At 36.2% G+C, this 131,162-nt stretch overlaps 4 protein-coding genes and 1 long non-coding RNA gene across 5 annotated transcripts; 4 read left to right on the top strand and 1 right to left on the bottom strand.

Moving 5' to 3' along the window:
• The first annotated feature begins 17,317 nt into the window (after positions 1 to 17,317).
• Positions 17,318 to 30,522, top strand: LOC112754489 (GDSL esterase/lipase At5g03610). The gene is made up of 4 exons (XM_025802148.3): positions 17,318 to 17,608; positions 17,696 to 17,905; positions 26,320 to 26,591; positions 29,727 to 30,522. The coding sequence occupies exons 1-4, from the start codon at positions 17,539 to 17,541 to the stop codon at positions 30,237 to 30,239; spliced, it is 1,065 nt and encodes a 354-aa protein (XP_025657933.1). The 5' UTR covers positions 17,318 to 17,538; the 3' UTR covers positions 30,240 to 30,522.
• Positions 30,523 to 52,686: 22,164 nt separating this feature from the next.
• On the top strand, positions 52,687 to 110,165 carry LOC140180154 (uncharacterized). The gene is made up of 9 exons (XM_072220572.1): positions 52,687 to 53,081; positions 53,189 to 53,380; positions 57,643 to 57,832; positions 58,131 to 58,280; positions 58,581 to 58,718; positions 58,827 to 59,015; positions 59,174 to 59,291; positions 59,443 to 60,000; positions 109,585 to 110,165. Exons 1-9 carry the CDS (start codon positions 52,687 to 52,689, stop codon positions 110,163 to 110,165), a joined length of 2,511 nt encoding a protein of 836 aa, XP_072076673.1.
• A 2,853-nt stretch (positions 110,166 to 113,018) lies between these two features.
• Positions 113,019 to 116,846, top strand: LOC140172929 (uncharacterized). Its single transcript, XR_003178579.3, has 3 exons — positions 113,019 to 113,678; positions 113,793 to 113,910; positions 116,552 to 116,846. It is a non-coding gene; the product is annotated as an uncharacterized lncRNA (long non-coding RNA).
• Positions 116,847 to 117,151: 305 nt separating this feature from the next.
• On the top strand, positions 117,152 to 123,284 carry LOC112754488 (subtilisin-like protease SBT4.15). Its single transcript, XM_025802145.3, has 11 exons — positions 117,152 to 117,720; positions 117,851 to 117,942; positions 118,149 to 118,246; positions 118,348 to 118,491; positions 118,567 to 118,672; positions 119,182 to 119,692; positions 120,364 to 120,464; positions 120,538 to 120,765; positions 121,545 to 121,653; positions 121,745 to 121,958; positions 122,475 to 123,284. The coding sequence occupies exons 1-11, from the start codon at positions 117,397 to 117,399 to the stop codon at positions 123,014 to 123,016; spliced, it is 2,469 nt and encodes an 822-aa protein (XP_025657930.2). The 5' UTR covers positions 117,152 to 117,396; the 3' UTR covers positions 123,017 to 123,284.
• Positions 123,285 to 123,410: 126 nt separating this feature from the next.
• Positions 123,411 to 128,335, bottom strand: LOC112754487 (uncharacterized). The gene is made up of 6 exons (XM_025802143.3): positions 127,750 to 128,335; positions 126,360 to 126,539; positions 126,211 to 126,288; positions 125,142 to 125,207; positions 124,785 to 124,850; positions 123,411 to 124,697 (listed from the first exon to the last, which is right to left on the bottom strand). Exons 1-6 carry the CDS (start codon positions 128,224 to 128,226, stop codon positions 123,819 to 123,821), a joined length of 1,746 nt encoding a protein of 581 aa, XP_025657928.1. The 5' UTR covers positions 128,227 to 128,335; the 3' UTR covers positions 123,411 to 123,818.
• Between the last annotated feature and the right edge of the window lie 2,827 nt (positions 128,336 to 131,162).

The following is a 131,162-nucleotide window of genomic DNA, read 5'->3' as shown; positions in this document are numbered from 1 at the left end:
AAACAGTCAAAAACCTTAGAAAAACATTAGAAATGGAAAATCGGACGTTAATTTTAAAGGTTTGGCCCGAAGTTGGGTCAAACGGGCAAAAAATGTTAACGGATTAGACCGAGCCCAAATTGGGCCAAGTCCAACATATATAAGGGTTCATTAATGAACCCTCACCTCATAAACACACACACACATCAGAATTGAGGGAGGGAAGAAGAGGAAGAAGATAACACTATTCACACCTCTCTTCTCTTCGCGATATCTCGAGCTACGGTACTCCGATTTGCATGTCGTCAGCGGCTACGCGTTTCTTGTGAAGAGCTCTACAAAACTCATATGAGAAACTGGTAAGAAAAGCTCGAAATTCTCTCAGCTCTTCTCCTTAAAATTTCGGCTTAGCATTGGGTTTTGGCTTCCAAAGCTATTGAGAAAGGTAAGAGCTCTTGAACCTTTATGAGATTATGTTTATGTTGAACTCTAGGTTGATTTGTGGTGATTTATATGTATATAGCTTGATTATTGTGAGTTTGGGAGCTATTGGAGCATATTGGTGCTTGTTGAAGTAGGATTGAAAGCTTGGTTTGGAGTTGAGAGCTTTCTTGTGCTCATTTTTTGTTTTGATGCATATAGGGAATCGGCCAAGGTATGATTTCAGTTTCCTCTATGTAGTATATAATATTCATGGACACTTAGGCTAGTGACCCATAGGATAGGTTTGAATTTAAATGGTTATTGAGTTGTTAAATGATTGTATGTGGTGATTTATGATGAATTAATGATTGTTGAGTTTGATTATGATGAATGATGGTAATATGATCATGATGATTGATTGTGTAAATTGAAAAGGTATGGTGATGATATAAGTGATGTTGAAATTGATGATTTGGTAGTGTGGTTGTAAAGATGTGATATATTGATGTTGATGTTGAAGATGATGAGGTGTGAATGGAAATATGATAAGTTTGGTGTGTTGTGATATAAAGGGTGATATTTGATAAAAATTAGAGTTTGGAATGGTTTGGTATCGTTTTGGTTGGTTTGAGATATGAAAGTTGGAAAAATTGGTAATTTGGGAACAGTTGGTAAAAGTGAATTTTTGGTGAATTTTGTCTGATCATAACTTTTGTCTCGGTTTTCAAAATCTGATGAAACTTATCTAGAATTAAATATCTTTGCAAACCCTTCAAATCGATATAAAGTTTGTGAAATTTGGAATTTTGTAGAGGAAGTTATGATCATTCAAAGTTGGTGTTAAAAATATGAAATTATGCAAAGTTGCAAAATTTCAGGATTTCTGATATGTGCGCACGTACAATCCTGTGAATATCTTACTCTGTGCGGATGCACGTACCTGTGCGTACGCACAGGCAGGAAAAGGCTCTCTACTTCAGCGTTAGCACAGCTTGTGCGCGCACACATCAATGAAGAATTGCGACCTATACGTACGCACAACCCTGTGCGCATGCACAAGTCGAGAAGGCTCGTCTGTTGGGGGCGCTAGCACACCCTGTGCGAGTGAACAGACTTTACAAATTTTAGTACCTATGCGCACACACACCTTCAAAATCTTCCTGGGCGTGCGCACGCATACCTCTGTGCGTACGCACACGCCTTATTTCTCAAATTTTTGTTTGTTTTCAACTATTCTACCTTCCCAACAAGGTTGCAAGCTTCTCTAACACCATTTTAGGACTATTGGACCTAGTTTTGAATATTTAAGACATGGGAAAGAATTTATTGGCTTTAAATGATATTATTTGGAAAAATTAGAAGATGGAGGCCTAGGTTTCGGGTGCGCTAAGGATGGCTTGATGGTATGTGATGAATGGTTGATGTATGAGATGATATTTGCAGAACTATTGAGTTCAAAATAAGAATATGAATTGACAGTGGTTGAGATGAGTCGAGGACTCGAAGGGGTGATGAGGAATCACTGATATATTGAAAATTTTTTCTGAAAAACCATTGTACTACTATTTTATATTGAGATTATGAGACGCTAAGTGCCTGGCAGGGACGTGTGGTTGGATCCCGCCTGTCGAGGTAGCGGCGGTGGCGTAAGGGCGGTGGTTCGTCCCGCTTGCGTTGAGATGCGAGGTCGGTGGCAAGAGTATCCCGCTCGCATCCCTTCGGATCAATAGAGCGTGCAAGCACAAAACCCTAGACAGTGATCCGAGAACTATATTTCGGGGGTTCCCATATGATGATCCCGAAGGGCGACATCTCCATGGAAATGTGTCGGGTTGGCAGTTGAACCGACAATGTGATATCACAGCCAATAGGACAGGCATTCATCATGTGCATTTTTTATCTGTTTGTATGCTTTGACTACTTGTGATGGATTGCCTAATTGTATAATATGCCTAATTACTATTTGAATTATTTGCCTTACATGCCAATACTTGTGCTTTACTTGCATTGTATATTAACTGTGTTTTCTACTGGGATTGAGGAGGTTCGGAAGGCGGTGGCGATGGAATCGCATGGAGGATAGGTTGGTGAAGGCTGTGGGACAGCGGTGTTTGGTTAGAATAGATCTCCCTTAAGATAGAATACCCTATTTATTTATGATAAGAGTTATATATGTATGTGATAAACCCATATTTTATGATATATTTTGTGCTTAATTTGAGTGATTTATCCAATCCTTCACCCACTTATTCATATTAATTGCATGGTTTTACTTTTCCTTCCTTATTATGTGATGTATGTGAAAAACATGTTTCCTATGCTTTAAAATTAATTATTTTTAATTACCTTTATTTCCATTCGATGCCGTGATTAGTGTGTTGAGTAGTTTCAGATCTTCTAAGGCAGGAATGACTTAAAGGATGGAAAAGGAAACATACAAAAATGGAAGGAAAGCACAAAACGGAGTCCTTGAAGAAACTGGCATCCACGCGATCGCATGGACGACGCGATCGCGTGCCAAGAGCAAAGAAGCAGCGACGCGGCCGCATGACTGACGCAACCGCGTGACTTGAGCAACTCGCATATGACGCGGGAGCGTGACCGACGCGACCGCGTGACAAGAAAAACTCCAGATGACGCGATCGCGTGACCCACGTGGACGCGTGACAGAGGCCACGCACCAGAAATTACAGGATACGCCCCCAGCGATTTCTGAAGCCCTTTTGGCCCAGATCCAAGTGCAGAAAACACAGATTGGAGGTTATAAAATGGAGGAATGCATACATTAAAAGGGAGCTCGCCAATTTTTACTTTCCATGATTTAGATTTAGTTGTGAGAGAGGTTCTCTCCTCTCTCTTTAGGATTAGGATTTAGATTTAGGATTTTTTGTTCACTTTCAGGATTATCTCTTTTGATCAGGTTCAATATTCCTTTTATTTACTTTTGCAAGTCACTTTATGAATCCTTTCATGTTACAGATTACTCTTTTATTAATGTTATTTGAGGTATTTCAGTTTAATATTGATTTCTTTTATTTATGCTATTGTTGCTTTTACTCTGAAGATATTTTTATTCCAGTAGATTTACTTTCCCCCTTTTGGTTTTGGTTAAAAAATCAGTAACTCAGGAGTTGTCAAACTCAAACATGATTGATAATTGTTATCTTGTTAATTGAATTGAACTTCAATAATCCCAATCTTTTCTTAGGAAATAAATAGGATCCGAAGATCAAACCAATTAATCCCTTGACCTTCCTTTATATTAGTAAAGGCTAACGAAGTGGAATTACGATTCAATTATTATCATCGTTGATAAGGATAGCCAGGATAGGACCTCTAATTTCTCATACCTTACCAAAAGTTTACTTTACAGTTATTTATCTATTTTTAATTGCCATTTAATTTACTCGTCATTAAATTACTTGTTCCTCATTCTTGAAACCCCAATTCTACAATCTTCATAACCAATAATAAGAACATACTTTCCTGCAGTTCCTTGAGAAGACGACCCGAGGTTTAAATACTCGGTTATCAATTTTAAAAGGGGTTTGTTACTTGTGACAACCAAAACGTTTGTACGAAGAGATTTTTGTTGGTTTAGAGACTATATCTACAACGCGACTATTTTTATAAAATTCTTTACTGGCAAAAATCTTGTTCGTCAAAATGGCGCCGTTGCCGGGGAACTGCTAACGTGTGCCTTATTATTGGTTATTGTAAATATTTTTTTTCTTTTACTTGTTTATTTATTTTTGTTTTTCCTTTTTAATTTTATTTGCTACTATGGACTTTCACCCCTCTCGCTTTGAGTTTGGCTCTAACTTTGTTGAAGGAAATAGAAGTTACAGCAGGAATATGCATCAAGGTCAAACCAATCAAGGATGGATGGAGCCAAGAGGATCTAATCAACCCTTCAGGCAACAACACCCTCCAAGATATCATGGACAACGACCATTCTACAATGCATACCCAGCTGATAGATATGGTGGACAACCTTGTAACTACCAACAAGCCCTACCCCATGCCTATAGACCATCCTCTCAACATAACCTCGAACCACCACACTCACAAGCTTCTTTTCACCATTCACCACCGTATGATCCTTTCCTACCCCAATTCCAATCCAATCACTCCCAAGCACCACCACTTCCCTATGTTTCATGTCCAAATCCATCACCCAGAGAATCAGAAGTTCGCCTCAAGGAAACAGTAAATAAACTTCAAACAACCATTCGGCAACTGGAGCAAGCAGTAATTCAATTAGCTTCTAGACGCGCGAACATTCAAGGACCAACCACAGCCCCATGTGGACAATCTAATGAAGAGCGTAGCATGAAGGAAATATTAGAAACTCCAGTGGACAAGACAGAGCATGAATTCGTACTAGAACAAGTAGAAGAAGCTATCATTGTACAAGAAGAAGAGTTGGTTGAAGATCTAGGAGACGCTGAACCTCCATGGGAATCCAGAGCTGAGGAGAACTCCGTCAAGGACGTTACAATTGATGCTAAGGAGGACAATTCACAATCCCAAGGCAAGTCGTTTATGAAGAACTAGACGGAATAACCCAGGACACAAATTCCCTTGATAATGATAGTCACAAGTCAAGCTCTCTTAGTAATGAACTTGCATCCGCAAGTGAATTCTCTGAGATCGAAGAATCTTCCCCAAATGAATACGAAGATGATGCAGAGGTAGATTTCTCTCAACCTCCAATCTATGACTCGAGTGATTAGGAAGACATAGAAGACTTTGACCAGGACACAGATGCATTTGAAGATTCTTGCAAAGAAGTAGAGGAATTCACAGAAGAGCACAAGGGAGTAAAACTTACAGAACCACCAGAAAAACCTACCCCAAGGCCATTACCACCCAATACAAGCTTCAAGTGGGTACAATCCTTAACCTTTAACTTCACTTTTTCACTTGAATACGGTTTGTTTGAAACAAATGGCCAGCTTATAGCTCTCTGCGGCTTTAAGAGTAAGAGGGAAATGGCTCGTGCTCAGAGCTGGTGCACAAGGTTCAATAAGGTTCCACGCTTCAACTTGAAGTGCACGGATTGGTATCAAGCTCAATTGAATGGATCTCGGAAAATGTTTGGTCACTATGGTGAGAATCTACTTTCTAAACCGCCCGGATGGAAAAATATGGATCAAGATGGAGGCGGATTTAAAAACAAGGCTTGGGATCATGGATTCTATTCTAACATTCGTCACCCCGGGAGCCTGAGACTCTGTTTGAAGCTGCTCAGAAGCTTTACATGCGTAGTTTGGGACCCCGGAGGCTATTGGCATTCCAAGCATTGGTGGAGATTTCTGGATGAATTTAAGCATAAGCCGCCATTGCAGGAAGCTCTTCCAATGTCCAACTTAAGGACTTTAACTAAAAGTGCTAGGTGGGAGACAACCCACCATGGTATGATCGTTCCTTTTGCAATTTTAATTTTTTTTTTAGTTTTGTTTGTTTTTGAATTTTATTTTATTTTATTGAACCTGGAATCATGTATAGCATTCACATTAAGCACTGCATTCTGCATATTGCATTCTGCATTTTGCATAAAAAAACAGAGAGAGAGATTCGCACGACCGCATCATCCATGCAATCACGTTGAATGGCGTAAAACATTATCCACGCGACCGCGTCATCCACGCGACCGTGTGACATGGAAATCGGCGTAAGGATCCAACGTCCAAAAAGTTGGGCTGGAATCGTACGGCCATTGTGCGTTTCACACAAATGACCCACGCGATTGCATGCCCCATGCGATCGCATTACTTGCACACAACCAATCCCACGCGACTGCGTGAGCGACGCGATCGCGTCGCATGGATTGCACAAATCCCAAAAGGAGACAGAGAGTTGCGCTGAAACGACGCTGGAGTCGTGCGTTTAGCACAATTTCCAGCGATGCGATCGCATGCCCCATGCGATCGCGTCATCCCCTCCTTCTACCCATTCCATGCGATCGCGCAACCCACGCGATTGCGTCAGCCCCATTTCACCCCAACCACGCGACCGCGTGCTCCACGTGATCGCGTGGATTTAAAAATACTAAACCCCCCCAGCCACGCGAACCCTACATTCGCACAGCCCCCCCCCCCCCAAACCTCTTCTCCTCCCTCTCTTCCTCTCCGATCCCAACCACCACCCAACCACCATCTCTGACCACCGCCGTCCCCCGTTAACCACCCAGACTCCGCCGCCGCACCACCCCCTCCCCCATTCTTCCCCTCTTTCTTCTTCTTCCCTCTTCCTCTTCCTCTACAGCTACACCTTCCACCACCACTGCACCTCCACCTGCCCCAGAGCCCATCTATCATCTAGTGCACCGCCTGTTTCGACAGCTTGACCAGATGGAGCGTCGCAACAAGCGACGCTATGAGCACCTGAAGCTGATGATACGCTCTGGCGACATCCCCTCCGAGCCTGACACACCATCCGAGGCATCTGAGGAGGAGGCGGATGATCCCGAGGCTGAGACCCATCCCCAGAGAGAGACAGAGCAGGCAGGCACAGCGCAGGCTACACCACAGGCAGAGATCCCACATCAGATCCAGGCTGCAGATCCTGAGCTTCCTATCCAGTCAGCACCTCCTCTACAGCAGCCATATCCTCAGCCCACCACCACAGAGACTCCAGCTACCATCCTTTCCAGTGATGACACCCCTTCACACCCTGCTTGATTGAGCATCAAGGACGATGCTTCATTTTAAGTGTGGGGAGGTCGCCATCTCTGGCGTATTATTTTGGTGAACCACTACAGACCCTTTTTCTTTTATTTTGGATATTTTTCTGTATTTTTTCTCTATTTTTATTTTTATTTTCTGAGTATTTACACATTGCTACTTTTATGTATTTATACTCTATTTCTGCATTTTGCATCTTTAGCTCATATTTTAGTTATTTAGTTTAGTTTGCAATTCTAACTTATTAGTGGATTAATTAGTATAGTTTACCCTTTTTAGCATAAGATAGCTTAGTTTAAATTGGAAAATATAAAAAGGAAGTAAGCTAGGAACTTGAACATAACAGAATCAAATCCATGAACCTTGTATATGTAGCATTACATCATGTAGTTAAACTAACAACATTTCATCAAGGAGAAACATTAAAACCTTAAAGGCCACCCTAAATAATTTTTTTTATGAGAATAATGGGAATTTTTAACTAAACCTGTATAAAATATATGAATGATATATGATGTTTGAGTTAGAGAACACACAGCCTGTGAGTCTTGATCTTAATTGTATGGTTGCATTCAAACCATAATTTCATCCCTGTGTGTTTTGCTTCTTTTTATTCTGATGTTCTTTACTTTGTTTTAATCTATATGTCCAGTTGTAGAATATAGATACATACCAAGAAAGTGATTGAGGCCATTATTTGATTTTAACCCACTTGTCCCAAAAATAGCCTACCTTTTACATCACCTTTGTTAGCCCCCTTGAGCCTTTAAATCCCCCTTTTTTTTAATAACCACATTACTAGCCTTAAGTAGAAAAACAAAATAAAAATCCCAAGTTGAATCCTTGGCTAGCTTAAGATAGAAATTGTTTATTGTTTAAGTGTGGGGAAACCTATTGGGAATATAGATGATAAAAAGAAAGGGTAGGAAGTTGAAAGAAATAAAATTAATCAAAATAAAATTTTTGGGAAACATGCTCATGTGAGATTAAAATAATTAAATTACCATGTGCATTAAAATATATATATATATATATATATATATATATATATTATAATATTTTAATTTTCAGCATTTGAATAAAGGGGGATACAAAAGAATTCTCCAAAATGCAAAATAAAAACAATGCACATGGGATAAAAATAAAGATCAAGACATGAGCATGTAACATCAAAAGTGAAAAAAAAAAGGGAAAAGAGGTGAAGAAGCTCTAATTTAGAAAGTATGTATGTTAGGTAAAATCTTAGACTAATCAAGGATTCACTTAATTAGCTCACTTAACCTTATACATATACCCTTACCTTACCTTGGCCCCATTACAACCTTATTTAAGACCTCATGATTTTTGGTATGACTATATTCTATAATTGTTGATTGGTTAGATGAAGAACAAAGTTATAGAAAGTAAGAATAAAAAGAAGAATAGAGTGATTAACCCAATAAACACTGAGTGACTAGAGAGTAAACACAAAATCCAGTGAGGGTTCAATAACTCATCAACATATATCTATGCTTAATTTACTAATTGTTATGCAAGTTTGTAAAATATTTTTTTCTTTCCCATCTCATTTGCAAAAGTGCTTTATTATTTAAGGGTTGGCTATGTATATATATGATTCCTTGAGAATGTGAATTAATTTAACTACATGTAAGCTTTATATATGAGTGAATAAATTAGAATTGCATGACTCATTTAGGTAGTTGCATTTAGAATAGGTTGCATTGCATAAAATTCCACCACTTTAACCTTACCTTACTCTTTACCTTGGATTTAGCATGAGGACATGCTATTGTTTAAGTGTGGGGAGGTTGATAAACCCATATTTTATGATATATTTTGTGCTTAATTTGAGTGATTTATTCAATCCTTCACCCACTTATTCATATTAATTGCATGGTTTTACTTCTCCTTCCTTATTATGTGATGTATGTGAAAAACATGTTTCCTATGCTTTAAAATTAATTATTTTTAATTATCTTTATTTCCATTCGATGCCGTGATTAGTGTGTTGAGTAGTTTCAGATCTTCTAAGGCAGGAATGACTTAAAGGATAGAAAAGGAAAAATACAAAAATGGAAGGAAAGCACAAAATGGAGTCCTTGAAGAAACTGGCATCCACGCGATCGCATGGACGACGCGATCGCGTGCCAAGAGCAAAGAAGCAGCGACGCGGCCGCATGACTGACGCGACCGCGCGACTTAAGCAAATCGCATACGACGCGGACGCGTGACCGACGCGACCGCGTGACAGAGGCCACGCACCAGAAATTACAGGATACGCCCCCAGCAATTTCTGAAGCCCTTTTGGCCCAGATCCAAGTGCAGAAAACACAGATTGGAGATTATAAAGTGGAGGAATGCATACATTAAAAGGGAGCTCACCAATTTTTACTTTCCATGATTTAGATTTAGTTGTGAGAGAGGTTCTCTCCTCTCTCTTTAGGATTAGGATTTAGATTTAGGATTTTTTGTTCACTTTCAGGATTATCTCTTTTGATCAGGTTCAATATTCCTTTTATTTACTTTTGCAAGTCACTTTATGAATCCTTTCATGTTACAGATTACTCTTTTATTAATGTTATTTGAGGTATTTCAGTTTAATATTGATTTCTTTTATTTATGCTATTGTTGCTTTTACTCTGAAGATATTTTTATTCCAGTAGATTTACTTTCCCCCTTTTGGTTTTGGTTAAAAAATCAGTAACTCAGGAGTTGTCAAACTCAAACATGATTGATAATTGTTATCTTGTTAATTGAATTGAACTTCAATAATCCCAATCTTTTCTTAGGAAATAAATAGGATCCGAAGATCAAACCAATTAATTCCTTGACCTTCCTTTATATTAGTAAAGGCTAACAAAGTGGAATTACGATTCAATTATTATCATCGTTGATAAGGATAGCCAGGATAGGACCTCTAATTTCTCATACCTTACCAAAAGTTTGCTTTACAGTTATTTATCTATTTTTAATTGCCATTTAATTTACTCGTCATTAAATTACTTGTTCCTCATTCTTGAAACCCCAATTCTACAATCTTCATAACCAATAATAAGAACATACTTCCCTGCAGTTCCTTGAGAAGACGACCCGAGGTTTAAATACTCGGTTATCAATTTTAAAAGGGGTTTGTTACTTGTGACAACCAAAACGTTTGTACGAAGAGATTTTTGTTGGTTTAGAGACTATATCTACAACGCGACTATTTTTATAAAATTCTTTACTGGCAAAACTCTTGTTCGTCAGTATGCTTTCTGGTTTTAGTATGCTTTAAGATTGAATCTTGTGATGGATATGAAGTCTAGGATTGCCTTTGGCATCCCAGGGTCTTATATCTTACATCACTGGGCACTATTACCATACTGAGAACCTTCGATTCTCATACCATATTTCTGTTGTGTTTTTCAGATGCAGGTCGCAACCCACCTTGGTGAGTTGTCTGGTTGGTGACAGAAGCAGAGGATCCGGATACTTCTTTTGAGTCATTTTGGGTTATTTTATATATGTCTCTCACTTTTGCATTTTGTTTTGCCTAGAGACTTGTGTCTGAGAAAACAAAACTTGTATAAGCTGTTTTTACTGTCTATTTCTAAGTATGGTCTGTATATGGCTAGTCGACTTAAACTCCGCGAGCCGTGGCTAGATTCTTATGACATTAGACTATAATATTTTGTTATATTGTAATTATTTCTTGTGCCTTAAGTTAGCAGCTTCGTTAGTACGTTTTGCGCTTTTTAAATCCTGTTTTTGGAGCTATATCTTTCATCGGGCTTCTAGATTATACTACTCTCTCTCTCTCTCTCTCTCTCTCTCTCTCTCTCTCTCTCTCTCTCTCTCTCTCTAACCTTTGCTTTACGACGCGAGGTAAAGCTTAAGCTAATTAGGGTGTTACAATATAGGCAAGAATTTATACATGAAATTTGAGAGTAGCTAGCAATGTACCTTTTTGCTAAGAGGAATAGTTGTAGACAAGACAGCTTAGTCCGTTACTATATATAGCTTGATGAGAAATTACAAAAGCATTGATAATGAATATTATTATTTAGTGTGCATAAAGATATATTCAAAGACATGCATGCAAGCAATGTCACCTTAAATTGGTAACCCCAATTCTATTGAAACGACTACTTGACACCTTACTCCTCAAATGTGAATGATAATGAAGAAGAGTATTATTGGAACAAGCGTATCCATATCTATCATAATCAAGTCTCTATCTTGGTGCACTCTGCGATCTAACCTTAGCTCTAGAAGAGTGCGTGTTGGACATGTAGTTGGGGTGCCTTGCATAGCCATGGAAGGAGCACCGTGCCTCCTAGATGATGACGAAGACAATAATGTTTGCAGGCTGTTATCGGCAGTTCTTGAACACACTTCTTCTTTTCCTTTCAATGACCTTAGTGGCGGTTTCCATGTGTCTACTTCCAAAATCGTGTCACTCGTCTTCTCCTCATCGTCATCTCTGTTTTCTCTTTCTTTCATCCATCGCTCTAACCAACTCGAACCAAACCGTGCCCCCCCCCCCTCTCCCATTTGTTGTTCCAGAAGTTTGCATTAGAACTACATCTCTGCCACCAGTTCAACAAGAAAATTTATGTGTTAATAACTACTAACATTTAGATGATTAATATGAGGAAGAATTAGAATTTTATACCTTCAAAATAGAAGATCTATCAAATTTAGTACTATATTCTTCAGGGACCTTCCAAGTCATAATTAAGAAAACCTCATGTCACCAAGTTCAAATAGAACAACAAGGCAACACACAATAAACAAGTTTCAAGAGCACAATGACAAAAAAAATATTAAATACCCTTGGTGAAGGCAGAACATGACCATCCACTTGAGTAAAGCCGGTGCTTATAGAAATTCCACAATTTTGAAGCATAGGTTCAGAACCATAGTTACTGGTTTTTAGTGCCTAACAAAACAATATTTAATAAGCTTCCTTAACCAAGGCATAAGCAGTGTAACCACATCACTTAAAATTTAGAATAACAACGTACATCAGATAAAACCCTCATCCTCTCTGGTGGCTTCTGCCTGGACTTCTCTACCAATGAAGCCCTTTGAAGCGTGGACTTCTCTACCAACATTAAAACAGTCACTTCTTCAGTACCATCATCACCATCCCTTCCACCTTTCTTCAGAGAAAACCTGCAAAATTCATCAAAATCAATATCAAACTATGAAAGTTAAAACTATAGAAAGCAATGGCCTACCATGAATTTTACGTCAAAAAAGCTTCGATTGCAGAATATAATTCATCAAAATCAGAGTAAACCCGCAGATTCAAATGAAGCACAAAAGCAAAGAACGATAAACCTAAAATTGGCGCAGAAAAATTGAGCCCTAAGATTTATCACGAAGAACAGAATCACAAAATTAGGATATATATATATATATATATATACCTGAAATTTGAGATGGTTACGAGAAGAACTGAAAGAGCGAGTTGAGATTAGATGGAAGAGGCGCCAGAGGGAGCAGATGCGATGAGAGCGGCAACAGAGAGAGCTCTGCGACGATGGAGTAGAAGCGATGAGAGCGGCGGCGGAGGGATCTCGTGCGACGCAAGGGATGACAGAGAGAGATTGGGCGACGCAACGGCGGCAGCGGCGGAAGAAGCAGAAGTAGCCACGGAGAGAAAAGTAGCTCGTGCTACGGAGAGAAGAAGAAGCTCGTGTTTCATTTGGAAGAAGCTCGTGTTTCATTTAGGTTTAATTCAATATTTCAGACGAAAAATTTTAAATTACAGATGGATTTTCTGTCTATAATAATTTAATAAAACGCAATGTTTTTGTCAATTTAATTACAGACAAATTTTCCGTATGTAATTATTTCCCATGAAAAAAATTAATTTTTCCGACAGAATTATCGACAAATTCTCTTTTCTGTCTGTAATTTATGCTAATTCATTTTTTCATTTTTCGACAAAAAATCCCTCTGAAATTCTGTTTGTATTTCCGTCGGATAAAATCCATCGGAAATATTCGTCTGTAATAACTAGTTTTCTAGTAGTGTGAGGACTATGATGATGATGAGGATGAAGATGACACTGAAGATTATAACTGATAGTTTTAATATGGTTGAACAATATACTGGAAATTATAGTTGATGATCAATACACTTTGTTTATGTTTTGAATTATATTGACTTGCTTGTTTATAGTACTTTTCTTTTAGCTTGATAATACGATAAATTTGTTTATTTTTTGAAATATTATAAATATTTGAATACAAATTAGATAAAAATTTGTATTAAATATATATTTATTTTGTATGAAAATAAGTTTATTTTGCAATAGAAAAATCTAAAAAAAATTATTTTACTTTACCGACGGATTTTCTGTCTGTATTCAAAGTTTAGGATGATTTTCCAAAGTTCCAATTACAGACGAAAAATCTGTCGAAAAATCTGTTGCCAATTACCGACAGAAAATCCGTCGAAAAATCCGTCTGTAATTACAGATGAAAAATCCGTCGGAAATTTTACGACGGAAAAAAATCCGTCGGTAAATAATTTTCGACGAGGTTTTTACAGAGGAACAAAATCCGTCGGTAACGAAAAATCCGTCTGTAATAAAAACTAAATCTGTCTGTAAATCTGTCTGTATTAAGCAATTTTCTAGTTGTGAAAAGTCGCGATGCCGCTGGGAGTTGGAGCGTGTCTACACGCTCTCACTAATGAAACTGATTTTTGTTAAATTTAAATCAATTTGGTTGGATTTAGTTACCAAAAAAAATTAAATATGTAACAGGACTGTATAATTTTATACATTAACTAACTTCTAAATTTAACTCTTATATTTATGTTTATTATAATATTTTTAAATTTTAAAAATTATTTTATCAAACATAATTATTATTTGTTCGTACTTATTAAAAATTATTTTTAATTTAATTTATCAACCATAAATAGTATAACTTTTAAAAATTTATCTTTTGAAAATTAATTTTTATTTAAAAAACAAAAACTTTATCAAACCCAACAGTATAAAATTGCTTTACATTTAATAATACATTAAAATTAAATTTTAAAAATAAGAATTACATCTAAATGATTTTGGCTCCGTTAGAGTTAATTCACAAAAAATACTAAAAAATTAATAAAATTTATTATTTTTAATTAATAATTAATTAATAATATTTAAAAATATAAATTAAAAATATATTATTAATTAGCTAAAAATACTGAAAACAAAAGCAATACCTTCTGCCAATACTTAAATTTTTCTCTTAATTCGCAACTCTTAATCAAAAGGATTTCATTTTATGTCAAATAATGAAATGAAGCAGTCCACGCCCTCGTACACTTGAAAATTACGGTGTCCGAAAATTGATGGGACGCGTTCAATTTGTGAATTAGATTCGTATCTAAATTTCGTCAGTTTTATTGGATAACATATTCGATAGGATCAGACACCCAAAAAAAAAAAATATATATTCGATAGGATCATATAGAAAATAGGATCGATTAATAGATTTGGAAACAAAATTTGCAAATTCAATCCGCTTATTTGATAGATCCAATGTGGCTAAAATTTTTTTGGGACAAACTTTATATTTCTTTTCTCTTATTTTTAACGCTTGTTTTTCTGTTTTTTATTTTTTAATTAATGCTTATAAACATGTCTAGAAGCATGCTTGAAATAACGAATTATTAGAGATTTAGGGTATAACACCAAATTATTAGGCTATGATACATTTATTATTTTACTTCAAATTTTCAAGTGTTATATCATTATAATTTGATATTTTAAATTCTGAAAATTTCATGTTTGGTCTTCTAGTATGAATCTATGATTTATAGATATTGACATCGATATGAAATATGATACGACATGATATAGGATACACGAATTTTAAAATTTTATAAAATAAAAAGACACGATATATATATATAAAATATAAAGTATTTTTTAGATAAATTACAATAATATTTTAAATGTCTTCTTTTAATTTTATACAGTAGTTAAAATATTTTTGTTTTAATAGATAATAATATATATTGTTTCTAAATTCATTTTAAGAATACATGTTAAAAATAAGATTGAACACACTAATACGTAATGGTATTTAGGTGTGTATAGACGTGTTTGAAGAAAAATTTTTTATTTTTTATTAGAACACGGTTAGACATAACAGGTATGCATGTCGAACGAATATCGATGAGTGCCGTGTCCGATATGCGAACACAACAATTCAGCAAAATCTCCATGCTTATAGGTTTCATATGCTTTTTGGAAAACTATCTATTAGACACACTTTATAAAAATAAACAAATTCGATGGTAAGTTCTTAGATGTTAACGAATTAATGTGAGATTTGTAATAAATTTTATAAGATCATTAACGACTTTGTTTTAAATTGATAAGTCAAACAACAACAAAATTTTATTTTGCTGGATAAAATCGACTACATAGATAAGATTATATGTTCTTTTCGCATACTTAAACCACTTTAGACAAGTTTCTATTATATACCATTTAAATAATAGGCTCTTATTGAAATTTCTCCATTATATATATCTTCATTTCTTATTTTCTCCATATATGTGTAGTCGCTCATTCATATCAACATTCTCATCTTTACCACACTACTTAACTTATGTTCATACTCATCATTTGCCGTCCTGTGTCTATATAATATAGCTGGTTAAATAACAATGCGATAAACTCTACCTTTAAGTTGAAGAGGTACCCACCCTTTTGTCACATATAAAACCAAACACACTCCTTTATTTTGACCAGTCTACTTAGATTGTATGTTTTATATCCTCTTCATTTTTTCCATTTCCTATATAATATACCTAATATACTTGAAACGCTTTATTGTGGTAGAATACTTTTTTTAATTTTTACTTATGTATTAGTATTTTTTCTCAGTGGACTAAATTTATATTCATATATTCCATCTTATTGCGATTTATGATGAACAAACTATATACCGAGAAAGTATCTCTTCACAAATCTAACTTTTTATTTGAATCCTCTCTGGATTCTTCCATAAGGACGATATCATTAACAAAAGCATGCAACATGGTACGAGTTCCTGAATATACTCAGTAAGTACTTCTTAAATCAATGTGAAAAGATGTAAATTTAGAGATAAATAATCTTTGGTGTAGTCCTATAGAAAAAAGCTCTTCTATCACACCACCTTTAGTCTTTATCCTAGTTGTAATCCCATCGTACATATTCTTAATTGCACAAATATATGCAATTCTTACTCTTAGTTTCTAAAATCTTTCACAAAACTTCTTTTGGTACCCCATCATATGTTTTTTTCCTGATCGAAAAATACTATATCTAAATTCTTTTTGTTATTCTAATACTTTTCTATCATTTTTCTCAATAAATATATAGTTTAAGTGGTGGATCTACTCGGAATAAAAACAAAATGGTTATTGTCTAATACTCATATCTCCTATCTCAAATTTTATTCTATCCTCATGAGTATAATTTCTCTAAAATTTTCACAATTTTATATATTTTTCTTAGATAAAAAAGAGAAGATTTATTTAAATTTGAACTAACATATAAAATTAAGATTTTTAATCTTATCTTTGTTTTTTTATAATTTATTTGAATTAAATAAAAATATCTTTTTATTTATATTTATATTTTAAAGTTAATGTATAATAAGAGATAAATGAGGACATTATTTGTTATGAAATAGTTGGGGTGCAGACATTAATATTATGTTTGAAAGAGAAACTTAGACTGAAAGAAAGAAATTGAAAGAGAGAGATTGAGACTAAATTAAGTCCCTGTATTATATTTGGTATAAAATGTATATAATTAAGTTTGGTCTTAATATCTTATTTGATTTAAGATAAATATAAATATAAAATGAGAATATTTATTAAATTATTCTTAGTTATTAAAAAGGTATTATTAAAGTTGTGCTCAATTTTAGAAATTTCAATTTCTTGTGACTCTACTTTCTAAAAATAATGAAAGCATTAAAATTTTATATCTCGAAACTGAAATTTTAATTTCAGTCTTTAACTATCAAATACAATGTTAAATTCTAATCTTTTTATTCTAATTTAAGTCTCTAAAAACAAAAACTAACTAATTGCGCTATTAATTTTGCCTTATAGAATTATAGTCAATACCAACGTATATCTATCCCAATGAAAATTGATAAATATATTTTTGAATTTACACATATTTTTTCTATTTAAACAAAAATAATGTATAGCCCTTTATGTTTTATCCATACTAAAGTTGATTTCCCTCACTGGTCACTATACTTCAAATATGGAGACTCACATTTGCCACTCACTATAAAAGGCATGTCCATGGGTTTATTTCCATCTCCCAGTCTCAGCTAGCACCTACTAACTTTCATCTTTCAAGTATACATAGCACGTACCTCCCTCACTTCTTCCTCTGCTCCTCAAAACATATTTGACTTTACTTCATCACTACCTCCATACTATGATGGACTTATCACTACACAAGCAACTCTTCCCCCTCCTCTCTCTTCTCTTAATTCTATTTCTCTCAGGTAAGCAAATAAGAACAAATATACAAAGCATTTATATATGTCGCTATATACTGGTTCCTTTTTTCTTAACTTGTTATTATTCTTTAGGACAAAGGATGCAAGCAGATGCTAATAGCCTTCAAAATCCCCAACTCAGTGAACCAACCAAGAAACTCTTCGTTTTTGGAGACTCATATGCTGACACCGGCAACATCAGAAAAAGTCTCTCCAATTCATGGAAAGACCCCTACGGCATCACCTTTCCCGGCAAGCCAGCCGGTCGATTCTCCGATGGAAGGGTCCTCACCGACTACATTGGTATGTTGTGCTTATTACTTTATCTTTATAATATAATTAATGTACGACTTAAACTCACATAACATTATTTTAGGATAATAAAGTGATAACTACAAGTGGTGCTTACTTCTTTTTCAACATATATATGATTGTTGCTTATTATTTTATCTTTAGCTTTCTTTCCCAACAAAAGTTTTGCTTTTTGGTCTGCTTAGCATCATTTCATATAAAGTAAATATATAGTATACTAAATGGCGCTTTAATTTGCTAATGCTAGCATATATTAGTACTCTTTATTATCGATATTAGAACTTGGAAGCTGTGTGATGGTGGGGTTCTTTCTCTGCTGGCTTCCCACTTTTCCTTTTCTCGTTCAGTCTCCACTCTATTCCAACGTCGTGCTGTTCTTTCTTTTGCTATGAAAAAAAAAATTACCCCATTATATTATTGTGGTTCTTTGTGTCAACTTTTATTTTTCCCTTTTTATTTTTATATATTTGTTATTTTAACTCTGTTTTGATGGTTTACCTAGCACATTCTTTTCTGCGTTACCTATATCTCTCCTTTTCCATAATCATAATGAATTATTAGAAGCATGTACGTTTTCTTTCTTTGCTTTCTCGCGTGACACCAAGCTATTGGACCCAGAACGCTTTTGTCTTCTCGTTTCTATTGGAAATCAATTAGTCATCGCTCTTTTTCCCATTCGGCGGTCCCCTTTCCAGGTCTTTATTAGTCATTGTGTTTTCGAATTACTATGTGTGTGTTTCGATTCCAGTTTGCAAATCAGAGTTTTCATAAAATTGATTTTGATGATAAGTTAGTTTGGGTTAATGTGATTTATGTTTGGTAATCTTTATATCAAAATTAATTATAGTAAAATAAATGTTGTTTGGATTATACTACTCAAAATTACTTTTAGATGAAAAATTACTAAAATAGACATCAATTTTATATACATGCAAAATCAGAATACTATAAAAAATAATATAAAAAATATTTATCATATAAATAAAATAAATACAATAAAAAATAAAAATATAAAAGAGAGTACTATAAATTTTATAATGTCACACAAAAAGAAAATATTCTATAATTTTTTTTAGTATCGTCAGTACTCTTTAATTTAGTATTATTTTACACTATAAATTTTTATTATTTACGACTCTATTGTTATTTATAATTAATTTTTTATTTATTTTGTCTTTTTTTTATAGGATCATAATTTATATTATTCAAAATTTTGATAATAAACATAGTATATAATAATTACAATTACAAATTTTATAAATTCAGAATAAAAAATAAAAAAAATTAATACAAAACAAAAATAGAGTACATCCAAGAATAGAAAAAAATTATACAGATAAGAAATAATAAAAATTCCATAAAACCAATAACATATATCATATGAACAAAAAAATACCATAAAACGTAAATAAAATTCATATGAATAAAATCAAATAAAAATAAAAAAATTTCAATTTGTCAGTGATTGAAATAAATCTGAACGATTTTGATAAAAAAAAATGGAACTAAAAAATTATGAAGAAGTAGGAAGAACTACAAAGAATGACTGTGAAGATAATAGTTACTAGTATCATTCTTATAAAAGAAAATGAAGGGTAGGGTTGGTAAAAAAGAAATATTTTAGCTTCTCCTAAACGTGAAACGTGAAATGCAGAAGCTACAAATTTGAGCTTCTCCTAAACGTGGGTTCAGAGGCAGAATCAATTCTGCGTTCACAAGAATAAAAATTGCCAAACATCAAAGTAAAACTTTCAAGAAATTCAAACGGGCTTCTCTCCTCCCCAACGTGTTTGCCAAACACACCATATGTCCTCTGATCGTATTTTACCCATACTGACATGATGATTGACAAATAAATTGCTGTTTAAAATGTGCCGTAGGTTTTAATTAGAGTGCGGATTGTTCCTATGGGGAGATTAATATATGGTACAGTAATTGTTAAATGACATTAATGATTGTTACGAATATATGATTCTGCACTAACTTGCAAATATATTTCTTAGCACTAGTGATACACCTTTGGCTCTTGGGATATCCTTCTTTATTTTTTCATATCCCAAGGTACCTTTAGCTTTTATTATCAGTCGTCCTTTACAGGCTTTACAACATCAATTTCTAAACTAAAGCATTCTAAGGAATGGCGCTGACGTACCCATTAATCAGCGCCCATTAACGATATCAATCTCTCCATTAGTATTTTTTAGTTACAAAAACCATAGACAGTTGGTTCACATATTTTAAGGGGTGAAAGGTCTGACACAGGCCCTAAATTTCATAAGTTTTGGGATAATCTTTACGTATTAAGAGGATTAAAAAATTAGTTTTTATAACGATTTCTAAATATTTTATGTTTAAAACATATTCACAGAGAAAGCTAAATTTTTTAATTCATAAGTTTACATTCTCAAACACTGTTTAACCGACGTGTAGTTAAGTTCCAACCATGTTAAATGTTTTGTATAACTTTTTTTTTAAGGCAACTATTCAAATGAAGATGGCAAAAATATCTTTCTATAAAAATGTTTTGTTTAAAAGTATGATTTATTTGTGGGACACTCTAGTGTATAGATACAAGTTGAAAAAAATGTAAAAAAAATTTGTTTTTTTTTGCTTAAAAAAGGACGCGTGTGACGTTCGATTTTCATAACGTAGCAGGGTGTCAGCGTTGAGCTTCCGCATAGGCTTAGATAGAGTGAGCCTAGCCGATACAATTAACTAGTGTGAGTTGTTGAGACAGGGGTGGATGGGTGGGCGGGCCATTTTAGGTTTGGGCTTTGAAAAAAAAAGGTTGTGTAAGTATGTGGGAAGGGATGCATTATTTCCACATTCCAACAGGATTATGAAAAAGGGGCAGCCCATAGGAAACCGTTGATTGTTTAGCGGTTCGGTTTATTCGTTTATGAGCGGTTCGGTTTATCTGTTTATGAAGGGATAGTTTGAGGGTTTAAATTAAAACCGATCAAAATTAAATTGTTTAGCCAATTTAATCCAAAATGAAAATCGATTATAGTCGCACTAAGAGCCCGTTTGGGAAGCTTTAAAAAAAAATTTTTTGAACTTTTAACTTATGAAAAATAATAGTATTAATTTCTGGTGCAATTTTTAAAACTAAATTTGAGCTTTCTAAGAAGCTATCTATAAAGCACGGACACTTCACTGAATTACCGTGTCCGCGTGTCGGACACATTTCGGACATGACACTCACTGACACTCATCCGACACGCGTGTCTGCTGTGTCCAATTGTGTCTTAATAAAAAATAAAAAATTCTTCTCCGGACACACTTGGATACACCTAAATACCATCACGTGTCAGTATGTCTAGTCTTTTTCTTAACATATATTCTTGAAATAAATTTAGATATAGTATATATTATTATTTATTAAAATAAAAAGATATTTTAAATACTTGATATAATTAAAATAAGACATTAAAAATCATTAAAAAATTAATTTATATTTTAATATCAATAAAATATTAAAATATCATTACGATTTATCTAAAAAAATACTTTATATTTTATATGTATGCGTGTCCCCGTGTCTTATAAGATTTTAAAATGTGCGTGTCGGCATGTCCCGTGTCGTGTCGTGTCCGTGTCAGTGTCCGTGCATCATAGGAAGCTATTTAAGAGCTTATAGAGAAGTTAAAAAAATGACTTTTGTCATAATACTACTACTTTTTATCACATTTCTATAAAATAAGCATTTTTAGAACTAAAAATCTAAACACAAAATAACTTATTTATAAGCTACTTTTAATATAGTTATTTATTGTTTAAACTATTTTTTCAAAAAGAACTTAATTAAGCTGTTTACCCAAACTGAACCTAAATTAGATTTGATTGAGGTTTATTTTTTTATAAGCTGCATGGGTCAGAAGGGAGTTCGGATATATGTATGAAAACCGATCCAACCAATTCGAACCACATAATGTGGTCATATGTGATTATTTTTATATTATATTTATAATTTTACTCTCCAGCATCCCCCTAATTGTTAACTGGTGCACGAAATTGACTCTGCAATATTCACACAGATAGACCGATAAGTGCATCAGGTCGTCCAAGTAATACCTCAGGTGAGTGAGGGTCGATTCCACGAAAATTGTTGGTTTGAACAAGCAATGAATATCTTATAGATCTTAGTTAGGTGGATAAAAAATATAGTTGTCGTGGAAAATGCATAAAAAAGGATAAATATAGAATTACTTAAGCAGTGTGAAATCAATGATAGGAGAATGGTTGAGGCTTCAGAGATGCTTCCTCCTTCTGGATCAACTTTTTTCACTGTCTACTTTAAATTCTGATGATTCATTCCATGGCAGGCTGTAAATGACTAACGCCAGGTCAGTGGTCATTAGTCTCCTCTACTTCATTGTCTACTTCCTCCTTTTGGGCGTTGGACGCCAGGAATGAGGTTAGTGGTTGGCGTTGAACGCCAGTTTTAGGCGTTCATTTCCAAAACAAAGTATAGACTATTATATATTTCTGAAAAGCCCTGAATGTTAGCTTTCCATAGCCGTTGAGAGCGCGCCATTTGGACTTCTGTAACTCCAGAAATGCTCTTTCGAGTGCATGGAGGTCATAATCTGACAGCATCTACAGTCCTTTCTCTATCTCTGAATTAGACTTTGCCAAAACTCCTCAATTTCAGCCAGAAAATCCTGAAATCATCGTAAAACACAATAATTCACAGTAGAATCCAAAAATATGAATTTGCATTAAAACCTATGAAAATATAATAAAACTTAAACAAAACATAATGAAAACTATATGAAAATGATGTTAAAAAACGTATAAAATATCCACTCATCATTAACACCAGAGGTGGATTTAGGGGGGACCAGCATGGGCCATGACCCCCCTAAATTTTCAAAACCTAAAATATATCTAATATAATGTCTAAAACTTTTAACAATATACCTTCTACTTCAATAATTAAAGAGAGACATTTTATACTCTAAGACATGGGTTCAAACCCCATTTCATACATTTTAAATTTATTTTCTTTTGTTCTTTCATTTTTTTTATAATTCTTCTATCTATTATTATATAAAAACACTTTAGTTTTTACAATAATTTTTAATTGAATGTAATAAGAAAATATATACATAAAAAATAAATTAAATCAAATTTTATTTTTTATGATACTAAAATTAAAATATATTAAGTGAATTATTTATTAATATGAATATATCTTATATATTATATTCATTAATTTATTTTAAATACATATATTAAAAGTATTAGAGAAACAAATTTATATTATTTATATTATATTTTTTATAATAAAGATAAAAATTAGAATTTTATGATTTCTTTTGTTCTTTCATTTTTTTTTATAATTCTTCTATCTATTATTATATAAAAACACTTTAGTTTTTACAATAATTTTTAATTGAATGTAATAAGAAAATATATACATAAAAAATAAATTAAATCAAATTTTATTTTTTATGATACTAAAATTAAAATATATTAAGTGAATTATTTATTAATATGAATATATTTTATATATTATATTCATTAATTTATTTTAAATACATATATTAAAAGTATTAGAGAAACAAATTTATATTATTTATATTATATTTTTTATAATAAAGATAAAAATTAGAATTTTATGATTTCTTTTGTTCTTTCATTTTTTTTTATAATTCTTCTATCTATTATTATATAAAAACACTTTAGTTTTTACAATAATTTTTAATTGAATGTAATAAGAAAATATATACATAAAAAATAAATTAAATCAAATTTTATTTTTATGATACTAAAATTAAAATATATTAAGTGAATTATTTATTAATATGAATATATCTTATATATTATATTCATTAATTTATTTTAAATACATATATTAAAAGTATTAGAGAAACAAATTTATATTATTTATATTATATTTTTTATAATAAAGATAAAAATTAGAATTTTATGAAAAAAACTTTGATATAAATGATTTTTTTAAACTTTTAATTTTAATATGATATTTTTAATTTTTTATTTTCAACCCCTCTTTATAAGATTTATAGATCCCCACAGATAAACACGATGATTTTTTTATTGATATTATTCTCCAATAAAAAACATACTATATGTAACATTATAACCACATAAACTAACTATTTAGTTTCTAAAATAAATTTATTACCTTCGATATAAATATCAAATTGTAACAGCCGTAATGTTAAAAAAAAAACTAATGTTTCAGATACTAAGTTCATAATAACCAAATTAACAGTTGTTCACTATAATATATTGAAATTTCATTGTTTTTAAAACATTAGCGAAGATATATGTATGTCTTAAAATTTATCTTTTTTTTCTTAGTATCTCATATTTTGTACTTACGTCGAACCAACATTCTCGGCAATCAGTTACTCAGCGATTCAATGCATAAACAAATGAACCAATTACCTGACCGGTTTAATTTAGGGCTCATTAACAACAACTACGGTCCCAACGTGAACATGCAGTAACTTGAACGAGTCGGGTTACGGACCACATTTGCTATCATCACCTTTGAGCCTCTTAAACTGTCCACTTTCTTTCACCCTGTTTCCCCATAATTTCACCGGTTTTTGCCAGTTCTCAAGCTTCATAACACCTGAGAGCTAATGACATCGCGTTGTTACTTGTTTATCGGTCCAACCTATGGGCCCAGTCTTCTTAACTTTGACCCCGGGACCCAAATGTCCATCATATGACGTACAGTCCTGCAATAAATAGAAACACAGGTTTCACGCACTAGTTGGACTAACGAAAACCATAGCACGACACACAGGAAACAGGCATTGCAAGCACCCATTTTCGGTGTCGATGAAATATATTGCTGAGTCCAGCTATAACCCAGAACAGAGGTTATTAATCAAACTCATAATATTAATTAGAGGGTAACGTTAGTGAAAACTCTTCATTGAATAGAGACAATTAAAAATAATTTAAAAATTTAGACAAATTACAACATACAGAAAAACCTTATGTGGTAATAGAATAATAAATGATACGTTAATTTTTAGATATAGTAAAATTTGTATTTCAACCAATGATAATATAAAAAGTAAAATATTACTTAACATAAAATATAACAAACCTAAACATTAATCAATTTACAAAATTAATGAAAAGATAGCTTAATTTCGTAAATATGAAATCTAAAGGAATAATTTTTCATCTATCAAAATTAGTCATAATCATAAAAAGTTTTTGGTTTATAATTTTTCATATTGACTTCAAATTAAATACCATTTACAAAATAAATAAAACTAATAACATTTATCCATGGATATGTATAATTTCATCTTCATTTTATCACAGCCAGCAACAATGTATTAATTTTTTTTTTAGGTATAAAATGTATTGATTTTTAAATATACTTAATTTACGCTATTTTATTCTTTATTTTTTTAGATACCCATTATTAATTTAAGCTACAATGATCCTATTTTTCCTCATTCATTTACTTCCTGTTAAAGATTATTAAAGCACTTATCAACAAATAATTTATAATTTATATCTAATTAATTTTAAATAAGTTTTTGTTGCAAAAATCATAAGGAGAAGAACACATTTAAATATTACCCAATCTTATCATTCTCATGCGATATCCGTCGGTAGGGTCATGTTTTTCTTGAGACATTTTTTTTCCTGTTCTACCAATCCTGAAACTCTAATTCTTTTTTTTTTTTGTTAGGTAAAACTCTAATTCCTTAAACCCACTAACAATTCATACACACTTGGTCCAAATTGTTTCCTCCATTCCGTGTACAATAATGGTTACGGGAACCCACATCCAAAGCCCATTACGGGCTTCCCTCCCTCTTATTGCTTAGCACGGCTCCAACTACGTCCAGCCGTGACAACGCCTCTGACACCTCTGACGAGCTGCTCCCCTGCTATGATATTATGCCACTTGTCACCACAGTCTTTAATAAAAAGAAATTTCTTCAACTCTGTACACAATACATCTTTACGCTATAATTTTTCTTTATTTATTTAGCTATACTTTAAACAAAAATAATATTTTTATAAATATCAAAATTTAACCATACAATTTATCGTTTAAAGATAAAAAAAAAATATTTATATAAAGACAATTATAAAATTTTCATTATAATATCCACTTTTTTTTAATATGTATTAAAATGAGCTTCCAGAAACAAACCTTACTTCTTCAGTTTTATAACAATCACATCAAGTATATATTAAAATACGAAATACATATTAAAAATAAATTAAAAATATATCTAGATATACAAATATATAATAACTAATTATTAAATTTAATGATTAATTTTTAATTCATATATTATTTGATTTTATAATATGTATCCTATTTTTATCCTATCTTTAATTTTGTGTGTGTTACTGTGTTTTTGTGATGGACATGCATGGTTGCGGTGCAGCTAAGTACCTGGGAGTGAAAACACCTGTGCCATACAGATTTCGGAAGCAAATGGCGCAGCAGCTGAAGTACGGCATGAACTTTGCAGTGGGTGGAACTGGCGTATTTGACACGTCTACTCCAGGGCCCAACATGACCACGCAGATCCAATTGTTGGAGCAACTCATCCACGACGGACTCTACATAGCTTCTGATCTCACCAACTCCATCGCTCTTGTCTCTGTTGCTGGTAACGACTATAGTCACTACCTCGCCACTCATGCCTCTCCTCAGGTAAACTTACTCTCTCTTGGGGACATTAGCTTCAAAGCCTCCGCCACATAACAAATTATCTTTATAAGAGGAGTGTTAAGAAGTTAATGAGTTTTGTAATTTTTAGCCATTAATTAATTATCATTGATGTTTTTAATAATGTGAGATTTCATTCAATAATGTGGGATTATTTTTTTTTTTTTGCTATTGGCTAAATTTTAATAAAAGTGTCAATTCTCTAGACTTTCTCATCTTTATAAAAATATTTTTAGAAAACAAATGAGAAATTTTTATTCTATTTTATTTAAAAAAATATTAAATATTGTTAGAATTTATTCTTTTTGATCATCATTTTTAGTCTAATAATTTAATAACATACTTCAATTCACACTTTTAACAATTAATGACAAAAATTAATAAATTTTAATGACTCCCTAATCTTTTTTTTATTTATATTGCGATATATTAATAGATTATTATTTTTTACAAAAAAGTTCAAGAACTAGTAATTTTATTTTATATTGACTATTAATTTTTAGTCAATAATCTAATATATTTAGCTTCATAGTTCAATAATATATTCTTAGCTAATATTTTTAAATATTATTAGTTAATATTTCGTCAAAAACAATAAATATAGTATTACCTATTTTGTACATTAAGTTTTCAAAAACACCTAATAGATATTGCCATAATTAATTAATTTAAAAAACCCATTTTATTTTTATAATAAAAAACATTTGAAGATAATTGAACATCAACAGAAAATAGTTGTCTTATTTTACATTCCCTAATTACTATTTATTTTATTTTTTAATTAATGTTAATATAATTAAATAATATTAAATATAATAAATATATAATTATAAATCTTACATATATAAAATTATAAATATTAAATTAAATAAAATATTTTTATATTATTATCTCTAAGACATTACTAATCCTTTCTTTTTTCAACACTATTGATGTATTATAAGTTACAACATAAATATAATAAAAGCTCATTTAATTTTTAATCACATAGCTACTCTTTACATAAAAGTATTTTTCGTAAAGACAATAGTTATCAACCAAAAAATAATTTAATATATTTAGTTAAATTATTTGACATAATACATATATCTTTAAGTTATTATTTTTAATAAAAATATTTTTATATGAATAATTATTCAAAAAATAACTAAGAAATAAAATTCAACCTGTTAGTATTGCAAGTGTGAGGAGTGTTAAAGTTAGTCCCACATCAAAGAAAGCATGGAAGAGTGAGGAGTTTATAAGATGAGAGACCCATTAACTTGACACCTTAAGGTTTTGAGTTGGATGTGGTGTCATCTCATCTTATGTTTTCTCACTCGATTCCTCCCCGAATTCTCCCCGGTTGTCGAGAGCTCCCCACGGTTGGCCCAACAAGTGGTATCAGAGCCGATGGTTTAATCGGTCTGGTTTAAGGAGTATTCAAGGTGAAGCATCGAAAGTCTTCCCGGCAAAGGTGGTCCGGGCGGCGTGTCCCGCGGTGTTTTGCGGCGGTGTGATGGACGAATACTCGTGGTGGTGGAGGAGTTAGAAAGAGGGGGAGTTAGTGCTTGATGTGGAGGCTCACACTTGAGGGGGAGATTGTTAGTATTGCAAGTGTGAGGAGTGTTAAAGTTAGTCCCACATCAAAGAAAGCATGGAAGAGTGAGGAGTTTATAAGATGAGAGACCCATTAACTTGACACCTTAAGGTTTTGAGTTGGATGTGGTGTCATCTCATCTTATGTTTTCTCACTCGATTCCTCCCCGAATTCTCCCCGGTTGTCGAGAGCTCCCCACGGTTGGCCCAACACAACCCTCAAGAAATGCTCCATTCAATTGATATGTGAATACCTTTTACATATTCTGCCTTGTAAGTTTCTCTATAGTAATATTTGGTAATTAATAAAATTTAATCTAAAATAATTAAAATTTTTTGTTTTTGATATTATTTATTTGATTGAACCCAATTTAATGATTATGTTTTACATTGTCACGACTTTGACACACTCCAACCTTACAGTATCGACACTCGAACTTACTTAATCTCTTGAGTTAATATTAAATTAAACCTAACCTTTAATATTTAGTAAGAGAGCTAAAAACACGAGAAATGAAGATTTGGTAGAAAGAATACTTTATTATTACTCAAGTATTTGTTAGAATGAATCACATTCCAAAATCTAATTCTCACTCCTTATTTATAGCAATCTACCTCCTCAATGGATGGTTGGGATTAAATTTAATTAACGGTCCATATTGATCATGCATAACCTTCACTACAAATATATATCCTATCACATTTTTCTAAATACTTGTAATTATTCCATACTACATACTCTTTATACTTCTATATACATTCACACTCTTCTAAAATACTCTATAACCTTTTAGAGTCTTCTAGAACCTTCTAGGATATTTTGCGACCTTCTAGGGTATTTTAGAATATTCCAAAACCATTTATAGCATTCTCAAACACTCCAAAAAATTATACAAACACAATTAAATCTAACATTCTAAAATTTATCGTGACATTCTCTCCCACCTATTGCGCAACGTTCTCGTCACATTTTGTTTTTGATAGTGCTCCAAATCTTCTTAGAATTGCTATAGATCTTCACGAGCTTTCCATCTAACTTTTGGCTATCAAAAATTCTTTCCACTTGAAAAAATGAATTGTATAAAAATTATTAAAATATCTCTAACTTAACATTTAAAATTTTATATGTATAATATCTATTATTTAAAATATATAATGTCTATAACAGACGTAACAAATTGAGACTAATAATTTTTGAATTTTTTATTTTTAATAAATTGAGATCGATTGAATTTGAGATTATTAGATTTCTTTTATAAAATATGCTATGCTGATTTGGGACTAATTTTAGAGTTAATGATATAAGAATTTAAAATTTTTATTTAGAGAAAAGATTATATAATTATAGATATAACAATAGAAAATTTTGTGGGATTTGATTCATCTTTGCGTGAAAGGAATTAATTGTATTAATTAAGTCAAGAAAGTAATTTACACTATTTATTTTTTAAGTGAGAGTATTATTAAGTATATATTTTTTATTATTGTTTAAGACTTTTTGGTTAACATAATCTGATTAGGGGACATTGGCACTTGTTCCAGGGTCTACCATATTTCGTGGCGTCAGTGGTGAATCAAACAACAAGGAATCTGATGCGGATCAAAGCATTGGGGATAAAGAAGATCATAGTTGGCAGCCTCCAACCCCTTGGATGCCTACCTCAGGTCACAGCCTTCTCGTCCTTCCAACAATGCAACGCCTCTTCCAACACCTTGGTGGCTTTCCACAACAACCTCTTGAACCAAGCAGTTACCAATTTGAACCAATCGTGGTCGTCGTCCTTCGCGGTTCTCAATCTCTACGACAGCTTCATGTCCGTCCTAAACCACCCTACAACGCACAACATCCAGAACCAGTTGCGGCCGTGCTGCGTTGGGGTAAACAGCAAGTATTCATGTGGGAGTGTGGATGAGAATAACGTGAAGATGTATAGGGTTTGCAACGATCCCAAATCCGCCTTCTTTTGGGATCTGGTGCACCCCACGCAGGCCGGGTGGCATGCCGTGTATAACAAGTTAAGAACCATGAATGCTCTTCAAGGAATTCAGTTCTAGAATTACATAGATAGAGGAGAACTGAGGGATTGCATCCATGCTTGCTTGCGTTGTTGCTTAATTGGTACATGTAAGCTCAATTAAATTAAGTTTAGCTTAGCTTGCCCTGTTCTTTATGTTACGTCAACACATGCGCCCTTTCCGTTGTACTTGTTAATTGTCTCTTCAAGCTAAGTTAGTGTTTTATGTTAATTCTGCAATGTGCATATAGAATGTTCATCATTTTATTGTTCCAAACTAACAAAATTGATCTAAAATGAATACGTTGTTAGAGTTATGCACACACTATAGTGCCATGCTATCTGATCTTCATCGGTGTCCATAAGAAATGTAAAATGTAGGATTACAAGTGTTCATAACACGCAGCGGAAGTAATAAAGTAATCCTATTGATCTATTTTGTGCTTAAAACTTTATTAAAATAAGATGGGTTAGATGTCAATACCTGAGTACCCTAGTGAATGAAAAACTTTCTCCTTCGATAGTACGAAGGTACTATGTGTATCCACACCGAGACTGATCCTTGTTGTCAACTCCTTGACCAATGGATTTAATTGAGAAATTTCTTGCAACTCCTTGCACCAGCAATTCTTCACTAAGAATTGGAATATTTGTGTATGTGGAGGTAAAAGAAAAACTTGTTGGTTCTTTCTTTTATCATATACACACACATATATATATATATATATATATATATATATATATAGTATGAGATTGGTGACTGATTTGTGAATCAAATTACAATTTAATTTGAAACAGAATCAGTTGGGATCTTATCCATAATTAAAACTCATCATAGAATAAATAATTAATTATTTAATATTCTCAATTATCATATTATTATATTCATGGTGCTAGCAAAGAATATAACAATATTCCATTTGAATTAATATAATTATTTATTTGATCTAATCAAAATAATAATTAAATGATTATTTACCAAGGATTAGAACACTCGTTAGTGTGTGACCCCATAGGTTCAATACTAAGCGGGTAGTAAATTAGTCATACTAAATTTACTAATCAAGGTTGGCGTCTAGCAACGCTCCTTGACGACCTGATAGTATGAAGTAATAATATTTTTACTAAGAACCCAAGATGAACAAAAAATACAACTTCTTCCATCTTTTCAGCTCTTGGCTAACTTTTAGAGTACGGTTTAATTGTCAAACTCTAACTTGTTACCATTATTATAATGAATTATGAATGACTTAAGAAACTCATTTCTTAATTCATTCAAACCCCTTGGCCAAGGCATTGTTTATTTCATTCATTATAATCGTAGAGCTCAAACTCATTACCATAGTTGATGGATTCCATTTTGACTAATCATTAATTCTACAAGTATTTAAATCATACCCAATGTCCATTCAACTAACACCGTAGGGTGTTAGGTGTCCGGAATCAAAGTATAACAAATACATTGTCAATTACTATGATAGTCGCAGGTCAAAGGAAAATTCTAATATTATGTTCATCATAAGAATATCCTATTGACAAATATACGGTAACTATAATCATTAGGAATTCTTAGAGTGAGTTAGTTCAATGGTTATATCTCTATATATACCATTTATATATATAATTTAATAAATGAGATCTATTAATCTTCATCCAATGAAGACTATTAATCTATCCGAATCACTAATGTCCCATTTTTAGTGATTCTACGATTAAGAACAATTTAAATTAAAAGTACTCAAAAAACGTATATCTCATTATTACGATCCCTATCGTAATTATTCGTTTCTAATTTTAATTAAGGACACTATCATAAATTATAAAAGTTTATTCTTATAAAAAGAAATAATAATAATAATAATTCATAATAGTATTTTGTTGGACATACACACTTATCTCCAACAATCTCCCACTTGCACTAGAGCCAATGACAGATTGGGTCTAGGGCATACATGTATTTCCAACAAAATCTTCCACTTGCACTAGAGCCAATCAGTCATATATTTCAATCCCAATTCCCACATGTGCTTATCAAACTCTTTTGATCCAAGTGCCTTAGTGAATGGGTTTGCTGCATTATCCTTCCCAGCAACCTTTTGAATTTCAACGTCTCCACGTTCAACGATCTCTCTTATCAAATGATATCTTCTCAAGATATGCTTAGATTTTTTATGTGATCTTGGCTCTTTTGCTTGTGCAATGGCTCCATTATTGTCGCACAGTAATGGAAGTGGTTCTTTAATTGAAGGCACCACATCAAGCTCGTTTATGAACTTCTTCATCCACACAGCTTCTTTAGCAGCTTCACTTGCTGCTATGTACTCAGCTTTAGTTGTTGAATCAGCTACAGTAGCTTGTTTGGAACTTTTCCAACTCACTGCACCACCGTTTAAGGTGAAAATATAACCTGAAGTAGATTTGCTATCATCTTTGTCTGAGGCAAAACTTGCGTCAATGAATCCTTTTGGTATAAGTTCAGAATCTCCATAGATGAGGAATTGGTCTTTGGTTCTTCTTAAATATTTAAGAATGGATTTAACCACCTTCCAATGTTCCTCACCTGGATTTGCCTGATATCGACTGGCTACTCCTAGCGCATATGCGACATCAGGACGTGTACATGTCATGGTATACATGATAGCTCCCACTGCACTAGCATATGGTATTCTACTCATGCGTACTCTCTCTTCAGAAGTTTTAGGACAATCCTTTCTACTGAGAGTAATTCCAGTGCCTATTGGTAAATAGCCATTTTTGGAGTTTTCCATGTTATACCTTTTTAATATGGTATCAATGTACATAGATTGTGAGAGTCCGAGCAACCTTTTAGATCTATCTCTATAGATCTTTACTCCTAGAATATAGGCTGCTTCTCCCAAATCTTTCATGGAGAATTGTTGAGATAGCCAAGTTTTGGTATTTTGCAATGCTGGTACATCATTTCCTATTAGTAATATGTCATCAACATAGAGTACTAAGAAAATGACTGTACTCCCACTAAATTTTTTGTATATGCAAGGATCCTCTTCACACCGGATAAAATCAAACTTTTCGATTGTCTTATTAAAGCAAATGTTCCAACTTCTAGAAGCTTGCTTTAACCCATAAATGGCGCGTTGCAGCTTACAAACTTTACTATGATCAGACTGAAGTGTGAAACCTTCAGGTTGTGTCATGTACACTTCCTCTTTGAGTTCTCCATTGAGAAAAGCTGTTTTCACATCCATTTGCCATATTTCATAATCATAGTAAGCTGCTATAGCAAGTAGAATCCGAATAGATTTGAGCATTGCCACAGGAGAAAATGTTTCTTCATAGTCTATTCCCTCCTTTTGACGGTATCCCTTGGCAACTAGACGGGCTTTATAGGTCTCTACCTTACCATCTGCTCCAATCTTTTTCTTGTAAACCCATTTGCAACCAATAGGTTTTATGTCTTTTGAGGGTTCAACAAAAGTCCAAACATTGTTGATCCTCACAGATTCTATTTCGGATTCAATGGCACTCTGCCATTTTAGACTTTCAGAACTTTGCATTGCCTCTTCATAAGTCTTAGGATCATTATCATCATAATCGATCCCATTTTCCACATCATCTTGCACCATTAGGTTTAGCCTTAGTGGTGGACGATGTTCTCTTGTGGACCGTCGAAGAGGTAGTTCTTGTACCAAAGGTAGTTCAAGGATTGGTTCATTAATCTCTCTTTGAACTACTATTGGTTCGTTATCCTCAACTCTTGAAGATGATAAATTTGGTGTTAGTTTGAGTACATCCAAAGTTGGTTGCTCAACTTGAATTTCATGTTCTTGAGCTTGTACTATTTCATTGGTTTCTTGAACTTCATCAAGTTCTATTTCTTCACCTTGTCTTCCTTCGGAAAGAAATTCCTTTTCTAAAAAGGTTCCACCTCTTGCCACAAACACTTTGTGATCAGAAGGGTGATAGAAATAATAACCCATTGCTTCTTTAGGGTAACCAATGAATCTACATTTATCGGACCTAGCATCAAGTTTATTACTTTGCAATTTCTTAACATATGCTGGACATCCCCAAACTCTAATGTGCTTGAGATTTGGTTTTCGTCCTTTCCATATCTCATATGGTGTTGAAGAAACTGCTTTAGTGGGTACTTTATTTAGCAGATATGCTGCTGTTTCTAAAGCATAGCCCCATAAATTCAATGGAAGATCAGTAAAACCCATCATGGATCGAACCATATCTAATAAAGTTCGATTCCTCCTCTCTGAAACACCATTGTGTTGTGGAGTACCAGGAGGTGTCCATTGAGAAAGAATCCCATTTTTCTTTAAGTACTCAAGAAAATTATCATTTAGATATTCTCTTCCTCTATCAGATCTAAGCACCTTAATGCTTTTACCTGTTTGATTTTCAACTTCACTGCGAAAAATTTTGAACATTTCAAATGACTCAGATTTGTATTTCATAAGATACACAAAGCCATATCTAGACATATCATCAGTGAAAGTGATAAAATAGGAATATCCTCCTTTGGCTTGAATTTTCATTGGTCCACAAACATCTGTATGTATTAGTCCCAATAATTCTGTAGCCCTTTTTCCATGTCCCATAAATGGAGTTTTGGTCATTTTTCCTTTGAGACAGGATTCACAAGTTACATATGATTCATAATCATATTTGTTAAGGTAACCTTCTTTATGTAACTTAGAAATCTTTTTTTCCCCTATATGACCAAGTCTACAATGCCAAAGATATGATTCATTTACTTGATTATTCCTCTCTCTTTTGAGAGTAGAAACATGCATGACAGAATTACCATTTAAATCGGGAAGAATATAAATGCCATATTGGAGATAGCCATTTACGTATAAGTCATCACCATAATAAGTAGAACAAATGTCATTTTTAATATTAAAATAAAAACCATGTTTGTCCAACATAGAAACAGAAATAACATTTGCAACAAAATTAGGAACATAATGACAATTATCCAATATTAATGTCTTGCCCGTAGGCATTGCTAAAGAAATAGATCCTATAGCTACAGCAGCAACATTTGCTCTGTTCCCGACTTGAAGGTAAGTTTCTCCCTTCTTCAGCCATCTACTTACTCGTAGTCCCTGCAATGAATTGCAAATATTATGAGCATTTTCGGTATCTAATATCCATATAGAAGAATTAATAGTAGCTAAAGAAATCATGAAAACTGTTTTCAAGCATGTCTTACCTTTCTCTTTGGTTTTCAAAGAAGCAAGGTACTCTTTGCAGTTTCTTTTCCAATGACCTTTGCCTTTACAATAAAAGCATTCAGCATCATTTTTGTCAACCTTTTCTTGTTTGCCCTTGGGTTTGGTCACACCACCTTTAGGTGCCATGGGTTCTCTTTTAAAATTATTCTTTCCATTTCCTTTTGCTTTCCACTTTCCTTTCTTCTTAGAAGAGCTGCCAACTACCATAGCAACTCCTTTCTTTTTCTCAGATGCAATTTGATTCTCATAATCAATTAGCATGTTGAGCATTTCATGAAGATCACAACTTACTTTAATCATATTAAAGCTAACAATGAATTGTGAAAAGGTTTCTGGAAGAGATTGCAAGATCAAATTTTGTGAAAGTTCTTTGCCCAATTTGCATCCCAACTTCTCAAGTTGTTCAATAAGATCAATCATATTAAGAATATGGGGTCCAACAGGAGAGTCCACATCAAGTGTAGATCTAAACAAAGTTTTGGACAATTGATATCGGGCCGTCTTACTTTGTGCACCATACATCTTCTTAAGATGTTCAACAATAGTTGGTGGATCCATATCCTGATGTTGCCTTTGAAGATCAGAACCCATGGATGCCAGAATGATGCATTTGGCAGTAAGACAATTTTCCAAGTACTTCTCATAAGCCTTGGTTGCCTCATTATCAATACTTCCATCCTCTTTAGGAACTGGGGCCGTTACAGCAGGCTTATCGATTATATCAATTAGCCTTTCATGCATGAGAACAATTCTCAAATTGCGATACCAATCATCATAATTGGCTCCAGCCAATTTGTTATTTTCAAGTATGCCACGCAGTGATAGAGTAGACATATTATTCATGAATCTAAAAGGAAAAAAACAAATATAAGTACGTATTCACACATACAAATAACACTTTCTACAATAATTATTATTATAGAAAATTAAGAAATCTTTATTTCTTAAATTAAGTGTTAAAAAAAATATTTAAAATCATGAATGAGTATCTTGGTTGTCAAGTCATTACTCATACATTTTTAAACAGATGATTAAATGTATCACATACAATTTTAATCCCAAATAATTACCTGGTTGTCAGGTTATTATTTAATTGAATTATATTTTATACCCCTAGGTTGTCTAGGTTCAAGTAAAAATTAATTCATTCCATGTATCAAATACATATATATAAATTTTATCCTTGAGTACGAATCTCCTGGTTATCAGGTAACTCATCGTAAACAAAATATAAAATTTATTTATCTTTTTTTTTCTTTCAGTTTTATTTCATAAATAAATAAATAAAAATAATAATAACAGTATGTTCCTAACATACATATAATTTTATCCCATATAAATTTATAATTTTAATAATAGCATTCCATGCCATTATTAGGAATCACATTCACTATAATAACAAAATTTAAATTAATCCTATTAATTCTGTAAATTTTTGTAATAAAATTTTAAACACAAAAGGGCCATAGCTCTGATAGCACTGTAGGATTACAAGTGTTCATAACACGCAGCGGAAGTAATAAAGTAATCCTATTGATCTATTTTGTGTTTAAAACTTTATTGAAATAAGATGGGTTAGATGCCAATACCTGAGTACCCTAGTGAATGAAAAATTTTCTCCTTCGATAGTACGAAGGTACTATGTGTATCCACACCGAGACTGATCCTTGTTGTCAACTCCTTGACCAATGGATTTAATTGAGAAATTTCTTGCAACTCCTTGCACCAGCAATTCTTCACTAAGAATTGGAATATTTGTGTATGTGGAGGTAAAAGAAAAACTTGTTGGTTCTTTCTTTTATCATATACACATATATATATATAGTATGAGATTGGTGACTGATTTGTGAATCAAATTACAATTTAATTTGAAACAGAATCAGTTGGGATCTTATCCATAATTAAAACTCATCATATAATAAATAATTAATTATTTAATATTCTCAATTATCATATTATTATATTCATGGTGCTAGCAAAGAATATAATAATATTCCATTTGAATTAATATAATTATTTATTTGATCTAATCAAAATAATAATTAAATGATTATTTACCAAGGATTAGAACACTCGTTAGTGTGTGACCCCATAGGTTCAATACTAAGCGGGTAGTAAATTAGTCATACTAAATTTACTAATCAAGGTTGGCGTCTAGCAACGCTCCTTGACGACCCGATAGTATGAAGTAATAATATTTTTACTAAGAACCTAAGATGAACAAAAAATACAACTCCTTCCATCTTTTCAGCTCTTGGCTAACTTTTAGAGTACGGTTTAATTGTCAAACTCTAACTTGTTACCATTATTATAATGAATTATGAATGACTTAAGAAACTCATTTCTTAATTCATTCAAACCCCTTGGCCAAGGCATTGTTTATTTCATTCATTATAATCGTAGAGGTCAAACTCATTACCATAGTTGATGGATTCCATTTTGACTAATCATTAATTCTACAAGTGTTTAAATCATACCCAATGTCCATTCAACTAACACCGTAGGGTGTTAGGTGTCCGGAATCAAAGTATAACAAATACATTATCAATTACTATGATAGTCGCAGGTCAAAGGAAAATTCTAATATTATGTTCATCATAAGAATATCCTATTGACAAATATACGGTAACTATAACCATTAGGAATTCTTAGAGTGAGTCAGTTCAATAGTTATATCTCTATATATACCATTTATATATATAATTTAATAAATGAGATCTATTAATCTTCATCTAATGAAGACTATTATATATATATATATATATATTAATCTATCCGAATCACTAATGTCCCATTTTTAGTGATTCTACGATTAAGAACAATTTAAATTAAAAGTACTCAAAAAACGTATATCTTATTATTACGATCCCTATCGTAATTATTCGTTTCTAATTTTAATTAAGGACACTATTATAAATTATAAAAGTTTATTCTTATAAAAAGAAATAATAATAATAATAATTCACAGTAGTATTTTGTTGGACATACACACTTATCTCCAACATAAAATTAATAAGGTTAGGTTTGACTAGTCATGAATCTAAAGTCTATATATATTATCAACGTTTGGTTTCATCAATTATTATTCGGGTAATTGTGTCATTTGCAGGGTATACTACATCAAACTTCCAAAACCTATAAGCATAGAGGCTATGGTCGCGGTGAAAAACCATGACCATAGATAGGGCTATGATCACGGTTTTAAGGAGGGGCTATGGTCACGGTTTTAAGTGAGGTGACCATAGAGGCTATGGTCACGGTTTTAAGGTGGGGTGACCATAGAGCTATGGTCACGATAAAAACCGTGACCATAGATAAGGCTATGGTCACAGTTTTAAGGAAGGGTGACCATAGAGGCTATGGTCATGGTTTTTATGCGTGACCATAGATTACCCTATGGTCACGGTTAAAAACCGTGGCCTAAAGTGCCAGAATTTGAAAATTGTAACCGTGACCATAGAAACCGTGACCATAGATAAAAAAACCGTGACCATAGACCTATGGCCACGGAGAAATAGGCCATGGTAAAAAACCATGACCATAGGTTCAAAACCGTGACCATAGATCTATGGTCACCCTTTTCACTAGCTATGGTCACGGTTTTTTACCGTGACCATAGGCCTTTTTTTTTTGTAGTGTTAAAGCAAAATCTAAACCAACAATAAGACTTAAACTTAGTTTAGGTAAACAGTTTAATTAAGCTCATTTTGAAAAAATTATTTAAACAATAAAATATTAAAATAGATTATAAATAAGTTATTTTGTATTTATTTTTTTAGTTTTAATAAAAATATAATAAAATTTTTTTTTATTACGAGAAAAACTATTTTTTTTTTAATTTTTCTATAAATACTTAAATAACTTTTTAAAAAGTTACAATTTAATTTTTAAAATTGCCCCAGACATTAATATTATTATTTTTCATAAGTTAAAAGCTCAAAAAAAATAACTTTTAAAACTTCTCAACGCCCTTATACTAATAACACTCAGAGAATAAAATGAGATGCTCCATGATCTTTATAGATTCAAATTACACTACTAAAAAAAGCTCTGTACCGTCGGTGGTAAAGCCATGATACTTGTAATTGCCAAAGCCTTAATTATTTCATCATCATTATCGGTGATGTTCCTGGGGCTAAGCTTTGTAGAGGTATAATTCGTCCTATTTAGAGATTGAATTTTTCTTTGTCTAAAGTGAAGAGGTATATGCTGATTTTAAGAAAAAAAACGATAATGATAGACACTTGCAAAGATATTCTAACACCCAAGTTAATAAGAGTAAAAAATAACATAATATTACTCAAAAATGAATAGTTTACGTAATTAGAATTTAGTATTTATAAAATGTTATCCTCTTCAAAAAAGTTAAAATATTTGCCTGATCTTTCAATAACTATCTTAATTTATTTATAAGTAGGTTATTATTAACGAAATTTTCACTAATTGAAAATAAATATGTTTATTATTGTATTTAAATTCTAATTTATAGACATAGCTAACCCGAATTATAACTATCGAATCAGGTGGTAAGACTCAAACTCTTACCAAAGTCCCAAGATCTCTCAGCCTCATTCCTTGGAATTAAAACAGAGTCGTCCAAATAAGATACATATATAAATGTGTTGGTAATAATTATTAAATCAACTTGCAAACTTTTCGCCCTTTACCAAAAGATATCGGAAGTTTAAAGAAATTTCAAGTAGACAAAGATGTTGTTGGCTTTTGTTAAGAAATATTCCTATATAGTTGCATAATTTTAAAAGTCAAAGTTATTAAATAGCCATGGTATATTGCTTTCACCAAGTCACAAGGTTTTGAAGACACGAAGATGATGCCATCAACCAAGTGTTAATTCAAGTTAGTAATTCCATATGTTTCTGTCGCCAATGATTAATGTTAGTTTATTAATTGTATAAATAAGTGGTTCTCTTCGATGAAAATATATTAAGTTGTTAATTTTTTTTTATTAGCGTGTTGTTGGTGAGTTTGAGAGAAAAAAAAATTAATAGTGTTATTTATGTAAGTGAGTGATCTTAGAGTTGATTAAATATGAAATTTATACTTATATTTAGTATTATAGTTAGTTTAATTCAATGTCAAGTGTTTGAGCTTATGAGATGTGAAAAAATTCTTACAAAATTATTTATTCATAGAGATAGTATGACACATACTTTTAATGTTATGTGGTCCAGTCTCAAATTAGATGAAAAATTTGATTATAGAAAATTTTAATATCTACTCATTTGAAGGCTCAAAATATATGGAACTTCATTGAACTTGATTTGCAAGGAGCTAATGCTACTAAATACAAGAAAGATCAATTAACTCTATCTCAAATTTATCAAGGTGCAAATTATATAATATTTGACAAAATAGCAAATGCTAAAAATATGAAAGAAGCTTGGAACACATTGAAGTTGTCATACAAAAGTGTAGATAAGGCCCAAAAGACAAAGTATAGTCCTTTCAAAGAAAATATGAAAGGCACGAGATGTCTATCTTAAAAACTGTTGAGCAATAATTTATTCGTGTTACAAATTTTACTGATAAGATGAGAGTCTTTGGAGAAGATATGTCCAATAGTAAAGTGGTGGAAAAAATTCATCACACCATGTAAGAACCGAAATAAACGCTTTAATAAAATAATAATTTAATTGTACGAAATAGGTTCAAAAATATAAAAATATTTTTTTTAAATATAAAGGTGAAATTTGAATTCTTTTTAAGTGGAAAAGTGTTCTTTTATGAAAATTTTTTGTAAAAATGCGTACCGGCACTTAAGCCAATAGTATGGGCTCTAGTCTAACTGGAGCCGCGTATTGAGAAAAATAAGATTTTGAAAATTGAATTTATTATTTTGAAAGGACAAAAATAATTTAGAATTGAAAACCGGACACTAATCTTTAAGGTTTTGGCCCAAAGTGGACCAAATGAACCTAAAACGCTAACGGGTTGGACTGGACCCAAGTTGGGCCCACACCCAAACATATATATACCTCACTTAAAAGCCAATTCAGCTCATTTCCACCCACAAATAAGAAAAGGAGTACTGCTGAGTTGAGAGAAGAGAGGAGAGGGTTTACTATTCACATTCATCTTGATTCGCTTATAATTTGAGCTACGGAACTCCGATTGATGAGCCGTTTGTAGCCACGTGTCGGTGTTGCCGAGTCCGTCATTTCTAACTAAGCCTTTTTGGTAAAAACTCGCGTCTCCTGCTCCATTTTTCTACCCTAAGTAATTTCGCATTTTTACGTTTGATTTTTGAGTAGATTTTGTGATTTTGTTTGTTTAGGGGTGATCTAGTGATAAACCATTATTTTATGGTTTATCTTGTGCTCATTTGAGTGGTTTTTATCAAGTCCTTACTCACTTATTCATATGATTTGCATGATTTTACGTTTTTCTTCCTGATTTTGTGCTATGATTGAAAACATGTTTCTTTGGCCTTAAATTTGCTATGTTTAATCCTTTCTTATTACCATTCGATACCTTGATATGTGTGTTAAGTGATTTCAGGGTTTATAGGACATGAATGGCTTAGAGGATGGAAAGAAAGCATGCAAAAGTGGAAGGAATACAAGAAGTTGAAGGAGTTGCTAAGCTGTCCAGCTTGACCTCTTCGCACTCAATCGACCATAACTTGAGCTACAGAGGTCCAAATGAGGCGGTTCCAGTTGCGTTGGAAAGCTAACATCTGGGGTTTCGAAATGATATATAACTTAATATAGTTTCCCTGATGATAGATGATGCGGACGCGTGCATCACGCGCACACGTTGCATCTGCGAAAATCAGCGTGATAGAATTTGCAATCAGCGATTTCTGGGCTGTTTCCGGCCCAGTTTTCGGTACAGAAAATACAGATTAGAGGCTATAAAGTAGGGGAATGCATTCATACAACATACACAACATTCATAATTCATAATTTTAGATTTTAGATGTAGTTTTAGAGAGAGAGAGAGGCTCTCTCCCCTCTCTTAGGATTTAGGATTTAGAATTTCTTTTAGTTTTAGGATTGCTTCTCCAAATTCCAGGTTCAATGTTCCTTTAATTTTACTTCTCTTCTACTTTTATTTGTTCTAGTACTCTGGTTTATTTATTTTCTTATTGATTCTCTTCTTATCCAAATTGGCTTATGAACTCTTCATGTTAGATTTGAATATTCTATTTAATGCAATTTGAGGTATTTCAGATTTATGATTATTTTATTCTATTTATGATGCTTTTAATTTAATTTAAGATTTATTCCCTTTTTGCTTTGGTTAAGTAATTGGTAACACTTGAGTTATCAGACTCAGCAGTTGATTGAAAATTGGGAATTGCTGATTGATTTGGATCGCTCTAAAGCTAGTCTTTCCACAGGAGTTGACTAGGACTTGAGGATCAAATTGATTGGTCCACTTGACTTTCCTTTATTTAGTAAGGGTTAACTAAGTGGGAGCAATAACAATTCTCATCACACCTGATAAGGATAACTAGGATGGGATTTCCAGTTCTTATACCTTGCAAGAGATTTTTCTAATTATTAATTTATTTTTCTTGCCATTTAAATTACTTGTTCTTTATTTTAAAAACCCAAAAATATACAATTTCATAACCAATAATAAATCATACTTCCCTGCAATTCCTTGAGATACAACCCGATGTTTAAATACTTCGATTATAAAATTATTTGGGTTTTGTTACTTGTGATAACAAAACTTTTGTATGAAAGGATTATTGCTTGGTTTAGAAGCTATACTTGCAACGAGAATTTATTGTGAATTTTAAACTATCAATCTTCAGTTCGTCATCTAGTATTGGAATATTGTTGAGTTTTGCCCCAATCTCGTTGGGTAAGGTAAGGTCTCATTAAACTCTTGTGTTTAGTTTTTTTTGTGAACCCTAGGTTTGATGTTGGTATGTTGTATGATGTTAGACTAAGTTTTGGTGTTTGTTGGAGTTGGTTTGAGGCTTTTGGATCGAGTTTGGTGGCTTCATTTTGGTGTTTGGTGAATTTTGAGAATCGGCCAAGGTATGGTTTCGGTTTCCTTTATGTAATATGTAATGTTTCTAAACACTTAGGCTAGTAGACCCCTTAGGATATGATTGAATTGATGATAATTGATGATAATTGTGATGTTGATAAAGGGTATAATGATTATTGGTGTTAATGATATATTATGATGTTGGTTGATGTTGATGAGTGTTTATGATGATTGTGGTAATATGAATGTTGATAATGATTACAAATGTTGAGGTTAATGGATGAGAACTATGAATATTGATGTTGATGACAATTGGTGAAGGATGTGAGTTTTATAAGGATAAATTTGAGGAATAAAGATTATGATGGATTTGGTTAATATTAGATATTATTTGGTGATGATTATTGATGTTGATGAGGATTTGTATTGGTTGTTGATGTTATTGTTAGTTGATGATGATTATGGATTTTGATACTATATTGTAGAATACTTGGATGGTGTAGGGAGGTGATATGTTGTTGAGATAAATGGAAGTGTGTGGATATGTGTGGAATGGCTTGAATGCTATTTTGGGTAATGAACTCTTGGTTTAGGGTTGAGGATTTGGTAAATTTGAGGTTTAAAGATTTTTGGTAAAAACGGATTTTGGGCCAATTTTGGTGGATCATATCTCGAGCTACAGTTTTTGAAATTGATTGAATTTTATATCAAATTAAAGATAATTTAAAGAGCTTTAAAATGGTATAGATTTTGTAAAAATCGGAATTTTGCAGAGAAATATATGATCGTTGGAAGTTGGTGTCAAAAATCTGAATTCTATAATGTTGCAAAAAATTTGGAAATCTGTCATGTGTGCCCACACACACCTCTGTGCATACGCACAGAACAGAGTGGGTGTTTCAAGTTGTGCGTACGCACAACATCATGCGTACGCACAAATCAGAAAAGCCTTCTGGTGCGTGCGTACGCACACAACCCTGTGCGTACGCACAAGCCCTGTTTTCACCCAAAATCTTGTTTTTAACTGTTTTACCTTTTTGGCAAGCTTGCAAACTTTCGTAATACTTATTTAAAACCTTTTTGCTAGTATTTTAGGCTTTGAATCAGGGGAGAAAATAATAAGTGAATAAAAAAGGGTATCTTAGTTATGAATTTAGAGTCGGTGATATAGGTTTTGGAAGGTCTGTGCAATTTCTAGCTTGAATTGGTGAATGTTGAGTTGTGAAGTATATGGTTGAAGAGATTTTTGAGAAATGGGAATGCTTCTGATGAATTTGAGAAATTGAAAACCAGTGATGGTTATGATGAGTTGAGAACTTGGAAATGAATGATGAAATTATTGGATTATATGAGAGTGTGCATGGCCTATATCCTTGGCGTGGTAGTTTTTTTGCAGCAAGAGTGTGCAGGGCCTATATCCCTGGCGTGGCAGTTTTTCTACTGCAAGAGTGTGCCATGCACTATATCCTTGGAATGAATTATGGTGAGACAGTTGTTGTTGTTTCCTTCTCTGCTGCATGAGTGTGTGATAAGTGAGAATTATCATTGGTCTAGAATTTCTCAATAGAAAAAGAACTTCGTTGTAAGCTTAGTTCCAAACCAACTAATAACTCTCAATCAAATTTTAATATTGGTTGTCACAAGTACAAACCCCAATGAAAATTAACCAAAGTATTCAAACCTCGGGTCGTCTCACAAGGAATTGCAATGAAGTGATCAATTATTGGCTATGAAGGGGCAAGGGGGTTTGATTTGTTGAATTGACAAGAAAAGTAAATAACAAGAAAGTAAATGACAAATTAACTAATAAAAGAAAGAAAAAGAACTCTTGACTAGGCATAGGAATTGAGATTACCATCCATGTCTACAAACCATGTATTGACAATTATGAGAAACCAACCCATCAAGTCTACTTCTATGCTTGAAGTACGTCAAATAGGCTTGATCAACATCAACCCATAAGTCCCAACCTAGCTACTAATTGACTTAATAGTAGGCTTACGTTAATGGGTATCAAATTGACCACTAAGAGTTCTCAAATTACCAACTACCCAATGACTCAAGGTCACCCAATTCTCTTAGCCTAGGCCAAGAGTAAAGAAAACTACTCTAAAACTAGTAAAAATATTTTATCAAACACCTAGAGTGCAATAAAAGTAAACATCACAAAATGTAAGAATTAATAAAAGCTATAACTAACCCAAACAAGAAATCAACAATAGCAACTAAGATAAACATAAAAAGACATGAAAACATAAATTTCATTAAAAGAAATCTAAATCCAACAAGGGTTCATCAACATAAAAGAGAGCAAAATAAGAAATTAACAAGAGAAGTAGATAAACCAAAGTACTATAAGAAATAAAAGTAAAGGAAAACTAAAATGAAACAAGAATTAAAACTTGAATCTAAGAAAATTTGACCTAAACTACCCTAAATTCTAGAGAGAAGGGAGAGCCTCTCTCTCTAGAATTCTACCCTAAAACATGATAAAAACTAAACTATGACTACTTCCCTCCCCTTCCCTTGCAATCCTTGGATTCAAAAGCATCAGAAATGAGTTGGATTTGGACCTCCTTGAGCTCAAAAATCATCCCCAGCATTTTGCCCTTAAGTTGGTCACGTGCTGCTTGTCACGCATACGCATGGGTCACGCGTACGCGTCGCATTGCAAAATTTCTCTTCACGCGTGCGCATGGGTGACATGTGCACGTCGCTAGCGAATCTCATTCTCACGCATACGCGTGGATAACGCGTGCGCGTGGCCTTGAGTTCAGTAAATCTTCATTTCTTCATGAATTTTCTATTTTTGCATGTTTTTTCTTCATTCCTTCAACCCAATATTTGCCTTCTAATCCTGAAATCACTTAACAAACATATCAAGGCATCGAATGAAATTAAAGTGAATTAAAATTAGCGATTTAAAGGCCTAAGAAACATATTTTTACTTTTAAGCACAAATTAAGAGAAATTCACAAAACCATGCTATTTTATTGAATAAATGTGAGAAAAGTTGATAAAATCCCTTAAGTTCAACACAAGATAAACCACAAAATTAGAGTTTCTCAGTGTGCAGGGCCTATATCCCTGGCGTGGCAGGAAGGCTACATCCGAGAGGATGTGTTGGGTTGGCATTTATAGACCGACAAGTGATATCACGAGCCAATAGGATAGGCATTCATCATATGCATCTTCTATATGCTTGTTTGCTTTGCTTAACTTCAATTATGCCTAAATGAATCACATGTCTACTTGCTATTTGTTTACTTGTGGTATTTGTATATTACTTGTGCTTTACTTGTCTGTATTACCTGTATTTTCTACTAGGATTGAGGAGGTTCGGTATGTGCTGGCGATGGGATTGCATGGAGGTTAGGCTGGCAAAGGCCATGGGATAACGATGCTATGTTAGTTAGAAATCTCTTAAGTTGGAATACCCTATTTACGGTTTAAGTTAATTATTTGTTTTAAGCTTGAATATCTGTATCGATGTGAAGTTCCAAGATTGCCTTTGGCATCCCAGAATCTTACATATTATATATTGAGAATTATTACCATACTGAGAATCTCCGGTTCTCATATCATATGTTGTTGTTGTTTTTCAGATGCAGGTCGTAACCCACCTCGGTGAATTGCGAGATGGTGACAGAGCGGAGTATGGTTTCATCTTTATTTTATTCTACTTTATTTTGATATAGTCACTCTCTCATCCTTTGTATTTATATAACCTTATTTCCTTAGAGGCTTTATTTCTGAACACTTTGAGAGATATGTTGTTGCTATTTTAAACTTCAAAATTCTGTTGTATTCAGTTTGACTAGCCGACCTAAACTTCGCAGGCTGTGACTAGTCCACTTTTTGTATATCATACTTATATATATGTCTTGTTTAATTTAAGTACTACCTTGTGTATCCTGGAGCTATCTACAAGGTTTTATATATATTATGTCTTGTTCTGTTCGTGCCTACGTGTTTAGTTATCGTGTGTGAATGCTTCGCATTTCGTAATTCCATTTTACGTAAATTTGAGCTTTATTCCTTCATCAGGCTTCTAGTTATATGAATTCTTGGACATATATTATATATTATAAGTTTTAGTGCTATCGTGGTAGTTTGTCATCCTTTGCTTTACGACTAGAGGTAAGGCTTATGGTAACAGGGTGTTACACACCATACCCATGAAGTTCGACCATGTGGTGACTACAATACTAGAATTTCACAATATGGATTCCATGACAATTGTAAAGTTGTAAGAAACTATGAAAAGTCACATCAATAGAATATTGAAGAAGTAAGAAAAATCAATCAAAGAAGCCCTGAAGAGTCGGGTGAATTTAAATAATGTTGCAGAATCAAGACGTACACAAGAAAGACGAGATCGTACTTTCAATTATCAAAGTAGATGTAGAAGAGGTTCAGAGGAGAAAGTTGTGGTAATCGCAACCAAAGAAGAGATCATAATTTTGGACCACTTAATAAAAAAAAGAGGTGAAATAAACTTCAGTAGGCCTGTTAATCAAGGAAGAGGTGGAGGCCATTTATATCAAGAAAGAACCATTTTAACTGCTTTCATTGTGAAAAATATGGACACAAAGCAGCATATTACAGATTCAGAATAATAAATAATAATCAAGGGAACATTGTAGAAAATCAGCATTGAAATACTAATGATAATCCGAGTACTAAGACTTTACTTTTTACAAGTAATTCTTGTGATGAAAATGAAAATATATGGTACTTGGATAATGTCTATAGTAATAATATGTTCGGTAAACAAGAATTATTTTCTTTACAAGATGATTTAGTTAAATTATTATTGAAATTTAATAATAGTACAAAAATCCATATTAAAGGAAAATGACAAATACCAATTAAATTGAAACATAGTTCTTTGAATTATATTTCTAACATTTCTAGGATTCTAAGCCTGATTATAATTTACTGAGTATGGGACAATTATCTAAGAAGGGACATAAAATGATAACATATCGTGGATATTGTACTGTATTTGATAACAAAGGAAGGTTCAAATTGACAAGGTAAAGATAACTTCAAATAAAATATTTTCATTGAAAATTCAACATGTCAATTTTTTGTGCATGAGTTCTGTAATACTTTATGAGATGATAGCTTGTTGTGGAATATGTGGTTTGAGCATTTTCACTTTTCTGGCCTGAATACCTATCAAGAAAAAGACTTATTTTTGGTCTACCACAGGTTCATATCTGATTGTGTATGTGAAATTTGTCAATTGAAATAGAAGAACAAAGATTCATTTTCTACAGAAAAGTCATGGAAAGTTAGGTTACTTGATATTGTGCACTCAAATCTTTGTTCTGTTGAAGTCCCAAACCATGGAGGTAGCAGATACTTTATCACTTTTATTGATGATTTTAGTAGATATATATGCATACATTTTCTGAAGTCAGAATCAAAAGCATGTGATGCCTTTGAGATATTCAAGGCATTTGTTAAAAACAAAGTGGTTGTAAAATCAAAATTCTCAAAATAGATAAAGGGACGTATAATATATTGCTTGCTTATATTACTTTAATCAACATGGAATTCAACACTAACTAATAACCTGATACACTCTTCAACAAAATAGAGTTGTGAAAAGAAAGAACAGAAACCAACATGAATATGATCAAATGCATGCTTAAGTCAAAACCAATGCCTAAGAATTTTGGACAAAAGTAGTTGTAGCTGAATTACATATTTTGAATAGGTGTCCAACAAAAAAGTATTTGTGATAAAACTCCTGAAGAAACTTGGAGTGGAAAGTGTCCTTTTATTCATCATTTCATAGTTATTGGGTGTATTATTTATGCCTACGTACCAGATCAATTAAGAAAGAAGTTAGATGAGAAAGGCCAGGGGTGTATCTTTATTAGTTATAACATAGAGTCAGAAGCATATAAGCTGTATAATCCAAAAACAAAGAAAGTGATCATCAGCAGAGACGTGACGTTGATGAGAAAGGCATGTGGGACTGGAATGCAAAGACAGAAAACTAGTTGATCATAATTCTAAATACTTGTGTTAAAGAAGACAAAAAATGACTAGACATAACCAATCAAGCAGAATCATCTAGAAAACCTCAAAGAGAGTGCAGACTACCTACTAGATTCGCAGACTATGGAGTTGGAAATGATCATGATCCATCAGATGAAGAAATTATTGATTTTGTATTATTTTCAGATTGCGAGCCAATGGAATTTGAAGAATCTTTTAGAGACAACAATTGGAAGAAAGCAATAGATGGGGAGATTCGTACCATTAAGAAGAATAACACATGGGAGCTTGTTGATTTGTGTATAGATAAGAAGCCGATTAGAATAAAGTGGGTTTACAAAACTAAACACAAACCCAATGGTAAATGTGGTCATTTCAAGGTAAGATTAATTGCAAAATGGTACAAACAAAAATCAGGTATTAATATTTTGAAGTATTTGCTCCAATTGTTAAATTAGACACTATTCAAATGCTTATTTCACTCTTAGCTCAAAATAAGTGGAAGATACATCGGATGGATATTAAGTTAGCATTTCTAAATGTTACTTTAGAAGAAGTATATGTTGAGCAAGTTGTAGTATCTGAAATTCCTGGGGAAGAAGATAAAGTTTAAGGTTGAGGAAAGCTTTGTCATTGAACTTGGAAATATCTTGATCGTGTGCCTTTATCTTGATGCCTTGATCTTTACTGACAACAATTTGAATATAATTACATAAATCAAGGACACTATGATAAAGCATTTTGAAATGTCAGAGATGGGCTTGATTGTTAGTTAATAAGTACAAGATAAATATACTCAATAGGAGGGTGGGTGAATTGAGTATTAATGACAAATTAAAATTTTGTGAAATATAGATGAAAACTTAAATTGCAGAAATATAAACCTGCAAACAAAGGCGATATGTTTCTATTTTTCATGGGCTTATAAGCGAACTTCAAGAATTTAATCACATACATAATATTTTTCATACCATTTGTATAAAATAAATGAAAAGGTAAATGCGAGTGGTTTTGTACTAGAACTTTTCGAATGGCTTGAACACGTTTTCAAGCACTAAGGAGCCAACTTTTCACATCACTTTAGAAATGTAAATAGCAAGAAATATAAAGAGTTTAAGAGTTATAAAGATGTGCAAGTACGATATATTCTAATTTGGTGTAACCTCTTCACCTACCTCCAGTCTTCCACATCAAGGTGCGGAGATTTTCACCATATCACCAAGCTTATAGGGTACTTGATAAACCACTACAAGATAGAGCACTTGATTAAACACCTCACAGTATGTGATCATCACTTCGATTAAGTCACTCCTCTTAGAAATTCCATCTCTAAGAACTCGAAGTAATGCAAACTTCAAGTGTTTTTCCTTGAGTGGTTAACGGTCTTAGGTATCCTCACTAACTATAGTGCTTAGCAAGCCAACCCATCAAGAAAAAAAATCTTTGAGTCGCTCAACAATCAAGAAGAGCTACAACACTGATGACATGTCATCTTAAGCAGTTTTTAGGATTCCATTTCATTTATTTTCTGAGGTTTTCTTAGATTTTTAATCAATTTTCTTATGTTATCTAATGAAATTTCATAAATAATCCAATATTTGGAGTTGTATTAGTATCATTGTGTTTTTAGGTGTTTTTGTTTCAAAATAATCAAGGATTACAGTCTTTTTAGTAAGAAAACACAAAACTAGTTCAAAGACGGTTCAACTAGGACCAAAAGCCATCAAACTGGATGCCTAGCCTTCAAGCACAGATGCATGACACTCCCCCTCCAAGCACAAACACATCCAGCGGCTCATTCCACAAGCCCGGCGTCACCTCCAATTAAATTCCACGAGCCCAGCATCTCTAATCACAAGCCCGACATCCCTCTAATTTTAGCACACCAGCCTGGCGTACCAACCATAAGCCCGACAGACCAGCTCCCTTACAAGGCCAAATTGGGCCTATGCCCACATTTAAGGATTCAAGCCCAACGTGCCTCAAGTCTTAACTCCCAGGATGCAATACTTTAACACTTGACAAGGCTCAAATTCAGTTATCAAATCATTAGAAGCCTAACTCACGTCCGAAGATTGAAGATTCAAGATTCAAGAAGATTAGTTATCATTAATTCCTTCTAGAAATATAAAGATTTGGTTGTTAAGATCTATTTCTAGAATAGATTTGAATTATTGTTTTGATTTGAATTTGAAGTAGGAAGTTAGCTATCTTATCTTTTCAAAAGATAAAGATACTAGGGTTAGTTTTGAATTTAAATTCTAGAACTTAGGTTGTAAATAAGTGAACCTTGTTCACAGAGAGCGTATCAATCATCCATCGGATTAGTTTCTTTCATGAGTCACAAAACCTCTTCCAATGAAGGTTAGAAGCTCTGTTTGGTTTTAGGATAAATAATGTAAGTGTTTTTTTTTTTTAATTCATGATTCTTTACTTTTTCAAGATTGAGTTTTGTTCTTCATCAATAAAGGTTAGAATAAGTGACAAAAAGAGGAAAATTGACTAGTTCGTTACTTTTTCAAGACATGTCTGATTAATCCATATTTCATGGTATTTATTTGCTTTAATTAGGTAGATTTTATCACATTTTCCTACATTTATTCACTAAAATAGCATGGTTTTATAAATTCTTCCTAAAATGTGCTTAAGAGTAAAAATATGCTACGACTTCCGAATGCAGAGATTCCTTGGGACGTGTTTCAAACAGCATTTTATAGGAAGTATTTCCCAGAGTTAGTGAGAGAAGCAAAGGAGTTAGAGCTTATGTAGCTGAAGCAAGGCTTGTTGTCTGTGGCCGAATACACTAGTAGGTTTGAGGAATTCTGTAGGTTCTCTAAGGTGTGTCAGGGTGCCCCGGAGTCCTATGAGAGTTGGAAGTGCAATAAATATCAAGGAGGCTTGAAGGATAATATTATAACTACTGTGGCTCCTTTGGAGATTCGGATCTTTTTTGAGCTTGTGAACAAGGCAAGAGTTGTTGAAGAGTGTGTGAAGAAAGTGGCATCATCAAGAGACACTCGTGGAGGAAACAACAACAGTGGGCGAGGAAAATACCTTCAACCAAGAGCTCAAAACTTCAAGTGAAGAGGACATATACCTCAAGGTCAAGGAGGCTTTAGGAAGAATAACTATGACCAGTACCAGCATGCCAAACGGAGAGGTAATCAGAGTAAGGCTTCTCCGGATTTAACTTGTGATTGTTGTGGATGTTTTCATCTGAATGACTCGTGCAAGTTGGGTATAGGTGGTTGCTTCAATTGCGGATTGCCTGGTCATATGGTAAGGGATTGTACTCATGGGAGGAACCTGAATGAGGGTCGGAATCAACACCAAGGGCAAGTGTTTGCTGCGAACGCCAATGATGCTGCTAAGGCGGACCCTCTAATGAGTGGTAACTGTTTATTTGGTGCTAAAATATTGGTTGCATTGTATGATACTGGAGCTTCGCATTCTTTCATTGTAATTGATAAGGTTGAGGAACTAGGGTTGAAAATGTCAGAATTAGCTTTTGATTTGCATGTGCATACCCCATATCAGACACTTGTGACAAAGTTAGGTTGTAGGCAAGTATCTTTCAAGCTTGAGGATAGAGAGTTTGTTCATGATTTAATCTATTTGCCAATGGTTGGGTTGGAGATAATTTTGGGGTTTGATTGGTTGTCAAAGAACCGGTATTGTTGGATTAATTTGAGTGATCGATTCGGTTTATGCCGGAAGGAGAAGGGGGAGCAGTGATAGCTGTGGGTTATTACCTGAACTCTGTGATGGTGAACTATAGTGGATATGAGTATCAGGGTTATATATTGTTGGCTACGAATGTGTTAGGTGATGAACAGAGGTTAGATCAAATTCCGGTAGTTAGGGAGTTTCCAGAAGTGTTCTCGGAAGATATTCTTGAATTTCCACCTCAAAGGGAAATTGAGTTTGCAATTGACTTGGTACCGGGAGCCGGACCAGTGTTGATTGTGCTGTACTGAATGGCTCCAATAGAGCTGGCTGAACTTAAAACTCAGTTGGAAGATCTTCTGAACAAGAGGTTCATTCGACCGAGTGTATCTCCGTGGGGAGCGCCAGTTTTGTTGGTAAAGAAGAAAGATGGAGAATGCGACTTTGCGTGGACTATCGGCAGTTGAACAAAGTGACTGTGAAGAACAAGTATCCGTTGCCGAGGATAGATGTGTAACACCCCAATTACTCTAAGCCTTACCTCTAGCCGTAAGGCAAAGGTTAATCAAAGGTTATGACATTCTAAGGCTTATACATATTTATATAGAAGGAAATAATATATTCTAGAAGCCCGATGAAGGATTAAGCTCAAAAACAGGATTACAAAAGCACGAAACGTTCACACGAAGCTAACGCACAAGACACAAGGTATAGATGTAAAAGAATGGAACATATATATAGATATAAAAGTATAATAATCATAGGGAACTAGGCGTAGCTTGCGGAGTTTAAGCTGACTAGTATATACAGACATACAGAGTTTTGGAGTTAAAAATAGCTTATACAACTATTCTCTCAAATAAGCTTCTAAGGTCATAAAGATAAATATACAAAAGATGTGAGAGTAACTACCACAAGAAAATAGAAATAAACCAAGGAGGAACCATACTACGCTCTGTCACCATACCCGCAATCTCACCGAGGTGGATTTGCAACCTGCGTCTGAAAAATAACAACAACATATGCTATGAGAACCGGAGGTTCTCAGTATGGTAACAGTGCCCAATAATGTAAGACGTAAGGCTCCGGGATGCCGAAGGCAATCCTAGAACTTCACACCAAATCGATAATCAAGCTTAGAACAATTATAATTAACGTAAACTATAAACAATAAACAGGGTTTTCTAAATTTAAAGGATTTCTAACTAGTACTAGTCACACCGTTGTATCCCACAACCTTTGCCAACCTAACCTCCGTGCGATCCCATCACCACCACTTACCTAACTTCCTCAGTACCAGACAAACACAAGATAATGCAAGCAAGTAAAACACAGATAGTTTTCATATACAGCAAGTAATTCAAGAAGCAAGTAGGCATGTTATACAATTAGGCAAACTCAAGTAATCAAAGCAAACAAGCACATAAGAAATGCATATGATAAATGCCTGTCCTATTGGTCTCACTCAAAATTATGGTCAGGATTGGGAGATATAGGCTTGGAAAGTTGCTGGTTTGATTATGTAGCAGCAGAAAATCAGTTTTAAAGTAACAAACTTCAAAAATTTATATCTCCTAATCCAACCGTTAAACTTTAACCAAATTTTTCAGGATTTTTCTACACATCACAAAGATTCAGGAAAAATTAATTCCATGTAATTGTGATGGTTAGATCGTTCCCAAAAAGCTTCCGAAACTACTGCTAGAAAATAGATTATGCAAAATTTTGCCAAACCTCAACTTTCAAAATATTTCAACCAAAATCATACCAACTCCAATTTACCTCATAACTCATCCTTTGTGTCACAATCTACCATTCATACCAAATTTTTCATTCACCCTTCAATATCCTCATCCTCAATATCAAATATATAATACTATAATCATTCATCCACCAACCACATTCACCAATAATCATTCTTTCACTATCCATCTTCATCAACAACCTCATTCATGCTTTATACCAATAATCAACAATATACATTCATTCAAATTCAATATACATCATACCTCAACATCATTATTTAACAACATTTACAAAATCAATTCGACAAGTATCATCAACCAACCAACATCAACAACCATTACAAATCCTCATCAATTCCAACAATTTATCACCAAATAATAACTAACATTAACCAACATCATAATACATCATTAGCACCAATAATCCTCAACAATCACCATCATCATACATATACCACAAACAACCACATATCCAATTCAATCCTATCCTATGGGCCACTAGCCTAAGTGTCCATAAACATTACATATTACATAAAGAAAATCGAAACCATACCTTGGCCGATTCTCAAACGCACCAAACATCAAAACGAAGCCACCAAGCTTGATCCAAAGCCTCAACCAACTCCAACAAACACCCAAAACTCAATCTTTCCCAACGAGATTAGGGGTAAAATTCAACATTACCCACTACTAGAGATCACCAGATTTCTTTAGATAGAAACGTAGAGCTTGACAAGAGCTTCGCGTGGCCGCAAACGTCTCGTCAATCGAAGCTTCGTAGCTCAAGTTACAAGCAAAAGAAGGTGAGGGTGAATAGTGTTCTTTCTTCTTCCTCTCCTCTCAACTCAGCAGCGCCCCCTTCTTCAAATGAGGGTGGAATAAGCTGAAGAGCTCATTTAATGAGCTTATATATGTTGGGCCTTGGACCCAACTTGGGCCCGGTCCAACCGCGTAGCATTTTTGGTTCGCTTGGCCCACTTTGGGCCAAAACTTTTAAAATTAGTGTCCGGTTTTTATTTCTAAATTATTTTTACCTTTTCAAAACAATAAATCCATTTTCAAAATATTATTTTTCCCAAAACACAGTACCAGACAGGCTTAAATTGGTTCAACCGGTTCGGCTGCCGGTTCTCGGTCTTTCGTAGAAAATACCTTTTTTGATTCAGAAAAATTCACTGAAACCAAATTTTATCTTTTTATTTTCAAATTAAAACTTCTAAATTTTAAATCTATCTCAGGCACTTAAAATTATTATTTTTATAAAAATAGTTTTGCCGGTTCTTACATCCTCCCCTCCTTAAAAGAGTTTCGCCCTCAAAAATCGAATCACGCAATATATCCTCCTCGAAGCGCCCTACTGTGTCGATGTCTCCTCTCGCCTTCCACTGCGTCACTCTGATTATCGTCATCAAGAGTCCAAAATTTTTCTTAAAACAAATACTGATTGTTGGAACATTTTCCAAAACCTCTAAAACAAGTTTATTCTAAACCAGCTCATTGTGAAAGCTTTTTCAAAATGGTCAAAAATCATTTACTGAAAAGAAGATTACTTTAAATCACAATTTTCTTAAATAAAAACCTTTTAATTTGAATCCTTCTTGATAAGATAAATCGGAAACCAAATCCACAATTGAACAAAATCAGAGACTCACTCTTCTTTTAAACCATAACATTTAAACCAAGAGTTCCGTCCATCTTTCAAAACCAAATCATTTAAACCAAAGTTTTGAACCAAATTTCAAAATCATTTTAACCTTTAAATTTTTTTCAACATGGTTCAAGACCATACCAGTTAGAAATTGAAAATTAGAATTGAAAACCGCAAAAGCATCCGTCAATACCTCCCTTGCCACTAGTGCTGAGCCGCACCCATCCACTGATATGCTGCAAACTCCATGAACTGGTCCTCTTAAACATGTTGAGATCGAAACCCATAGACTAGGATAGCCATCCTCACTACCTCTCCATTAACGTGATTGACCTTATCCGTGAGTTGCCATTTGGGTTTCTTTTCCACACCAAACAATCGATATCAAGGTGATCAATCTCAATATCTCAAGCTCAATGCTTCAATTATCCCCAAAGGCATTCACAAACAAGCATGCTATGCATATCAAGTAGATAAGCTAAATAGCATGAAAGAAAAATGACCCAGAATGTGCAACGAAGCACAATCGGTTAGGGAGGAGAACGAAGCATGCCTTATAAGGGTGTGGATACCTCTCCCTAGCATGACGCGTTTTGACGAGTGAGTGTGGGGGGCTTCGGCTATCATCCCTATCATCAAAGGCAAAACCGTGAGGCCTTGTGTGCCAAAGCGGACAATATTGTGCTAGCGAGTCGTTTGGGCTGTTGCACATGGTATCAGAGCCGGAGCCCGGATCGATGTGCCAGCGAGGGCGCTAGGCTCCCTTAGGAGGGTGGATTGTAAGGTCCTATATCGGTTGGGGACGGGAACAAAGCATGCCTTATAAGGGTATGGATACCTCTCCCTAGCATGACGCATTTTGACGAGTGAGTGTGTGGGGCTTCGGCTATCATCCCTATCGTCAAAGGCAAAACCGTGAGGCCTTGTGGGCCAAAGTGGATAATATCATGCTAGCGGGTGGTCTGGACTGTTACAAGATGACTTGATGGATCAGTTGCAAGGAGATTGACTATTTTCAAAGATTGATTTAAGATCTGATTACCACCAGATAAGGGTAAAGGAGGATGACATTCCAGAAACTGCATTTAGGACGCACTATGGACACTACGAGTTTGCAGTGATGTCCTTTGGGTTGACGAATGCACCTGCTGTGTTCGTGGATTACATGAACAGAGTATTTTGTCTCCTTTTGGACAAATTTGTGGTGGTTTTTACAGACGACATCTTAGTTTACTCAAAGACGGTGAAGAAGCATGAAGAACATCTGAGGATTGTGCTGCAAGTTCTGAAGGAGCGGAAATTGTATGCTAAGTTGTCCAAATGCAAGTTTTGGAAGGAGGAAGTGAAGTTCTTAGGTCACGTGGTAAGTAAAGGTGGAATAGCCGTAGATCCTTCGAAAGTAGAGGCGGTGATGGAATAGGAAAGACTGACGACAGTGACTGAGGTCAGAAGCTTTTTGGGGTTAGCTGGATATTATAGAAAGTTCATTCACGAGTTCTCACAAATTGCGCTACCGATGACCAAGTTAACAAGGAAGGATGTGGATATCCGAGTGTGAGGAAAGTTTTCAGACTTTGAAGCAAAAGTTGACTTCAGCGCCAGTTTTAATTCTACTTGAATTGCATGATCCGTTTGAAGTATACTGTGATGCTTCGTTGAAGGGTTTGGATTGCGTGTTGATGCAACACCGAAACATAGTGGCTTACAGATCGCGTCAACTGAAACCACATGAGGTTAATCATCCAACTCATGACTTGGAATTGGTGGCTATTGTGTTTGCGTTGAAGATATGGAGGCATTATTTGTACGGGGTGAGGTTTATAGCCTTTTATGATCACAAGAGTCTTAACTATATCTTTGATCAGAAAGAGCTCAATATGCGTTAGAGGAGGTGGATGAAGCTGTTGAAAGATTATGATTTTGAATTGAGCCATCACCCTGGGAAGGCTAATGTGGTAGCAGACGCTTTGAGTAGGAAGTTTTTGACTGTTGCTTGGATGAGGATCAAAGAAGAGGATTTAGTAGATAAGTTTGCAGAACTCAAGTTGGATATTGGTGAAGTTGACGGATAAGCCTGTTTGAACCAATTGTGCGTTTCGAGTACGTTTAAGTCAGAAATTCAGAGGGCTCAGCAAGATGAGCAAGAACTTCAGAAGATGTTCCAATTGATTGGTAAGAAGAGGCATGGAGAGTTTACTAAGGATGAGGAAGGGTTGTGGAGGTATAAAGGGAGAATTTGTGTGCCGAATGTCAGAAGTCTAAGACAAGAGTTATTGTCGGAAGCTCATAACAGCGGGTTTTCTATCCATCCATGAAGTACAAAGATGTACTATGATCTAAACAATATGTTCTGGTAGCTTGGGATGAAGGTTGATGTAGCTACAGTTGTATCTAAGTGTCTGACGTGTCAGAAGGTGAAGATAGAACAACAGAGACCGTTGGGAATGTTAAAGCCGCTTGAGATTCCTCAGTGGAAGTGGGAAGGAATTACAATGGATTTTGTGACTGGTTTACCAAGGACTAGGTCGGGATTTGATGCGGCTTGGGTGATCGTGGATCGCTTAACCTAATATGCTCACTTTCTACCTATTCGAGTGAACTATTCAATGGAGGAATTGGCGAGGTTATACATCAAGGAGATTGTAAGGTTGCACGGAGAGCCATCGAGCATAGTGTCGGACCGTGATCCCTGATTCACATCAAGGTTTTGGGGATCTTTTCAAAGAGCTTTTGGTACGAGACTGTGTCTCAGCATGGCATATCATCAACAAACAGATGGACAGTCAGAACGGACTATTCAGACGTTGGAAGATATGCTAAGGGTGTGTGTTTTGGATCAATTGGGGAGTTGGGACCGTTACATACCATTGGTGGAGTTTGCGTACAACAACAGTTTTCATGCGAGCATTGCGATGGCTCCGTATGAGGCTTTGTATGGACGGAAATGCCTCTCTCCACTGTGTTGATATGAAGCCGGTGAATCAAGTGTGTTGGGGCCTGATTTGGTAGCCGAGACTACTGAGAATATTAAAAAGATTCGAGCTAGGATTTTAACTGCACAGAGCCGACAAAAAAGTTATGCGAATCAGAGGAGGAAACCATTAGAGTTTGAAGTGGGTGAGCATGTATTTCCGAAGGTTACTCCTGCAACTGGGATTGGAAGAGCGATTAAGACGAAGAAGTTGAATCCAAGGTATATAGGACCATTTGAGGTTTTGAGGCAAATCGGGCTGGTGGCATATCAAGTAGCTTTACTGTTGCGTTTGTCCAACTTACGTGACGTATTCCACGTGTCACAACTCTGTAAGTATACGTCGGATGCAGCTCATGTGTTAGAGCCAGAGTCGGTTGAGCTAAAGGCGAACTTAACATTTCAAGTAACACCGGTGCAGATTGACGACAATAGTGTGAAGAAACTGCGAGGAAAGGAAGTTCAATTGGTCAAAGTTGCTTGGAAGAGAGCAGAAGTGGAAGAGCATACTTGGGAATTGGAGTCTGAGATGCGGAAGAATTATCCAGAGCTATTATCAGGCAATCACTAAATTTTGGGGACAAAATTTCTTATTTGGTGGGGAGAATATAAGAACCGTGACTAATTAACCTCTTAATTAATTAAATTAATCGCCCAAAATAGGATCCAAAAATATATAATGTTAATTAGAAAATTTAAATATGATTTTTGGACTCAGTAGATTTTTCTGAGTTGGAAAATGTAATCTTCTTCAGAAAATTACGTAAAAATGCGAACCGATAAATTAACCGGTAGTACCAGCTTATATGTCTGGTACTGTGCAAGAGTGATAAAAATTGTAGAAAAACTTAGAAAATTAATTAAAGTTGTAAACTGGACACTAATTTTAAAGGTTTGGCCCAAAGTTGGGCCAAACGGGCCAAAAATGCTAATGGATTAGACTGGACCCAAGTCGTGCCCAAGTCCAACATATAAATACACTCAAATAAACCCATTCAGTTCATAACACACCCTAAAACACAACTATAGCAGCTGCAAGTGAGAGAGAGGAGAAGAGAGAAAACACTATTCACCACTAACTTCCGGTGGCCATAACTCGAGCTACGGTGCTCCGATTCGTGTGTCGTCAGCGGCTACACGAAGCTCTTGCTGAGCCTGTTAGTTTTATCTAACTTGTGTAGGTAAGAATTCGAAATTTCCTCTTCTTTCTTCTATCCTAAGAAATTCGAAATTTAAGGCTTGAGTTTTGAGTGGATTTTTGTGTTTTGGTTGTTTAGGTACTAACCATTAGTGAGGAATTGTTGGGTTCTATCCCAAATTTTAGTGGATAAGGTAAGGTTTCTCAAGAACCCTTGTAAATTATATTGTGAATTTTAGGTTTTGATTTTTATGAAATATATGATGTTAGTTTGAGCATTGGTGCTTGTTGGAGTTAGTTTGGATATTTGGAAGCATTGGATTGTGGTTGAAAGCCTGATTTGGGCATAATTTGGTGTTTTGCACATATTGGGAATCGACCAAGGTATGGCTTTAGTTTTTTCTATGTAATATGTAATATTTCTGGACACTTAGGCTAGTGGACTATAGGATAGGTTTGAATTGTTGATAGTGGATTTTAATTATTGGTGTTTGTGATGATTTTAATGAATTGTGATATTGTTGTTGATTATTGAGATTGAAGTTCAATAATGATACTATTGAGTAGTGATAATTGGATTTGGATGCTTGTGAATGTTAATGAATGATGAGGTTTGTTGATGTTGATAGAGGATGATGAAATTAGGGGTGTGCATGGCCCGACCCGACCCGAAGACTCGGCCTGGCCCTGAACACTTTAAGGGCTATTTTGGTGTGATTTCACTGGGTCTATGGCCAGGTAAGGGTCTCAAAAATAGACCCGGTCATTATTTCGGGTCGGGTCCGGGCCATGGCTCGGGTCACCCGAAGTCGGCCTGGTGGCCCGGTCGTCATACACAATTAATATTTTGTGTTATTAGTGATGGATGATGGCTATTCTTATGTGGAATTTAAATATTGTAAAGTTTAATATTTTGTGTTATTAGTTATTATAAGACTATAAGTTAATGTTTTATGTTTAAAATGCATAAGATTTTAGATTAATACATAATATTGTGTTATCTATATTGATTTAAATATTTGGTGTTATTAGACAATATTAGTATTGATTATGGTTATGCTTTAATTTTAGAGAAGAGTTGGTTCTTGTTATATTTTTCTAAGTGAATTTTACCATGTCAAATAATGGTTGGAGTCTTGGAAATTTGGATATTTTCACATGCTAGCTTATAAGAAGGTATTAAGGTAATGTAATGTTAACGGCCCAGTTTTCACCCGGTTTTTACCCGGAATAATCGTGGCCCGAAAGTGTATAAGTTTCATCGGGTCTAAGGCCGGATTCGGGTCTAATAAATAGGCCCAGTATATATTTCGGGTTGGGTCTGGGTCACTGGTGCACGAATTGTGAATCACACTTTTCACAACTCGTACCACTGACCAGCAAGTGCACTGGGTCGTCCAAGTAATACCTCACGTGAGTAAGGGTCAAATCCCACGGAGATTGTTGGTTTGAAGCAATCTATGGTTATCTTGTAAATCTTAGTCAGGAAGTCAATTATGTTTATCAGTTGAATTGCAAATAAACAAGAGAGCATGGATTAAAGGTTACTTGTTATGCAGTAATGAAGAATATGTTGGAGTTTTGGAGATGCTTTGTCTTCTGAATCTCTGCTTCCTCTGTCTTCTTGTTCACGCACGCACGTCCTCCTATGGCAAGCTGTGTGTTGGTGGATCACCGTTGTCAATGGCTACCTTCCATCCTTCCAGTGAAAACTACGCTCACGCGCTCTGTCACAGCACGGCTAATCACCGGTTGGTTCTCGATCCGGTTGGAATAGAATCCCTTGATTCCTTTGCGTTCGTCACTAACGCCCAGCCTTCAGGAGTTTGAAGCTCGTCACAGTCATTCAATCCTTGAATCCTACTCGGAATACCACAGACAAGGTTTAGACTTTCCGGATTCTCGTGAATGCCGCCATCAATTCTAGCTTATACCACGAAGATTCTGATTAAGAGATCTAAGAGATACTCATTCAATCTGATATAGAATGGAGGTGGTTTTCAGGCACACGTTCATGGGTTGAGAATGGTGATGAGTGTCACGGATCATCACCTTCATCACAGTTAAGTGCGAATGAACATCTTAGATAGGAACAAGCGTGTTTGAATAGAAAACAGAAATACTTGCATTAATTCATCGAGACACAGCAGAGATCCTCACCCCCAACAATGGAGTTTAGAGACTCATGCCGTCAAAGAGTACAAATTTCAGATCTAAAATTTCATGAGGTGCAAAATAAGTCTCTAAAAGTTGTTTAAATACTAAACTAGTAGCCTAGGTTTACAAAAAATGAGTAAACTATGATGGATGATGCAGAGATCCACTTCTGGGGCCCACTTGGTGTGTGCTGGGGCTGAGATTTAAGCAATTCATGTGCAGAGGCTATTTGTGGAGTTGAACGCCAGTTTTTGTGCCAGTTTGGGCGTTCAACTCCAGCTTTTGATCCTTTTCTGGCGCTGGACGCCAGAATTGGGCAGAGAACTGGCGTTGAACGCCAGTTTACATCGTCTATCCTTGTGCAAAGTATGAACTATTATATATTGCTGGAAAGCCCTGGATGTCTACTTTCCAAAGCAATTAGAATCATGCAATTTCGAGTTCTGTAACTCCAGAAAATCCACTTTGAGTGCAGGGAGGTCAGAATCCAACAACATCAGCAGTCCTTTTTCAGCCTGAATCAGATTTTTGCTCAGCTCCTTCAATTTCAGCCAAAAAAATACCTGAAATTACAGAAAAACACACAACTCATAGTAAAGTCTAGAAATATGAATTTTTCCTAAAAACTAATGAAAATAGACTAAAAACTAACTAGAACATACTCAAAACTATATGAAATTAACCCCAAAAAGCGTATAAAATATCCGCTCATCACAACACCAAACTTAAACTGTTGCTTGTCCTCAAGCAACTAGACAAATAAAATAGAAGACTAATAGGTTGAGAAGCAATAATATCTCAGAGTTTTTGAGTGAAGTTTAGATTCTAATTAGATGAGCGGGACTAGTAGCTTTTTGCTTCTGAACAGTTTTGGCATCTCACTTTATCCATTGAAGCTCAGAGTGATTGGCATCTATAGGAACTTAGAATTCAGATAGTGTTATTGATTCTCCTATTTCAGTGTGATGATTCTTGAACACAGCTATTTTATGAGTCTTGGCCGTGGCCCTAAGCACTTTGTTTTCCAGTATTACCACCGGATACATAAATGCCACAGACACATAATTGGGTGAACCTTTTAGATTGTGACTCAGCTTTGCTAAAGTCCCCAATTAGAGGTGTCCAGAGTTCTTAAGCACACTCTTCTTTTTGCTTTGGACCTTGACTTTAACCGCTCAGTCTTAAGTTTTTACTTGACACCCTCACGCCACAAGCACATGGTTAGGGACAGCTTGGTTTAGCCGCTTAGACCAGGATTTTATTCCTTTAGGCCCTCCTATCCACTGATGCTCAAAGCCTTGGGATCCTTTTTATTTGCCCTTGCCTTTTGGTTTTAAGGGTTATTGGCTTTTTGCTCTTGCCTCTTGGTTTTAAGAGCTTTTGGCTTTTTCTGCTTGCTTTTTCTTTTTCTTTCTATTTTTTTTCGCCTATTTTAATATACATATATATATTTTTTCCTGCAAGCTTTGTTCTTTGCTGCTTTTTCTTGCTTCAAGAATCATTTTTATGATTTTTCAGATTATCAATAACATGTCTCATGTTCATCATTCTTTCAAGAGCCAACATATTTAACAGTCTTAAACAACAAATTCAAAAGACATATGCACTGTTCAAGCATTCATTTAGAAGACAGAAAGCATTGCCACCACATTTAACTAATTAGAATTTCTCTTATTAAAACTCGAAATTTTATTGGCTCTTATTCAAAAGATCTACTACTTTATTCATGTTTGCTGATGATGAGAAAAATAAACTATAGCTTAATTGGAGATAAAATCAAAATAGATACTAATTACTACTATATGACTCCTAAGGTAAACTTCTATAAGGACACTGTCACAGAGTTAAGGCAGAAATTGGAAATTAACAACCTTTATTATGGGGGAACGGGGGTTCCTCTGATCCTTGGGGTGCTTGGTCCTGCAAGAGAAGACTTTTGGCGCTTCAATTCCCTTAAGTCATGCCCTTGCTCCTCTTGTTCTTTAAACATATAGGTCAGCATTTGACTGTTTTCCTTCTGTTCTTTTATTATTTGCTCCATAGCTTCCCGTATCTTGGTAACAGACGTCTCAAGATACTCCCAGTATTCAGATTGAGGGATCTCTGGGAGGAATTCCTGTGCTCTCTTCTTGATGGGATCATGCTGTGCTTGTATTTTTTCCATTGATGCTTTGGTGATTGGCTTCTCAACTGAGATATACTCAGTTATTCCCATCCTTACTCCAGCGTCCTTGCAGAGCAGAGAAATCACGCTTGGATAAGCCAACCTGGCCTCTTTAGAATTTTTGTTAGCAATTTTGTAGAGTTTAGCTGAAATCAGCTGATGAACCTTCACTTCCTTTCCCATCATGATGCAATGGATCATCACTGCTCTTTTAACTGTGACTTCAGAACGGTTGCTAGTAGGCAACAGAGAATGCCCAATGAAATCTAGCCATCCTCTGGCGACTGGTTTGAGATCCTCTCTCTTGAGTTGATTTGGGACACTCTTTGTATTGGTGGTCCACCTGGCTCCAGGGATACATATGTCCTCTAGAATCTTATCCAGGCCCTTGTCTGCTCTCATCATCCTCCTGTTGAAGGAGTCTGGATCATCCTTCAGCTGAGGTAGCTTTAAGATCTCCCTGATCCTGTCAGGATGGGTATGAACAATCTTTCCTCTGACCACGGTCCGATAGTCATAAAGAGCAGTCCCAGATAGTTTCTGCTTGTCAGTTTGCCACATATTAGCATAGAACTCCTGGACCATGTTCCTTCCCACTTTCGTTTCAGGATTAGCTAGGACTTCCCAGCTCCTGATTTGAATTTGCTCCTGGATCTCCGGGTATTCATCTTCTTTTAAATCGAATCTAACTTCCGGGATCACTGATCTTAGACCCATTATTTTGTTATAATGGTCCGAATGTTCTTTAGATTAGAACTTCCCTTGATTCCAAAGTGGTTTTAGAACGCTCTCTTTCTTGCCTCTTGGAGTGGGTTGTTTTCCTTTGGGGGCCATGATCTTAGTGATTGCAGATAAACACACCAAACTTAGAGGTTTGCTTGTCCTCAAGCAAAAGAAGAGAAAGGAGAGGGATAGAAGGAGAGCTAGGGGCAATTGTTGATGGGAGAGGAGGGAGGCCGAACTCAAATTTATAAGGGGGAGGGTGGGTTTTCGAAAAAAGAGATAAAGATATGATAAAAAGATTTATTTGGAAAAGATAAGATAGAAGATATGATAAGAGAAGATATAGTTTAAAATTGAGAGGATATGAAAGATTTTTGAGAAAGATAGATTTAATTTTTGAAAAAGATAAAGTGGAGGTTTTGAAAAAGATATTGATGAGTTGAAAAAGATAGATTTGTAAAAAAAAAAATTTGAAAAGAGTTGGATTGAATTTGCAAAGATGCCTGGTGCTTATGGATTAAAATACATTCGATATTTTCAGTGGTAGGGTTTTTAGAAATTATGGAATTTAGAAATCAGGGTTCTTGACATGTTTATGTAAGAAATCATGAATTGAAGTATGAAAATCAAGATTTAGAATGAAAAATTTTGAACAAAAATGAGTTTTGTCTCCTCCCTGCCATCTTGGCGTTTGAACGCCCAAACACTGCCTGTTTTGGGCGTTCAGCGCCCAATTGCTGCTCGAACGCCCAGCTGCTGCCATTACTGGCGTTCAACGCCCAGTGGGTGCCCATTGCTGGCGTTGAACACCCAGATTGCTACCATTACTGGCGTTCAACGCCCAGTGAATGCCCATTTTGGGCGTTGAACGCCCAAAATACACTTTTACGGGCGTTTTCTTGCCAGTGAGCTCTTTTTCTCTGTTTTGTGTGCCGAGGTCTTCTGTAAATAATTCCTCACCTTAGTGTCAGTGAACTTTATATAAACAAATAAAACTAAAAATAAAAGTAGGGCAAAATGCTTAGAGGATTGTTGCCCCATGGCTGGGTTGCCTCCCAGCAAGCGCTTCTTTATTGTCTTTAGCTGGACCTTGCTGAGCTTTTAATCTAGCTTCAGCCTTGAGCATTCTTGCTCAATGTTGCCTTCAAGATAATGCTTGATTCTCTGTCCATTGACAATGAACTTCTTATCAGAATCAATATCTTGAAGCTCCACATAACCATATGGTGATACACTTGTAATCACGTATGGTCCCTCCACCGGGATTTCAGTTTCCCGGGGAATAGCCTGAGTCTAGAGTTAAACAACAGAACCTTCTGTCCTGGTTCAAAGATTCTGGATGACAGCTTTCTGTCATGCCACTTTTTTTATTTTTCTTTATAAAGCTTGGCATTTTCGAAAGCTGTGAATCTGAATTCCTCTAGCTCATTTAGCTGGAGCAATCGTTTTTCTCCTGCTAATTTGGCATCAAAGTTTAGGAATCTGGTTGCCCAGTAGGCCTTATGTTCCAGTTCCACGGGCAGGTGACATGCCTTACCATACACGAGTTGGTATGGAGAGGTCCCTATAGGGGTCTTGAATGCTGTCCTGTAAGCCCACAGAGCATCATCCAAGCTCCGTGCCCAATCCTTTCTACGGGTATTTACTGTCCGTTCCAGGATTCTCTTTAATTCTCTATTAGAGAGTTCAGCTTGCCCATTGGTTTGTGGATGATATGGAGTGGCCACCTTGTGGCGAATTCCATACCGAACCATGGCAGAGTAAAGCTGTTTATTGCAGAAGTGAGTGCCCCCATCACTGATTAGTACTCTAGGGACACCAAACCTGCTAAAGATATGTTTCTGAAGGAACTTCAGCACTGTTTTAGTATCATTGGTGGGTATGGCAATAGCCTCAACCCATTTTGATACATAGTCAACTGCCACCAGAATGTAAGTGTTTGAGTATGATGGTGGGAAAGGTCCCATGAAGTCAATTCCCCATACGTCAAACAACTCAATTTTCAAGATTCCTTGTTGAGGCATGGCGTAACCATGAGGCAGATTACCAGCTCTTTGGCAACTGTCACAGTTACGTACAAACTCTCGGGAATCTTTATAGAGTGTGGGCCAATAGAAGCCACATTGGAGGACCTTAGTGGCTGTTCGCTCACCTTCGAAATGGCCTCCATATTGAGATCCATGGCAATGCCATAGGATCCTCTGTGCCTCTTCTCTAGGCACACACCTACGGATTATTCCGTCTGCACATCTCTTAAAGAGATAGGGTTCATCCCACAAGTAATACTTTGCATCAGTAATTAATTTCTTCTTTTGTACCCTGTTGTACTCCTTGGGTATGAACCTTGCAGCTTTATAGTTTGCAATATCGGCAAACCATGGTGCTTCCTGAATGGCAAATAAATGCTCATCAGGAAACGTCTCAGAGATCTCAAGAAAGGGGAGGGACGTCCCTTCCACTGGCTCTATCCGGGACAGATGATCAGCCACTTGGTTCTCTGTCCCTTTTCTGTCTCTTATTTCTATATCAAACTCTTGTAGAAGCAATACCCATCTGATGAGCCTGGGTTTTGAATCCTACTTTGTGAGTAGATATTTAAGAGCAGCATGGTCAGTATACACAATCACTTTTGATCCTACTAAGTATGATCTGAACTTGTCAATGGCGTAAACCACTGCAAGTAATTCTTTTTCTGTGGTTGTGTAATTTTTCTGGGCATCATTTAGAACACGACTGGCATAATAAATGACATGCAGAAGCTTGTCATGCCTCTGTCCCAATACTGCACCAATGGCATGATCACTGGCATCACACATTAGCTCAAATGGTAACGTCCAGTCTGGTGCAGAAATGACTGGTGCTGTGACCAGCTTAGCTTTCAGCGTTTCAAATGCCTGCAGGCACTCTGTGTCAAACACAAATGGCGTGTCAGCAGCTAGCAGATTGCTTAGAGGTTTTGCGATTTTTGAAAAATCCTTTATAAACCTCCTATAGAATCCTGCATGCCCCAGAAAGCTTCTGATTGCCTTAACATTGGCAGGTGGTGGTAATTTTTCAATTACCTCTATTTTTGCTTGATCCACCTCTATTCCCTTGTTTGAGATTTTATGCCCAAGAACAATTCCTTCAGTCACCATGAAGTGACACTTTTCCCAGTTTAAAACTAGGTTGGTCTCTTGGCATCTTTTCAGAACGAGTTTCAGGTGATCAAGACAGGAGCTGAATGAGTCTCCATATACTGAGAAGTCATCCATGAAGAGAGCATGCATCTCTGGAAGGTTGCAGGCGCATTACATAGCCCAAATGGCATCCTTCTATAAGCAAACACTCCGGATGGACATGTGAATGCTGTTTTCTCTTGATCCTAGGTATCTACTGCAATCTGGTTATAGCCTGAGTAGCCATCCAAAAAGCAGTAATAATCATGACCTGCTAGTCTTTCTAGCATCTGGTCTATGAATGGTAAAGGAAAATGATCCTTTCTGGTGGCTGTATTGAGCCTTCTATAGTCAATACACATGCGCCACCCTGTAACTGTTCTTGTAGGAACCAGTTCATTTTTTTCATTATGAATCACTGTCATGCCTCCCTTTTTTGGGACGACTTGGACAGGGCTCACCCAGGGGCTATCAGAAATAGGATAAATAATCCCAGCCTCTAGTAGTTTGGTGACCTCTTTCTGCACTACTTCTTTCATGGCTGGATTTAGCCACCTCTGTGGTTGAACTACTGGTTTGGCATTATCCTCCAATAAGATTTTGTGCATGCATCTAGCTGGGCTTATGCCCTTAAGGTCACCTATGGACCACCCAAGAGCTGTCTTGTGTGTCCTTAGCACTTGAATAAGTGCCTCCTCTTCCTGTGAATTTAAAGCAGAGCTTATGATCACTGGAAAAGTGTCACCTTCTCCCAGAAACGCATATTTCAAGGATGGTGGTAATGGCTTGAGCTCGGGTTTAGGAGGTTTCTCCTCTTCCAGAAGAAATTTCAGAGGCTCTTTCATGTCCTCTGAATCCTCTAAATCAGGCTGAACATCTTTAAAGATGTTTTCCAACTCTGATTCAAGACTCTCAGCCATGTTGATCTCTTCTACCAAAGAGTCAATAAGATCAACTTTCATGCAGTCTTTTGATGTGTCTGGATGCTGCATGGCTTTGACAGCGTTCAGCTTGAACTCATCATTATTGACTCTCAGGGTTATTTCCCCTGTTGGACGTCAATGAGGGATCGTCCAGTTGCTAGGAAGGGTCTTCCTAGAATGAGAGTAGCACTCTTGTGCTCCTCCATTTCCAGCACAACAAAGTCAGTGGGAAAGGCGAATGGCCCAACTCTGACAATCATGTCTTCAATCACGCCTGATGGGTATTTAGTAGAACCATCAGCAAGTTGGAGACATATCCGGGTTGGTTTAACTTCTTCAGTTAAGCCAAGCTTTCTGATAGTGGATGCAGGTATTAGGTTGATGCTTGCCCCAAGATCGCATAAAGCTGTCTTGGTGCAATTACCTTCTAATATGCATGGTATCAGAAAACTCCCAGGGTCTTTAAGCTTTTCAGGAAAGTTTTCCAGAATGACTGCACTGCATTCTTCAGTGAGGAGAACTCTTTCTGTTTCTCTCCAATCCTTCTTATGATTCAAGATCTCTTTCATGAACTTGGCATAAGAAGGTATTTGCTCAAGTGCTTCTGCAAATGGAATCTTTATTTCAAGAGTCCTGAGATAATCTGCAAAGCGAGCAAATTGCTTATCCTGCTCCTCTTTCCGGAGTTTTTGAGGATAAGGTATCTTGGCTTTATATTCTTTAACCTTAGTTGCTGCAGGTTTATTGCCTACAGAAGTGGTTGAAGAAGCCTTTTTAGAGGGGTTGTTATCAGCATTTGTGTGTGTCTGATCCCTCACTGGCGATTGAGTGCCAGAGTTAGAAGCTGGAGCGAAACTGGACGCCAGCTCCTTGTCTGCTCCTGGCGTCTGAACGCCAGAACTGTGCCCATTTTGGGCGTTCAACGCCAGATCCTTGCCCATTTCTGGCATTGAACGCCAGTCCTGCCTTGTTTCTGGCGTTGAACGCCAGTCCTGAGCATGGTCTAGGCGTTCAGCGCCAGCCTTCCACCAATTTTCTGGCGTTTTAGTTCCAGAATTACTTTTCCCTGGGCTCTTACTGTCCTCAGGTGAATTTTGGGTGGTTTGCTCATTTCTTAGCTTTTTGCTACCTTGAGGTGGGGTATTTAATGTTTTCCTACTTCTTAGTTGAACTGCTTGGCATTCTTCTGCTATTTGCCTTGACAGCTGCTGCTTTGTTTGCTTAAACTGTTCGTCCATATGTATATTAGCCATCCTTGTCTCTTGTAACCTTTCTTTGAATTCGGCTAACTGCTTTGTTAGAAAGTCCAATTGCTGATTGAATTCAGCAGCTTGTTTTACAGGACTGAGTTCATCAGTTGCTGTCTTAACCTCTTCTTTCATGGAAGAGTCATTGCTTAGGTACAGATGCTGATTCCTGGCAACTGTATCAATGAGCTCTTGAGCCTCTTCAATTGTCTTTCTCATGTGGATAGATCCACCAGCTGAGTAATCAAGAGACATCTGAGCTCCTTCTGCAAGCCCATAATAGAAGATGTCTAACTGAACCCACTCTGAAAACATTTCAGAAGGGCATTTTCGTAGCATCTCTCTGTATCTTTCCCAGGCATCATAAAGAGATTCATTATCTCCTTGTTTAAAGCCTTGGATGTCCAGCCTTAGCTGTGTCATCCGTTTTGGGGGAAAGTACTGATTCAGGAATTTTTCTGTCAGCTGTTTCCATGTCTTTATACTGGCCTTAGGTTGGTTATTCAACCACCTCTTAGCTTGATCTTTTACAGCAAATGGAAACAGTAATAGTCTGTAGACATCCTGATCTATTTCTTTATCATGTACTGTGTCAGCAATCTGTAGAAACTGTGCCAGAAACTCTGTAGGTTCTTCCTGTTGAAGACCAGAATACTGGCAGTTTTGCTGCACCATGATAATGAGCTGATGATTCAACTCAAAGCTACTGACTCCAATGGAGGGTATGCAGATACTACTCCCATATGAAGCAGTAGAGGGGTTAGAATATGACCCCAGAGTCCTCCTGGACTGTTCATTTCCGCTTAGGTCCATGATGGAGAAAGGGAGATGATGTAAAATAGAAAAAATATTTTTATTTATTTATTTATATATTTATTTCGAAAATGAAATAAATTAAAATAAATAAAAATTGAGTGAAGATTTTCGAAAAACTGAGGAGAGAGAAAGTGGTTAGGAAGTTTTGAAAAGGATACGATGATTTTGAAAAAAAAAAGTTTTAAATTTTGAAATAAAAATCTAAATTTTTAGAAATATATTTCGAAAAATTATTTTTAAAATAGAGAGAAGAGATATTTTTTATTTTTAAGAGGAAAGAGAAAAATAATAAGATAGCACAAGATTTAAAATTTTTAGATCTAATGCTCCTTATTTTCGAAAATTTTGGAGGGAAAACACCAAGGAATACCAAACTTAAAAATTTTTAGAAAACCAAAATAAATTTTCAAAAATTTTAAGAAAAATCTACAAGAAAACACCAAACTTAAAGTTTGGCACAGAATTTAGTAGAAAAATTATTTTTTTTTTGAAAAAGATTTTAAAAAGAAAATAAGGATTCTAAAATTTTAACACGACAATAATAAGAGACTCTAAACAAAAAAAAAGGAGAAATTTTTCCTAATCTAAACAACAAAATAAACCGTTAGTTGTCCAAACACGAACAATCCCCGGCAACGGCACCAAAAACTTGGTGCACGAATTGTGAATCACACTTTTCACAACTCGTACCACTGACCAGCAAGTGCACTGGGTCGTCCAAGTAATACCTCACGTGAGTAAGGGTCAAATCCCACGGAGATTGTTGGTTTGAAGCAATCTTGGGTTATCTTGTAAATCTTAGTCAGGAAGTCAATTATGTTTATCAGTTGAATTGCAAATAAACAAGAGAGCATGGATTAAAGGTTACTTGTTATGCAGTAATGAAGAATATATTGGAGTTTTGGAGATGCTTTGTCTTCTGAATCTCTGCTTCCTCTGTCTTCTTGTTCACACACGCACATCCTCCTATGGCAAGCTGTGTGTTGGTGGATCACCATTGTCAATGGCTACCTTCCATCCTTCCAGTGAAAACTACGCTCACGCGCTCTGTCACAGCCCGGCTAATCACCGGTTGGTTCTCGATCCGGTTGGAATAGAATCCCTTGATTCCTTTGCGTTCGTCACTAACGCCCAGCCTTCAGGAGTTTGAAGCTCGTCACAGTCATTCAATCCTTGAATCCTACTCGGAATACCACAGACAAGGTTTAGACTTTTCGGATTCTTGTGAATGCCGCCATCAATTCTAGCTTATACCACGAAGATTCTGATTAAGAGATCTAAGAGATACTCATTCAATCTGATATAGAACGGAGGTGGTTGTCAGGCACACGTTCATGGGTTGAGAATGGTGATGAGTGTCACGGATCATCACCATCATCACAGTTAAGCGCGAATGAACATCTTAGATAGGAACAAGCGTGTTTGAATAGAAAACAGAAATACTTGCATTAATTCATCGAGACATAGCAGAGCTCCTCACCCCCAACAATGGAGTTTAGAGACTCATGCCGTCAAAGAGTACAAATTTCAGATCTAAAATGTCATGAGGTGCAAAATAAGTCTCTAAAAGTTGTTTAAATACTAAACTAGTAGCCTAGGTTTACAAAAAATGAGTAAACTATGATGGATGATGCAGAGATCCACTTCTGGGGCCTACTTGGTGTGTACTGGGGCTGAGATTTAAGCAATTTACGTGCAGAGGCCATTTGTGGAGTTGAACGCCAGTTTTTGTGCCAGTTTGGGCGTTCAACTCCAGCTTTTGATCCTTTTCTGGCGCTGGACATCAGAATTGGGCAGAGAACTGGCGTTGAACGCCAGTTTACATCATCTATCCTTGTGCAAAGTATGGACTATTATATATTGCTGGAAAGTTCTGGATGTCTACTTTCTAACGCAATTGGAAGCATGCCATTTCGAGTTCTGTAGCTCCAGAAAATCTACTTTAAGTGCAGGGAGGTCAGAATCCAACAGCATCAGCAGTCCTTTTTCAGCCTGAATCAGATTTTTGCTTAGCTCCTTCAATTTCAGCCAGAAAAATACCTAAAATTACAGAAAAACACACAACTCATAGTAAAGTCCAGAAATATGAATTTTTCCTAAAAACTAATGAAAATAGACTAAAAACTAACTAGAACATACTCAAAACTATATGAAATTAACCCCAAAAAGCGTATAAAATATCCGCTCATCAGTCACATCAAACCCGGTTTCATCCGGCCCATGCACACCCCTAGGTGAAATGATATTTGGTGATGTAAATTGTTGAGATTTGAGTTTACAAGTAGAAATTGGAGTACAAAATGGATGATTTTATGTGTTGCTAGGTTATAAAATAATGAAAAGGTATATGAATATGATTTAGGTACATTAGGTCTATTTTGAATGCGAAATAAGTGATTTTGGATTGAGAGTTTGGTAAAATTGAGGTTTAGATATTTTTGGTGAAAATGGATTTTTGATGAACTTTGGTGGATCATATCTTAAGTTTCAGTTTTTAAAATTGAATGATTTTTCTATCAAATTAAAGATAATTAAAAAATCTTTAAAATGGTATAGATTTCGTAGAAATCGAAATTTTGTAGAAAAAGATATGATCATTGGAAGTTGGTGTCAAAATTCTGATTTCTGTGATGTAGCAGAAATTGTGGGTTCTGGTTTGTGTGCGTACACACATTGTTGTGCACGTTCTCTGAGTAGGGGCCATGTTTTGACTGGTGCGTACGCACACCCTTGTGCACATCCACACTTTGTAAAATTTTGAAAGCGTGCGTACACACACTCTTGTGCGCACGCACACACAGGGATATGCCTACTGTTGGGAGCGCTACCACACTCTGGTGCGCACACACACCTTGCGAAATTACAAGTTGTGCGTACTTACAACATCGTGCGCATGCACACGCTGGAAAGTGCCTTCTGTTGAGGGCATTCCCACGTATCCATGCGTGCATTCAAAATGGAAAATTTTACCTTCTGTGCATACGCACACCTCTATGCATACGCACACTTTGAGAAACTTTTCTGGGAATGCATACGGACAACCTTATGCGTACGCACACTGTCCTGTTCTTTTAAGAAAACCTTGTTTTTAACTGTTTTACCTTCCCTGCAAGCTTGTGAACTTCCGTAAAGCTTATCTAGGGTGTCTTAACTTGTTTTTAGGTTTTGAAACATAGGTGAATTTTTACATGAACTTAGAAGACGGAGACTTATGTTTCTGGAGTATTGAGGATAGATTAGTTGAGAGAGATGGCAGAGTACTATAATGGTGATTGAAAATGATGAATTTTGGATTGGTGACGTTGAGACGAATCTAGGACTCGGAGGGGATTGAGTATTGAAAATAATTTCTAAAAATCACTGATGCACTATTTTATATTGAGATTGTTGAAATGCTATGCGTGTGGCAATGACGGTGGTTAATCCCGTTTGTCGAGGTCGCGGCGATGGCTTAAAGACGGTGGTTAATCCCGGTTACGTTGAGATGTGAGGCCTATGGTAGAGTATCCCGCTCGCATCTTTTCGGATCACAAGAGTGTGTAGGCACTATAACCTGGACCGTGGGCCGGGCACAATATCCCAGGGGATTCCCATTTATACGTGACCGAAAGGCAACATCTCTATGGAGATGTGTCGGGTTGGCAGTTGAACCGAAAATATGATATCACAGCCAAATAGGACAGGCATTCATCATGTGCATCTTCTATCTGTTTGCTTGCTTTGTGATGAGCGGATAATTTATACCCTTTTTGGCATTGTTTTTACATAGTTTTTAGTATGTTTTAGTTGCTTTTTACTATATTTTTATTAGTTTTCATTCAAAAATCACATTTCTGGACTTTAGTATGAGTTTGTGTATTTTTCTGTAATTTCAAGTATTTTCTGGCTGAAATTGAGGGACCTGAGCAAAAATCTGATTCAGAGGCTGAAAAAGGACTGCAGATGCTGTTGGATTCTGACCCTTCTGCACTCGAAGTAAATTTTCTGGAGCTAAAAAAGCCCAATTGGCACGTTCTCAATTGTGTTGTAAAGTAGACATCTTGGGCTTTCCAGAAATGTATAATAGTTCATACTTTGCCTGAGATTTGATGGCCCAAACTGGCGTCTAAACACCCACCAAAGACCCTTTTCTTGAGTAAAACGCCAGAACTGGCACCAGAACTGGAGTTAAACACCCAAACTGGCACCCAAGCTGGCGTTTAACTCTAAGAATGGCCTATGTACGTGAAAGCTTCAATGCTCAGCCCAAGCACACACCAAGTGGGTCCCGGAAGTGGATTTCTACACTATCTGCACTTAGTTACTCATTTTCTGTAAACCTAAGTTACTAGTTTAGTATAAATAGCACTTTTTACTATTGTATTCACAACTTTTACAATCTTTTTATCTTTTGATGAAATTTATCATCTTAGGACTTGGAGGCTGGCCATTCGGCCATGTCTAAACTATTTTCTCTTATGTATTTTCTACGGTGGAGTTTCTAAACCTCATAGATTAAGGTGCGGAGCTCTGCTGTTCTTCATGAATTAATGCAAGTACTATTGTTTCTCTTTCAATTCACGCTTAATTATTCTTCAAGATATACACTTGTACTTAATTCAGTTAAGTCAGAATGAAGGGGTGACCCGTGACAATCACCCACTATCTTTGTTACTCGCTTAGCCAAGATCTGCGTGCCTGACAACCATAAGCGGTCTACATGATGTTCAACATAGTGATTGGACGACAGCCGGAGTATATTCTCTTGGGTCTCTAATCCGTGATTCGCATCGTCTCTCCTGACAACAGAGCATCCGAATCTGAGATTAGAACCTTCGTGGTATAGGCTAGAACCATTGGCAACATTCCTAAGATCCGGAAAGTCTTAACCTTGTCTGTGGTATTCCGAGTAGGATCTGGGAAGGGATGACTGTGACGAGCTTCAAACTTGCGAATGTTGGGCGCAGTGACAGTGTGCAAAAGGATAGAGAGATCCTATTCCGACGCTAGTGAGAACCGACAGATGATTAGCTGTGCGGTAGTTGTACCTGGTATTTTTTATCCGAGACGAGAAATCCGACAGTTGATTATCCGTGCAGATATCGTACCTGGTATTTTTCATCCGAGAGGATCATACAGCTTGCCATGGAAGGGAGCACGCATGATTGGAAGAAGACAATAGGAAAGCAGAGGTTCAGAAGCATCAAAGCATCTCCAAACGCTTATCTGAAATTCCCACCAATGAATTACATAAGTATCTTATTTTATTTTATGTTTTATTTATCTTTTAATTATCAAAACCTCATAACCATATGAATCTGCCTGACTAAGATTTACAGGATGACCATAGCTTGCTTCAAGCTGACAATCTCCGTGGGATCGACCCTTACTCACGTAAGGTATTACTTGGACAACCTAGTGCACTTGCTGGTTAGTTGTGCGGAGTTGTGAAAAGTGTGATCACAATTTCGTGCACCAAGTTTTTGGCGCCGTTGCCGGGGATTGTTCATGTTTGGACAACTGACGGTTCATCTTGTTGCTTAGATTGGGTAATTTTATTTTATGTTTAAGCTTTTTAATTTTATATTAAAAAAAAACAAAAAAAATAGTTTTCGAAAAATAAAAAAAATGTGTTCTTCAAAATTTTTAAGAATGAATTCTAGAGTTTCATGAGATATGTTGAAGCCTGGCTGGCTGTTAAGCCATGTCTAATCTTTTGGGCTGAGGTTTCCACTTATCTTTGCAGGAGCCTTTGGATTCCTATCTATTTGGCTGTTGTATGTAATGCTCTACTAAAGCTTGGCTGGCTATTTGGCCATGTCTAATTCTTTTGGACTTTAGACTAACATTGCACGAATCCTGAAATTCTTATTAAAAATTTTGAATATCTTTGTTTTCTTTTTTTTTTCAAAATAATTTCGAAAAATACAAAAAAATTTATAAAATCATAAAAACCAAAAAAAAATTGTTTCTTGTTTAAGTCTTGTGTCAAATTTTAAGTTTGGTGTCAATTGCATGTCTTCAATTGTTCTTAAACTTTCAAAAATTCATCATGTGTTCTTTCTTGATCTTCAAGTTGTTGTTGATGATTTTCTTTGTTTAATCTTGTGATTTTCTTGTTTTGTGCTTTTTGTTGTTCTTCATATGCATTTTCAAATTCATAGTGTCTAAACATTAAAAATTTTTAAGTTTGGTGTTTTGCATGTGTTTCTATTCTTAAAAATATTCAAAAATATGTTCCTGATGTTCATCATTATCTTCAAAGTGTTCTTGGTGTTCATGTTGACATTCAAAGTATTCTTGCATGCATTATTTGTTTTGATCTTTAATTCTTATGTCTTGTGTCGTTTTGTTATTTTTCTCTCTCTTCATTAATTAAAAAAAAATAAAAAATAATATCTTTTCCTTATTTTATTTATAAATTTCAAAATTTTGGGTTGATTTAGTCAAAAAATTTTAAAATTTAGTTGTTCCTTGTTATTCAAGTCAAAATTTCAATTTAAAAATTTTATCTTTTCAAATCTTTTTAATTTCTCTTTCAAATCTTTTTCAAAATAAATTTTAATCATATCTTTTTCAAAACTTAATTTCAAAATCTTTTTCTAACTTCTTATCTTTTCAAAATTTATTTTCAAATCTTTTTCAATTAACCACTTGACTTATTTGTTTTAATTTTTAAAAAGTTTACTATTTCTTATCTTTTTCAAAACCACCTAATTACTCTTCACTTCTAATTTTCGAAAATCACTAGCCACTTTTTCAAAATCCTTTTTAATTAACTAATTGTTTTAAATTATAATTTTATTTTATTTCTTTTAATAAATTCGAATTCTAACTTATAATTAAAATAAAAACAAAAATATTTTTCTTTTCTTTTAATTAATTTTAGAATACTCTCTCTCTCATCTCTTTTTATTTATTTTATTTATTTACTAACATCCCTCTTCTTAAAATTCGAACTCTCTCCCTCTCTCTGTGTTTGAATTCCTCTTATTCCCTCTCTCCCTCATTCTTCTAGTCTTCCATTCTTCTACTCACATAAAGAAATCTCTATACTGTGACATAGAGGATTTCTCTTCTTTTCTGTTCTCTTCTTTTTCATATGAGAAGGAACAAGGATAAGGACATTCTTGTTGAAGCTGATCCTGAACTTGAAAGGACTCTAAAGAGGAAGCTAAGAGAAGCTAGAGCACAACACTTTGGAGAGGACCTTACAGAAATTTTCGAAAAAGAAGAAGACATGGCAGCCGAACCCAATAACAATGATGGAGATGCAAGGAAGATGCTTGGTGAGTTTACTGTACCAACTTCTGACTTCTATGGAAGAAGCATCTCAATTCCTGCAATTGGAGCAAACAACTTTGAGCTTAAACCTCAATCAGTTTCTCTTATGCAGCAGAATTGCAAGTTTCATGGACTTCCATTAGAAGATTCTCATCAGTTCTTAACTGAATTCTTGCAAATCTGTGACACTATTAAGACCAATGGGGTTAATTCCGAGGTCTACAGACTTATGCTTTTCCCCTTTGCTGTAAGAGACAGAGCTAGGACATGGTTGAACTCATAACCTAAAGAAAGCCTAAACTCTTGGGAAAAGTTGGTCAATGCTTTCTTGGCCAAATTCTTTCCACCTCAAAAGTTGAGCAAGCTTAGAGTGGAAGTCCAAACCTTCAGACAGAAGGAAGGTGAACCCCTCTATGAAGCTTGGAAAAGATACAAGTAGTTAATCAGAAGGTGTCTTTCTGACATGCTTTCAGAATGGAGCATCTTATGTATATTCTATGATGGTCTGTCTAAATTGTCCAAGATGTCATTGGAACACTCTGCTGGTGGATCTCTTCATCTGAAGAAAACACCTACAGAAGCCCAGGAACTCATTGAAATGGTTGTAAATAACCAGTTCATGTATATTTCTGAAAGAAATCCTGTGAATAATGGGATGACTCAGAAGAAAGGAGTTCTTGAGATTGATACTCTGAATACAATATTGGCTCAGAATAAAATATTGACTCATCAAGTCAATATGATTTCTCAGAATCTGACTGGAATGCAAGCTGCATCCGGCAGTACTAAAGAAGCCTCCTCTGAAGGAGAAGCTTATGACCCTGAGAATCCTGGAATGGAAGAGGTGAATTACATGGGAGAATCCTGTGGAAACACCTATAATCCTTCATGGAGGAATCATCCTAATTTCTCATGGAAGGATCAACAAAAGCCTCAACAAGGCTTCAATAATAATAATGGTGGGAAAACTCGGTTTGGCAATAGCAACCCTTTTCCATCATCTTCTGAGCAACAGACAGAGAATTTTAAGCAGAGCCTCTCTGACTTAGCAACCATAATCTCTAATCTATCTAAGACCACTATCAGTTTTATGACTGAAACAATGGCCTCCATCAGAAATTTGGAGGCACAAGTGGGTCAGCTGAGTAAAAAAGTTACTGAAATCCCTTCTAGTACTCTCCCAAGCAATACAAAAGAGAATCTAAAGAGAGAGTGCAAGGCCATCAATATAACCAAAATGGTCGAACCTGTAGAGGAGGAAGATGCAGTGATTTCCAGTGAGGAAGACCTCAATGGACGTCCACTGACCAATAAGGAGTTCCATTGAGGAAGACCTCAAAGGAATCTGAGGCTCATACAGAGACCATAGAGATTCCACTGAACTTACTATTACCATTCATGAGCTCTGATGAGTATTCTTCCTCTGAAGAAGATGAAGATATTGATGAAGAGCAAGTTGCTTAGCATCTAGGAGCAATCATGAAGCTGAATGCCAAGCTATTTGGTAATGAGACTTGGGAGGATGAACCTCCATTGCTCATCAATGAACTGAATGCTTTGGTTCAACTGAAATTACCTCAGAAGAAACTGGATCCCAGAAAGTTCTTAATACCCTGTACTATAGGAACCATGACCTTTGAGAAGGCTCTGTATGACCTGGGGTCAGGTATAAACCTCATGCCACTCGTCTGTAATGGAGAAACTAGGGATCTTTGAGGTACAAGCTGCAAGAATCTTACTAGAATTGGCAGACAAATCAAGGAAACAGGCTTATGAACTTGTAGAGGATGTCTTAGTAAAGGTTGAAGGCCTGTACATCCCTGCTGATTTTATAATCCTAGACACTGGGAAGGATGCGGATGAATCCATTATCCTTGGAAGACCCTTCTGGTGCACGAAATTGTGATCATCAATGGCGCCAACAACTTGGTACGCACAATTGTAATCTAAACTCTTTTTTACAATTCTGCACAACTAACCAGCAAGTGCACTGGGTCGTCCAAGTAATAAACCTTACGTGAGTAAGGGTCGATCCCACGGAGATTGTCAGCTTGAAGCAAGCTATGGTCATCTTGTAAATCTCAGTCAGGCGGATTCAAATGGTTATGGAGAATTGATAATTAAAAGATGAATAAAACATAAAATAAGATAGAGATACTTATGTAATTCATTGGTGAGAATTTCAGATAAGCGTATGAAGATGCTTTGTTCCTCCTGAACTTCTGCTTTCCTATTGTCTTCATCCAATCATTCATACTTCTTTCCATGGCAAGCTGTATGTTGGGTTTCACCGTTGTCAATGGCTACCTCCCGTCCTCTCAGTGAAAATGGTCCAAATGCGCTGTCACCGCACGGCTAATCATCTGTCAGTTCTCGATCATGTTGGAATAGGATCCATTGATCCTTTTGCGTCTGTCACTACGCCCAACACTCGCGAGTTTGAAGCTCGTCACAGTCATCCCTTCCCAGATCCTACTCGGAATACCACAGACAAGGTTTAGACTTTTCGGATCTCAAGAACGGCCGCCAATAATTCTAGCCTATACCACGAAGGTTTTAATCTTAGATTAGAAACCCAAGAGATACACATTCAAGCTTGTTTGCATGTAGAACAGAAGTGGTTGTCAAGCACGTGTTCATAGGTGAGAATAGTGATGAGTGTCATATAATCATCACATTCATCATGTTCTTGTGTTCAAATGAATATCTTAGAGAAGAAATAGGCTTGAGTTGAATAGAAAAACAATAGTACTTTGCATTAATTCATGAGGAACAGCAGAGCTCCACACCTTAATCTATGGGGTGTAGAAACTCCACCGTTGAAAATACATAAGAACAAGATCTAGGCATGGCCGAATAGCCAGCCTCCCAAAGAGGGTTCAATCATCAAAACATGATTAAAAGATAGAACTGAAGATTCCAAGATGAAAAAGTATGAAAATACAATAGCAAAAGGTCCTATTTATAGAAAACTAGTAGCTTAGGGTTACAGAAATAAGTAATTAATGCAGAAATCTACTTCCGGGTCCACTTGGTGTGTACTTGGGCTGAGCATTGAAGCTTTCACATGTAGATACTTTTCTTGGAGTTAAACGCCAGCTTTTGTGCCAGTTTGGGCATTTAACTCCAGCTTTTATGCCAGTTCTGGCATTTTGACGCCAGAATTTTTATGCTGACTTGGAACGCCAATTTAGGCCATCAAATCTCGGGCAACGTATGGACTATTATATATTTATGGAAAGCCCAGGATGTCTACTTTCCAACAAAATTAAGAGCGCACCAATTGGGCTTCTGTAGCTCCAGAAAATCCACTTTGAGTGCAGGGAGGTCAGAATCCAACAGCATCTGCAGTCCTTTTTCAGCCTCTGAATCAGATTTTTACTTAGGTCCCTCAATTTCAGCAAAAAAATACCTGAAATCACAGAAAAATACACAAACTCATAGTAAAGTCCAGAAATGTGATGTTTATTTAAAAACTAATAAAAATATAATAAAAACTAACTAAAACATACTAAAAACTACCTAAAAACAATGCCAAAAAGCGTATAAATTATCCGCTCATCACCTTTCTAGCCACAGCAGAAGCTGTGATTGATGTCGACAAAGGAGAGTTAGTCCTTCAATTGAATGAGGACTACCTTGTGTTTAAGGCTCAATGATCTTCTTCTGTAACCATGGAGAGGAAGCATGAAAAGCTTCTCTCAATACAGAGTCAAACAGAGCTCCCACACTCAACTTCTAAGTTTGGTGTTAAGAGGCCACCATTAAGCTCTGAGTCTTTGTGAAGCTCTCTAAGAGCTCACTGTCAAGCTATTGACATTAAAGAAGCGCTTATTGGGAGGCAACCCAATGTTATTTAATTACATTTATATATTTGTTTTCCATTGTCATGTTATGTTTTCTTTAGGTAGATGATCATGTGAAGTCATAAAAACAGCTACAGAATTAAAGCGGAATAAAAAATAGCATCAAAAACAGCACACCCTGGAGGACAGGCTTACTCGCATTTAAATGCCAGTAAGGATAGCAGAATGGGCGTTTAACGCCCAGTCTGGCAGCATTCTGGGCGTTAAACGCCAAAATTGGCAGCCAGACTGGCGTTAAACGCCAGAAAAGGGTGTCTAGTATTTAGCTGGTGTTAAACGCCAGAATTGGTAGACAGACTGGCGTTTAACGCCAGAAAAAGGTGTCTTATGGGTGTTAAATGCCAGAAATGGGCATCAACCTGGCGTTTCACGCCAGAAAAGGTAGCAGAGTTGGTGTTAAACGCCAGAAATGGCACACAGAGGGCATTTAAATGCCAGGAAGGTGCAGGGAGCAGAATTCTTTGACACCTCAGGATCTGTAGACCCCACAGGATCCCCACCTACCCCAACTCACTCTCTCTCCTCTTCACACCACTCCATAATACCTCTTCCCCAAATACCATTTACCTATCAAGTCCTACCCTCTTCCCAATAATCTCTTCACCACTCACATCCATTCATCATAAAACTCCACCCACCTCACCATTCAAATTCAAAACATTTTCCCCCCAAACCCAACCCCTCATACACGACTACCCTCTCTCTCTTACTCTATAAATACCCTTCCTCACTACCTTCAATTTCACACATCATACACACTCCTATCCCTCTTGGCCGAATCCAACACACACCTCCATCTCCTTCATTTCTTCTTCTTCTTCTTCTCCTTTCTTTCTTCTTTTGCTCGAGGACGATCAAACATTTTAAGTTTCGTGTGAAAAAAAGCTCTGCTTTTTATTTTTCCATAACCATTAATGGCACCTAAGGCCGGAGAAACCTCTAGAAAGAGGAAAGGGAAGGCAATTTCTTCCACCTCCGAGTCATGGGAGATGGAGAGATTCATCTCAAAAGTCCATCAAGACCACTTCTATGAAGTAGTGGCCAAGAAAAAGGTGATCCCCAAGGTCCCCTTCATTCTCAAAAAGAGTGAATATCCGGAGATCCGACGTGAGGTTCGAAGAAGAGGTTGGGAAGCTCTCACCAACCCCATCCAACAAGTCAGAATCTTAATGGTTCAAGAGTTCTATGCTAATGCATGGATCACTAAGAACCATGATCAAAGTATGAATCCGAACCCAAAGAATTGGCTCACAATGGTTCGGGGGAAATACTTGGATTTTAGTCCGAAAACTGTAAGGTTGGCATTCAACTTGCCAATAATGAGAGGAGATCCTCATCCTTTCACTGGAAGGGTCAACTTTGATCAAAGGTTGGACCAAGTCCTCATGGACATCTGTATGGAAGGAGCTCAATGCAAGAGAGACTCCAAAGGCAAGCCGGTTCAACTGAGAAGGCTTGACCTCACGCCCGTGGCTAGAGGATGGTTAGAGTTCATCCAACGCTCTATCATTCCTACTAGCAACCGGTCTGAAGTTACTGTGGACCGGGCTATCATGATCCATAGTATCATGATTGGGGAGGAAGTAGAAATTCATGAGATCATATCTCTAGAACTATACAAGGTGGCTGATAAGCCCTCCACTTTGGCAAGGTTAGCCTTTCCTCATCTCATCTGTCACCTATGCAATTCAGCCAGAGTTGTCATAAAGGAAGACATCCTCATTGAAGGAGACAAGTCCATCACTAAGAAGAGGATGGAGCAAACAAGAGAGCCCACTGATAACCCATATTTTATGATATATTTTGTGCTTAGTTTGAGTGATTATTCAATCCTTCACCCACTTATTCATATTAATTGCATATTTTTACTTTTCCTTCCTCATTATGTGATGTATGTGAAAAACATGTTTCCTATGATTTAAAACTAATTATTTTAATTACCTTTAATTTCATTCGATGCCGCGACTAGTGTGTTGAGTAGTTTTAGATCTTCTAAGGCAGGAATGACTTAAAGGATGGAAAGGAAACATACAAAAATGGAAGGAAAGCACAAAACGGAGTTTCTAAAGAAACTGGCATCCACGCAATCACATGGGCGACGCGGACGCATGCCAAGCGCGAATCAACAGCGACGCGGCCGCATGACTGACGTGACCGCGCACCTTAAGCAAAACACATATGACGCGGCAGCATGACTGACGCGACCGCGTGACAAGAAAAGCTCCGAATGACGCGATCGCGTGACCCACGCGGACGCATGACAGAGGCCACGCACCAGAAATTGCAGAAAATGCTCCCAGCGATTTCTAAAGCCCTTTTTGGCCCAAATCCAAGTCCAGAAGGCATAGACCAGAGGTTATGAAGTGAGGGAATGCATCCATTCATAGGGAGACGACTTTAGTTTTAGTTTTCATGATTTAGATTTAGTTTAGAGAGAGATTCTCTCTCTCTCTTTTAGGATTAGGATTTAGGATTTCTCTTAATTTGGGAGTGACTCTCGATCCCAGGTTTAATGTTCCTTTACTTTGAGCTTCTCTTTTACTTTTATTCATTACTTTAGTTGATTATTTACTTTTGCAATTTAATTTATGAATTCTTCCATGTTACAGATTATTATTTTGGATTAATGTTATTTGAGGTATTTCAGTTAATATTGCTTTTTTTTATTTATTAGTTACAATTATTCCCAATCTGAAGACATTCTTATTCCAGTAGATTTACTTTTCTCCTTTTGGTTTTGGTTAAGAAATCAGTAACTCAGGAGTTATCAAACTCAAACATGCTTGATAATTGTTATCTTTGTTAATTGAATTGAGCTTCAAGAATCCCAATCTTTTCCTAGAAAATAAAATAGGATTCGAAGATCAATCCAATTAATCCCTTGACCTTCCTTTATCTTAGTAAAGGCTAACAAAGTGGAATTAAGATTCAATTATTATCATCATTGATAAGGATAGCTAGGATAGGACCTCTAATTTCTCATACCTTGCCAAAAGTTTATTTACAGTCATTTATTTATTTCACTTGCTATTTAAATTACTTGTTCTTCATTTACTTTAATTGCCACTTAAATCGCTTGCTCCTCATTCTCAAAACCCCAATTTACAAATCTCCATAACTAATAATAAGAACATACTTCCCTGCAGTTCCTTGAGAAGACGACCCGAGGTTTGAATACTTCGGTTATCAATTTATTTAGGGGTTTGTTACTTGTGACAACCAAAACGTTTGTACGAAGGGATTTCTGTTGGTTTAGAGACTATATCTACAACGCGACTATTTTTATAAAATTCTTTACTGGCAAAAATACCCAACGTCAAAATGGCACCGTTGCCGGGGAACTGCAATCGTGTGCCTTATTATTAGCTATTGTAAATATTCTTCTTTTACTTTTTTATTTGTTTTTATTTTCCCCTTTTATTTTCATCAGCTACTATGAATTCTCACCCCTTTCGCTTTGAGTTTGGTTCTAATGTTATTGAAAGGAATGAAAGTTATAACAGGAATATGCATCAAGGTCAGAGCAATCAAAGATGGATGGAGCCAAGAGGATCTGATCAACCCTTTAGGCAACAACACCCTCCAAGATATCATGGATAAAGACCATTCTACAATGCATACGAAGCAAATAGACATGGTGGACAACCTTGTAACTACCAACAAGCCCCACCATGTGCTTATAGGCCATCCTCTCAACATAACTTCGAACCACCACGCTCACAAGCTTCTTTTCACCATTCACCACTACATGATCCTCATTTACCCCAGTTCCAATCCAATCACTCCCAAACACCACCACTTCCCCCTGTGCCATATCCAAATCTATCACCCCGAGAATCAGAGCTTTGCCTCAAGGAAACAGTAAATCGACTTTAAACAACCCTTCATCAACTGGAGCAATCAATAAGTCAATTATCTTCTAGACGTTCGAACATTCAAGGACCTTCCACAGCCCCATGTGGACAGTCTAATGAAGAGCGTAGCATGAAAGAAATACTAGAAACTCCAGTGGACAAGACAGATCATGGCTTCGTACTGGAACAAGTAGAAGAAGCTGTCATTATTGAAAAAGAAGAGTTGGTTGAAGACTTAGGAGACGCTGAACTTCCATGGGAAGCCAGAGTTGTGGAAAATTCTGTCAAGGATGTTACAATTGATGCTAAGGAGGATTGTGCGCAATCTCCAAGGCAGGTATTTCCTGAAAAACTAGATAGAATAATCCAAGAAGCAAGTTTCCTTGATGATGATAATGAACTTGCATCCGCAAGTGAATTCTCTGAGATGAAAGAATCTTCCCCAAGCGAATACGAAGATGATACGGAGGTAGATTTCTCTCAACCTCCAATCTATGACACAAGTGATGAGGAGGACATAGATGGCTTTGATCAGGACATGGAAACATTTGAAGAATCTTGCAAAGAAGTGGAGAATTTCACAGAAGATCACAAGGGAGTAGAACTCACAGAACCACTGGAACCACCTACCCCAAGGCCATTACCACCCAATACAAGCTTCAAGTGAGTACAATCCTTAACTTTTAACTGTATTTTTCCACTTGAATATGGTTTGCTTGAAACAGATGGCCAGCTTAGAGCTCTCTGTAGCTTTAAGAGTAAAAGGGAAATGGCTCGTACTCGGAGCTGGTGCACAAGGTTCAATAAGGTTCCACGCTTCAACTTGAAGTGCACGGATTGGCATCATGATCAACCAAATGGATCTCGGAAAACGTTTGGTTATCCTGGTGAGAATCTAATCTCTAAACGGCCCAGATGGAAAAGTATAGATCAAGACGAAGGCGGATTTAAAAGCAAAGTTTGGGATCCTAGAATCTATACTGACATTCGTCACCCCGAGAGTTTGAGAATCTGTTTGAAGCTGCTCAGAAACTTCACGTGCCTAGTTTGGGACCCCGGAGGCTATTGGCATTCCAAGCATTGGTAGAGATTTCTGGATGAATTTAAGCATAAGCCGCCATAACAGGAAGCTCATCCAATGTCCAACTTAAGGACTTTAACTAAAAGTGCTAGGTGGGAGACAACCCACCATGGTATGATCGTTTATTTTTCAATTTTTATTTCATTTTGTTTGTTTTCAAGTTTTATTTTATTTTATAATATTGAACCTGGAATTTTGCATCGCATTCATATTAATCATTGCATTCTGCATACTGCATAAAAAAAAAGAAAAGGTGCTCTACGCGACCGCATCATCCATGCGATTGCGTCAAATGGTGTAAAACATTACCCACGCGACCGCGTCATCCACGCGGCCGCGTGACCTGGAGATCGGCGTAAAGATCCAACGTCCAGAAAGTTAGGCTGGAATCGTGCGGCCATTGTGCGTTTCGCACAATTGACCCACGCGATCGCGTCACTTGCACAATATCAATCCCACGCGACCGCGTAAGCGACGCGATCGCGTCGCATGGATTGCACCACACCCTAAAAGGAGACAGAGAGTTGCGCTGAAACGACGCTGGATTTATGCGTTTAGCACAAATTTCAGCGATGCGATCGCATGCCCTAGGCGATCGCGTCATTCACTCTTTTTGCCCTCCACGCGATCGCGTCACACCCTTTTTTTTGCTCCAGCCACGCGACCGCGTCCCCCACGCAGCCGCGTGGATTCAAACTTATAACCCCCCAGAGACGCGAACCCTACCAGTCGCGCCTCCCCCCCCCCCAAACCTTTCTTCTCCCTCTCTTCTCCTCCAATCCAACCATCATCACCCAGCCACCACCACGCCACCGCCGACCACCCAGAACCTGCCACCACCCACCCCCTTCCTCCTTCCCCCTTCTTTCTTCTTCTTCCTTCTCCTCCCTCCCTCCAATGCCACTGCCCCCTTCCACGACCACCACCCACTGCCGCCGCCCCATCCCAGCCGCACCCCCCATCCGCCACCCACCCCTACCCCTACTTTCCCTCCATGTCCCTCCGAACAGCATCACCACCGCCGCGCCAGACGCCGTCACCACCACCCCCAGCCACCTTTCTGCCCACTCTCCCTAGTTCGCTTACAGGTTCCGCCGAATGCCACCCTTTTATCCTTTCGTCGTTAGTTCCTATTTTTTTTCTGTTATTGTTCATCTTTAGGCTAGTTAGATATGTATGTTGTAGTGGATTTTAGGATGTTAGGTAGCCTAGGATGTGGTTAGTGGATTTAGGTCTCTTTAATTGCACTGTTCTTGTTTCTTGTTTCATTATTTTCGCAATTCTGCTGATGTTGTGCTGTTAGTTTTGTTCATATGCTATAATTTCTTGTTTTCTGCTGCTCTTTACTCTGAATTTTCATGTTTATATTCCTTATATGTAAGTACAGCTTTAATTTTGATTCATATGAACTATTTGACTGCTGTTTATTTTTTGGGACAATCCAATTTTAGCCGGAATACTGCCCAAATTTCTGTAAAATGTTTCCATTCATGTTTTGGTTTTGCCATTTTGAAATCTGTTTTACTCTGCTTTAACCAAACCATTCATGAATGCCCGGGCAAGTTTTCTTATCCTTTTTGATTTCCTGGTTCCTACACTGCATTTTTGATGTTTGATTCCAAATTTCTGCTTTCTCTGTATCTATTTGAATCATCATCAAATTGTTTTACTTGTTTGGATATGAGTTACTTATCGCTTCTAACTGTGAATACTTGTTACTTGGAATATTTTCATTATGCCACTTACTTTAACCCACTTCTACTAACTCACTAATTTTCACTTCCTAAACTCTTTTTCAATTCTAACCAACCTAACCTTTCAAAAACTTCTTTTCTGATTTTCTTTCGCTTTCTCTTAACATTCTAACCAAGGCATGATGTTTATTTTTCTATTTCACATGAATTCTATTCCATTTTGGATTGTAAATTCTTCTTTTCAAACTTTTAACTCCTATTCAATCCTTAATGCACATTTACTTAGCTCATATTCATTACTCTCCTGCTCCTTTGCCACTATGTGCTTCTTTTGTTAATTGCCTCCTTGATTTCCTGTTTTTATTATATCCTTGAATTCTATTTTTTAGGATGTCGGACTCCCACAGAAAAGGGAAAGAAAAGGCAACAACTGGCAAACAGAAAAGAGGAGAAGCCTCTATGTCTATCATAGATCTCATGCATGATGCCTCCTTGCGGGAGAAAAATTTTACCCCGCAGGAGAAGGCCGACCAGCTAATCCCTGCTACTGATCCAGTAAAGTTTGCAAACCGATACTGTGAGCTGCGGTATCCGGTGTTTGCAACCTCCAGAAACCTATACCTGGAGAGGACTCTGAAGATCCCAGAAGAACTCCAGCAATACACCTCTGACCAGATCAAACAAAGAGGCTGGTTCTTCCTGGAGAGACCTCTGACTGAGGTCAATGTATCTTGGGTTAGAGAATTCTACTGCAATTACTTCAAGACTTCCCTAGATGCAGTGAACCTTAGAGGAAAGCAGATTCTGGTTACTAGAGAGGCCATTGAAGATGTTTTGAAGCTTCTGCCTAAGATTGATTAGCTGGATAGTTATTAGAAAGTTGAGCAAGACATGCACTTTATGCGATTTGATTGGGATGCAGTCAAGGTCCGGATAGCCCTTGACCCGACAGTTCCTTGGATTATAGGTCAGAACACCACCATGCCAAAGGGAATCAAGCGGATCTACTTGAATGATGAGGCTCGGCTATGGCATTAGATTCTTAGTAACTTCATTATGCCGAGTACTCACGAGACTGAGATACCAGCCGCTACGGCCACTCTCCTTTGGTGTGTGATAGAGGGTAAGGACCTGTACCTGCCACGCTTTATCCGGTACTATATGGCCAGGGTCCACGTACGAGGCACTCTTCCCTTTCCTTATCTGGTTACACAGCTAGGCCGTCGAGTTGACGTGCCTTGCGAGGATGCTGATGAAAAGCCACCTGCTGCAGAATGCAAGAAGATTATCCCTCACAGCAGGAACTTTCTGGCTTTGGGCTACAGACCTCCTTTCCTCACTACTACTGCTGACACAGCCACACCATCTGCCGGCCCCTCTTCTTCCACAGCTACCCCTGCCACCACCACTGCACCTCCACCTGCCCCAGAGCCCATCTATCATCTAGTGCACTGCTTGTTCCGATGGCTTGACCAGATGGAGCGTCGCAACAAGCGACGCTATGAGCACCTGAAGCTGATGATATGCTCTGGCGACATCCTCTCCGAGCCTGACACACCATTCGAGGCATATGAGGAGGAGACGGATGATTCCGAGGCAGAGACCCATCCACAGCAGGAGGCAGAGCAGGCAGGCACCCAGCAGGCAGCACACCATCAGGAGGTTCCGCCTCAGATTCAGGCTGTAGACCCTGAGATCCCTCTTCAGTCAGCACCTCCTCCACAGCAGTCAGACCCTCAGATCACCACCTCAGAGACCCCAGCTACCCGTCCTTCCAGTGATGACACCCCTTTACACCCTGCTTGAGTGAGCATCGGGGACGATGCTACATTTTAAGTGTGGGGAGGTCACCATCTCTGGCGTATATTTTTTTGGTGAACCACTACATACTCTTTCTATTTTGCTACTTTTTCTGTATTTTCTCTTTATTTTTATTTTCATTTTCTTAGTACTTATACATTGTTGTTTTTATGTATTTTTACTCTATTTTCTACATGTTGCATTTCAGTCATATTTTAGCCATTTAGTTTTAGTTGCAATTCTAACTTATTAGTTATAGAAATTGTGGATTAATTAGTATAGTTTACCCTTTTTAGCATAAGATAGCTTAGTTTAAATTGAAAAATATAAAAAGGAAGTAAACTAGGAACTTGAACACAATAGAAACAATCCACAAACCTTGTATATATAGCATTACATGTTAGTTAGTTAACAATATTTCATCAAGGAAAAACACTAGAACTTTAAAAGCCATTCAATATAAGTTTTACATTGAGAATAATGGGAATTTTTAACTAAACCTGCATGACATACATAACTGATAAATGATTTTTGAGCTATAGAACACACAGCCTGTGAGTTTTGAGCTTAATTGTATGGTTACATTCAAACCATAATATTTTATTCCTGTGTGTTCCGCCCTTCTTGTTTATTCTGATGTTCTTTACTTTGTTTTAATCTATATGTCCGATTATAGAATAGAAATACATACCAAGAGAGTGATTGAGGCCATTATTTGATTTTAGCTCACTTATCCCAAAATAGCCTACCCTTTACATCACCTTTGTTAGCCCCCTTGAGCCTTTAAATCCCCTTTTATTCTATCAGCCACATTACTAGCCTTAAGCAGAAAGACAAAATAAAAATCCCAAGTTGAATCCTTGGTTAGCTTAAGATAGGAAGTATGTATGGTTTAAATGTGGGAAAATCTATTGGGAACATGGATAATAAAAACAAAAGGTAGAAAAGTTAAAAAGAATAAAATAACTCAAAATAAAAGTTTTGGGAAGCATGCTCATGTAAAACCAAAATAATTGAATTACCATGTGCATTAAAAAAAAGTGTTATGAATAAAGGGGACACAAAAAGAATTCTCCAATTGTGAAATAAAGCAATGCACATGGGATAAAAATAAACATTGAGATATGAGCATGTAACATCAAAAGTAAGAAAATATAGAAAATAGGTAAAGAAGCTTTGATTTAGAAAGTATGTATGTTAGGTGAGATCTTAGTCTAATTAAGGATTCACTTATTAGCTCACTTAGCCTTATACATATACCCTTACCTTTACCTTGGCCCCATTACAACCTTACTTAAAGACCTCATGATTTTTGGTATGACTATATTCTATGATTGTTGATTGGTTAGATGAAGAACAAAGTTATAGAAAGTAAGAATAAAAAGAAGAATAGAGTGATTAACCCAATAAACACTAAGTGATTAGAGAGTAAGCACAAAATCCAGTGAGGCTTCAATAGCTCATTAACATTTATCTCTATTTAAATTATTAATTGTCTTGCAAGTTTATAAAATGCTTTTCTCTCCAATTTCAATTGTAAAGGCACTTTATCACTATTTAAGGCTTGGCTATATATATATATGATTCCTTGAGAATATGAGTTAATTCAACTACATGCAAGCTTTATATACAAGTGAATAAAAAATAGAATTGCATGATGCATCATTCATTTATTCAATCCTTCACCCACTTATTCATATTAATTGCATAGTTTTACTTTCCCTTCCTCATTATGTGATGTATGTGAAAAACATGTTTCCTATGCTTTAAAACTAATTATTTTAATTACCTTTAATTCCATTCGATGCCGCGACTAGTGTGTTGAGTAGTTTCAGATCTTCTAAGGCAGGAATGACTTAAAGGATGGAAAGGAAACATACAAAAATGAAAGGAAAGCACAAAACGGAGTTTCTAAAGAAACTGGCATCCACGCGATCGCATGGGCGACGCGGACGCATGCCAAGCGCGAATCAACAGCGACGCGGCCGCATGACTGACGCGACCGCGCACCTTAAGCAAAACACATATGACGCGGCCGCATGACTGACGCGACCGCATGACAAGAAAAGCTCTGAATGACGTGACCGCGTGACCCACGCGGACGCGTGACAAAGGCCACGCACCAGAAATTGCAAAAAACGCTCCCAGCGATTTCTGAAGCCCTTTTTGGCCCAAATCCAAGTCTAGAAGGCATAGACCAGAGGTTATGAAGTGAAGGAATGCATTCATTCATAGGGAGATGACTTTAGTTTTAGTTTTTATGATTTAGATTTAGTTTAGAGAGAGATTCTCTCTCCCTTTTAGGATTAGGATTTAGGATTTCTCTTAATTTGGGAGTGACTCTCGATCCCAGGTTTAATGTTCCTTTACTTTAAGCTTCTCTTTTACTTTTATTCATTACTTTAGTTGATTATTTACTTTTGTAATTTAATTTATGAATTCTTCCATGTTACAGATTATTATTTTGGATTAATGTTATTTGAGGTATTTCAGTTAATATTGCTTTCTTTTATTTATTAGTTACAATTATTCCCAATCTGAAGACATTCTTATTCCAGTAGATTTACTTTTCTCCTTTTGGTTTTGGTTAAGAAATCAGTATCTCAGGAGTTATCCAACTCAAACATGCTTGATAATTGTTATCTTTGTTAATTGAATTGATCTTCAAGAATCCCAATCTTTTCCTAGAAAATAAAATAGGATCCGAAGATCAATCCAATTAATCCCTTGACCTTCCTTTATCTTAGTAAAGGCTAACAAAGTGGAATTAAGATTCAATTATTATCATCATTGATAAGGATAGCCAGGATAGGACCTCTAATTTCTCATACCTTGCCAAAAGTTTATTTACAGTCATTTATTTATTTCACTTGCTATTTAAATTACTTGTTCTTCATTTACTTTAATTGCCACTTAAATCACTTGCTCCTCATTCTCAAAACCCCAATTTATAAATCTCCATAACTAATAATAAGAACATACTTCCCTGCAGTTCCTTGAGAAGACGACCCGAGATTTGAATACTTCGGTTATCAATTTATTTAGGGGTTTGTTACTTGTGACAACCAAAACGTTTGTACGAAGGGATTTCTGTTGGTTTAGAGACTATATCTACAACGCGACTGTTTTTATAAAATTCTTTACTGGCAAAAATACCCAACGTCACCCACTCATGGACTTCAACAAGAGCATGAGGAAATTCCTCATCAAGAAATTCCCTGAGATGCCTCAAGGGATGCACTTTCCTCCACACAACTATTGTGAGTAACTCAACACCTCTTTAGGAGATTTGAGTTCCAACATGGAACAACTAAGGATAGAGCACCAAGAGCACTCCATTATCCTCCATGAAATTAGAGAGGACCAAAAGGCCATCAGGGAGGAGCAACAAAGGCAAGGAAGAGATATTGAGGAGCTAAAGCACTCCATGGGATCTTCAAGAAGAAGAACTAGCCGCCATCACTAAGGTGGACCCGTTCTTTAATTTTCTTGTTTTTATTTTTCTGTTTTTTTGGTTTCTATGCCTTATGTTTTGTCTATGTTTTTGTCTTTATTACATGATCATTAGTGTCTAGTGTCTATGTCTTAAAGCTATGAATGATTCCATGAATCTTTCACCTTTCTTAAATGAAAAATGTTTTCTAAAAAAGAAAAAGAAGTACATGAATTTCGAATTCTATCTTGAAAATAGTTTAATTATTTTGATGTGGTGGCAATACTTTTTGTTTTCTGAATGAATGCTTGAACAGTGCATATTTTTGATAGTGAAGTTTATGAATGTTAAAATTGTTGGCTCTTAAAAGAATAATAAAAAAAAGAGAAATGTTATTGATAATCTGAAAAATCATAAAATTGATTCTTGAAGCAAGAAAAAGCAGTGAAAGACACAAAGCTTGCGAAAGAAAAAAAAGAAGAAGAAGAAGAAAAAGAAAAAGCAAGCAGAAAAGGCCAATAACCCTTTAAACCAAAAGGCAAGGGTAAAAAGGATCCAAGACTTTGAGCATTAATGGATAAGAGGGCCCAAAGGAATAAAATCCTGGCCTAAGCGGCTAAACGAAGCTGTCCCTAACCATGTGCTTGTGGTGTGAAGGTGTCAAGTGAAAAGCTTGAGACTGAGCGGTTAAAGTCGTGGTCCAAAGCAAAAAGAGTGTGCTTAAGAGCTCTGGGCACCTCTAACTAGGGAATCTAGCAAAGCTAAGTCACAATCTGAAAAGGTTCACCCAATTATGTGTCTGTGGCATTTATGTATCCGGTGGTAATACTGGAAAACAAAATACTTAGGGTTACGGCCAAGACTCATAAAGTAGCTATGTTCAAGAATCAACATACTGAACTAGGAGAATCAATAACACTATCTGAATTCTGAGTTCCTATGGAAGCCAATTATTCTGAACTTCAAAGGATAAAGTGAGATGTCAAAACTGTTCAGAAGCAAAAAGCCACTAGCCCCGCTCATCTAATTGAAACTAATCTTCATTGATATTTTTGAGATTTATTGTATTTTCTCTTCTTTTTATCCTATTTTGTTTTTAGTTGCTTGGGGATAAGCAACAATTTAAGTTTGGTGTTGTGATGAGCGGATAATTTATACCCTTTTTGGCATTGTTTTTACATAGTTTTTAGTATGTTTTAGTTGCTTTTTATTATATTTTTATTAGTTTTTATTCAAAAATTACATTTCTGGACTTTACTATGAGTTTGTGTGTTTTTCTGTGATTTCAGGTATTTTCTGGCTGAAATTGAGGGACCTGAGCAAAAATCTGATTCAGAGGTTGAAAAAGGACTGCAGATGCTGTTGGATTCTGACCCTCCTATACTCGAAGTGGATTTTCTGGAGCTAAAGAAGCCTAATTGGTGCGCTCTCAATAGCATTGGAAAGTAGACATCTTGGGCTTTCCATCAATGTATAATAGTTCATACTTTGCCCGAGATTTGATGGCCCAAACTGGCGTCTAAACGCCCACCAAAGACCCTTTTTCTGGAGTAAAACGCCAGAACTGGCACCAGAACTGGAGTTAAACGCCCAAACTGGCACCCAAGCTGGTGTTTAACTCCAAGAATGGCCTATGCATGTGAAAGCTTCAATGCTCAGCCCAAGCACACACCAAGTGGGCCCCGAAAGTGGATTTCTATACTATCTGCACTTAGTTACTCATTTTCTGTAAACCTAAGTTACTAGTTTAGTATAAATAGCACTTTTTACTATTGTATTCATAACTTTTACAATATTTTTATCTTTTGATGAACTTTATCATCTTAGGACTTGGAGGCTGGCCATTCGGCCATGCCTAAACTATTTTCTCTTATGTATTTTCTACGGTGAAGTTTCTACACCTCATAGATTAAGGTGCGGAGCTCTGCTGTTCTTCATGAATTAATGCAAGTACTATTGTTTCTCTTTCAATTCATGCTTACTTCTTCTCCAAGATATACTCTTGTACTTAATTCAGTTAAGTCAGAATGAAGGGGTGACCCGTGACAATCACCCACTATCTTCGTTACTCGCTTAGCCAAGATCCGCGTGCCTAACAACCACAAGCGGTCTACATGATATTCAACGTAGTCATTGGACGACAGCCAGAGTATATTCTCTTGGGTCTCTGATCCGCGATTCGCATCGTCTCTCCTGACAACAGAGCATCCGAATCTGAGATTAGAACCTTCGTGGTATAGGCTTGAACCATTGGCAGCATTCCTGAGATCTGGAAAGTCTAAACCTTGTCTGTAGTATTCTGAGTAGGATCTGGAAAGGGATGACTGTGACGAGCTTCAAACTTGCGAATGTTGGGCATAGTGACAGTGTGCAAAAGGATAGAGAGATCCTATTCCGACGCTAGTGAGAACCGACAGATGATTAGCTGTGCGGTAGCTGTACCTGGTATTTTTCATCCGAGACGAGAAATCCGACAATTGATTAGCCGTGCAGAGATCGTACCTGGTATTTTTCATCCGAGAGGATCATACAGCTTGCCGTGGAAGGGAGCACGCATGATTGAAAGAAGACAATAGGAAAGCAGAGGTTCAGAAGCAACAAAGCATCTCCAAACGCTTATCTGAAATTTCCACCAATGAATTACATAAGTATCTTATTTTATTTTATATTTTATTTATCTTTTAATTATCAAAACCTCATAACCATTTGAATCTGCCTGACTAAGATTTACAGGATGACCATAGCTTGATTCAAGCCGACAATCTCCGTGGGATCGAACCTTACTCACGTAAGGTATTATTTAGACGACCCAGTGCACTTGCTGGTTAGTTGTGCGGAGTTATGAAAAGTGTGATCACAATTTCGTACACCACTTTGCCGACTTGAATTGCTTTCCTAATTGTATAACATGATTATTTGCTTCTTGAATTTCTTGATATACATGTTATACTTGTGCCTTACTTGCATTGCTATTACTTGTGTTTTCTACTGGGATTGAGGAGGTTCGGAAGGCGGTGGCAATGGGATCACATGGCGGTTAGGCTGGTGAAGGCTGTGGTACAACGGAGAATTAGTAGATTAGAATTCCACTAGGTTAGATTCCCTCATTTCGTTATGGTTTTAAGTAATGGTTATAAATTTACTCATGTTTTAAGCTCGAATCTCATGATGGATATGGAGTTCTAGGATTGCCTCTAGCGTCCCGGAGTCTTATATCTTACATTATTGGGCACTGCTACCATACTGAGAACCTCCGGTTCTCATTCCATACTTTGTTATTGTTTTTCAGATGCATGTCGTAACCCACCTCAGTGAGTTACGTGATGGTGACAGAGCGGAGGATCTTTATCTCATTTTGGAGTCAGTTTGGTTATTTTGATTAGTTCTCTCTCTCTTTTGTATTTATAATTGCCTTAGAGGCATTGTTATCAAAACCGGATCGGACTGGCCGGTTCGATCAGAAAACTGGTGAACTGGACCCTATACCGGTTTGGTCCGATGATTGATCCGCACAAGGTAAGGAGCCGGTGCGAACCGGTCAAACCCAGAGTGAACCGGTAAAACCGGTCAAATTTGGTAAAGGCCGGTCTGACCAAACCGTTTCAATTTCAAAATTTTCTCAAAATGAAACCGATGGGGTTTGAACCCCCTCCCTCAAGGATATGAACGGTAGCCTCAACCACCTATATGCAAATTACAATACATATTGACATCTTTCAGCAAATAATTTACTTCTATTTAATTCATTTTAATTTTAATTATAAGCTCACTCATTCTTAAATTAATTATATTTTTATTTAACAATAATTATAAACTCACTTATTATTTTCTTTTCATAATTATATAATATCTATTAATATTATTTTTTAATAAATATTTGTAATATATAATAGTATAATAGATATAAACTAATTAATAAATTATTCAAATTCAAAAATAATAGTTATTTTAATATAAAACAAAATAAAAATATTTATAATAGAGTAAAATTAACAAAATACTTATTGTTTCTGTTCCATATTATTTAGAATAGCTAGATATTTTTAAAATATTAGTAAAAATATGTATTTTAAATTTTTAATTCTAAATTTTTTACTATATTTTGTTTTTTATTTACATAAGACCGGGTCAATCGGTTCAACCAGTGACCCACCGGTTGAACCAATGAAACCTGACCAGTTCGATCACCGGTTCGGTTCTGATAACTATGCTTAGAGGCTTACTTTGAGAGACATATTGTATATGTTGTTTTACTTTTCAAAACTCTGTATTGTCTGTATATAACTAGCCGACTTAAACTCCGCGGGTTGCGGCTAGTACCTTATGACTATTCTACTTATATATCTATATATGTCTTGATATCTCGTATCTACATCTTGTGCCTCGATTCGTGTAGCTTCGTGTGAACTTTTCGCGCTTTTGTAATTCCGTATTTGAGCTTATTTCTTTATCGGGCTTCTAAAATTATTATTCCTTTCTATATATATTTATGTATAAACCTTAGAATTGTCATAACCTTGCTTTACGGCATGAAGTAAGGCTTAGCGTAATTAGGGTATTACAAATGTTACATGACCAGTAATAATTTATACCTATATTTATAGAAGTTTTGCATACAAAAAGCATATAATTTATACTTATATTTACTAGAATTTTGCACAAGTAAATCAGTATAGTTTGCACCCATGTTTTTCAAAATTTATACACATAAATTAGTAAAATTTATTTATTAAAAATAATTTGGTATTTATGCTGGCCAAAACTATCAAAAGTTACTGGCCCCAAGAATTTCTCTTTATTGAAAGTTATGTTTAGTATGATTTACCAAAATATACGTGCTACAACTTTTTGAAAAATAAAACTTTTATCAAACCAAATCTAAATAATTTAGTCAAACAAAGTCTAAGTAATTTAGTTACATATGTTCAACCATCTAATAGTTCTTGATGCACGGATTCCCACACTCCGTACAACTGAACCAGCAAGTGCACTGGGTCGTCCAAGTAATACCTGAGGTGAGTTAGGGTCGATCCCACGAGGATTGTTGGCTTGGATCAAACAGTGGTTATTTGTAAATCTTAGTCAGGCGAAAACAAAAGTTGTTTAGTTGTTTAAATGCATAAAAGTAAAATAAAGGTAACGTTACTCAGTAATTGTGAATGTAATGATAAGAAGATGGTTAAGACTTCAGAGATGCTTTGTTCTTCTAGATCAATACTTTCTTAGTGTCTACTCTAACTGTAAATGATTTCTTCTATAGCAGGCTGTATGTGATCAACGCCGGTTTGAGAGGCCGCCAATCTTTCTCTAGGCTGAACACTAGGTTTAGTGCACATCTAGTCTGAATGAGGGTGAAGCTCCTACAGTTCATCCCCTTGGTGATCCTACTCAAAACGCCACAAACAAGGTTGAATCTTCCGAATCAGAGAATGTTGCGCCTTAATTCTAGCCTTTACCACAAAGACCCTAATCTCCCCATACCTCGGCTGAACTGATGTCTTGAGAAGTCTCCAACGAAGTCGTGGATTAGCCGTCTAAGAGACGTATCCTCAAGCTAGTGGTTCATTGATATCCGATGAAAGATGCTCGCTGAACCCATGGAGAATAGAGATAACTTTTGACGGTTCAAACTCATTCATAAGATTGAAGAACCAAGATACATCTTAGGAGAGAATCAAACATGAATTGAAATAGAATAGTAGTACTTTTATTAATCCATAAAACTCAGCAGAGCTCCCAACCTTAACCTAGGAGGTTTAGTGACTCATGCTGATAGAAGAAATACAAAATGAAACATAAAAGTGGGAAAGATTCCCTAACAAGGGTGAACTCTTGTCTATATATACTAATCTAATAATTAAGGATTATAGAAATATGATAGGCTTAGGCTTGTAGTACAAAAATATACTTCTGGGGCCTACTTGGTGAGTGTTTGGGCTGAGGTTTAGTATCTCCCACGTGCTAGGAGGCTTATTGGGTGTTGAATGCCTGCTTGGGATACCTTTCTGGGTGTTGGACGCCAGCTGCTCCCTTTTGGGCGTCCAACGCCAGGAAAGGGGTAGGTGGCTGGCGTTGAACTCCAGTTTTACGCCTTCATATCCAAAGACAAGTGTAAGGTCCCACACCGGTTGGGGAGGGGAACGAAGCATGCCTTATAAGGGTGTGGATACCTCTCCCTAGCATGACGCGTTTTGACAAGTGAGTGTGGGGGGCTTTGGCTATCATCCATATTCTCAAAGGCAAAACCGTGAGGCCTTGTCTGCCAAAGCGGACAATATTGTGCTAGCGGGTGGTCTGGGCTATTACAACAAGTATGGACTATTATATATTGATGGAAAGCCCTGGATGTTAGCTTTCCATAGCCGTTAAGAACACTCTTTTTGCTTTTTATCACGACTTTAACTGCTCAGTCTCAAGATCTTTTACTTGACACCTTTACACCATAAGCATATAGTTAGGGACACTGTTCATTTGGAGTGCTTATTAGGCCAAGATTTTACTCCTTTTATGCCCTCCTAACCATTGATGCTCAAAGCCTTGGATCCTTTTACCCTTGCCTTTTGGTTTAAAGGGTTATTGGCTTTCTGCTCTTGCCTTTTGGTTTAAAGAGTTATTGACTTTTTCTATTTTTATTTTTTTTCTGCTATATACTTTTTTCGCATTTATTTATTTATTTATTTATTTATTTTGCATATATTGCTTTTTTGCTACTTTTTCTTGCTTCAAGAATCAATTTTTGGATTTTTTAGATTACCAATAATACTTCTCCTTTTTCATCATTCTTTCAAGAGCCAACATTCTTAATTCCAAGTTCAAATATGTACTGTTCATTCATACATTCAGAAAACAAAAGCAATGCCACCACATCAAGATAATTGAACTATTCTTAAGATACACTAGATATTCATGCATCTTAATTTTCTTTTTCAAATAAAATTTTCTTTTAAGCAAGGTGAGAGATATATGGAACATTTTATAACTTTAAGACATAGATAGAAATGATCATGCGATAGGAACACGAGAACAGACAACAAAACATAATGGAAAACAGAAAAAATGACATAAAAGCAAGGTGTGATGGAACGGGACCACCTTAGTGACGGCGACTACTACTTCCTCTAGAGAATCCAATAGAGCACTTGATGTCTTCAATGTCACGCCCTTATCTCTGTTGTTCTTCCCTCATAGCTCTTTGATCTTCTCTAATTTCATTGAGGATGGTGGAATGCTCTTGATGCTCCATCCTCAATTGATTCATGATAGAGCTTAATTCTCCCACAGAAGTATGCCATTGATCCCAATAGCTTTGAGGAGGAAAATACATCCCTTGAGGTATCTCAGGAATCTCATGTTGAGGCGGCTCCACATGCTCATGTTGTAGTTCATGTGACGGCTATCTAGTATGCTCCATCCTTCTTTTAGTGATGGGTTTGTCCTCCTCAATTGGAGTGTCATCTTCTATGACAATCCCAGCTGAATTACATAGGTGACAGATAAGATAAGGGAAAGCTAACCTTGCTTGGGTGGAGGGCTTGTCCGCCACTTTGTACAACTCTTGAGGTATCACCTCATGTACTTCCACCTTGTTTCTGAGCATGATGCAATGGATCATGATGGCTCGGTCTATGGTCACTTCGGACCAATTGCTAGTAGGGATGATAAAGCGTTAGATAAATTCCAACCATTCTTTAGCTATGGGCTTGAGGTCAGGTCTTCTTAGTTGGATAGGCTTGCCTTGGGAATCCCTTTTTCACTGTGCTCCTTTCACACAAATATCTGAGAGTACTTGATCTATCCTTTGATCAAAATTGACTCTTCTAGTGTAAGGATGTGGGTCTCCTTGCATCAAAGGCAAGTTGAACGCCAACCTCACACTTTCCGGGCTAAAGTCTAAGATTCTCCCTTGGACCATGGTGCTCCAATTTTTAGGATGTGGGGTTCACACTAATGTCATATTTTTTTGTGACCCATGTATTAGCATAGAACTCTTGCACCATTAAGATTCTAACTTCTTGGATTGAAATGGTTAGGACTTCCCAACCTCTTCTCCAGATTTCATGTCGGATCTCTGGATACTTATTCTTCTTAAGCTTAAAAGGGACCTCAGGGATCACCTTTTTCTTTGCACTACTTTATAGAAGTTGTCTTGGCGGGCTTTGGTGATGAATCTCTCCATCTTCCAAGATTCGGAGGTGACGGCTACTGCCTTTCCTTTCCTCTTTCTAGAAGTTTCTCCGACCTTGGGTGCCATAAGTGGGAATGGAAAGCAAAAAGCAAGGCTTTTCCAACACCAAACTTAAAACTTTGCTCGTCCTCGAGTAAAAATAAACAAAAGAGAAGAATGGAGTAGAAGAAGAAGAAAATAGATGGAGATAGAGGGAGAAGAGCAATTTGGCCAAGTGAGGGATAAAGGTGTATGAGTAGTGTGTGAGATTAGTGGAATGAGGGGGATATTTATAGGGAGGGTATGGTGAGATTTTTGAATGAATGGGGGGAATTATGGGTGGAAAATTTTGAATTTTAGTGGGTGGGGGTTGGTGGGAGTTATGATAGTTTTGGAAAAGAGGTATGGATGTGATTGGTTGAGGGTTTATAGGGAAGAGTGTGTGGGAAAGTGTGAAAAGAAGAGAAAAGAAGGCGGGGTCGGTGAAGATGCTGTGGGACTCACTGGTCCTGAGAAGCTAGGGAATTCAAATTCCCTGCCCTCCTTATGGGCATTAAATGCCCAGCTTATGCTCCAAAGCTGGCGTTCAACACTAGCTTACTACTCCACTCAGGGTGTTCAATGCCCAGGAGGGACCTCTTTCTTGGCGTTCAACGCCAGGTCTTCTGTCTCTGTTGGGCGTTGAACGCCCAGACTCTACTCCAGGGCTGGCGTTCAACGCCAGTAATGTTACCTTTTGTGGGCGTTGAACGCCCATTCCTGCCATCTTGTCTGGCGTTCAACGCCAGCAAGACATGCACTCTAGGGTATTATGTTTCTATTTCTGAACGTTTCTATCTCTATTCTGACTAATGCACATGATCATGAGCCTAAAGAAAATAATTCAGAAAAATAAATTCAAAGAAAAACATAAAAATAATTATGGTTGGGTTGCCTCCCAACAAGCGTTTCTTTAACGTCAGTAGCTTGACGGTTAGCTCCTTACGGAGATGGATATGGGCTCAAAATTTTGTCCCTTACAGTGAACTTTCTTCCTGTCTTCTCATGGATGAGCTCCACATGCTCTAGAGACAAGATACGACTCACTGTATGTGGTATGACTGGTTTCTTGGTGAAGACAACTCTCATGCCAGGAGAGAGGCCTTCTGTGGGGATCTTTTTGTCCCTCCAGCCTTTAAGTACTTTCTTCTTAGTACCTTTGGTCTCAATGCTTGTTGATGGCTGTCCAACACCAAACTTAGAATTGGTGTCTAGGGGCTTAGTAAAGCTCTGCACTGAGAGAGATGGTTAGAACACTAAGTGTTGTACATTTATCTCTTTTTTCTTAGAGGGAAAGTTGGGGTGAGGCATCTTAAACAAGATGTGCTCCTCCCCTAGTTGTAAAATCAATTCTTCCTTTGCTACATCAATGATAGCATTGACAGTGGCTAGGAAAGGTCTTCCAAGGATGATGGATTTATCCTCATCTTCCCCAGTATCTAAGATTATGAAGTTTGCAGGGATGTAAAGGTCTTCAACCTTCACCAAGACATCCTTTACTAAGCCATATGCTTTTTTCATTGACTTGTCTGCCATCTCTAGTGAGATGTTTGCAGCTTGTACCTCAAAGATGCCCAATTTCTCCATCAAAGAGAGTGGCATGAGGTTTATACTTGATCCTAGGTCATACAAAGCCTTCTCAAAGGTCATGGTGCCTATGGTGCAAGGAATTAGGAAGCGTCCGGGATCCGGAAGCTTTTGAGGCAGCTTCTGCTGAACCAAAGCATTGAGTTCTTTGGTAAGCACTGGAGGTTCTTCCTCCATTGTCTTTACCCCAAATAACTTAGCATTTAGTTTCATGAGAGCTCCTAGGTACCGAGAAACTTGCTCTTCCCTAGTTTTCTCATCCTCATCAGAGGATGAGTATTCATCATGACTTATGAATTACAAGAGTGCTTGCAAGGGGACCTCTATGGTCTCTACAGGAGCCTTGGCTTCCTTTAATTCTTGGATAGGGACTTCATCAGTTGGTGTTGAATATTCAGTAGGGATACCCTTACTGGCATTCAACTCCACCTCTTGTGGCCTTTTAGCCATTGAATGCCTAGTGGGGACATCTTCACTAGCGTTTAATGCCAGTTTTTCAGCCAATTTGGGCATTGAATTCCCATTAAGGTCTTCCTTACTGGCGTTCAATGCCAGCTCTCGTGCCAGTTTGGGCATTGAACGCCTAGGAGGAACCTCCTTCCTGGCGTTCAACGCCATTAAAGGTGTAGCAATGGGCGTTGAATGCCCATTAGGGAGCTCATCATTGGTGTTCAACGCCAGATTACTCCCTTCAGATTCGGCCTCAGATTCAGTAGTCATGGCCTTGCACTCTTCTCTTGGGTTTACTTCAGTGTTACTAGGAAGAGTGTTAGGAGGAGTCTCAGGGATTCTCTTTCTTAGTTGACCAATTTGTACCTCCAAATTTCTGATGGAAGACCTTGTTTTAGTCATGAAACTATGAGTGGACTTAGAGAGGTTGGAGACTATAGTGACTAAGTCAGAAAGGCTCTGCTTAGGAGTCTCAATATGTTCCTGAGAAGATGGGAATGGTGGCCTATTGTTGAACCTATTTTGGGTTCTTCCACCTTGATTATTATTGAAGCCTTGCTGAGGCTTCTGTTGATCCTTCCATGAAAGGTGAGGATGGTTCCTCCATGAGGGGTTGTAGGTGTTTCCATAGGGTTCTCCCATGTAATTCACCTCCTCCATCATGGGTTGTTCAGGATCATAAGCTTCTCCTTCAGAGGAAGCTTCTTGAGTGCTGCCAGTTGCAGCTTGCATTCCAGTCAAATGTTGAGAGATCATATTGACTTGCTGGGTCAAGATCTTGTTCTGAGCCAATATGGCATTTAGAGTGTCAACTTTAAGAACTCCTTTCTTCTGAGCTACCTCATTATTTACAGGGTTTCTCTCATAAGTTTACATGAATTGGTTGTTTGCAACCATCTCAATGAGTTCTCTTGCTTCTACAGGCATTTTTTCAAGTGGAGTGATCCACCTGCAGAGCTGTCCAATGATATTCTGGACATCTCAGAGAGACCATCATAGAAGATGCCTAAGATAGATCATTCTAAGAGCATGTCTGAAGGACATCTCCTGATCAGTTGCTTGTATCTTTTCCAAGCTTTATAGAGGGATTCACCTTCTTTTTGTTTGAAGGTTTGAACTTCCACTCTGATTTTGCTCATCTTTTGAGGTGAAAAAAACTTGGTCAAGAAAGTATTGACCAATTTTTTCCAAGAGTCTAGGCTTTCCTTAGGTTGAGAGTCCAACCATATCGTAACTCTGTCTCTGACCGCAAAGAGAAAGGGCATAAGTTTGTAGACCTCAGGATCCACTCCATTGGTCTTAACAGTGTCACAAATTTGCAAGAATTCCAATAGAAATTGATGCGGATCTTCCAGTGAAAGTCCATGGAACTTACAATTCTGTTGCATTAGAGAGACTAATTGAGGCTTAAGCTCAAAGTTGTTTGCTCTAATGGTAGGTATGGAGATACTTCTTCCGTAGAAATCAGAAGTTGGTATGGTGTAGTCACCAAGAACCTTTCTTGCATCTCCTTCATTATTAGGCTCGGCTACCATATTTTCAGGTTCTTATTCGAAAATCTCTGTAAGGTTTTCTTCGGAGTGCTGTGCTTTAGCTTGTTGCAAACACTTCTTTAAAGCCCTCTCAGGTTCAGGATCAAGATTAAATAGAGGTTCTTTATTTCTGTTCCTACTCATAAATAAGAAAAGAAAGTAAAGAAAGAAAAAGAATAGGAGCTCTATGTTCAAGAACAGAGGACTCCTCAGTGAGATGTGAAGAAGAAAGAAGAATGGAGATAGAGAGAAGAGAAGAAGAATTCAAAAAATAGGGAAGAAGAATTAGAAGTAAAAAGAGAAAATATTTTTGTTTTTATTTTATTTATTAATTAAATTCAAAAATTAAAGCTAATTAACTAAAAAGATTTAAAAATTAAATAATGAATTTCGAAAAAGAAGAGAGAGAAATAGAGAAGATATTTTCGAAAATTAGAAGAGAGAAGAATTAGTTAGGAAGTTTTGAAAAAGAAAAAAGAGAAAACAAGTAACTAATTAAGGAAGATTTGAAAACAAGATAAGATAGAAGATTAGAAAAGATTTGAATTTAAAATTTAAAATTAGAAAAGATAAGATAGAAATTGAAAAGATTTGAAAAAGATTTGATTTTGAAAATTGAAATTAGGAAAGATAAGTTAAGAATTTGAAAAGATTTGAAAAAGATTTAAAAGAGATAAGATTTCAAATTTGATTTTTTTTGAAAAAGATTTGTTTTTGAAATTTGAAATTGAAATAAGATAAGATAAGATTTTTGAATTTTAAAGAAAGATAAAAAGATAAGACAGTAATTTGAAAAATATATGATTTTTTAAAAGATTTGATTTTGAAAATATTTGAATTTGAAATTTAAAAATAAGATAAGATAAGATAATGATTTTGAAATTAAAATTTGAAATTTTTGTTGATTTTTCTGAAAATTAAAGTAAAAAGATAGAAAAGATATTTTTTATTTTTTTGAATTAATGAAGAAAGAGAAAAATAACCAAAAGACACAAAACTTAAAATTTTTAGATCTAAAGACACTAGAATTTGAAAATTTTAAAGAAAAACACCTAAAGACACCAAACTTAAAAATTTAAAGATCAAAACAAAAAGAAAAACAAGAACAGTTTGAAGATCAAGAAGAACAACAAGAATAAACTCAAAAAATTCAAAGCAATTAAAGAACATGCAATGGACACCAAATTTAAATTTTGACACTAGACTCAAACAAAAGATACTATTTTTGAAAATTTTTTGAAAAGAAAGCAAGAAAATTCGAAAATTAACAAGAACAAGAACAAAGACTCAAACAAAAGATAAAGATTATTAAAGAAAAGAAAAAAATTTTGAAAAAATTTTGATTTTTTTTTTAGAAAAAGAAAATAAAAGACTCAAACAAAATTAAAAAGAATACTTGATCTAAGCAATAAAATAATCCGTTAGTTTGTTCAAACTCGAACAATCTCCGGCAACGGCGCCAAAAACTCGGTGCACGGATTCCCACACACCATACAACTGAACCAGTAGGTGCACTGGGTCGTCCAAGTAATACCTGAGGTGAGTCAGGGTCGATCCCACGAGGATTGTTGGCTTGGATCAAATAGTGGTAATCTTGTAAATCTTAGTTAGGCAGAAAGAAAAGTTGTTTAGTTGTTTAAATGCATAAAAGTAAAATAAAGATAATGTTACTCAGTAATTGTGAATCTAATGATAAGAAGATGGTTAAGGCTTCATAGATACTTTGTTCTTTTATATCAATACTTTCTTACTGTCTACTCCAACTGTGAATGATTTCTTCTATAGCAGGCTGTATGTGATCAACGCTGGTTTGAGCGGCCGCCCATCTTCCTCTAGGCTGAACACCAAGTTTAGTGCGCATCCAGTCTGAATGAGGGTGAAGCTCCTGCAGTTTATCCCCTTGGTGATCCTACTCAAAATGCCACAGATAAGGTCGAATCTTCTGGATCAGAGAATGCTGCGCCTCAATTCTAGCCTTTACCACAAAGACCCTAATCTCCCCATACCCCGGCTGAACTGATGTCTCGAGAAGTCTCTAACGAACTCGTGGATTAGCTGTCTAAGAGACGTATCCTCAAGCTAGTGATTCATTGATATCCGACGAAAGACGCTCGCTGAACCCATGTAGAATAGAGATAACTTTTGACGGTTCAACTCATTCATAAGGTTGAAGACCGAGGATACATCTTAGAAGAGAATCAAATACGAATTGAAATAGAACAGTAGTACTTTTATTAATCCATAAAAGTCAGCAGAGCTCCTAACCTTAACCTAGGAGGTTCAGTGACTCATGCTGATAGAAGAAATACAAAATGAAATGTAAGCGTAGGCAAGAGTCCCTAACAAGGGTGAAATCTTGTCTATATTTACTAATCTAATAACTAAGGATTCAGAAATATGATAGACTTAGGCTTGTAGTGCGAAAATCCACTTCCGAAGCCCACTTCTTGGGCGTTGAACGCCTGCTTGGGATACCTTTGTGGGCGTTGGACGCCAGCTGCTCCCTTTTGGGCGTCCAACGTCAGGAAGGAGTTAGGTGACTGGCGTTGAACTCCAGTTTTGGGCCTTCATCTCCAAAGATAAGTATGAACTATTATATATTGCTAGAAAGCCTTGGATGTTAGCTTTCCATAGCCGTTAAGAACGCTCCATTTGGATATCTGTTGCTTCAGAAATGCTTGCTTGAATGCACGGAGGTAAGATCCTGACATCATCTGCTACGCTTTCCTTGCCTCTGAATCAGACTTTGTCAAAATTCTCAGATTTCAGCTAGAAAAATACCTGAAATCACCATAAAACCAATGTTCTGAAAACCGGTTCAAAATGGCCGGTCGAACCGGTCAAACTGTGAACCAGTCATAAAGACGGTTCGAACAATAAGGAAAACTGTGAAATCTGGAAACCGGAGTTGAACCGGTGAACCGGCCGGTAACCGGTCGGTCGAACCGAATCGTGAACCGGCCAGTTTTTGAGCTTCGCAGCAAAACACTGCCGTTTGGAGCTCTGAAACCCTAAATCAATGAATCAATCCCTAATTTGGCAATTCCCTTCACAGTTCACACTTTCACTTTCACAGTTCACCTTCACCATTCTCATCGAGCTTCAGAGAGAAGTAGAGAACGCCATCACGATCTCACCGGCTCACACGGCCACACGGGTTCGCCATTGCGCAGTCATCTCCGTCGCGCAGGCACCTCCGTCGAGCGTTCACCTCCGTCGGGCAGTAACCTCATTCGACTTGTCACCTCCGTTGCGCAGTCAGCTCCTTTGAGGCTTCGACCAGTCACCTCTGGCAAGCAATCACTTCCTTCGACCAGTCACCACTCAGCGTCGCTGTCTGTCTCCCACTCTCCCTACTGGCCTACTGCATGTTCGGTTGAAGCGTTGAAGGTGCCTTCGAGCTCTGAGAGAAAGCCTTCGACTTCGAGCTCTGTCGCACAACCTTCGAAGCCTCCATCGAGCAGCAGCCATCTCAACCTTCGAAGCCACCGTCTACTCCACCACTCTTGCATTCTCTGTCTCCCTCGGTGTCTCTCGGTGTCTCTGTCTCCCTTGGTCACTCGGTGTCTCTGTCTCTGCCTCTCGGTGTCTTTGTCCCTCTCCGCAACCACAATCTCTTGCATGTTCTCTGGGTAATTTTTTTTATTATCTATGAATTTATGATTGAACTCTGATATAGTGAAGCTATGTGAACTCTGATATAGTGAAGTTCTGTCAACTCTGAATTTATGATTTACTGAAATAGTGAAGCTCTGAACTCTGATTCAAGTCATTCAACTGTGAACTGATATGGTGATATAGTGATTGAATAATTGTTTTTTTTTTTGTGAACTGTGAAGTGTGAACTGATATAGTGATATAGTGATTGAATAATTGATTGAATAATTGTTTGCCTGTTTCAACTGAACTAAGTTACTGATTCAGAACTGTGAACTTTGTATTGTTATTGGATTGGATTGTATTGTTATTGGAATGGATTGTTATTGCCTGTTTGCCTGTTTCAATTGAATAATTGGATTGGATTGTATTGTTATTGGATTGCTGGTAATGTTTAGGTATGTATTGTTGTTGTATTGTTATTGGATTGCTGGTAATGTTTAGGTATGGATGAATAATTATTGTTAGTTAAGCTGTGAACTTTGTTATTGTTACTTCACTTATTACCATCGCCGGCGCCAGCTCTGTTTCACCGGTCAGTGCTGTTCCCCCTTTTCCTCAGGATCTGCTCTGCTCTGTTCTATGCTTCTAGATTTCTTTGTTATTGGAATTTGATTTTATTTCTGGTTAGGATTGGTGATCTGAATCTTTTATTTAAAAATTATTTTTTGGTTCTTTGATTTTCAAGTTGCTTGCTGCTTCAATTTGAGGGGATTCTGAATTTTGGTTTAAACTGTGATTGAAGGTTCTTTGGTTTGGGTATTCTTTACTTTCCTGGAAGCTTAGCTTTTAATTTGTTGAGATCAAATTATTGTTTTCAACCTTGGTGATTTTTAGATATTCTTTTTTGTTGCTTTCTTTTTAAATGTTTCAATTGGTATTGTTGTGTTGTTGTTGTGATTTAAATATTCTTTTTAATTCTTTCTTTTTCTCGAATGCCCAATCAATGCTTGATTGATTGGCTTTGCTCACTGATTATATTTGATAGTAAATTTTAGATTTATAACTCTATCACTGCTTTATTGTCTGTTTGTATAGTTAAATTTTATTAAAGTTTCTTGAATTCGCACTATGTTACTGATTCAAAGTTTTTTTGAGTTTTGTTCATTGTTTGGTTGCACCGTCCCTGCTCTCGATCTCTGCCGACTTGCTGCCCCTCCTCTGTGTTGGAATTTTTTTTTGTTTCAGCTGTTGTGTTTTTGTTTCAGGTCCTGTTGTGTTTGTTGTGCAATACCTATCAATTTGTTTTACTTTTTGACTCAGCTACAGACAATATTTTCTATCTTTAACTTGTGCATTGTATATTTATATTAGACTATAATGATATTTTAATGTATTTATTTATATTTTATTTTTATTTTATTATAAAACAATTTTTTTGGTTCAACCACGATCAAACTGGTTGAACCTATGAACCAGTGAACAAGTAGCTAGAGCGGTTCGATGATCGGTTCGGTTTTCAGAACCTTGCATAAAACACAACAACACATAGTAGAATCCAAAAATGTGAATTTTGTACTAAAACCTATGAAAATATAATAAAACTTAAACAAAACATGCTAAAAACTATATAAAAATAATGGCAAAAAACGTATAAAATATCCGCTAATCAGTTCTCAATTATCATTTTTATACAAAGAATTTTCATATAAATAGTCATCTAAAATTTGATAAATCTTACTTTAAAAGAGATATAAAATTTCATGAAAAAAATAATTTATTTTTAAAATACATATTTCTTAAAATACATAGTAGATTGTAGAATAGCAGAAAAAAATTGAAATACATATCAAAAAAATTTTTTTACATCTAAAATATTTTGCAACACATCAGATTGTTTTCACAAAGCATGATTCTTGAGTTTTCTTCCTCCATGAGTTGGAATTAGAAATTTGGTTAGATAAGATTAATGATCAAATTAGTCTTTAAAAGATAAATTACCTTTTAAATTTGTTTCTAAAAAATTTTGTTAGTCAAATTTATTATTTAAAAATTATAAATTAATATTTTTGTCCTTCTGTCACTCAATTAATAATTTTTATCAAAATTGACGATATAGAACGTTAACTGATAGCATATATGATACTTAGCATGTCTAATTAGACGTTGAACTAATATATTTATGAAAATCTATCAATTTTGTGTATTTTACTAATTATATAAAATCTAATCCTAATTTAACTTAACGTCACTAAATTAATAGATTTTCATAAATATATTTATTTAATATTTAATTGAATATTGTAAAACTCCGAATTTTTTAAAATTAGATTTATAATTTATTATATTTATTTAAGATTATATTCTCAAAAATTTTTATATATAAGTTTGCAATTTCTTATTTTTAATTTAGAGTTTTAATAATTAAAAAATAATAAAAATTTTATATATACGTTAATTTGAATATTTAAATTTTAAATTTTATTTTATGAATAAAAAAATTAATTTAATTATTTTTAATTTGTGAATTAGAATATTTATTTAAAAATAATTTATAAATTTATGAATAAATAATATTTTTTTAAAAATAATTTTAAAAGATTAAAATCAATTTTCAATTAACAATTATTGCTCTATACCCTAATTGTATTATGAAAAAGTCTAGGAGGCCAGTAACTTTTGTGTTTTCTGGCCAGTACTTAACTATCAAAATAAAAGTGAGTAATCTCTCACCATTAAATATAATCTCATACCATTAAAAACATTATTAATGACCAATTAATAGTTATAAAACACCAAAATTACTAACCCTAACCTTCTTTTTGTATTATTATTATTTGTTTCCAAAAACAAATCCTAATTTACTAAACACTCCCCAAAACCTTTATGCCTAACATTTTCATTCTCTTCAACCGCCACAACCCCCTCCCTTTTCTTCCTAAACGCACACACACACCCATGGAGAGGAGAGAGCACGAGAGAGTTGAGAAGGGAGAGAGGGAGCCACGCCCTGCTACCGTCCAGTCCGTCTCGCCACCGTCGCCGTTGAGCGCTACCTGCACTGCTATTCATGCCCGCCGATCCCTTATTCAGCCGCCGTCGTTATTGTCGAGAGAAGGACGTCGTCGACGCTGGAGGAAGGAAGAACCACGTGAGAGCCAGGAGAGGAGGGAGCCTCTGCTACGTCACCGTAGTGCCTCCATCACTGCCGAACCGCCTTGCTGCTGCTAGCTCCGCCGCGTCTGGTTGCCGTCGAGGGAACCGTCACCGTCGCGACTGTGGGCATGGGCTTCGAAGGGAAGAGAACGCGATGACGAGAGGAGGAGCTGTGTCCCGCTTCTGCCACCATTGTCGCGCTCCACGGCCGCGCCAGGTCATCGTTGTTGTGGTCAGAAGCCGCCGCCGTCGCCGTCGCCGTTTGGGTCTGCCGTGGGGAGGAGCAGCGCTGACGTTGCCGGAAATCAGCTGCTGGAACCTCTGCTAGCTTGCCCTGTGCTGCTGCTTTGTCACCGGAGCTACCGTTGCTCCATCCTTTGAATTCCTTGTAGTACAGTGAGTTTTCTTGTCCCGAAACTCTTACCCGTTGTTATTCTGTTATAAGTTACTGTGGTCTTTGCCACGTTGGTACATTAGGATCAAGTTTCGGTTATTGCATGTCACGTTTAGAGTTGCGGTTGTTGCTGCGAAGGTGGAATGGAGTTATGGTTGCGGCCGCCGCTATTGTGGGCCAGGAGAAAAATGAGTTTCGACGCATTTTATGACTTTTGGGTTTTGACTATTCGAGGTAGGAGCTTTCTCTTAAACTTATTTTACTTTCAAGAATTTTTACAAGTCGATATTAATGCGAAAAATATACTTTTATGATTACGTGAGTCTTATAAATTGAATTGAATTATTTTGGGCAAATGTGATTGTTTACCTGATTGATTTACTGATTAAATGAGAATGATTGGTTAGTGGTTGCCTGATAACACTATGTTTGTTTTAGGATTGAAATATGATGAGTAATTTATAAAGTTGGGGTTTAATGATTAAGCTGGTTTCTTAATTGGTTTCTGAATTGTGATAAAATGATTATTGAGAGTTTGGACATGTTTTGATAATTGCGGCTAAATGATTGTGATTGATGGGATTGGTTGCTTGAGTTGAATTGGTGTTGTGATAATGAGTTACTGAAAATGATTTAATATTGGAATTGGTTTGATTTAATGGAAAGGATTTGAGATTTGGAAATGATTTGAAATGATTTGATATTGAAATTGGTTTGGAATTGGTTTGAATTTGAGAAATGGTTTGGTTGGGACCCGAGCAGAATGGCATAGTCCGAATTTTGGATGAGATGTCGAAAATTTTATAAGTTTTTAAGTAAAATTAAATCATTGGGATTGATTGGTGAAATGAAATGGTCTTTAAGTCTCTTTTGGAGAAAAGTCTTGAACTAAAGAAATGAGTTTTTGTTTGTTTAATTTTGGTTTAAGGATTATGTTTTTTAGGACTTTTAGGGAAAACTAACGTAATAGAAGTGAATTGGAGATTTAACTTACTTTGGTTTGGTTAATTATAAAAAGGATTATGATTTGGGTATTTAATTGAATTGAAAATGAGTTTTAGTGAATTGATATGAATTAAAGAGTGGTGTTTTGAGGATTTTAATGAAAAATAAAGTAAGGTAAGTGTGAATTTGAAAATAAAGGATTTTTCGAGTCTTTGAGAAAAAGTTTTGGAGCTTGAAAGAGAAGTTAAAGTATTCGAAATTTTATTTAGCAAAATGGAATGATTTCTGAGTCAGCGAGTCCTCTGGGAATGTTTTGAACTTAAGAATGAAATTGAAATCGATTTTGGAAACTTGTTTAACTTCAAAATGAGTTTATTTGATTGATTCTAATTACAGAGTTACGATTTGAGGACTTCAAAGAACTTAAAGTAATGAGATTGATTTTTGAGAAATTCGTAAGTGCGATAAAAGAAAAAGTTTTATGTCGAGTGAATGCTTGACTACCATTTTGAGCTGTTAAACTTCTCCGGTGAGTTGTAAACTCCCGTAATCTCCGTATGGTGTATGAGAACCAGTTTAAAATCTCTGAATGTGCTAGGGGTGGATATAACAGATTAAGTTGAGTAATTTTTCCAATAAGAATCTTGTTAAATGTAATATGATTAAAGTATGTGATATTAATTGATTGCCTGGCAAGAACGGTGGTGCCATCCCACTTGCTCAGTGTGTTGTGAATTTGTGGAGATGGTGGTTTTATCCCGCTCACGGTGAGGATGGTGGTGTTATTCCACTCGCGGTTTGACGACTATTATTCTCGTGATAAATATAAATATAAACACTTATGGTGCCGATTATGATTATGATTATGATTGAGTTTGATTATGATTCTGAGCATGATTGATTGTGAATATTATTGAAATGTCATTACTGAATTAGCAAGCATGGTTGTTTATCCCGCTTGCATGGTAAGGTTTGGGTGTTATCCCATTTGCATGATATGATTTTGAGCACAGTCTCGTGAGGACGGCAATATGTAATGCTCACTTGAGATGTTGTGCATACGACTCAGTGGAGACGGCGATACGTAACGCCCACTTGAAATCGTTTTGGCACTGGGCAAGGATGGATGTCTCATCCCGCTTGTCCATGGTTGCGCAGTGGGGACGGCGATGCATAACACCCACTTTCTCTCGGATGAAAGGTGAGATGGCACTCTCCGTTGATGTGTGATGGCACTCTTCGTTATTTGGCACAATTTATACCTCTAGGAGAAGGTGAGACGGCACTCTCCATTGAGATAATGGTACCATGATTTGTATAATTTCTCCTGGGGATGCGCACGAGAGACCGATCCGGGATGTCAACCGGATTTAGTGTCGGGTTTGGCAGATAGCTGACACGTGAGCTCATGGCCAGTAGGACAGACATGCATCATACTGCATGTGTTTGCATTTGCTTGGGTCTGCATAATTGCTTGGTTTGCCTAATTGACATCCTGTTAACTGCTAATTGTACTACTTGTTACACTTGTTCGTTTGTGCAATTGTTTAACTGTCTATGTGATTGGGACTTGTGGTTTCGGATTGTCGTAGTTTGCGTATATGTTGGGCCAGAGGCCGTGATGTGATATTGTTTTGGGCTGGAAGCTGTGATTTAGTTATGTTATATTAGATGAATCAGCGGTGAGTTTGGTGAAATTGCTTCTTTGGTATATGTAGTGAAATGCTATGATATATATTTGTTTTGATTGGAGTTTTTATTAGTTGAAATATAAATTTGAATTTTTGCTAATCAACTGTTGATCGGTAAGATTCATAAGACGAGCGATGATCACTACGGTTGAAATATATCCTCTTATGACAATTTCTAAAATTCCTTTGGTGAGACCTTGTGGTTAGGTTCTCACCCCCTACAACCCTCTGTTTTTCAGGAAATGGACGAAAAACCTGCAAAGACCTTTCTAAGTATTTCGGTTATGCTGTATCTGTTTTAATGCCTTAGTTATTATTTTCCCTCCCTATTATTTATTATTATATCTTGTAGAGAGGGATAGGAGTTGTAATGAGATATGTATAAAGTTTGGGATGTTATTTGTATGAAGGTTTCTTATTTTTATATTTGTGCGCGCGTGGACGCGCCCGCGCCGCTCTGTAATTGAAGTGTATGTATGCATGATTGTATAATAAAAGAAAATAAAAAATATTTCCAGTTTTTAGCACAAAGTAAAATGCAATGTGGTTCTTCAGTTTAGAGGCTTCCAATACGTAAAGATATATTTAAAGTCGTTGTAATACTCTTCGCTATCAGAGTGATGTAGTCGGAAGTATGACATTCTAGTAGTAAGAGTATTATAAATATACTAGGTGTCATATATGATGTGACATGTGAGTTAATCTTTTATACTATCAATCAATCGTTGATGAAAATCGTTAATTAAGTGATTAAAAAATAAAAATAATTAATTTATAATTTAGAAAGACCGATTTAATTGATAATATCTTTTAAAAACACATACATTTAAAAAAAAAATCATTTTTTAAGGATTAATTTAACTGATTAGTTAATTACTCCATCCTTATCATTGTTACCAAGTCTTTGCTTGATTCACGGGCGCGGCTACTGAAACTAATCGTACATTGACTGAAGCACGTCGGTAAAATGGTAATAATGGCCATTACTTAAAACCATTTAAGATCCAAAATCCAAGCAGCCAAATTCTCATCTCTGATCTTCTGTTCTGTTCGATTCTGAAACCCTACTGATCCTCAGCAGAAAATGTTAGTCAATTCTTGTCACATTCCAACATATGCGCCCTGCGCTGTTGCAGCATATACGTGCAAGAAAATTAATTCATTAGTTTATAAGCCATTTCTTTTCTTTTTTGTAGAAACAAACTATCGTGGATATTGGATAGCAGTGACTAACTTCGGACATTATTGTTTTCTGTTTTACACCACGACGCACACTGTTTTTAGAGGGGGAAAAAAAAAGGGTAATGCAATTATGATGTCACAGAATTTGCCACTGCCACTACTACTTCTCTTTTGTTTCTTTTGCTCACCCATACTTATCCAAGGATCAAATCAAGATGAAAGAAAGGTAATAAGATCATCCTTCCAAATGAAGGAGATCATTTTTATTTGCTGTTGCATTTGGTTTTTGTGGGGTACCACATTATTGCTAATGGCATTAATTTATAATGGTTCTCACACTAATTGGTTTCTAACAGCCGTACATTGTATACATGGGAGAATTACCAGAGACAAGAAGTTATGCCGTGGAAGACCACCACCATAATCTACTGACTGCAGCGATTGGAAAGTAAATAATCTTAATTAGGCAGTGAATCTTACATAATATGTTACGTTACACTTCTTGGTTTTAGAATAACCGTCAATTTAGATAATATAAACCCACGTTACAAAATCCATATCACATAGATTGTGTTTTAAATATCATTTTATTCAAGCTAACAGTTGCTTTAAATAATAGAGTAATTCATCAACGTTTCTTGTTATATTCCACAGCAAGAAATTAGCGAGAGTGTCGAAAATACATAGCTATGGAAAGAGCTTCAACGGATTCGTTGCGCGACTTTTGCCACATGAAGCAAAGAAACTGCAAGGTAATAATGATGGTAACATTTAGTCACAGAACTAGTGTATAGTTAATCCATCAATGTGTTTGATGTTAATTCGCATTATTATGTTTATGATGCATGCACAGAGGAGGAGAATGTGGTATCTGTGTTCCCAAACACACGGCAAAAACTACACACGACAAGGTCTTGGGATTTCATAGGAATGACCAAGAAAGTGAAGAGACGCAGCAACATAGAGAGCCACATCATTGTGGGTGTGCTAGATACAGGTAACACTAGTAACTTAGTAAGGAAGAAATTAAAAAATAATGGATGATGAAAAAGTGTTGGCTCTATTGAAACAGGAATATGGGTTGATTGCCCCAGTTTCAACGATAAAGGGTATGGACCTCCACCACGACGATGGAAGGGCAAATGTGTTACGGGAGCCAACTTCACTGCTTGCAACAAGTATGCATATATTTTCACTTAATATCTATCTCTATCTATTAATTAATAATTGATTACAGTAGATTATGTATGCACTAAGCTAGAGTGGATAAAAGAAACATTTTTTTTAAATTAATTTGAAGACCACTATTCAAATAAAGATATTTTTATATAAAAATAATAATTGAGATATTGACAGTGTTATATTAATAGTTTAGTCAAATATATTAAATTGTTTAAAAAATTTTATAATTATTAGTTTCATACAAATATCTTCATGTGAATGATTACTTAATTTAGTCTATATACTTCATATTTTTATAATTCACGAGAAAAAATGTAGCCATCAATGTTAAAATTTAATTATTAGAATCATACAACAAGCTATTATGCTTATTAGTTTTTGAATGGATGATCCAAGGTTTACTAATTTTCTATAATATTCCGTTTTGTAGAATAATTAAGCCCATTGTGATGGAAATTTTTGCATGGGTTTTCATACAACGTTGACTCCATTCTCCCATGTGCAGCAAGGTGATCGGAGCAAAATACTTCAACCTGGACCCAGTCAGCCAAATGCCCGACAACATCAGCCCGGCGGACGACCAGGGCCACGGCACTCACACTTCCTCCACGGCTGCGGGCGTAGCCGTGGAGGATGCAAGCCTCTACGGCATTGGCAAAGGCACTGCACGTGGTGGCGTCCCGTCTGCCCGCATTGCCATGTACAAGGTTTGCTGGACTGTTGGATGCAGCGACATGGACATGCTTGCCGGCTTCGACGAGGCCATTGCTGATGGCGTCAATTTAATTTCGGTCTCAATTGGAGGGCCTTCCAGGGAGTTCTTCAATGACCCTATTGCAATTGGTGCATTCCATGCTATGAAGAGAGGGATTCTCACTTCTTGCTCTGCCGGCAATGACGGTCCTCACCTTTCCACTGTTGAGAATGTTGCTCCTTGGATACTGACGGTGGCTGCTTCCACCGTTGATAGACAGTTCACGACGGTGGTATCCTTGGGGAATGGCAAGAACACCACAGTGAGTACTACTAATTAGCATATATTCAACTTTAATTTATTGGTAATTTAATTTATCGGTAATGTTAAGAAGATAATAACTAAAATTACCTTATTTAATATAGCATCTATCATTACATATTTATCATATCTAAAATCCAATATAAATTATTCTAGTGGTTAGCTCACTAGTCTCCTCAAGCAAGCGTCGCGGATTCGAATCCCGCCTTGTATATGTAGCATTTGATTGGTTAACGACAAACCCTTAATTAAAATCCGATTCACCACAGATTAGATCTTAGTCTATTGGGTTGGGGATACCATGAGAAACAAAATTTATCACATCTAAAATTACATAATTATTTTAGCGGTAATTTACAAATGCTAAATAAAGTATCTAGAATGTCTGGGTTGATTTTCTATTATTGTCCAAACATTATTGTAATTCTATACTCTCTGTAACTAACGAGAAATTCTTGTATCGTATTAAAAGGAAAATAGTGTTATTCTGGCTTATTAATCCATCTATTTATAAGTTAAATGTATGTAATAATAACAGATGCAGATGATAAGTACTTACATTCTAGCTAAAAGGTAATAGATAATTGGATGCACAAAAATTACTTTCCAAAAAATCTTAATTAAGCACTGAGTGGTTATTACAAGTAGCTTATTTGGAAGTTTGTTTTGTAGGGACTATCTATCAATACCTTTTGCCCCGAGCAAAAGATGTACCCGTTGACTAATGGAGTGCTTGCTGCTAACGGAACTGGAGATGGCTATGGCAATCCAATGTATTGTTACTGAACCCTGATGCGATTTAAAAGAACTTGTGTATTTATCTAATAATAAATTATTATGATGCAGTTCTTGTGATTATGGGACATTACAGAAGGACAAGGTGCAGGGAAAGATAGTGTACTGCCTAGGGGGAATGGGTAATCAAGACTTGATCATCAAAGAATTGGGTGGAGCAGGGACTATCATAGGCCTTGATAACAGAATAGATGACTCCTACAACGTAGTTATTCCAGCTACGTTTGTTGAAGCCAATACTGATGGCAGAGACATTGATCTCTACATCAATTCCACAAAGTACGTTTACCCTCAAAATCCTCTTAATTCAAAACTGCCCACATTACACTATGTGATTACTAGTGAAATTTTAAATTACAAGAATTTGGATATGCGGTTAGGATGGCTCTAATTAGAGAACCAATACATTTCCAACAATCAGCCAACAATTTCTTTCCGTCAACAGGAGAAAGAGAGAAAAGAAAAAGAGAGTAAAAAAAGCATTTATATAAAAAATGCTATTTGCACATCAAAATTAGCTAATATGTATTTGTATACAAATATATGTGTAGTTTAATTACACTTTTAGTAAAATTGCAAATTGGTCCCTACATTTTAAAAGTTTGTAATTGGGTCTTTAAAGAAAATTAAAATTTGTAATTTAGTTCCGTCGTTCAAAAAGTGTTTGATTTAACAGAATATTCTCAGCATTTTCTCTATTTTAATAGAATATTCTCAGCATATGCTGAGAATATTCTGTTAAATTAACACTTTTTGAACGGTAAGGACTAAATTGCAAATTTTAGTTCTTTTTAGGGACCCAATTACAAACTTTTAAAGTGTAGGAACTAATTTATAATTTCACTAAAAGTGTAAGGACCAAATGTGTAATTTAATCTTTAATTTATTTTTAATGTGTATTTTATATATTAATATATATTCTATGATGGCTGATTTTGGTTGGTGATTTTGATGTATACCTAGCAGCTGAATTTATTATTTATATATATCATCACTCTTTTTAAGTAACGATAAAAATTCACTAACTTGAGGGAACCTATGCGAAAATTTGATATCAGGGATGCTACAGCAGTGATACACAAGACAACGAGTACAAAGATCCCTGCTCCATTTGTTGCTTCTTTCTCATCAAGAGGCCCTCAATTTATCAACCCAAACATCCTCAAGGTGATTCTTGTCCACGTCCCTATCTTGCAACCATGCGTTTGATTTTGCTTGGTTGGTTTCTAAACTTGTTTACATTGAATATATTGCAAAGCCTGACTTGGCTGCTCCAGGACAAGACATTCTGGCTGCATTTTCCAAATTGGCAACAATAACAGGGTACCCTCAAGACTCACGTTATGAAGTTTATAATATATTATCAGGGACATCAATGGCTTCCCCACATGCCATTGGAGCTGCTGCCTATGTCAAATCTTTCCACCCTGATTGGAGCCCTGCTGCAATTAAATCAGCCCTCATGACCACTGGTGAGAATTTCCTATCCAACACCTGACAAGTAAAGTAACATTTTTAGGTTTTATAATTTCAAAGCCTTTTCTTTGTTTACTTTTTAAGAGTGTTTTTAATTAAATTACAATGACAATTTTGATAAAATACACACACATAAGTATGTCCATATATTTTAAAAGTTGCATATCTAACTAGAAATGAAAATTTTCTCGAATGCTTTTGAACGAGTTAGAAAAGGTTCTTATTCTAATGCATATTAAAAATGTCTAGAGATACGGAAAAAGTAAATGCAATATTTTGTGGGTCTCCTCTTTATTTTTCTTTATTTTTTTTTGTGTTTATTCTGTATACTATTTACGGTTTCAATTTGTCTATGAATGTGAATCTAAAAACCCTATACCCTAAAAGGGTATACTTCCCCTTTAAAAGCGAATTCAAACGCACTATAATTACAACGAAAAAAACTATTTATTCTTTGGTGCATCACACTAAATTTTATTTCCTAATCCAACATTTTCATCTCCACGATTCAGCTACCCCCTTGAAAACAAGCGATAATTTCTCGGAGCTGGCAGCTGGGGCAGGACAGATAAACCCAGCTGGAGCAGTTCATCCTGGCTTAGTTTATGACATTAGAATTGACTCCTATGTCGCCTTCCTATGCAAGCAAGGCTACAACGCCACCAACATTGGCATGCTTATAGGAACCAAGAATTTTGACTGCGCAAGCGCCAAGCTCGCGCAAGGCACCGATGGACTCAACTACCCCACCGTGCATCTCCAGCTTATGTCTGCTAATGAAAAGATTTCCGCAGTCTTTCATCGGAGAGTGACTAATGTAGGATATGGGACCGCAACATATAAAGCTAAAGTTACAGCACCTGAGGGTGTTTCAGTTCAGGTGATCCCAGATACGTTGGTGTTTAGTGGATTGCATCAAGAGCTGTCGTTTAAAGTTGTCTTAAAGGGGCCACCAATGGCGAACGAGACACGGGTGTCGACTGGATCAATTGAATGGCAAGATTCTAAACACAACGTCAGAAGTCTCATACTCGTATACAAACCAATGTTGTAAAGCGGCAGAAGGCACATTTCAAAACATAGGATTTCATAACTTATGTATTTAGTCCCGAACAGTTCTGATATTTTGCTTTCATTGTAAACATTTAGGTTAGTTATATGGTTTAGCCTAATGAATTTTAGTGCACGAATGATCAAATCTTTCTGCTTGCGAATTGTGAACGACATGAACCCATGCATCACTCCATTTTTTCTCCCTATCGGTCTGTTAACAGATGATAACCATTCTAATTAAGTTGTTTGCAGCAAGAACGTTTGTTGAGCCATATCACCGGGTGCGGGTGAAACGGGACACTTGAACATTGCTAAATTGCTGGCGGAAATGCGCTCCTAAAATGGACCAACCGTTATGTTAAATAACTTTTAAAAGTAATATGACTCAGACTTGGTGATTGTACAAGGCATGCAATAAATAGGATTAACTGCTCAAAGCCTTAAACATAGTAAAGTTCGAGAATCCGGATGATAATATCTAATCGACTACCAATAAAACAACTCAGCTGGTTTCGCTACTTCACAAAACCAACGATCCCACTTTTTCTCTTCCCTTGGGAGGATAATCCTCCCAGTAAGGAATTTGATAACAGAGAAGGAAAGCGTGTAAAAAACCCATACAAAAAAAAGGCTTAAACTCTACCAAAGTGCTATATATGTTTTGGTCTTCATTCTGGTCCCTCAACGGTCAACGGATATAGTTAACATGTACTCGCCTTAATTTTTCCATCAGGTCATAAGCAGGTGCGAACTGTGAAAGCTAGTAATGGTGCACATTTGATCCATAAGATTATATTGAGAAGTCAACAATGCATTCCGGACTGTCGGTTATGGATGCTCTTAAACCTAGTTAGTTCTTTTCTCCTCTTTCTTGCCTCTGCCGCAGCAACAGCATCCACTACATTTTTACCTGAGCATAAGACTTTTGTTTGTTGCTTTTCCTGCGGAGAAGTTGCAGTGTGAGATGTTGTTGAAGACAGAGATAACTTAGGAACAGAATGTAGTTGAAGCTCGAGGTCGTGTTCTTGTTCTTGCTCTTGCTTGACAGCAGATACATGCCCATTATGATCAAGTGAAGGTCCATGGAAGTTCCCTATAATGTGACTTCCAGTTTTCTGCTCAGCTCCATTCAATGGAAACATTATAGTTGTGTGGCCAGCATCATGAGTTGATCTGGCCTCTGTCCACCCAGAAGCTACAGTTTTAGCTTTCATTGGTAGATCTGGTTGATAATCCACAGTTGCCGCTGTATTCAAAGACAAAGAAGAACTACACTGTTTACCTAGAGAAAGTTCATCTCGTTTATCAATTAGGCCAATGGAAGGTGGGGCTGGTTGTCCATTTCCAAAATCTGGAAGAGGGAATAACCAGGGACATGGTACCATGTATAATGGATTTTGTGTCCTATTGTCATTTGCAAGGCTATTTTGCTTGTGAAATGAGCCGGTCTCAGAAGAGCACGGCAGAGAAACAGTAGGCGGAACGGGAATGGAACTAAATGGTTGATGTTGTACTTGAACTGGATTAGAAGACTGAATGATGGGAGGCCAAAATAATTGTGTAACTGGAAAATGGTTACAAACGAACCATGGGGCATTACCAGATAAATTTGTTACCTCGGCCATAGATGATTCCTGTTCAACAGGAGCTTTGTCTACCTCACTGTTTATTGTCTTGGCTATCTGCAAACGGAACCCAGTATTTATCTACTAGTTTTGCAAGCAAGAAGATTATGCTCTTGTGAATCTCTTAATAGCAGAATATCTTACTTGTGCCTTTAAATGCTTATTTGTAGTCTCCAAAGACTGATACTCTTTCAAAGCCATTTCCTTCTCCTTGTCACCAGAAATTTTATAAATGTGGAGTGAAGATCAGACAAACATCCAATAATAATAATAATAATATCTTAGAGAGTGCCTCATCCATGAAAATGAAGAAAAGTGGTGAACAATACCGTACCTCAACTATGCTAGATGTACACAAAAATTAACCACTAAAATCAGTCACCAGAGTAGAATACATATTGGAATACAAAATATACATTAAAAATAAATTAAATTATACATGTATTTGTACACAAATACGTGATGGCTGATTTTGGTGTATAACTAACATATTTGCCGTACCTTCTTCAGGTTTTCGTTCTCCAACACTAAATTGGAAGCTTTTCTGGTTAAATCTTCGCACAGAGCCTGAAGCAAACCAACAAACAAACATGAAAAAAAAAAATAAACTACTCAATCTTCCAAATAAACAATAACCCGTCAGAACAATTAGACACTTGCAAGAATACTTCTTTCTTTTTCTCTGTTCTCTTCTATGTCAGTTTAGAAATATCCGTGTATCAGGTGTCTTCTATATTTACTCATTTACACAAGTAATATGGAACGAAATCTACAGTGTCACCTTTACATAGAAATTAAACTGTCTATAAATCGAAATTTTCATGTGAAAGTTATGCTTGAAAGGTTTTGCTAATTAAAAGGATAGATTACCTTGCATAATACATAGCATGCCAATATTGCATTTATTCCAAATAGGCATACCAATACAGACATTACTCACTTACATCACAGATATGGTTTTATATTTAGTTTTGATGACTTCTTTAGTTTGGGAATGAAGGACGTATCACATTTATTTAAAACTAGGTTTCTGCATGCCCAACTATTAATATAATCAAAATAAGACTTGTTATTGTTACTATGCGCTATGGGAAAGTACATGCATAACCACGTTAACTTCAGGTCACATATCACGCCCATTTATGGTTCATTACCAACAATGATGCTTCATGTAATTTGCATTCTAAAGTTTCTGTCATTTTGGTTACTGGCACACAAGGACTGTGGCTATTCTCCACGTTTGAAGGATGTTAAAATAAATAATTGCTGTTCTGGACTGTGGATACATTCATTTGCCTCAAGAAATGTGTAGATCATCATCAATTAATAGTGTGAATCAATAATGTCCAATTAACTGTGTCAGAGAGGGAATGAATAATAAATCAGCTAATGTAAAGATCCTTCCTGAAATGGAAGAAATGATAAAAAAGAACAGGCAATATAAGTTGACAAATAAACTACGTGGTCAACAATAAAACATGAAGCCAAGATTGGTAGTACTGCAAAACACACCAAGCATTGGCTAAGAGCGTGTTTGGTCAAGATTTTATGCAGTCTATAAGCAAAACACCTGTCTACGACGGATTGTCTGCCTAGCTGACTCTCTATTTGCCAATATTCTGCGAATCCTCCGTGCTTCTTTTTCTTCCTAAACAAACAGCCAATTAGATTTCAAGTGCCAAACCAATGCAGTGGAGGAAAATTCAAGCTTTCTTATACCTCAGTTAAATTACGCCTTGACTTGCTGCAGCGAACCGCAGAGTAACTAGTAGTCTTCAGTGAATCAGCATCCTGCTCCATCTTCATATGTCTTGCACAGTCATCCTGCCTCCCTTCTCTTTGTTCAGAATTACAAGCAACTGATCGTTCATCTAGCTGCTGGCGTGCAATAGCTTCTCCCTGCCAAAATTAAACCAACAAAGCTGGTTGGTAAAATGTGGTGTTAACAAAAACAGTATTATTAAAAGGGAAATACAACATATTAGATCAATATTGGTCATCAAATTGGAGGAAGAATAAGAATGCAACATTATCCAGGGCTGTCTACTTTTTTGTAGCTGTTTTTATGAATAGTTTCTCGTTGTATGAAGCCTTTTTCCAAATTGTACTATTTCTAAATTCTACATGAAATGTTACAACTTGGTAATACTCTTGATTAAAGGGTGTGTTCTACAGTTAATTGACTTATCCATTTTCATTCAAAGTAAAAAGAAAGAATAAATTAAATGATTTATCCAAGTTAAGTGAAGTTATTTGTTTTTTTCTTCCAGAAAATGTAGGGGCAAGATTGTTTATCAATAATAAGCAATAATACTAGAATAAGGAAATCATAAGGAGATGCAGAAAGTTTACTTAGGCATGACACACTTCACCAAGGCTGTGTTTTGAAGTGAAGCTGGGATTGAGAAATATTATAAAAAATTGAAACTTAGTCCCATTCCCCGTCCCCTGTCCTAGTCCCAAGAAAGAAACAACCGCAACTTAAACGACGTCATAGATTGATAGCCCCGAATATTCATATATTATAATAACAAAATATATATAATTTAGGTTACAAATTCTATACATATTTTAACTGGTTTTCTTCAAATGGACGAAGCTAGCTATGATGAAATTGCTATTGTGCCCTTGAGCTTTTCTCCTTTTGCATGTTTCCTAAATTTAACAAACATGAAAGGTTAAATCCACACACTAAAAAGAGACTACGCATTCTTCTTCATCTCTAAATAAGGTTAAGGAATTGCACCCCAATACCAATCTCGTTCATAATCGTGTTCTTTTCTTAGATAACAGTTTTGATCAATTATGGAAAACTAATCCGACTTCACACGTCAGAAACTTGAAATAGTAATAGTAACTTGACTCAGCTTCACTTCGTTCGTTGGCATAAGGAATAAATTGATTAATGTTATTTCCCATATAGTTTATCTGTATTTGTTGTTGACGCGTGCTTCTATAGTAATATTTATTTTTTCAAAATATTGACTATTTCTCATGCGTTTAACTGTTAAATTCTGATTAGATTCTCGTGATTAAATAAAATCAAAGAGTATATAATCAAGTAATTAGTTAACAGAGAAAACAAAGTCGTTAAAAACAAAACACTAACCCCGGAGGGAGGGGCAGAGCGGGAGAGATCCAAGTGCGAGTGGCGCATGAAGTGTGGTGCGTCAGGGAAACGAGAGCCGGTGGTCTCGCGCATGGCGAGGTGCGCCAAGTCGGCGAGAGTCTCTGCCGCTTCAATTTCCGTCTTAACGAGGTGATCCGCACAGTGCTCCTCCCACGCAGACGAAGAAGACGACCGCTTATCTGTTTCCATCCCCTCCACGGTGAAACAAACAACAGAAAAAAAAAAGTGTAACCGTGCAAAGGTGGTGAAGTGAAAGAGATAGTGCGAGGGAAGAACCGAACAAATAAAGAGTGTGAGGGAGAGAGGGGAGGAAATGGAATGGTATGTATGAGTTTGTTCAGTGGCTACCGGAAGAGCGGAGGGCCACAAGGAGTGTGCGAGTGCCACGTGTTTTATATTCACAAGTGGACATCTTCGATAATAAGCGGCCATGTATCTTGGACTGCCACGTTTCATTCAGCTTGCCCACGTAGGAGATCTGACGCACTTGCAATTTTCCAAAAGTCGGCTTATTCCTTCCCTTCTTTTCTTGCCTCCTCAGTCCTTCCCCTTCATTCCAGTTTCCACCTTCAGTCATACATTACTCAAAATACCTTTTCAGACTATAATAGTGTCAATTCAAAGTATCTGGACTAAAATTTCAGAAATTAAAAAATTATATATTTTGGCGTCTCATCATCTTCTTTAACGCAAAAAAACTCCAACACTCAAATTACTTTAATATCCTTGAAGTAAAGAGAGTGAAATGAGTGTCTTGTTCTTTTGTTCTTCCGTCTTCAGTTAGAAACTTTAATTTATAGTCCCTGGAGGTGAATTATCCGTTGTTTATTTTCGAGATCTTAGGAACGTTCGAAATATGGGGAAGAAGTTTCTTACGGTGGACAGTTATCATTTTTTAATTTGTTTAATTTCACCGAGGTGTAACTCAGTTTTGCCGTTGTATTTGAGATACGGAAGATAGCCCTCAAATTTTTTTTTCAAGATATGAAATTTTATTAATAAATTGTAATAAAGTAATATTAGTCCATGTTTGAACTCTAGCAAGGATAAGGTGGGCATTAACCCAAAGAAAAAGCATGAGAATAACCTAAAAAGAAATAAAAAGGAAAACTAACAATAACTTGTCTTAAGGTGAAATTCTTCGTTTATATTGTGTGCCTCTTCCCAAATAGCAGCCGGTTCACTCCTTTTGCCATAAAAAAGCCATTGTTTCTAGATATCCAAATCCTCCATAGCACCATCGCAAGAAGATTTCGTTGCTTCTTATTAAAACTCTCTTGTTTTATCTTTACCTGCATCTCCCTCCACTAATTGCCAAAACTATCCTCTGCATCCACTCTATTTGGACTGTTGAACAAGAACCCCATGTGATTCCACACTTGCCGCGAGTAAATGCAATTAAGCAAACAGTGGGTCAAAGTCTCGTCCTCCATTTCGCATCTTGGGCATATCGCAGGGACAGCTTGAATGCGGGTGTGCAGTCGGTGCCTCACCGGAAAACCATTATGGAGAGCTTTCTAGGTAAAGACCTTAACTTTAGCTGGACAGTCAAGATCCCAAATCGAATTCCATATATTTTTGTCTCCGAAAATTGGTGGAAGACGTTCGAGTGGCGGGTGAAAAAAATTGAAGCATACCTCATATCCTAATCTTACAGAGTAAGAACCCCTTTTTCTCTGTACCAAATCAAGTTATCTTTTTTTTAATGTTTATTTGAAGTATTTCCTGTGTAATTTCTGATGTGAAGTTGTTGGCTATAAGATGCTCATTCTAATTACCTTCCTCAATGATGAGTTGAGAGACCCAAATTAAGCTTGGATTAGGCTCCTGATTCTGTCTCAGTGTCAATGGTCCTTGTCTTCCATTCCAGCAATCTTCCCAAATCTTCACTGCTGATCTCCTCCCAATCTGCCAGAAAATCCCTTTTTTCATAACCTTTCTCCCTTCTAATAGACTCCTCCAAGCCCATGACGGATTGTATCCAATGTCAGCTTTTAGAAATGAAGAATGTCTAAAATACCTGCTTCTGAATACTTTAGTCACTAGGGAATTTGGTCTGGTCATCAATCTCCATCCCTGTTTTCCTAGCATGGCAAGATTAAAAGCGTTTAGATCCTTAAACCCCAATCCTTCTTGATTTTTTGGTCTACACAGTGTGTCCCACTTAATCCATTGAAGTATCTTTTCTCCTTGTTTCTGTCCCCACCAGAATTGCATAAGCAGTCTCTGAATTTCTTCTATAAAATTTTCAGGTAGTTTAAAGCACCCCAAAGTGTATATCGGGATAGCCGTACCCACAGATTTAATTAGAACTTCACGACCGCTAACCGACAGTAACGATCTTTTTCAGTGCTGTAATTTTTTTGTAACTTTATCTTTGACATATGCAAATGTTGCTTTTTTTTTATTTCTGGATTGTTGTTGGTAAACCCAGGTATTTTTCTTGAGCGCCAACATTCGGGACTTGAAGGATGGCTGCAAAGGTTTCCCTCTCTGATTGCGGTGTATTCCGACTGAAAAACACAGCAGATTTATTCAGGTTCACCTCTTGTCCACTTATACTGTTGTAGTCATTCAACACCTGCATTATATTTTGGCATGCCTGAGAATTTGCTTTGCTGAAAATTATAGAGTCATCTGCGAAAAACAAATGTGTAATAGTAGGGCAACTACTGTTTAATCTGATCCCGACAATATTATTATTCTGTTCTCTTCTGTGTAGCAAGTGGGAGAGTCCCTCTGCGCAAAGAATGAAAAGATAGGGTGAAAGAGGATCCCCTTGTCGGAGACCTCTTGTAGGTTTAAAGAAACATTTAGGTTGACCATCCACAGTAACAGAATAGGAAACAGTAGTTACACACTCCTTCATCCATCCTATCCACCGATCACAAAATCCCAATTGACTCATAACCTTCCATAGGAAGCACCATTCCACCTTGTCATATGCTTTGCTCATGTCGAGTTTCAAAGCTAGATCCCAATCACTAAATTTTTTATTCTTCAAAAAATGCATGTACTCATGTGCTATTAGGACATTGTCACTAATCAACCGCCCCTTTATGAATGCACTCTGGTTATCACTAATTATCCGATTCATGATAAATTGTATACGATGTATCAAGACCTTCGAAATAATTTTATAGAAGACTGAGCTTAAACTGATAGGTCGTACCTGTGACATAGTAGCAGCTTCAGGTATTTTAGGAATAAGACAAATGAGTGTATGATTGAAAGACCTCAGCATTCTTCCTCCTGAGAAAAAACTAGTGACTGCTTTTATAATATCTTCTTTAATAGTATCCCAAAAGAAGTGATAGAATTTCGCCGTAAAACCATCGTCTCCTGGGGCTGAGAAAGAGTTAATTGAAAAGACTGCCCTCATAATCTCCTGC

Source organism: Arachis hypogaea, chromosome 16 (genome assembly GCF_003086295.3).
Source record: "Arachis hypogaea cultivar Tifrunner chromosome 16, arahy.Tifrunner.gnm2.J5K5, whole genome shotgun sequence".
In the NCBI taxonomy this organism is placed as follows: Eukaryota; Viridiplantae; Streptophyta; class Magnoliopsida; order Fabales; family Fabaceae; genus Arachis; species Arachis hypogaea.
Note: the sequence above shows the minus strand (reverse complement) of the source record. Positions and strands in the feature narration are given on the sequence as shown.

Excerpts from the sequence above, each read along its gene's own strand:
- LOC112754489 (XM_025802148.3), top strand. The coding sequence starts at position 17,539 with ATGATGGACTTATCACTACACAAGCAACTCTTCCCCCTCCTCTCTCTT. Across the intron at positions 17,906-26,319 it reads GGTCCTCACCGACTACATTG|CTAAGTACCTGGGAGTGAAA; the intron begins GTATGTTGTGCT and ends GTTGCGGTGCAG. Across the intron at positions 26,592-29,726 it reads CCACTCATGCCTCTCCTCAG|GGTCTACCATATTTCGTGGC; the intron begins GTAAACTTACTC and ends CACTTGTTCCAG.
- LOC140180154 (XM_072220572.1), top strand. The coding sequence starts at position 52,687 with ATGGTAAGGGATTGTACTCATGGGAGGAACCTGAATGAGGGTCGGAAT. Across the intron at positions 58,719-58,826 it reads GGAGAATTTGTGTGCCGAAT|CTTGGGATGAAGGTTGATGT; the intron begins GTCAGAAGTCTA and ends ATGTTCTGGTAG. Across the intron at positions 60,001-109,584 it reads TTATCCAGAGCTATTATCAG|TTCACACTTTCACTTTCACA; the intron begins GCAATCACTAAA and ends TTCCCTTCACAG.
- LOC112754488 (XM_025802145.3), top strand. The coding sequence starts at position 117,397 with ATGTTAGTCAATTCTTGTCACATTCCAACATATGCGCCCTGCGCTGTT. Across the intron at positions 117,721-117,850 it reads CAAATCAAGATGAAAGAAAG|CCGTACATTGTATACATGGG; the intron begins GTAATAAGATCA and ends GGTTTCTAACAG. Across the intron at positions 120,465-120,537 it reads GATGGCTATGGCAATCCAAT|TTCTTGTGATTATGGGACAT; the intron begins GTATTGTTACTG and ends ATTATGATGCAG.
- LOC112754487 (XM_025802143.3), bottom strand. The coding sequence starts at position 128,226 with ATGAAACGTGGCAGTCCAAGATACATGGCCGCTTATTATCGAAGATGT. Across the intron at positions 126,289-126,359 it reads CAAGGCGTAATTTAACTGAG|GAAGAAAAAGAAGCACGGAG; the intron begins GTATAAGAAAGC and ends CTGTTTGTTTAG. Across the intron at positions 124,698-124,784 it reads ATAAGCATTTAAAGGCACAA|ATAGCCAAGACAATAAACAG; the intron begins GTAAGATATTCT and ends TTCCGTTTGCAG.